Source organism: Opisthocomus hoazin, chromosome 9 (genome assembly GCF_030867145.1).
Source record: "Opisthocomus hoazin isolate bOpiHoa1 chromosome 9, bOpiHoa1.hap1, whole genome shotgun sequence".
In the NCBI taxonomy this organism is placed as follows: domain Eukaryota; kingdom Metazoa; phylum Chordata; class Aves; order Opisthocomiformes; family Opisthocomidae; genus Opisthocomus; species Opisthocomus hoazin.
In genome coordinates this window covers 30328131-30455160 of record NC_134422.1, presented here as the reverse complement: position 1 = coordinate 30455160, position 127030 = coordinate 30328131, and the positions used below count along the sequence as shown (strand labels likewise).

Here is a 127030-nt window from a genome sequence, read left to right as displayed (position 1 = left end):
TGTGTACTCAGAGAAATGTGTGTACAGATCTTCACTGTAAGCTGGTGTTGCAGTTAGTATTTCATATAAGAAAACCAGGCCAAATCCTATCTAATTTTTAACAGGATTTCTAGTTCTTAATCTCTTCTTGATAAATCTGATGTTAGGTGGTTATCTGCATGCCACGCAAGCCATGCAGTGTGTTTTGCTTGTTTCCCCACTTGTTATCAAATGGGTCATATTCCTGTTCTGTTTTCCTACTGTGTGGCAGATCTCGAACACAGCTCTAGATCTTAGCACTGAGAGGTTTGATTCTTATTGCTAGATCTCCTCATCCTGTTTCAGCAGTGTGTAGGGACCTTGTTTATTAAGGCCTTTCAAATCGCTGGTATATTTTGGCCTTGGTGCAAATGGGTCAGGTGTGCATTCTTTTATCTCCACAGGTTTCTGCTTCCACTGGAAGGTGTGAGGAACTGCAATTCTAACTGCTTGTTAGAAGAGATCTGTCTTTTTATTAAGGAAAGTTTTCTTCTCTCTCCTTGTCCACTAGCTGTCGTATGCGAGGAATTCTGTCACCAGGGGCATATTTGGAGTGTTTTCCCAAGAGTAAATTTAGGTGCTGTTAGTTGGAAGTTTGAAGCAGCTTCATCATTGATGCTGATTTAAGTTAATTCCTGAAAGAGGTATCGTTTCTTGTGGCAAGCATATTTAACACAAGCTTTGAAAAGACGTTTGGAGCAGGTATTTTACAAGTGCAAGCTAAGCAATGTTGATTAGAAAATTACTATACATCTTTGAAAATGTAATTTGGTGACATGTGACACTAAATGCAAATGACCTCTGTAAGGAATGTGACAATGAATCTCACATATTTTTATCCAGACTGAAACATTCCAAGAAAACAATAAAAAACCCCCAACTGATTAATATAGTACACAAACAGTTAACTGTTAACTGTTTGTGTCCTGTGGACAGTTCTTTCACTTTTACCACTCAGTGCAGGTTTTAGAGAGCTTTTGATTAAATTTAATGGCATCCCGGATATTTATATCCAGATGACTATTAGTTTTTGAATGAAGGGATTCATTGCCATTTGGGTGCTGCACTGATATCTCTGTGCTCAAGAACAAAGTCTTTGGTTCTTCCTGATTTCCTACTCTTTCTCCTTCCTCAAGTGTCACAGGCAGTAAAGAAACCCTTCTTGCCTTCAGGCACTCCAGGCAGAAGTGAGTGTCACCCTGGGTATGTCACGGTTAAAAGAGCAGTTCAGCAAAACATGCTGCCATAAAACTGCCATTAACATCTAGGAAAGCAAGCCGATCATGGGATCTCTTTCTCCTAGTGTGTTACAGCCAAATCTTCTGGGGAAGAAAAACACACAGTGTCTTCTTTCTTGAAGGAGAGTAGGACTGTAATGTGGTCTCCCCTACCTTTCTTGCTCTAAGGGTGTTTCTTTCCTGCAGCTCTTGGAATAAGGGGTGTTTGGCCGTGCTTGCCTCAGGGCTGCTTCCCTGTCTGGCCCACTGATGTGGCACAGAAGCGTGCCAGCCCTGCTGCTGTCATGCTCACCCCACAGCACCCGCACTCCCCTGGCAGCCAGGACCCGATGCTGGGAGCCTCACACTCACATCTGAAGCTGTTTAGGCAAAGTAGTCTGCAAGAAGAAGTTGGAGGGGGGACAGCAAATTATTTATGGCCCAGAAGTGGGTCACAGAAAGTTCTGGAGAGTGACAAGGATGTTCTGCCTCCTGTGAAAGGGATGGACTGGTGGGATCTTCAGCTCTCATTAGTTACCTGCTGATTCTCAGATAGCCCAGCAATCCATCTGCTTTATTATGCGTTCTGCTACTAGTTCTGACCTAGGGTTCCTTGGCCCTCATAACTACTTATATCTCACCAAACCAGAGATGTGAGGCCTTACACATATACTAAGGCTACTGCTGTTCTCGGAGGAAAATGGTTGTTTCCATGCGAAATCTGTTTAGAAGTGTCGATATGTTGTCATGCGTAACTTACTGGCAGGGAAATCTGCCTTCCTGAATGATTTTTCCAAGTGAAGTAGTACAAGCTCTGTTATATAGTATACTTAGACCAGACAAGACCCATACATTTCCAGTAAGGAACAGCGTGATAGAGGCGGATACAGCATTGATTTTATTTATTTATTTACCTATTTTCATTATTTATTTAATATCTCAGACTACTCTGCCTTTGAAACCCCCATTTTTCTTTCACAAATGTACCCTTTGAAACCTGTTCTCAAAGGAAATGCTATAAAGGTGATACTAGAGTCGAAGTTCTATGTAGTAAGTTTGTCTTTAAACTGGAGCTTCTGGAGAGACTGTAGTTTAACAAGGTCCTTTCCTGTTCTATTCTCAACTGGGCATGCCTAAAGAGCAGCATAGTTCATGAATAATTGTATTTTTTTTGAACGCCTGTGTGCAAGGTTGTCATAAACCTATCAGTTAACGAACTCTGACTAAAACCAGAGCTCCCTGGGCTGGGTGCTAAAGGTCACCTTTGAGTAAGGCAGTTCCTGTCCTAGAGATCTTACGTTTGAAGTGAAAAACACCCAGCCAAATCAGAGGAAGGAAAACTTAAGCAAAATATAATGGAACCTGAATTTTCTACCCATCCCTCCAGCCCTCTGATCCAACAGCATGCAGTCAGGGTCCTGCTATGTAAGGGAATTGTTTCTTCCTGTGAATGAGGCAGTTTCCAGTCTTGAGTTCAGGGCCTCCTCGTTAAACAATGGAGAACTGAAGATTTTTAGTTTCGTGAAGCTTTTCAGTGGATGCTGGAGGGCACTATAATAGTTCCAGTTTCTTGGAACTGCTTTCTCATGACACAGAAATCCTAGTCAAGCATGCATTGTCTGTAAACTATGTTATTGTTGACAATATCTGTAAGAGAAACTTCACAATGGAGCAAGTCTTGCAATAGTGAGCTCAGATGTGCCTGAAAGTACATGGGGCAGAAATGACTGACTCCAAAGCAAAGGGCCTTGCTTGTGCACTTTGCATCCATCTGGTTTCATTGTTGTGCCACCCTTACTTAGAGCGGGGCATTGACAAAGGAATAGATCTGGGGAGGAAATGGATGGTCAAAATATATCAAATGTCTACAGAAATTTATGAATGGAGGCTTATACTGTGGTCCTCATATTTTAAAAGCATCTTGAGCCTTCTCTTTGAAGCCAAGTGAGGCTGCTTAACATGACCACACGCACTGCTATAGCAAGTGCTGTACAGTCATTCTCTAATTATATAGTTCTTGTGTGTTTTGGAGCAAACTAGACTGCTGTAAATTGTGTTTTGGGAAGAGGTCCGTGTTAGGAAGATTAACATCTCTGTTTGCATAAGCTGAAGAGACGAGGGGACGTGCACTTTGTGTGACTGCACTAAGGCTGATACTCGGGCTTTGCCTAACATGAAGTGCTGTTGACAGCCGAAACTTTACATGTCTGTAGCACTGCTGCCACGCAGCTCAGCACACGGGCCAGGGGAAAGCAGGGCGGGCGTTGTACCAGCATGATCTGGGCTCTGCCTTCGGCTTGGCGGCAAAAGGTGCCATTCAGCACAGCTCCCGTCACCCTTGTGCAAGGGTACTGAGGACGTTGTCCATGATGAGTCAAAGCTGCAGGGTCACAGGAAAATCAGTTGCTGCTGTTGGCACCATTTTCTTCTGTAACCCCCCGGGGAGGGGACTTCCATGTGGGCCGGTCCGTAGCTGGGTAGCTAGCTGGAAGTGGAAGAAGAGGTTGTTTCTCTCTTGGGTAAGGAAATGCCTCTGCTGTTGGAAGTACTGCGAGTTACTTGGTTATGCTGCAGCTCCACAAGGCACCCAGGTGTATGGACTCAGAGTGTTTCGCTGTTCCGTGAATCCATAGCATCCTAAATAACATGTATTAGTCCCCTCCAAAGAGCAGATAGCTAGTAGGTATTTAAAACCTCAACCTTTACAGTCCGAAGACTCAATCTATGGAAAATTGTCCTGAATTTGTAAGGTCAGTGCTTATTCTGCTTCATGGCAAATTGTCAAATTTGTATCTTGGTCTAATGTGTGAGAGCAACAAGTGTAAGAATATTGATTCTTGTTTCCATATAACAACGAATATGCACAAAGTACTTTCAAAGGAGTCAAACGGGGAAACTTGGAGCTCAGTTGTTAGCCCAGTGCTTTCCACAGTTGATGCGGAAGCAAGTTCAGCACAGCTGCCATGAAGCTACCATTTTTTAAATTTCTCTTAAATGAAAGCTTATGCAAATAGCACTAGGTTTGAGGTATCTAGATGCTTTTCATTCTTGAGAAGAAACCAGTCATCATCTTAGCTGGAGATAGGAAACCAGTCAAAAGTACTGTTTGCTTGTGTCCTTATTTAGCTGGATGCTCTCCAGGTTAGACTGCAGAGAAGCAGCATGTGTTTATGTGTGAGGACACTGCCTTTCCACAGAAGAGGCAAAACTGATGTTCTGGAAGCACAGCTGGTTACCAGTCTGTAACATAATGAGTGCGTCATATGCTCGCGCCTTGGTCATCAGCTAAAAGCACAGCTTTAATAACCTGCCTTTCTCTCTGAACTTCTCTGTATATCTGCAGGCCTTCAAGCAACAGACAAAGCCATAGGTAGTGCAGATGAAAACCTATTGCGTCAGAGTCCCAAAAGCAAACTCAGAGCTTATAATATTTGGTCCGATGGCTGAGGAAATCTGTCAATGTGTGATATATGAACAGTTAAGAGAATTTTTCTTTTAAGTGGTGCAGTGTTGTGCTTATGAAGTCTGAGAACTGGACTTGGACCAGGAGATTTGTTCCGGTTTCTGCCTCTCCACAGTGAAGCGTCACGTTAACAGTGTGTACGGTGTCCCGTGACTTATGACAAAAACAAGCTCTTTTAAAAGAAGACTTCTAAGAGGAACACATAGACTGACACTCGATGAATGGGTTTCTACAAATGAGAGCACTTTGAATTATGCTACCTTCAGCAGTTTGTGGTTGCTCAGAAGTACCACACGTGAAGTGGATGTCTATGCTGCTCTGACGTGGAGCCCTTGTACTTACCTAGAGGCCATACGTTCTCTGCCATTACATGCTTCCACTGAACACACCCTACAAAAATGTGAAGATGTGCTGCTGTGCTTGCGGAGTTTGGAACAGCGAATCTCTGAACTGAATGACAGTCTGCGCAGCTTTAAGATAATGGTTTTGTGACCTTTTGCTTTCAATAGTATTGGTTTGAGCATCACTACTACTGAAATTCCTAGTTACTTATTTAATTTTTTTCTTCAAGCTTTCTGAGGGCACTTAAACAGGCTCTGTTGTATTTATGATGGATGATTCACATTAAATGAACTGTTCAGCTCTTGTGGGTAGGAATCTGTAGTAAGTGCATTTAGAACAAAAGAGGGTTTTTTGGGTTTGTACAACATGACTCGCTGTTGTGGCGTGTTGGTTTTGTTCTTACTATTAAGTGCCCCAGCGAGATCACTCTTCGGTATTTCATGCTGTAATTGTGAAAGTTTTCAAAAACAATTTTAAGAATTTTTCATTTTTCTTGGAAAATCAAAAGCAGCTATGCATCTAGCTATGTATTGCTTTTGCATTCATAGACTACAAAAGGCTTAACTCCTATTTTAGGAATGAATGTCTACTATAATTATAGCCAAAATGTTGCATGCTCATGTTGAGTTTACAGATAAATCCTTCTCTATTCAACTGACAGGAAATAAAAGTGGATGATAGTGGATCCGTTAATGACAGCGTTCCCTCACTCTGTAGTTCTAAATTAGAGACACATGCTTTCATACATAATCTTGGGAAATAAGTGTATTTTGTTTCCCTATCTGGAGCTGGAGAAAGCAAAAGAAGTATCAGTAGTTATTTGGTTGCATTTAGTTTTCCCAGGCTGGCTTCACTAGAGTTAGTCTGGCAAAAAAACTACACAGGGAAACCGAGTTCCATTCAGCAATCCATTAAAATGAGGACCATATTATTTGGTTATTATGAGGTCTTCAAAATATTTTTAAAATAATTACATCATTGTAGACTTTTTGTAATTATGCAATTCAGATTTTTGAACTGCAGAAGGCTTCCCTCAACTAACTCATGCATACAGGTGTCGTCCAGCTCCGTGAAGCCAGCAGATGGGACGGAGGCAGGCCCAGCAACCCTCCTTCAGAGCGCCTGCTCAACCCTGGGTGCCGAGGCGCTGGTCCCACGCATGCCAGAAAGCCTGCATGCAAGGTCCTTGCACGGCCAGAACCTCGCTGCAAGACGGGACACAGTTTTAGAGATCTTCGGTAAAAGAAAACTCCAGTCAATTTCCACTACTATAAAGGTGGTGATATCTTGAACACAGGAATTAAATAAAATGGAGAGAATAAATATGGAAAAAAGATTGAAAATTAAAAACTACTCCATTCCATGTTCATGACATTTTTAATACTCATCTTACTAAGAGGCAGAACAAGGACTATTGAATTTCCATTCATTAAGCAGCCAACAAGATATGAATAAGTATTAACTTCAAACAAAAACTGATTTATAATATCAAGTTGTGCACTTAAAAAAATAATTACAAATCATTTTTAAAAGGAAGAGTAACAGTGGAAGCAACAATGAATATAAAACATGACTGATTAGGCTTAAACTGTAACTTCAAGTATTCTATGGTGTTTCCTCAGACACTTGTCTCAAGTTCGTTTGCGCAATACCCATCTTTGCATAGTAAAGAAAAATTGGTTAAACGTCAGCCTTAAGTGATCTGTTTCTTTTAACGTGCACCTATACAGCTGTGAGTTTGCCTAGCAGAGTTCCCTTTTAGGGGGATTAGATCACACCAGTGAGATCATGCAGCGAACTGGAACAAGCTATACGGTTACTGTAGTTTCTTGTCTAGATGAATAGATAAAATAATGGAGTAAATGTATGGTGGATGAAATGGAGGCAGTGCTGAGCAGGTTGTCTTTTGATGATGCTTTGTGATGACCAAATTAACACTAAATGCAGATGTACTTTCCAAAGCACAGCAAAGGCGGGATGCTGAAAAATCAACCAAACCCAGTTTTTCAATCGTCCACCACCACAGAAAGTACTTCAGCCTGTACCTACGCTGAGCTGTGCTGTCACATGTGTTCTGTACACATGTGGTTTCTGCCACATGCACACAATGGCTGAAGAGCGGAGCACAAATTCAGTCAAGAAATCATTATTCCTAGGAAACTGCTGGTGTAAATAAGAGCTGCTCCAGCACTGAACGTATGTACATAGTAGTTGGGGACCACTGTGGTCTGATTTAAAACATCACATCACACACCAACAATGTTGTTTGGGAAATGCTCTCAAAGGTTTATTACACAGGTAGTTTATCCAGTTTAGTATATCCAGTGGTACTGTACTCCACTCGTATATCCAGTTGATTTTACTTAGTTAGTTTTTGGTAAGCACTAGCGTTTCTGTTGTGGGTTACACTTGCTTTGAAAGCAGAATATGTTCCCAAGCAAAGAACTTTTACAGTTGCAAGCATTTTTGGTTTGCCATAAAAGTATTGTCACTAACTTCATTCTGCTTGAAGCCAGGCATGAATTTTTCAGAATAAGATTTAGAATATATATCGGTGTTGACTACCTGTGTACAGCACCTTTAACTCATAACGTAGTAAGTGTCAATGTGATTATGTTAAAGCTGATTAAAAACATTTAATAATAACTGTCAACCAAAATGATATATTCTAGTTCTCTTGTGAGACTGTTGGATTGGACATTATCATAACAAGAAATATAATTGAAATGAGATTTTAAGTCACAGGAAATCTGCAGCATTTTCTTAATGTTCTGGCTCTTAAAGCTAACTCAGGAAGTAGCACAAAGATGAAGTAAGTAGTGTAACTGACCTTCCATGGTTACTAATACCCAACCTTTAAATTAAATCCAAAATTAGAAAAGTTTCTAATTCTGATTATCAGATGCAGCAATGAAATTTTCAGGTCACTTCACTTACACAAATTACCTAAGTTTTAAATCAAGATGCAAAGGGTGAGCCAGACTGTACAGCTCTATGCTTTAAGGGAGACATCCTCGTACCTTTCTCAAGCCAGATACACCCCGGCTAGCCTGGGTGCGAGGGGAACAGTACTGCTGCCCAGCACTTCTCTGCAAAAATCTACATTTGTACACAAAGTGTATCTAAAGGTAATTACAACACACAAGCCCCTGAAATCACATGGGATTTTGAAGACCCTGTGATGGTAACTAGCTATCCGTAGCCAAGGGTCAAAGTATTAATTTTGCATTATACTTTGATGAGTGAGATGCATCAGAGAGATGCAGGGAGTGAGTTAGAAATGTCCATCGCCTTTGCAAGCTGATTTGGGTGGGTGGGCAGAAGGCAAGAGAAGAATAACTTGTTCCAAGCTTTTAACATTTTGTGAGTATTTTAAGGGTTATTTAAATTTTTATTTCACAGGATCTAGACAAGAAAAAGAGTAGCTATAGTTTGGGGAGGGGGAGAAGCTTGGCACTTCTGTGATTAGTTTGAGGTGGTGTCACTTATCTTACACTATATTATGGAAAATCTGTATAACAGCCAAAAGAAAGTAATCCAGACTTACAGTGAATACATAGATATGCATTTATACATTTTAATTATTTTTGGTTTCAAGCATACAAACTTCAGATCACATCTGTTTGGTGTCAGACCTCCCTGCATCTGCATGCTATTATCTGCCTTTTTTGAGCAAGCCCAGAGCATCCGCTGTAGAACATGCTAAGAAAAAAAGGGGAGCAAAAAAACCCAAAACCAAACCCAACATCAAAAATAGATTTACATAAAGAATAGAACCTTTTCATATGGATATCCTTTTCTCTCATATATATATTTATATATAATCTGTGAAAATGATACTTCAAAATCTTATTTCCATATTTACACTTTTTCCTTCTTGGAAGAATTACATCCATCACTCGCTAGCTTCTGTACCCAACAGACTCCTGGCCCAGGGGACCAAAACAAGGTGGACAGCGAGCTCACAGAGCAGGGAACTCTGAAGTCCGGTGGCAGAACGCACTGCGTGGCCAGAAAAGCTATCGGAGCCTGGTATCGGCTTCCCAGTGGTTTGTACTTATCGGGCTGCAGATTCTGCTTGGGGTCAGCTTGGTTGGTTGTATGTGAGCCATGCAGGTTACCCTTTCAAAATTAGCTCCTCATGCCACTGGAGTTTGGTAAGAGAAAGGAAGTCATGCGAACTCAAGTGAAGTTAGAGTGCCAGCAGGCTGGGAAAAAGTTCTTCTGCTATTTCATTGTTTTGGAACAGTTCTCTTATTGCACTTGGGCTGTGTGTCTCCTCCTTTGTTTGAGGAAAGAAAAAAAAAACCCACCTGATTTTGAAACAGTTTGCTTGTAACACTTGTCAGTTAATTTTAACAAGAGAAAGGTGAATGGAGGAAATATTTCAAACTTGTCTCCAAGAAGGACGGTCTTCTACAACCGCAAACCCTAACATCCCAACATTGTGTTTATAGTTAGTGTTTCTCATGTCTTCCTTACTGGTTTAGTTCCTGTGCAGCTACAGCAAAGACATCATACCCAAAATCCAGTAGTGCAAGAAGCAGCTTTTTGAATCACATTTCTTCAGATAGGGCCTTGTTGACTTGGATCGAACCTTCGTTTTTTGACATTTCTTCCAAGTTGCATCAAAGGGAGATGAAAAAGAGACAAATGCAAGACATTAGTTAGATATAACAGGAACAAAGCCATTGCCAAGGTCATAGTAAAGTAAAAGGCTCACACTGTGACAGTTTAACAAGTAACCTTTCCAAGGGGTAACAATTTAAGGAATTTGGATGCATGCTTTCTGTGGCATAGTATCAAGTATTGGTTTAAAGACCATGCTGGCATACAGAACTCCATTATTTCTGCAGTACTTCAAGTGGTGCTCTAAATTTGTAGAAACTTTCAGCCCACAGTAACATGTGGTCCACCAGGCCAAGAAAGCATGCACGTACCTAAAAGCAGTGAGTCCGAAGTGCCAGTATGGGAAATATGCAAGCATGTAGAGACCCGAGCTCTTGGAGCACGTGCCCTTCTCTGGCTATACCAGAACATCAGAATTTATTCCAGTGTGAGAAAAAAGTGAGTATCTCTGTGAGCTTTTACCACACTATTGACCATAACTGCCGTGAATCTCAGTAAGGTGACAATAGCAAAGACATTGCATTCGAAGGAGACTGGACAGTTTTGTAAGTTGTGTGATCAGAATTTCAGGTTAACAGTGGATAGCAAGCTGGCTGGTGATATCCAGTCTCCTGCGATACTGATATCCGATGTCAAACAGCAAGACATTAGGAAGCGACAACAGAAGTTGGGTGCAACCTCCCCAGTATCTGGCTTTATGTGGGGCATCAAGCAAGGGGCTCATGCAATTAGTTTTAACATTGGGCATATGCACCACTACCGCCACCAAACTGACATGCAAAAGATACAGAACAGGAATTCATAAATTCCCTAAAGCTACATACCAACCCCCAGATTTGCTATTTTCCGCAGCTCTGCTAACTACTACCACTGCTACAATATTTATAAACCTACTATATACAAGGTTTGCCTGGTGGTTTAAGAAACTTTTTGAGAAGAATTCCAGAGACTGGTAATTCTTGGACATCCTTTGTTTTGTTTTGTTTTTTCCTTGGGTACCAGTGCCTACATTTTTGCAAGGGGAATGCTTAAGAATTGCTGGTTTCTGAAAGATCACTATATTCATCTTTCAGTCACTTCCGCTCTAGAAGTACTGTACCAATGCTCCTTTTGAATTAGGTTGACATTACTTCAGTATCTCAGTCCATCCTCCTCTCTACTACAGGTACATTTCAGATGAGCTAATTACTTTTTCAGGCCAGCTTGCAGAACTGCATGACAGGAAGTATGAGAATAATATAACTTGGTTACATGTGAGTTAAAACCTGCTTTGCATCTGCTTCTCCTGCCAGTTTCAACAGGGAAAGGACATGTCTGCTTCTCTTCCTCCTCCGCGTCCCCTCCCCCCCCCCACTGTTTAGCATACTTCAAATACTACTGATTAACAACTAATTAATCAGTCCACTTAAATCATCAATGTGTGTAAAAAAAAAAAAAATCTAGATGACAACTTCTTCTCCTACTCGAGGGCAAGTATCATAGTCCACCTGAAGAGGACAAGTCATTAAAACATACACTGAATGGTACACATTCTGTTACCTGAGCTTATTTTAATTAAAGAAATGGACTTTGTAAGTCTTAGAACAAGGTACAGAGGACAAGTGCTATGCTAGCTTCCCAGTACAATTCTTCTAACAAAACTCTTTTGACTTTTATTCTATCAGACCTTTTTCAACTGATCTCCACCAGCGTAGTCGTCGAGTAAGGACCATTCGGTTGTATGACAGCTCAGAGAGCACCCATGCTACGGGGCAACTGGCAAAGTCTGCTGCACCCTCGCATGCATTCTGTGATCTGTCCAAACCGTGTATTTACTCATTTCCTAGTTTTATCCAGCAGAAATACACGCTTCAAGGAATAAGATACTAACCAAACCACTGCCTTTCTTCACTTAGGACATTCTGCTAACTGTTGTATGAGAAAAATGTTCTTTTAGTTCTTCACATACTTCTAATGTAAGAGCTTGACATAGTCTCTGAAATACGGAACATTGGGTACTGTGTCACTGAGGGAACACAGTACACACACGCAAAGCATTAACAAGCGCCTGCCACACCTGTGCTGCGATCACAGCCCTTCCCTGAGGAAGGCAGCCAGGCGTCACCCTGCAGGAACTGGAATTCTATTCTGATTCCCTGACCTGCTTTCACAACTTCATCCCCAACTATCAACCACTTTAATACTAAAATGAAGAGAGCAGTCTTATTTAAATTGGCAAACAAAAAGAAAGGAAACTAGGTGAGTACCAAGTCCTGGATATTGGCACCTCTTTATAGCTATGTATCATAGCAGTACAAAGTTCCTTTCCGTACGCTTCAGTGAAATGACAAGGCAGGGGGCACAAGTCTCCTCTATGGAAGGACACATGGGAGAATGGTGCTGTTTCCTAGTTCTTTGTTATGTGGAAGATCTTAGAACATTAACTTCTTTTGCATTTAATGTTTGAATTCCTCTTTAAATAATGCGGTCAGCCTTTCAGTCTGTAATCCAGCCAGAAAGTGTCTCTGACAAAAACAAACTTATAGGTGATGCTGAATCAAAAAAAGCACACCATGCTACAGCAAATCACTGCCTCTGTAACATGGTAATCTTTACAAATGAAAATTATTTCAGAAAACTGTTTTCCAAAAAGGCTGCATGTACCTAAGAAATACGTTGCTGCAGTCCTCTGCGTTTTTTTAAAACTAATTAGGAATGTGGTTGCACAGTATATTACTTGCAAATCTGTGCCTTTGTCTGTGATCATATAAGTACAAAACTTTACTTAAGTATTTAAAGATTTATCTAAACCCAGTATTTTAAGCACTTCAAGTAGCTAATGTTTTCATAGACATTCCTGAAGCATGGTTCAAATGCTGAAGAAGAGATTAAATAAATGACCTTTTGCTACAAAACCGATTCAAATTAACAAAATGAGGAACTAATATTAGCAGCTTAAAATAAGATGTTGACCTGCCATTTATTCTAGTAGTTTGGAAAAGTAGTGAGAGAATATCTCATGTTTGATTGCAATGCTGATGCTGTATAGTGATGACTGTATTTAGGTCATGATACAGGCTTTAGGGAAATGCTGGTAACGAAAAGTCACCATTAGCATTCCACTGCCTCATCTTGCAGAAACTTTTGGGGTCTAAATGCACCTTCACAGTCCAGTTAAAAACCTGGCACCTGTAAGGACTGGGTAAATCTTTGGTCCACCCATTAATCTTCCATTAGAGAGACAGAAAGCACCGCAGCTCTTCAGCTAAGAAAAAATTGCTGGAAATAGAACTGTGCCTGCAATCAACTCTTCTGTCAGCCACTTTTGCATTCTGATATAATGAGAAGCAGCTTTTCACATGCATTTCCACATTACTTTAACTAGCATTGCCTCTTAGCAGTGTTGCTTTATTACCAAAAATTGCTTTAACACTGTTAAAGTCAGCAACAAAAGTGTTTCATTGCCTTATTTTGCTGCAGGAGCTTTGCAAAAATATATGCTAGAAAAAACAAAGTGAGCATAGGCCCCTGAGACTGTGATTGCAGCCAATGCTCAGAACTACTCTAATGGCAAAAATGTCCTTCCTACTACATTAAACATTGTATCTTGGAATCTTGCACAGACTTGCTATATCAAAATGAACTTCACCTTTCACAAATGCCGTACTTCTGTACATTACCCAGCAGAGTGCAGGCAGAAATATGCAGGACTTCCTTACTGCACCCTAAACACCAACAGCTTCAGAAGTACTATGCAAGGCTCAACAAGGCTCCCACCCACGGCCTTTAAAGCCCCCTGAAACAAGTAGTGAGGCTATATCCCCCCTGAAATTGTCAGCTAATTTTTTTCTTTCCTATTCCATCCGCACACTAGCTCAATTACACAAATTAACCTAGGATTCATTCTTGAAACTGGAAGTTGGTTTTGGTTTTTTTCACTTTGTTTCTCCAAACTTGCCCCAAGCCTCCTTTTACACTTTCCATCCAACCCCCACCCCACCACCTCGGTTCAGGAACAAAGTGTGCTTAGTTGCAGCTTACGTTTGATACGGACTTGACACCACAGTACCGTATGTTCATATGAATATCTGATAACCTGTGAAACAGAAATCACATCTCCCAGTTTGTAAAGCATTAGCTACCTTCTCTCATATTTGCAGAGACTAAACATATCACTTGCTTAAAAAGGAAAAGTTAAACTCCTCTTTATTATCCTCATCTGTCCCTCCAGATACATGTGAAGCAAAGTATCAGAGGGTCTCCATGTGCTAGCCCTCTTCTGTGTACAAGCTGGAAAGCCCTTTCAGCCCCCCTCTGACCCCCAGAGGAAGCATGCACTTCAAGCTGTGAGCTAGGCCAGGCCAGTGTATTTGAGGTTCTGCTACAGAGTAAACTTTTTGTATCTTGCTCTTTTGAGAGTAAGAGCTGCAACAGCCCTTTCCAGTACAGATCCTCTGTAGAGACAACATGCTTCCGCATTCGGGCAGATGAGTGACACCAGGATGCAAAGCTGAACACTTGCGAGAGTAGTTTGAGAGGTGTGGAACACAAAGAAGAAATAAACAGTTAAATGCTGTATTGCTTCAGACAGGAGGGCACCTTCCACAGCTCTGTGCTCCTGCAAGTCCTGGAGCATGGGCGTCCCCGGTCAGGGGGCAGCAGGTGTTGCAGCTCTGGTGTGACAGAGCAAAGGTTGCTCTAGCACAAGGCAGCCTAAAAAGAGGAAGAAACTGCCTAAAGTTTTTATATGTTAATGCCTTGTACTGTGTTCTGAAATACAAATGTATTATTTAGGGATGAGCACTCTGTGTCTGGAAAGAGTATGAATTACTAAGAGACCCCTATGTCTGTGATTGCAGAAAACTGGTCCAAAAGTATAATCTGACTAATTTTTTTTCCCCAACAAAATCTAGCTTGGTTAACTTCCATGGGAGCTTGCAATATCAATGTTTCTAATAATGTTGCTTTAAATGTGCCTGCATTGTTGTTCTCAACAAACAGAAATGTTAACGCAAGCCTTGCAGAAAATTTGGCTGTATTTATTTAAAAAGCTAACTGCAGTGAAGTGCAGGGAAAAAACCCACTCCAATTCTGCAACTAACTGAAATCTTTATGTATTGTTTATGTGCTTTATTTAGGGTAAAAGACAACTCTCCCCTATAATTGTGCATCTAGTAGGACATGGTAGAAAAAATGTAAATGTACTTGTACAAGTTAATTCTATAGAACATGTCTAAGTGTTACAGAGAGTTTGAAAAAAAACATTATTCACAGACTAGGCCTTTACACAGAACAAATCTTTCAATCCATCAAATGGAAAGAATCCCAGTTCCTTCTGGTGTTAACACCACACGTGACTCCATGTCAGTCACTGCATATTCTAAAGTATGCATCCTATTTGAATTTCTGCCTTTGAACACAGATTTGATGAAACAGTATATCAAAGGTGCATAAATGCTAAATTATTTTATTGTTTATAAATACGGAAAATACAAATCTCAGCCATGTGAGACGCAATGCAAAAGATATAGGACTGAATTCAAACTATGTTGTTTAGAGCTGCCCTGTAGTAACTTCTAAATACTGGAGGCTAATCTAGGGGTATTTATTGTACAAATAAGTGGATTTCATTTATTTAACTGAGAATAAGCTGTAAGAAAAAATAAGACAGCAGCTCAAGGCAAGTCTACCACCAGGAATTAAAAAGGCTTATGAAGATCATACACCCATGCTTAAAGACGGATGTTTTGATACCTTTCGTATTTAACCTTTCTTTACCACAGCAAACGAGGTGCACTGACTCCCACAGCAGGTGCAGGCAGCTCTGCAGCTCTCGCCAGTGTCAAGGGGAGCACAGGGAGTGTTTCCTCCCTCCAGAAAAATGAATGTGGCAAGTGCTGGGTCTTTGTGAAAACACCAACAGTGGCAGGCAGTGCCACAGGAAGTAATCATTGCCTCGGTCAGAAGAAAGTGCAAAGTGTCTTTTCAGCAGGGCTGAAAGATTTAGAAATATTTTGCTTCTGTATGCACGTGTAATTAAGGCCACCAGACACTATGAAAATATAGCAGTCTAAACCAGAAGTACACAAACATTTTCAGGCGACCTTTCAAAGTGAATTAACAGATAAATATGGCCTGATCACTATGTTCTACTTTGGCAGCCTTCTTCGTCAATTAGGGAATAATTTTTTTTCTTCTCACTCACATATGGAATATGAATATAGGCCATATAAAATATTCTTTGAATTATTATAAAAACCTGATTGAGGAGTCATGGCATATTGTTGTATCATAGCTTTATCTCCATGCATGTTATTGAAAATAACTAGCAACGTGAATACCATGAGAAATTACTTGTTCTTGTGCTTATCCTTCCATTATTTGTAAGGTTATGAACATTGATTCTAAATTTAGATCCTTTTTACGACATATGGACCATGCATGTAGGTAGACCTGAACCTACAAAAAAAGGCAAGAATTAAATACTTTTGTGCAAGACTCTCTCTTTGCTTTAACGGTCACAAGCAGAACAACTAGTATGTTACTCCTCGTAGTTATAAAACACACTGAACTCGAATTGGAATAGAAATGTTTTTATCTTTTGGGATACAGTTCAAGATTTCAAAACATTCTCTCTAAACCTGATTTTTTTTTTTAAATTGTGAATTGACAATGAATAAAAAAAAAATCAGGAACCACAAACAAAGTTAGCTTTGGTACTTCTGAGTCAACTGTGTCAACATGTTTGTTACTGAAAACTCAGGTATTGCCACACTTGCTATTTACACATGAAGTCTTTAATTATAAAAAAGTTTATCTGTTTGAAAGGACTACTGCATTCACAATAAACACCCCTCAAGACATGCATCTTTCAGGGTTTCTAACCACTGTAGTCAGCTTCTGAAAACAATGCCACTAACTGGAGATGAAAAAAGGACCTTGCTCCCTAAGCGTTAGGGTGAACTCACGACTTAAATTCATTTGTTTATTATTCTTCAACTTTGCACCCTGATGACATCTGCTAGTTTCAAATCCATTTCCTCCTCTTGTTCAGTGCATGCATAATTCTTTCTCTTTAAAGCAGTTTGTTATGGAGGGGGTGGGATGGGGGGTGTTTATGTCAGGAATCTTGTAGCAGGAACTCAAGATTTAGTGACGTAAGCAAGAAATAGAAATGCCATAGCCACTGAAAAGAAGACATGCGGCATTGCTTACTTAAAGCCCCATCCTGTCCCCCCAAGGACAATAGCTGCTACCAGGATGGCACCAGCGATGGAGCCTATTATAAGATTGGTGGCACTAGGACCTGTGATAAAGGATTATGGTAAGACAGACGTAAGAACCAACCACTTTATTCAGTGAAGCAGCTGAAGGGTAGTCAAACAATTCAAGGAACACAGACAGCACACAAGGTGATGTCTCCAGACAATTTCAGCAAGCCCAACTTACTTTTGTTTAACAGCAAGAATGAACAAAGCTGTTGGTCTCTGCATTGTGCTATGTTGACTTCTACCACAGATATAAATCTAGCGTTAGACAGTAAATTCCACTGTGACTTAGTCCATTAACTAGCGAATGAACTGTCAACGGAGGACACTAAGATATTTGTGAACAATTCCTTAAAGGAAATTAAGTATGAATGCTGTCCATTTTCTGACTACAGAAAATAAGTAATAAAAAAAAGCGCCTAACTTTATTCACAGAAATCCTGAAAGGTGGTAGATGTTTTAATATGAGCTGAGATGATCTAGCACCACTTGCTCATCAGAGTCCAGACTCCCTACTACAGTTACGTCAATGCTAAGTTTATAAACAATTGTTTGACAAAAGCAAAGGATTGCACAATAAGGAACAAAAGTTGAAATAAAAGCTGTATTCCCATTAAGCTTCCCAAACATCAAAGCATCTTTTCAACATCCTCAAGAAACTACTTAACAACAAAGTGGGGAAGGGTGGAGCAGGAAAAAAGAGAAACAAAAAGAAGCAGCAGAAAATATGTGCAATTTTCTGAAGAGGGCACGAGAACACCTAAATAAGATATTCATAATTGACCCTTAAGTGCTCTATTTACACAGAGTGGAGGAAAATGGACAACAGGCTTGAGTAACATTTTAATTTCTCTGTACAAAAACTTCTTATTGAGCAGTCTTTGATGTAAAGCTAATTGCATCTGAGCTCAAGGCAAAATGAAACCAACTCAACAGTTCTTTTGCAGTGTCTTGCACACTTTTAGTCTAAACATCTACATAGCCAGGAACAAAACAGTTCTTACCTCCTATCCCAGTCTCCCCAAAACAAGCAACCGAAATTCTCCTATTTTAAATGTTCTGAAACTCGGTTTGGAAAACTGTCAGACAGCTAACGTAAGGAAGAAAAAGGAGCAGCCAGAGATCAGCAAAGGAAAGAGCAAGGGCAGCTGCAACAACTGGAGGTTCTACTGTTAGCTCAGTATCACACCACCTTCTGCCCAGTCCCAGGCACTCCAGTAAGTACGTGCCCTAAGTTTTAAAATTCACTGCAGCGACCTAACTTCATTGACATCCATTACATGTTTCCCGTAGCAGTGCTTTTGGAGACCAGATTAGCTAAAAGAAAATTCAAGGTTTAAAAACTGCTTCCCGCAATTCCTATGCAAAGAATATTCAGGAATATTAATAAAAGACTTGGACTGAAAAGAAATATAGTGAGCTTCACAGATATGAGCAGTGCACAGATTTGACAACAATAATTAAAAGGTAATTTGTCACAATTTGGAAGAACATATCTTATTTGGACTTACCTTTGAAGTCACACCTGGCTCAAATCAACAGGAGTGAGCACAGTGGAGGGTAAATGAATGCCATTCCACAGGCATTACATTCCTAATTAAGGCTTGCTTTCAACAGCATCCTAATGAGCTACTGTATCTGACTCAGATCTACAGCTTACTCTGGATTTTATCAAATGATTGCACACAACAAAGGACTGAAAACACAGCAAGTAATTTATCTGTAATAAATTTTAGAAGCCTTGAAAAATTCTAAAGCTGATTTCTTTCTAGCCGTAGAATGCTACCTTCCCACAAAAGAGGTGCAATGGTTAACTGACAGCATTATGAACAAAAATTAGATAAGGAAGTACCAAATGGCCACTTTTTTACATCCCTCTTCTTACTACGTTCCTTGGTTGTTTAATGTTCAGGGAGGGGGGAAGTATCTATTTCATACTGCACATTCATTCAAGAAACAGCAGTTTGTTCTTTCAATAATCAATATTTGTTTTATTTACTATAAATATGGAAGAATTCAAATCAAAATTTAAACAGAAGAGGAAAATATACAAAACAATTAGGTTCAGTTAATAGAAAAGTTATTAAAATTGTGTTAAATAATTGTCAGATCTGACAATTTTATCGTGTCAGTGACTAAAGAAGTGATGTTCATTTTTAACACAAAAACAACCCCTGAAAAATCAAATTCCTGTGAGAATTAGGCTATCTGCTAGAGAGAGCCTAAGAGCGTAGTAAATGATAGATGGCTGTGGATAAAGGCATGTCCATTCCTCTGGAATAATTTTAAAACTGTTTCACAGTATGCCAGCAGCACCAGTTCCTCTGAATGCAGAGAAACAGCTTTTTTCCTAGTAAAGAAACTGCAAAGGCTACATTCACATTGCACTGATAATCAACAAGACTATAATCTCATTTCTGACTTCAATATAAAAACAAAACTAGTGAAATACTTATGATTATTAAACAGCAACCACTTGTTTACCAGAACGGAGTCCTCCAATTAATGAATTCCATTTTTGAAATACAGAGATTTAAGAGGATTACTGGTGAGCCATTTTAAGGCCATAACAGACGGTGCAGATAAAAGTATTTACATGTTATACCTTACTGTAAAGGTGTATGCTTATGCTTTATTAAGCATTATCAAGGAAATGGTATTATTAATAAACAGAATTTTGCTACCAGTATGAAGCCCACTTTGCATCAGCTCATTTTAGTTAGTGACATTTATGAAGAAAAGTATAAATCAGTATGTTTCAGCTAAATAAGCTTCTCTAGTCACTGGACATGTGTTGACAAACACATACAAACTGAAAGCAAGAGGAAGGTTTTAACAAGCACCATACTGTGGGGTCATTTTCCATCCAGGTGATCGCAAGATGCAACACTTCTGGTACACTTGTTCTTGCCACCACACTACTGCTACAACCTGCAGACACGGATTTATCAGGAGGAAGCTCCTGCAACGGACTGCACCGTAACCGCCTGGCACAGCATCCCATCTGCAAGGCATGATCTGCTCTGGCACAGCTACCCTATCATCACTAGTCATCTTCTAGGACTCTGACAGAAATTCTACTGAAGGTGTTACAACAGAACACACCTTTAGTTTCAGTGGACTTCAGACTATTCCCTAAATCTTCATCATCATCAGATAGATTCTACAAGAATTAATATACATTGCTTTGAAACTCTGCTAGCTGTAGAAGAGGCAAGCTTACTGCAGATTGTCCTGCAGGTGGTTCGATGCTTTCTTTTCTTGCCTGTCACTTTGCCAGCCAAATTCTCTGGTTTAAGTTATCAAGCTAAGTATCCATTTTAAGATGAAATATGGAAAAAAAAAAAATTACTCAGCCATTCTGTCCCCCATGGTTACTAAAATAAATTCATAAAGCATTAAGAACCTAAAGTTATTTCAGCACTTAGAAGAAGAGTTTGCAACTTGCAAGTGAAGTGGTGAGGAAGAAGGGCAGGAACTGGCACCAGGCTGTGATGAACACAACCTCCCCTGCAGCCATTGATGGTAACAGCCAGCAGGGCCTGAAGGGCATTAGGAACAGAGAGGGTATTTGTGCTCCCCACCTGCTTTCTTTAAACCAAGCAACAAAAAGTAGCAGCGGCTTGCCTTGAACGTAGGTTTGTAGCTGAAGGAACCAGAGGACAGAGAAAAGACTGATGGGATCCAGGAAAGAAGAACAGATAGAAACTAAAAGAATGACGACTCAGGCAGCGAGTGGTAAGAGGAGAGAAAAGATGAAGAAAAAATGGAAGTAGAGCAGAAGGATACAGGAGCAAGAACAAATGGTCAGAGCTGAGTGGATTGAGAGAACAGGAAAGGGAACATAAAAACAGAAGGGTACAAGGCAGATCTAATCAAAACGGCAAATGATGCTCAACCTGTAGGTAAATTCTTTGCTCCAGAATCTGGGTCCCAAACCTCTACAATCTTCACAGTCTTTAGTTTTTAGCTGTAAAAGCCACCAGTAAAACACCAATCTGATCTTTCTCAAGCAGCTGATCTGTTACCTTCTTCCTTCTATTTGTTCTTCTATTAGCTGCCCTCTGTGAGTGCAAAGGTCTCTACTCCTCTGAGAATCTAATACGGGTTTCTTGTAACAGTCCAGTTCAGCAAAAGCTAAAAAAGTTGTATCTAGGGCTGCAAACTCAGACACACAAAATGCTGCCCACCAGACAACTGCCTGTGCAGCCTTGATTAGAACTATATATGAACACTTCTTCACACAACCTGATTAGACATCACGACCTCTCTTGTTCTGATTCCTCCTTCACAGGGACAGCACTATCACCCAACAGAGGTAAAATATATAGTATTACATACACAGTGAAGTTGGAAATCTCAGAAAAGCAGAATAACAGCAGTTTATTCTGTAGTTTGCACAGTGAATGCAGAATGAAGACAGTTCTTATATGGGCATTTTTATACGTGTATATGTACATATATACAAACACTCATATATAAATCATAGTCACTGTTAAAACTGAGGTAGTGTGCTAACATTTAAGATTACAGTTTCCTAAAACTGTGAAAAGGCAATAAAAATAGCTCATACATATTCTTTATTTATGAATTCTATACTTTAGCATTCTACTGCCTTGAGGTAACAGAATCCTGGAAACAGAACATTCAGAAGTTTTACTGTAGAACTAGCTGTCTATACTACTATCATCTGCTTCCACCTTCCTAGCTAGATTGTGGGACCTATTACTAGACTGAAAGCCCCACAGACTGTAATAAACAATTCCTGCATTTTATTAAATAGCCCACACTAATCAGCCTATTTTGCAAAATAATTACAAACTTCCTTTTTTCCCCATTATTTTTATAATTTGGTGTAATGGAAACATTTAGACATTTAATTTTACTGTGACAATGTAAAAATTCACAAACTTATTGTTTTATGCCCCACATTTTCCCAGACAGGAAAAGGTTCAACACTGCATGAGCAAACCACATGACACAGACACAGTCAAATCACACGACAAATACGGTCACCACATGACAAAGCTAATGGGGTAATACACAGAGGGCTCGGGTGCATATGGTTACCTCACACACTAGGCACCAAACATAAAACTCAAACTAAGAAAAATGCTTACTCTATTCCCCACCCTGTGCCTCCAAAAATCACCCCCAAGGCCAGAATGGTCCCTGCCACTGCACCTATTAGCCTGTTAGTGGCCATGCTCACTGTGTGGAGGGAAAAGGGAAGATTTTTTAAGGAAATGATCACATATATGTCTGAAATTAAAACATTAAATAATTCCTCAAAGGAGTGTTTTATGCTATAGTCCGTCACCGGATAAACAATTCAAACCTCCTAACAAATCTTTATTTACCAAATACTGTAGCTTTAAAAATTCTGAAATGAGCTATATTTGGTTTTCTTTGAATGCTTGCAAATATTTCAATGATGTTTTCCTGTAAGACTATTGCTTTTAGCTTGTAGTTTTATTATTTACTTAGAAAGGGAACATCCTCAACCTACTGTTTATTTAAAAACAGTCAAAATAGAAGTAAATCACCAGTAAGAAAACTTCCTTTTGATCACCAGAAACTTACTGTATCCATAATATAACTAAGGAAATAAAAACTCTTTGTTTGGAAACAGTTCCATCGCAGGAAAAGAAAAAACCCAACTTTTTAATTCATTCCTTTACTAGTTAGTAGTATTTTCCTTTGTTATTGCATTTATCAATAGGACTCTATTTATCTATATGACCTAAAGACAGATAACACCTTCTAAAAGGAAAAACCTACCCTAGAAACATGCTTCAGGTAACACCCTGGAAATTTCAGTATGTTCAGATAGTCTCTCTTAAGACATTGAAGCCTTATTTTTCATTTTTTAATGGAACTCTTGAGAAAAACATCTATACATTTCCTATGTTAAAGATTAAAAGCTTGATAGATTCACTGAGTCATAACAGACCACAAGCAAACAGCTGAATTCCCTGTCTAACAGGAACTTTTCCGAGGCACAAAAACTTTATAGTCTTCATGCTGAATAAAGTCTGTTTTGAAATGGTTTCATAATTTTTTCCTATTTCATAAATATACACACACAAAGACAAACATACTTGAGACATAAGTTTTGTATTAAAAAAAACAAACACACACTATTCCACTAGTCAAACACAGGCCTAATTTTGCAAATGAAATTGCAGAGGAAGACTCTTGTGTGCATATGGAGTCCTACTGATTTCAAAACAACTAGCCAACACTCTGAAGTAATTCAAAGTTTCTGCAGTAGCCAAAAACTAACAGCAAGAACTCTCTGTCTTCCCAAAACTGCCATCATGCTGTGTAGGTCTGCTAGTACAGGATACAGTAGGTTGCTGAGTTTAGAGTAATTCAATACTCATGTACTGACAGAAACATAATTAAGGATCATTGATTTTTTAAATCCTGAATTACAGTATGGAGCCAAAAGCAGCTGATGGATGATGGAAGGGTCTGAAAGTGCAGCAGGAGTGATCATAACAACATTATCATAACAATATATCAATAAATAGCAATACTTCCTAGCTATACATGCTCTAATTGTAGTAAAAAAAATACTTGGATTTATGATGTAAAAAATCTTAAATCCGATAGATGAATTTTCACATCATCAGTGCTCTGTTTCTGAAAGGTAACAAAACTAGAATTTAGGGCTATGGAAAAAACAAGTATTTTCATCCCTGTCTTGGACTTGTAACCTGGCACATGACACAGGAAGTACCAGTGATAAGGGGAAAAAAACTTAATGGAAACTACTTAGTACGTTGGATCTTTACAATACAGAAAACTACTTCTGTATTCTTCTGACATCTTCTCACAAAGCAATTCTTCTATCAGCTAACCAAAAGAGATTATAGTTTCTGTCAGTGTTCAGACTCCTAAATTCATTTCTAGATGATTTAACACCTATAAATTACTGTAACAACACATGTAAAAATAATTCATTTTTTAAAATCATTACGCCACCTTGTACAAAAACATATTCTGCCTTTTTGCAGAGGACTCCATTGAAAAATGCAGTCTAAACTTTATGTCTGTACCTACTGGCAGAAATCCATGTTCATACTATTCATTTAAGACTTTTTCCCTGAGCATTTCAGCATTGACATATTAATTTGCATAAAGGTATTTCCATTTTGAATTACATAAGTTAATCTGAATTACAAAAATCCAACCAAGATAAGCATACCTTCTGTGTTGCCTTTCCTATAAACCTTTTAACAGAGGAGAGGATTATTTCTTACCTACAGGATCTGGAAATGAGCAATGTAAAATTCAGGTACTCTCAGTGTCACAACCATAAACACTGCTCTCCTCATCCACACACAAAGAGAAGTAACCAGCTCTATAGTGCTGTTCTCCACTATTTTTAAGACTCTGTAAGCAGCATTCCACAGTTAGGAAGGTTTTTATGGGACAACAGTTAGCTTTGTAAGGCAGGGTACAAACCATGCAGTTCTACACTGAACAGTGGTGGGGTTAGGAGTCCAGGAAGCACCTGCACAGGTTCCCTGATACAAACCTGGACTGTTCCAGAGAGCCTCCTTCACAGTTGTAACTTGTATAAGACTATCTCTTCAGCAGTTCTTGGTAAAGAACTTCTGCTAAGGGGCAAAAGAATAAGGCCCACAAGACAGAAGCAGAACCATTCTGGAGGGACATATCAAAATCCTGTCCTCCCTTGAAACCTTGGATATTTTAGAGTAATCAGTTAAGAGTCTGAGCACTAAGGACTACATTTTTAAACAATTCTATCTTCTTTCTATCAACCTTGGATAAGAGACAGAAGAACCTGGAACCAGGACATAGCGTAAAAATTTTGTTTGGGTTTCTCAGTTGTTTATTAGGAACTTTATCTGTAAATGTGTAACACTAGATAAATATAGTCTGATGTTGCACAATGCACTGATGACAGGAAAGACATAAAAAATTGGACAAGACAATCCAAAAAACATTCTTTGGCAGAAAAGTCAGAGAGAATTTCAAGTGCTTTTCATCCTCTTCGGAAAACGGTTTTGATTAATTATTTCCTCAATAGGTCCTCTTTGTATTTATACTTCATATGCAGTTGAAATACCTACTAAATACGTAAGAGTAAGCAATAATGATCATATTAATTTAAGTCCTTAAAATCTTAATTCATTTCTTTTTCTTCCCATTGAAATCTGATTTCAGGGAACCAAAGCTTTTTTTCCACTAGGGGCATTCCACTTTTCCCTTTTTTCTGCCACAGCTCTCTGAATTAGCTGAGAGCAACTAAGGGAACTGGAAATCTCTAGTAAAATATAAATATTCAATTATCATATAAATAACAAGAGCTATATTTAGATTCCAATCACAATGAAAATCATCTTAAAAAACAGAGAATAAGGGACAAAGGAAAAAAAAAAGTACATACCATTACCATTGAAATCTCCCCCAAATTTAGGTTAGAAAAATAAAATTTGCATCAATTCTCAAAGCAGAAAGACCTACTTCATCTACACGAAGCAGAATTTTACTGTCTGAGTCTAAACAAGACTGTACAATATTATTCTCCTTCTATAGGCTAATTCTACTACCACGTATCAAAAGAAAAATATCATAAATACTTGAAAGAACATCAAAACTGAAATCAAACAAACCCTTGGGTCCTTCATCCTTCTTGCTACCAGTCTCCCTAATAGGATCATCAATACTGCAGTCTGTCCCAGCCCAGGAGAAATTACAAATACAAGTGGCTTCATTACTACAAACCTGGAAAAGAAAATAAATGACAGCAGTTGGTTTTTAACTACATTTTATTAAGTTTCTTTAATGTATACTTAGATATTTAATTCACGGTTTAAAACTTTTCCATTTATATATTGCAACTATAGCACTGAGCGTTTAGAATGAATATAATACATCAATAACCTGAAAGTTTGCTTTAATCCTTTAAATAAACTCAGATGCTAGGAAAAGCAAAAGTGTTCCCAGTGGTTCAACCATCACTTTCACTACACACCTGCACAGGATGTAAATATAACAGAAATTTTCATCAAAAAAACTCCCTATCTAGACTAGTTAAATCTTCACTAACCAACTATCTAGACTGTGAGCCTGGACGTCCAGAAGGAATACAAGCATTCACATTTAAAAGGTTCAAGACACAGTTATGCTTTACAACCTCTCATTCACAGCTTGCTCACATGTAGAAAAAATAGCAAGATTTTCATTGGTTTGGAAGGGACCTCTATGAATCATCTAGCCCAACCCCTCTGCCAAAGCAGGGTGACATAGAGCAGGCTGCACAGGACCTCGTCCAGACGGGTCTTGAATATCTCCAGAAGAGACTCCACAACCTCCCTGGGCAGCCTGTTCCAGTGCTCCGTCACCCTCAGAGTGAAGAAGTCCTTCCACATGTTCAGACAGAACTTCCTGTGCTTCGGTTTGTGCCTACTGCCCCTTGTCCTGTCGCTGGGCACCATTGAAAAGAGTTTGGCCCCATCCTCCTGACACCCACCCTTCAGATATTTATAAGCATTTATAAGGTCCCCATAACAGGTCCCATATAACAGCTATAAACTTTCCCTATGAAAAAGAACATGGAATGTGATGCTAGAAGAGGTTACTAGGGAAAAAGCATGATATGAGAGACACACACAAAAGAAAGCATAAAGTTTTGAATATGGGACTAGAAGTTGCGTCAGTCATTAGGCATCAGCTAATGTCATTTGGACACTGAAACTTATAGTCAAAAAACCCAGAAAATAACCTACACAGTAATGATTACAAGTAAGTAGTACATGTGATTTTTTTTAATTTAACTTTTATGTCATTCTGCTTGTTAATGTATTCACTGAAGAATCTTATTTAGGGAGCTGAAGATAAATACATCTTACAGCAGGTATGATCAGTGAAATATTCTTTTAAAATTATGAATTGGGGGTAATCCAAAGCAAAACAAAAAAGGTAACATAGTTCCCTCACCATTCATGCCACTCCAAAAGTACCAAGATTTGTAGATCTCCTAGATCCTTTATTTTTCAATTAAAAATTTTTCTTCTTGATTTTGAACCTAACCCTCTTCTTTGAAGTACTCAAATTCATCTCCAATTATACATAACAAGAAAAAAAACCCCACCAAAACCCACAAACTTCTTGTATAAAGTCTAGCCCCTTGGGCAAGTATCTGTCCACTGAGCACCACCGTGGAAAGGTTTTAGCAGTTTTACAGTTGAGCCATGGAATGGTGCATCTGTTCATCAAAATATAACTAACATCTTAGGCAAATGGACTTACAGATAGAATAAAAGAATATAATGTGTGTGAATGTAAAATGATACATTTTGCTTCTGCTCAAGAAGAATACATCACCTCTACTGAGGTCCAACAAATTAGAATTTTAATTGTTTAAGTCATGAGGTATAAATCCACGAACACGGGGCCAACTTTATAAAAAGGCATTATTACACAGGAAAAGGTTTAACTGAAGATGGCAAGTAGTTTGAGATATGGGTAGTACATTACTGAATTCTTCACAGTAACTAATGTCAAAGCTCTTTCTTACTAGTAATGAAAACAACTCTTAGGATATAATTGCAGAACTAATTTGACAACTTTGCTTTCCAAAATTGTATCTATGCTTCACAGAATGGCAGTCTTCGCCTGAATCTAACATTTATGTTTTCAGATCAACAGGTCTTAGGAACACTCTCAGGTAGAGAACACCACAGGGTACATTAAGATCCAATATAGTAGAGAAAGCTGGAGAAGCTTAGCTGCTACCTCCATGTACAGACTCACCCCATGACCAGAACAGACTTTTCCATTAGAACCAATGGTACAACTGCTTATGTTCAAGGACTGAATTGGCAGGCACTTTTTGTCCAGACACATCATGTAAGGTCCACATGGAGCTCCATCCTCCACATAACCTAAATCTGTGTCATCATCTAAAAGAACATGAGCACCACTAGGAGAAATGAATTTTAAGATACTATTAGTATTATGACTGGAGCCTTTCAAAAATATTAAATACGTCAGCGTCAATACTAAAAGCTTCATACCTTTCTCTCATTCAAGCATACAGACAGATTGAAAAAAAATGTATTTTTTCTGTCTGTCTACAGCATTGACAAGGTGTTCCAGTTGTCAGACTGAAAAGAAGTCTAGACAATGACTCAAATACTCAAAAAGGGCACCTTAGGCTTTAGTCATTTTCCAGCAATCTTTGATGGGCCATGCTTCGCCCCCCACCAAATGTTGTGAAATACTATTTCTAGAAAGATTTTTAAAACTAACTTCCCATGTGATGACATTTAAATAAAACCACTAATGGAATAATAGAAGAGTTAAGAATCGTTGTTCATTCAGGATCTAACTCTGTAAGAAAGTGTTCTTAGCATGACAGCAATGTTGCCAATGTCTTCAAAATACAAATTCAGTATTGAGCATAGTAGACTAAAACCCATTTACCTACCCTTTAACTGAATGTAGCTTAACATCTTATCCTGGCACAATTCTCCAGCTTCCTCCCTCTCAGCCTTCACTTACCTACCGCTATTGCTCTGAGGATATAATACTCAAAGCCATCATCTTACCCTGCCGCCACCGCCTGCCTCCCCCTCCTCCCCCAAAATATAATGCTGATAATTAAACTCTGACTGTGACGTTCTGCTACTGGAGAGATCGGATGGAGCAATCAGGAGGATAACCCACACTTTCCTCTTTACTATTCCTCTTTAATATTCCTCTTTAAATGTGGAATACTAGGCTTTTTATTTTTTTAATCAAAAGAAATACTACTCAGAATAATGATTTTGCTGTAAGATGTTAATTACCTAAAAATCGTAATTTTACATTTATGTTTCTCCTAAATTAAATTAGATTTGACGGAGCAAAATCATGTTAGAACACTGCATTATCTTTTACCTGCAGTCTACTATTCGTCCCTGATGATAAAAGGAATTTGGGATAATTTCTCCTTGAACTTGACCAACTCGTGGAACTTTAGTAAGATTAGTACAGAGCAAAAAGCCACAGAAAACATCACTGTAAAATGAAAACATAAATCAAAAAGTTACTGGAATAATATGAAATAAACTTACAAAAAAGAAAGACTGGCTAAGATGCTGCTGATCACATTATGTAATATATTACCATAAGCCACATGATACACTTTCAGAGTACAAGTCTAGGAATAAAATATTATTTGATGCAAATGACAAGAGGCAGAAACAAGTAATTGTTCATTCTACTGCAACAGTGAATATTAACATGAACAAAAAATTTATCTGTGCTCTAAATACAATACAGTACAATTAAGAGGATCCAAATTGTACACAGCTTTGTCATATCAGGCTAATTTACATTTCTCTCTCTATAGCAGCTTGGACACTGTACGTTAATGTGAAAATTAAATCAAAAATTCAAACTTATTTCCCTTACAGGACAACAGAACCATAATAACAATCATTAGCATGCAGTGTGTGTGCCTGAATTTTGGTAAAGAATCTGCTTTATATGACATTATTTTATATGTGCAATCTTCAGTAGAAGCATATAATCTTAAAACGTTTATCTCCTACTCTAATTGTCCTAAGTCACAGAAGCAGCTGGATGAATGCTGGAAAATCTATTTATTAAAATTACAAAAAATAAAATGGCCCTTCAGCTAGACCATTTTTCTGCATCTCTCTACTGACCAAAAAAAGCTTTTATAAAATTCAGGTTTTAAATATACATATCAGAACCACACTATTCTCATCTAAATACAAAAAAAATCCATTAAACACCCTTCCTTATGATCCTATCTCAAAAGTGAGTCATGTAATCCAAAAGCAAAAATATTGCCACTTGACAAGCACCAAATAGTCAAAGAAGGAAAACACCATTCCGAGACTGAAGTTTTTACATGCATACTTAAAAATTACAAAACAGTAAGTAAATCAGGAGAAATTAAAGTCTATCCACTAATGATCATTAACCTGAAAGGTAAATTTAATCAAATAACCATCTAGTAATGATGACATGCAAATGAATCAGCCATTTGCTCTAGAATACCCAAATGCCTAATGGTCCTCTCTGGTCAAAACAATGGTTGGAACAAACTTGAAATTGCGTAATCTGGTATCAGTCCCAGAGCAAGTGAAAGTAGTGTGTGTATTTGCAGTCTAATTTATCCTACCAAGTCTGAGGTGTTTGTACATTATGAACTTGTGACTTTTTGCTGCCTTGTCCCCCAGCTCCTCTGAAAGAATTAAAGTCACAGTACATTTTTCTGAAAATCTGGAAAACTTTACAAGTGTGTTGCTGAGTCATCCATGGGATTTGTCAGAATAAGCTATGGAATTTATCCAAGATGCAAACCTTATGAGGGAAAGAAGATTCAAAATAATGCAGAACAAACTGCTGAAACATTCATGAAAAAGTAGACAATATCAAATCAGTATTAATCTATTTAAAATACAAACAATTTCTACCAAAGTGAACTTACTGTTTGCTACATTGAATCCATCGGTCTCCATCCTTTCCACAGTTTCCTTTTTTTGTGCCTTCTGTGTTAAGCTTTTCATAACAAAACTTGTCAGATCCTGAAGACTCTGTTGATGAAGAAAGGAAAAAGGAATGTACTTTCCACTGGCAACATGAGAGCTTTGAAAACCTGCATAATTTATTGCAGCATTTTTCTGTATTTTTTGAATACAAGCCATAAATCTAACCACATGTGTACATACACAGCTGGTATTTTCTAGTGACTACATAGTGGGAACCTAGCAGACTGAACTGCAATACCTACAGATAGCTTTTCTACAATCTTTCTCAGTGTTCAAAATTTGCTCTGAACTTTTAAAAAAAGCAATCTCCACAGTGTCTGCGTTGTCTTCTGTATTTGAATTTATCTGTGGTCTAATTTTGTTCACTTCATAACAGTTGCACATAGATTTAATCTAGTTGTTTTCACTGCAATTATTCCTGATCTGTATTTCAGGAGATCAAAGATTTTTATATGTGACATATACGATAAGCATATGTTCTGACAACAGCTCAATATTATTTTAGTTTTAGGAGTTGACAGCAAAAACAAGGTTGAACAGTCAGAGTGTAATTTCTACTGCTTTTTATGAGTAGAAATCTGAACTAAAAAGTTCAAAACCACAAGTATTTACTAACAAGCCCATTTGTTATTTCTAAAAATCAATTAAAAAAAAGCACAACAATTATACAGAGGAAGATAAAATATTAAAGGTAAATAAGACAGAATAGTTTCAGTAAAATCAGTTGTACAAAAGACAAACCAAATGTTTTAAAATGTAAATGTGTAAGGTACAAAAATTACTTAACAAAAACATCTATTGCCTTTAATATTATCAGTAAATGTAAGGTGGCAACATAAAGCTCAGAACAGCAGCAGAAGACAAAGAAAATGTTGTCTCCACCCAACTTCACACTCATATAGCATCTTTTGTAACTTCACACTCATATAGCATCTTTTGTAACTTCACACTCATATAGCATCTTTTGTATTGTACAAGACAAACAATAAATGGTAAAACTACATCTGTCCTCTCCCATTTCTCCAGAATGGAATGATTCTTCTGCCTCATATAGGCAGTGGCAGTTATGATTCGACAAAATGCACAAGAAAACATTAAGTGCTAGAGTGTAGGACATCCTGATAGTTCTGCTCTGTTGAACTGTCTCAAAGTCATCAACACAAAGCATTTATCCTCTCCCAGCTGCAAGCAAAATCCATTGCAACTGCAATTCTATTTTAGTCAACACCTCTGGGCTTAAATTCGTACTACGTGTATTTAAATCCACACCAATATACTCATTTTCCTGACTATAGGATGGTATAGCAAAGGGAGGCAAGGTGGACCAGCTTTAGCATCAACCAGTGCTGGGATAATGGAATTGACAACTGTCATTAAAAAACCGAAAAACATCTGGTTTTGACTATACCAAAAAAATCCTCAAACCTATTTCCCCCACCCCCTTCCCCTGGCAACAGTAACTCAAAGTTGCTAAAATTTTATATGTTTTCTCACCTAATTCCACCAGAGTCCAGCATTTGCTGCTTTACCTATGTCTGCAACCACATCATGCCAGAACAATCTCACTGTCATCACTTCCAACTAGGCATACAACTTGAAATTTCACTTGCCAATCAAGCCCAGTTTCTCACTGCAGCCTACTCTACTGAGCAGAAAACTTTAACTTACTGTGGCAAGAACAAAAAATAAAAACACTAAAAATACAAAACCAAGGCAGCAATGAACCAGAAATAAAATACATTTAAGGTAGTTAAAGTCAACCTACTCGATCCCCAGATATATTTGCACTGATTATCTCTTGTCTTGCATTCACCATTATAGCAACGACCCTAAACAAAACACAACAGGTTAGCAATAAGAACTGAATGTTATTCCGTTTTCTTCTCCTCCCCCAACAAATGTCTCATTTTGATTCTTCACACACATATTGGGATGTATAATAGTTTTCATGAATTTGGGTAGATGGAGTACACATTTAGGCCCAGATTCTCAAAGTCAGTTGGTGTCTAACACGTACTGACATTTCAGTGGCTGCTTTACACTTCTCATTTACATAGCTGTAAAGAACTTATTAGCATGGAGTGTAATAGAAGATCTACATGTAAAATGTAAAGATACCAAGCAGATTTTACTCAAACTAGGAATTTTTACTATTCATTAAATGCATAAAGCACAAGCAACATTGATGTCCAAAAGACAAAATTTATGAAGAAATACAGAAAACAGGATAAAAAAAAAAACAACACTTGTATTTGGTTGATTTCTATATGCTAATGTGCAGGGATTTTAAAACTTTGCATACCTGATTAGAATCACAGGCATATCCATCTTGTTTATGAAGATTTGGTGGACACTGGAAAAATAATAAGAAATGTTTTTTTTATATTGTGTGCTGTAATAATACATAAAACAATCACATATGGAATTTTCCTGGTTTTAAAAGACAATTGCACAACATATAAATCAGGCAGAAAACATAATTAGTACTGGAATCTGTATAGCTACAAACACAATGAAAAAATGAACATCTTGAGCCATGAAACACAATGTTGGATCCTAACTTGCTGCATATTCCAAACAGAAATCAAGGAGGTGAGGCAAAATAAAAAGCAAACCAAATGTGTTCAGTAACAGGACATTTGGTAGCTAACACTGAGGCCATGTCTGCAACACTGCCACTGCATTCACTGCAGTTTCACTAAGTAAGCAAGCACCTAGTTGTAGACTACCAGTCTATTGCTTACAGAACTGTGGGGTTTTTATGATATTAATTGTCATGTTCTCTTGGCATTGGAAACTTTTTTGGTATGAACAAGTCATTTGGTCCGAAGCCTCAGATTATTAAAGCCAGCAGCAGACCATTCCCAAAGCTTTTCCTCATCAAAACAGGACCTGTGAAGATTTGGAAAGGGTCCACTGCTGCAATGCACCATATTAGCCGATACTTTGAGGGCAGCCTTTCTAGCTTAAAAAAGCCCTTCTCCCTCCCATAAAGAATGTGCCATCTATAGAATACAAGATTTAAATAAAATCTCGCAATAACTATTTATCTGTAAGTGTGGATGTCTCAGAAGATAATATAAAAAGAGGTTACTCTTAACTTACTGGCATCTATAATTAGATGTCAATGCCCAGAGAGAGACATGTGATCTCTCCTGAATCTTATCTCTTCAAAGCTAAGAATTTGATGCAGTAGATGATTGCAGCAGTTATGAAGTTCTTATGTACCTTGAAGCTAAATACTCAGTATTGAAAAGAAGCATATATCACCTAAAGCATCAAAGCTGCTGTGAAAATATAAAACGTACAGAATGTTGACTATTTAAAAGAACTTCAAAGAACTTTTTAGTTGCTGTTTATTCCTATATTTTCGAGTATTAGTCAAATATTTTCAAGAGAAATGCATATGATCCACATCTTTTAAAATTATCATGCGTGTGTACACTCTTAAAAAACATAACACTTCATAAAAGTCCTATGAGAAGTGGCTGAGGGAACTGGGGTGGTTTAGCCTGAAGAAAAGGATGCTGAGGGGAGACCTTATTGCACTCTGAAAGGAGGTTGTATCAAGGTGGGTGTCAATCTCTTCTCCCAAGTAACAAGTCATAGGACAAGAGAAAATGGCCGCAAGTTGCGTCAGGGGAGGTTTACATTGGATATTAGGAAAAATTTCTTCACCAAAATGGTTATTATGCACTGGAACAGGCTGCCCAGGGAAGTGGTTGAGCTACCATCCCTGGAGGTATTTAAAAAGACATGTAGATGTGGCACTTAAGGGACATGGTTTAGTGGTGGACTTGGCAGTGTTAGGTTAACTGTTGGACTCAATGATCTTAAGGGTCTTTTCCAACCTAAATTATTCTATGACTCTGTACTCAATTAGTTGTAATTTTCTACATTCATACTTTAAACTATTTTATTTCATAAAATCTTACTGTTATTACCTTTGAATTCATTCACATTTGCAGTATATTCTTAGTACTTACGCTATAGGCCAGGCAAAGAGTAAAGGAGGATGTCTGACAAATACTATTCAGATACACAAAACCCCATGAGTTTTAAAAAAACAAATAAACCTAGAGAAGTCATATTTTGAGTCCGCTTAGACTAATTTTTTTTTGAGCTTATGATAGTTTATTCTTCTGTTCAAAAAATTCTGTTAGGATTACAAAATAACTCCCCGCAGTTATTTATGGGCATATGACAGTGCAGTTTGTCAATCCAGATTTTCCTCTTAAACTGATAAGAGTGCAAACAAACTTCAATAGCGTAAGCAGAGAAAGCTTCTGCATACATACCTGGCCAGAATCTCCGGTGCAGAACTCTGCAATATCACATTCATTCACTGCATATCGGCAGTCATAGCCTCGTGGGAAAAACTAGAAAATGAAGACTACAGTTCGGGACTAAGATTATGTAAAAGCAAAATTAAAGGCTCATGTTTGGAATTACTCCTCATTTTAACACTCTGTATACTCACACTTATTTGTCTTTTTTTGCTTGGCTAACAACAGAACAGCACAATCCTAATAGTTATTTCAAAGCGTTGAAGAAGATTTCAGCTTCTTAATCTTTTAAAGGCTAAAACTGAAGTACGTAATACTTCGAAAATTCAGGGGTTTTTCATTTCTGATATATAAACACAAATAAAAGGCATTTTTACATTAATACATGTCCAAAGCAATCTGTTTCCTTTATATTTGGGAATTATTCTGTGGAACAATAATCTTAGTCTATATAAACTGTTCCTTTTCATTCTACATAAAACACACTTTGAACTGTAACTTGCTGCACGTGGCTTCCATGGACAACTGGAAAGAACAATAGATATACTGCAGCAACACTCACAAGACATGATGTATTACAGCAGGGTCCATCACTACAATGAGCTCCATTAGAAAGAGAGCACTTCTTACAACAGTCTGCATAGCATTCCTGAAGAAAATATTAAGCAACATTTTTAGTTTTCCACTTTAAGAAAGCTTTTTCTTCACAGTCTTTCCAATAAGGTATTATTTGCCAGCAGACAAAAGATTCAGTTCAGTACTGATGACTTGAAATTATCAGCTGAAAGAATCCTTTGCAATGCTCAAATACTAAAGTAAACGGAAAACAGTGACACATATGCTATCGCAACAGGGGGATTCACACCTTCTGAAGCCTCTTTACAGGTGTGGAATAGCCTGTGCCAAATGCATGCTGCTTAGTCAAATTGCACTAAGAAGCCAAACAACAGTTCACTTATTCTGTCCGAACACAGGCATTTATCTCCGAAGTACAGATAAGGAGTCTAACACTCCAGGCACGCTATCCAGGAAAGGTAAAGGGGTGCAACTCAGAAATTGTTGGGAAGCAGCTACATCTTCTCATCAGTATGACAGGAAGACTGCTCTGAGGATACTCTCTGTCTTTGCATTCATTCTCACTTGAAAAAAAATGTATTAACACAGTCCTTTAATTTAATTGTTCCCTAACAACAGGCAAAACAAATTCATTTCCATAACCCTTTCCCCTCCCTTACCAATCACATAATTTATCTTAATATATTTTGTAAGAAAGACTTGTGGAGTCATATATAACTGTACTTGCCATTCGGAAACCGCAATCACATTCTTCTCCTGCTTCTACATATCCATTTCCACACTCAGTGGTTTCAAAGAGCTGAAAGCAAAAAAGCCCCCCCCCCCCCCAGCCCAAAGTAAGAATAAAACTACTCTCACATGACTTTTCTGTCACATATAGCCCGTTTATGCAACGTTACAGGAACAGTCTCACAGAGAGTACGTATGCCTTGCTACTGTGATGGGGAAGGCAGTATATTTTTCAGGTGCTTCAGAGTTTTTTAGACATGAAAGATGTACAGCTAAATCACTTGACTGCTAGCCCTCACTAAGAGAATAATTATTCAGAAAATTATGATAAACAGAGAGACAATAAAATCATACTCAATGGGATAAACATTTGAACTTCATTCTAATTCTATGGACTCACATTACTGTGACAATGCCTTCAAGAAACCAGTCAGCAATATGATCTCTGGGATCCACTCAGGTACCCATACTTGCTCATGCAATTAGCTATTGTCTACTCCAGTGTAACATGCTTGTGCATGAAAATCATAAACCTTAAGAAACACAACCAAAAGGAGGTTCTATGTGTCTGATTAATCAGTTTGAATAACAACCAACCACATATAGATAGCGCCAAACAGGACCTACTAGGACCAGATATATACAATACAGACAAATTCTACAGTTCAGGAGGATATAGATTCTATACTGGTTTCACATACCACAATTTTGATAAAAGGTGATTTAATAATTCTGCTTTAAAATCTTATAAGAATACCAGGAATCTCCAACTGGGATATGAGCAGCAGAAACACATTCATCATGAGAACATGGTTGAAATGAGAAGTTAAAAGTTAACAAGTTACAGTGAGAACAGTTAAATCTACAGCCAGATGAGGGTGAAAGATGCTAGTAAACGTGTTCTTTCTGCATGGGCTTAACAGCAGTACAACTGTTGAGGATCATCAATATATGAAACATAACATATAATACGATACAAATTATTTATGAACTTGGATAGAATTCTTCAGTACTTTTGGGGGGAGGAATCATAATGCGTAACGAAAAAGAAAGAAAACATCTAACTTTTGTTGCATGAACCATGTAAGCAATCAATAGCATGTACAATTTCAGGTTCCAGAAGCAAAACCACCCTGAAACAATACACGTATGTACTCTTCTCACTAGCAATGTCGACATGATTCAGAAAACTGAAATGTCTTTTTTCCTCTGTAAGCTACTGTTACTACTATGTTTCAGTGGAAACGGCAAGATCTCTTATTCTGAACCTGAAATTCAGTTCTCCATCAAACAGACCTGGTCATCTGACCTGTAGCTCAAAAAACCAAAAAGATGTCAACCAGAGAAATGCAAGAAAATAACAGAACCCACACAAATTTCCTAGAGCATTAATCAGGAACCATCAAATATTCAGATACATGTCAGAGCATAACTATAAAATTATAATTAAAACTGACATCATGGCAGCTGCTTAACACAACTATGTTTTATTTACCTAAAGATTAAACACACCATTTTCTACCTTACCTCCCAACCTCCAAATAATAGGATCCAAAACATTGTATGATTTCCCCCCTCCCTCCCCACACAAAGTACTTCAACTTCAAAGTTGTGAAACACTGACACAGATGACAAAGGTAATTCAACCATTCTACTTGGAGCATTTTCATGGAAGTAAACCAGATTTTTATTCTGTATACAATCAATTTGACAATTCGTTCGCATTACCTTGCTAGACAACCATCATTGAAAAAGGAAGCCGTGTTTTTCTTTCTCCCTACTTACTCTTTTCTGTAAGAATTCTTACTTTCTTTTTATATAAGCAAAGATTGCTACCCTGGGAAAAGGTTAAAACACACTCTAATAAGCAAAATCTTTTTCGTTAATTGTACAAGGTGGTGGTCTGCCAAAGGACACAGCACAGTAAACGGAACAGCCCAACAGTCTCACGTGGTATTAAATTCTACAAGGACAGCAAGTTTGACACCACGATTAAATAAAATATTAATACCTTGGATTGATCTTACTTTGCAAAAGAGCCACATGGAATATTTTTATACTACTCAGCTTTAGAAGGATGTCATGCTAATATTGCCTTAGAAAAAATTGACCTTGAAAAGTTTTTAGGTGAGTAAAGCAGTGGATGGTACAAGGAAACAGTTATAAATCACACAGTTTGTTAGACGTATATCTGAAATGAAACCACAAGCTACTATTGTCTACATGAAGTAAGCTATTGATTTCTAATTCCTAGTGTGGTAATTGGCATTCTTTTTAACAATCTCACGCAAAACGTCTAAGAACTGAGTGTATGTGGAGCATGCACTACAATCTCAATTCTGGACTTTTTTTCCACTACTTCCAGCTTAATAAGTAGCGAATTTATGCTGAATGGGGATGTAACTAGATGTTGAAAATCAATTGCAATATTTGTCATTATTTGAACATGAAGAATTGATGGAAAACAAGTTGCATTCCTCTTATGATTATTTTTAAATGTTATAGAAATGAACAGCCAACTAATTATAAGCAACCTCAAGAAAATACTCACATAGACATTTGAATAAATTTGAGAACAGATGGGTGTCAGTGAAATTATTACATTTTCATTACAATATTTACCAGAGGTGCTGACTACCAACATATTTATTACCTTTGTTGGCCTGTTGAAAAGACAGGCACCTCCCCCACGAAGTAAAAATTCTTTGTATTCTGCAATGCTGCATTTGGAGAATTTCCTGGAATGGTATACCCTAAAATGGCAAAGAATTATCTGAGTAAATGCCTTGAAACACTAACAGTTACTGGAAGGGGGTGGAAGGGTCACAACATTTTTTTAATACTGTAAATCCCAGTTTCTTACAACCACTGTGTGCAACAGTATGTCAGCTCAGTCTTCTTCTCAAAAAATAAAATCAGAACAGAATAAAAAGTTTTAAAACATTTTGTATTTTTATATTTCCATTATATGGGTCTACAGTATATGAAACTGTAGCCTTCTAATCTTCTCAACAACGAGAAACCACTTTATCATAATAGCCACTATGCACCCTCTCCATGGCATGCATAATCCAGTGTTCTCTTGGCTTTGTTTTCCCTGAAGCTTCAGTTTAAAAGATGGATTACATTCCAGATCCCTGATTTCATGCCAGAGTTTCAAAACTGTTCAATTCATCTGATCCTGTTAATAAGGTTAATTTTTAAATTGTAATTGTAGCCATAAGCACAGCTGTATAGAGTCAGACTAAAAATCCACTTTCCCAAATCCCATCTATGGTTTTGGCCCTAAGAATATGCCCAGGGAAAAGCAGAGAACAGAGCACTGTACTACTACTTGCAGAACATTTTTCCCCGCTTCCAACAATTTTCAGCTCAGTTACTTTCTTGGTAATCCTTGTTTTGTCTTATTTAATAATCTTCATTGTATTCTTTCCCATGAATTTGCACAAAATCTTTTAGCAGGTACAAGATGCTATAGCAAGAAGTTTCACAGCTTAACTACAGCGTGGTAGAAGAACAATTTCATACTGTTTATGTCACCTATTTGCTAGTCTCATTTTATGTCTCCCTACTTCTTACACTAGAAGAAACAGTAATCAGTTGCTACGTTGTTCATGATGTTACAGACTTCGCTTGTATTTCCTCATCTCCATCTTTTTCCCCAGCCTGATGAAAACATACTTTATCAGTCATTTCTCACACAGAAACTGGTATTTTTATTAGCCGTGTTTTGAGATCTGTCAATGAGAACTAGTCACTATTAAATACCGAGGTAACCATGCCCATAAGGGAATTTCTTTCCTTTCCTTATGTATATATATATATATATATATAAAAGTCTTCTGGCACTGATGGACTTAAGTGAAAAGGCTTTTACACCGCAGCTAATTATTCACTCATTTCATTAGTCAGTCCTTTTTCAGCTTCTGGGTGACTATTCTCTGCTCCTAGCATTTTTTTTACTGTTACGTTATCTACAGATGAAGTTTGTTCCACAATCTCTTCTCCTGATATTTCCATCCAAGACTGATACTTTCATGATTTCACCATAGGAAGGAAGCATTATCTATTCTGATCAATGCCTTACTTTGGATTCCAGAAGCAAGCTTACTGAATATGTCCTGTAGCATTCATACGGTGGCTGACAATTACAGGAAAGTGCAAGTCTACAGGGAAGCCACACAGTGACTCTACTGAAGAACCAATTTCTGAACACCATATGAAGAAACTAAGCTCCTTCTGTCTAAATTTATAACTAATTTTCTCCATGAGTTTTGCAATCAAGCTCCCACAGTGAGCAAGAATTCTGGTAGGAAGTGATTTATAAGACTCAAACCCCTATGTTTCAGAAGCTATCATTTTCTAATCAATTGCTTACAATATAGAGAAAAGAATCTTTGGCAGTGTGTGAGGGTAGAGGGCAATGAAACCTGGTTTCCTCCCATATAGACGTGCTTCCCCCTCAGACTTCACTGACCATTTAGCTAAGGTTTGAGAGCACTTGCTTGCTGAAAGGTTCAGGTTTCTACTTTTATTCACTTGAACAGCCGCAGAGAGATGTCTTCACTCAAAATCAGAAATATGAAGGAACTGAGGGGAAAATAATTAAAATTTAGGAGGAAAATAGAAATATCACTTATCAAAACTGTATTATAACAGTTTTTCAGCTGCACGTAAAAAGTATAACTGGATTTAATGAAAAATATACACTCTTTATTTTTCAACCTTTGTAAGTATAGCAAAGCACTAGTGAATACAGTGCATTGCACTTCAAAATATAATTTCCTAAAATGTGAATAGCAAAGGGAATGAATTTTTGAAAATTTAAATCATTGACCTGTAATGTCTGGGTTATTCCAACTGTTTCTATTTTTTCATTTATTTGTACTAAAACACATGGGCAAAACCCAATACATATATATTTATGTTATAATGTATACTATGAACTCATTCCAGAGCCCTCTATTACTGTATTTATGACATACCCTGTTTCCTCCATGATGCAACCACCCCAGGATTCAGTGCAGTCACACTCTTCTCAGAGAAGACCAAAATACAACAGAAAAGGAAAGCAGTTATAAATACGCTTACAATAAATATAAAGTACTCACTATAGAAATGGACCTTAACTAATTTACAAAGATTAGATGGTTGCTTGGCTGTACAGATTCTAGACCTAAAAAGGAGACCAGCCCACTTGAAGAGATACTAATATACTTAATATAAATGTGGTACTTTCAAATCACCGTATGTGCACGTTCGTAGACTCAAGACAAAGTTTCAGGAAGTATGGAAAGCTAAAAATAGCTGTCAGCATTCTTCCCTATATGGTCTCAGAACAAGCAGCACAAGCGTATGTGCAGTACGCATGATACTGATAATTAAAAATGTTCACTTTTCCTCTTCCCCAAAATGTGTACAGAACATCCTGATGGAGAATTGTTACTGGACAGGCCATGGTTTTTCCCTTTAGCATAGAATTATTAAAAGTAATATGTGAATCAGCCAATCAAACATTCATTAGAAAAAGTAGTTGAGTGAAAATGGATTTACAGTTTACTTACAGCTATAGCATGTAAGTTAACAGTGACCAGATTCATAAAATAAAAACGAAAGGTCAACATCTTACGGTTGGTAGAACAGAAGTTATAAACTACCTATAAAATTTATCTACCAAAGAAATAATATTTTCAAGAAGAAAGTTTCTGTATTCTAGTTACTACAGTAAATCCATACTGTTTCTCCACAGAAAATATTCACAGATTATTTATATGGTTATTTCTTCTCTGTCTTTCATTAATCTCTCTCTATAAAGGGTATCCACATAAGGAAACTAACCTACCATTTTAAAAAAACCTATCTTACAGTTATAAGAGATTCCAATTTCTAAAAGTCTGTTTTACCTTTAATCAAAAAATTATGACATAGGAAATATTTTAGCAATTTCCAAGTTTACACAATTCAAATGTGATGCTTTACAAAACATTATCTAAACTTTTCCACATTGTTTCCTAATTCACAGATTTCTGAAGTGATTCCAAAATAAAGTCAGCATTATCACTCACATTTTTAAAGAAGAAACGAAACAAGAAAGTAGCCAAATTGCTTACAAGATGCTAGTGGAAAAACCTAGCAATTTTCTTTAGCCCCAAAAAGGGCTTTTACAGCAGCTTTTGCACCTACACTCTACATGTGTTAAGGCCATATCAGTCTCATCTTCTGGCTGTTAAGCAGCAAGATAACAAGTTGAGCAAATGTCACCCTAGACTAGGTTACAGCTTCTTACCATCTCTTGAGTTATAAATCAGGTATTTTTGTATTTTAAGAAGTCAGTGATAGTTCTATAGGAATTACAGATTTCGTTATGATAGACAAGGAGTTCTGAGTTAAATTAATGGTGTTTTTACCATTATACCTTTGAATGTTGATTATGCATGTAACCTCCTGACACAGGACATCACTGAGGTCATTGCAAAATGAGTGCTAAACTGGTGGCTCTTATTTTGGTTAAAGTCAGATTTTGTGCATGTATTTCCAAAAGCAGCAATTCCTGTCCTACAGTTACAGCAAGTTTGGTATTTGTTTCAAATATTACAAAGGAAGAGTTTATATATTTAGCTAAGGAGGACAAAAGAAGACTCCGTGTCCATGTACATACTCGGTTTCCTGGCAGCTGGCTCCCACTGTATTCCAAGGTTCTGAGCAAGACTTTGTGCTAGCTCCTGTGCCATGGCCAAAGGGAGGCCATACTGCATTTCAAGAGGAGAGCAATTAAAATTAAAAAAAAAAAAAAAAAAAAGTTATTGAACACTTACACCGCCTCATTCTGGCTTACCACATACTGACTACTTCAGTAATTCTGTACAGCCAAACACAATTCTGTGTGCATATAAGGAAAGTAAACACCATGTAGTACGTAACTGAAAAAATTTTCCTCTCTTAACCTGAGGGAATCCCTGTCCACTAGTTTACCTGCAGAAAGGAGTCCATCATATATATGTAATATAGTTCTGTATAGTATGATTAACCCATGTTAAAACAAGAGATTTTCATTGTCTATTTAATACTGTACTGAGGAAAATAACAATAATAATAAAAAAAAAATCAATACACAGGGACCAAATTTTTCTAGTTTTAACATTAAAAAAAATCAGTAAGAATTACATGCCATCAGCAACTCAAAAGATCAAGTCTCCTACAGTGAGAAGACCCAAAAGGATGTTCAGTGTTATACTTCAAATACTTCTGTCTGAGATTTTTGGGTCTAAATTTCTGTCAAATACGCTAAAAGCCAACTGAAAATCTTATTAAGAGAATAATGCAGACAGGAAGAATGCTTTTAAAAAGAAAAGTACAGTGAGTATAGTTTAATGATGGATACGTGAAGGCTGGCTGCAAGAATTTTGACTTATTATGTAAGTTATCTTCAAAGCTCTGAATAGTGAAACATATAAATTCTGATGTTATAATATACAGTTTCTATTTTATTTCACTTTATTCATGAAAAAAATTACCTCATTCACTCCTACTCCTCTGGTCACAGAGCAAACCCCTCCAAAGTAACTTAAGCTGCTCCTTTTGTAATGAAATGTCACATTCCTTACAAACAAATAAAAATAAAGAAAATATAAACACATTGACATTAGGCACCAAGAACTCATTGAAAGATCACACTTTCACACATGATATGACACACTGCATGCACATTAATCCTCATCTAGCATCTAAAGCAACTGCAAGTTTAGAAACAGAACACCAACATTGAAAGAGTTGATTAGATACAACCTTCAACAAAAATACTATTTTTATCTTCTAGAGTCAGAATCAGTTCCAAATCACAAACAAACCAAGCAGAGAAAGCTAAAGTACCAGATTTCTAAGAAAATACAATGATAACATTACCTTTAAAAAGATAACAATATATTACAATTTATAATCTGTCAGGAAGAAATACTGTACTAAAATGTATCAGTGTTGAGAATTTTTAAAATTATGCTCTTAATCCAAACCAATTCAAGTTCTAGTTTCAATTCCAAATGAAAAAACTGAGAAGTATAGCTAAAGGGAAAATAATTTAATATCACTTTTTAACTCTGCCTCCTTTCATTTATTGTTAGTCACTGTGAGGGTTTTTCCAAACATTGATATACCACATTACAATTTTATTTAAATACTTTTTTTTTTTTTAAGAGCAGCTAAGCCCCAAATAATTTAATTAAACTAATGTAATCTGGAAGACAAATTATTCTATAAAAGGTCTATACACGATTATGAATTATACCTATTTTAACTTCATAGGAGTAATAATAAATCTATGTAGCTTTGGGCATGCATAGCAAATGACTCTAATCTTTGAAAATTAAATCCTTTTACAATAGTAGTATAAATGTCCCTTTAGATCTTTTAAATGACGTGATATTTCTGACAGTTATATATTTGTTTCTTCAGAACATTCTGACAGTCATCAGAACATTCAAACTGCAGCTTAACTATACTAAATGCTTAAAGCTAGATACTTTACAATAGACAGAACCACAGTAAGAGCTGAGGTTGGCAGGCACTTCTGGAAACGTTCAACCCCCTTGATCCAAGGAGGCTCAGCTGGAGCAGGCTGCTCAGGGCCATGTTCCATTGGCTTTTGAATATCCCCAAGCATGGACACTCCACAGCATCTCTGGACCACCTGTTCCAGCATCTGACCACCTTCACAGTGAAAGGTACTTTTCCCTATGTTTACATGGAATTTCCTGTATTTCAGTTTGTATTTGGTACCTTTCACTGTGCACCTCTGAAGAACCTGTTTGCCCGCCAGCAAACTCATCAGAAAGAGACACAATACATTCATGAAAGTAATTAAGAGTGTACATCATCAGCTTTTTCTGTGTGTTATAAAAATGCAATGAACATCGTGTTGCAATGCCTGTAGTAAGACAGTACAGTTATGACATTGCAATTTCATTATCAATATGTATCAACATGGTCACAGTATATACTACACCTTTTAAAAATAGATTAACCTGTTAAAAAACAAATTAAGCTTCCTAAGGAAGGCACGTGTTGACTGATGCAGTAACTACCAAGGAAAAAGGAAGTGAGACAAGTAGACAAAAGCAGCAGAAAGAAAAGTATGTAAAACTCTAATAGTCTAAACCATTGTATAATGGTACATACGAGAGCAGGTGCACAGCATCAGCATGCTGTTTGATGTAGTGCTGTCGGTATCTGGAGAAATCATGAAGCATCTGCAGAGGGTCAGGGTGAATATTAATACGATCTCTGTCTGTCCAAGTTTCCACAGCAACAAGAACCACCCTGGTATTCAGCTGTTCCTTGTATATCTGAGGGCAGAGACAGGACAGGCACAGGAGTAGAACACTGGGTCAGACATGCACAGTTAGCCAGTAAGAGTAAAGCGGAAGGACAAGAGGGATAAAGCAGGAGGGAAACATTGGGAAACAGTTAGACAGTAATGCCTTGGATTTCCTAAAAGTTAATATTCTGATCAACTTAAATTTTATGTTTTAGAGGACAAAAAACCCTTGCTGCTCTTTTTTTGAACTACTCTCTTTTCTTTAAAACTCTCTTGTCAAATAATTTCACCACTGTGTTTTGCAGAAAATCTATACAAAAATCAGCAGAGAAGAAATGTAAAGGTACACTGGATGATCTCAAAGAAAAGAAAGATCTCAAAGAACAGCCAAAGCCAATTCTTAAGATTAAATAATTTCTCAGTTCTCCAATATATCCAAAAATTAATTCACATAATGCTTGATTTTCATTTATAGTATGACTATTTAATGCTATTCAAATAACATGACAATTAATTAACAACATTAATTTTTCTATTAATTTTAATGTCACTGTAGCAATAGAGAAGGAAACAACAATCTGTCCCTAATAATTACAAAACAGCTTTAAAATATCCATTTTAACTTTCTGCATGATACTCGATTCTGAAATAAAACTGCTGCTCTCTTTAGGCTCAGGTCATAAAATGCTGAATTTTATTAACTAAGGTTATTCAGAACTTGCAGGTCTACAAAAGATGCATTCCTTATCCACAACAGACAGTTTGCCCACAAAAAGTCTTACATGGGACATGAAGAACACTTACGGATCATACTTAGTTATGATCTAAAAGCACTGGATGATTAATCCATTGGCTGCCTAACACATAAAATACACAAAACGAAGGTTATTTGGTCACTTCCATGAGGCACCATATTAAATATATACTTATACTATCTTTTTGTCAAATTATACCTACAATACACAACCTGAACTGCAAATATTCTCCTGCAGTTATGATAGGTATTTATATTGAATAAACTAGCACTGACTAGCATGCCAATCTTTTCTATCAAGGCAGCATTATCCTTATAGAAAAGTCAATGTATAACATTCAGCTTAGGAAAAAAGGCAATAAATGAAAGAGCAAGAGAGCAACCAGCTAAGCTCAATTTTGTCCAACTTTGAAGGAAAAAGAATATTAATATGCTTCAATTTGAGGGAGACAGGCTGAGGACATACACAGAAAATGGCTAACGACCTGAGAGAAATCAGTAAAATTAAAAATACACATGGGTGGATCAATAAAGACTTCACTTCTGTTTGCTGAGAGGAAAACCGTATTTACTGAAGCAAACGGGAAGGAAAGAACAGAAGAGTGGCAGAGAACCTGGAAGCCCCTGAAAGCCAATATCCTTTTCCCAATAATATATCAGTAAGAAATACAGCCCTCTCCCTATGAACACAAGGGAATAACAAGGCAGAAATTCCTGCTCCTTTTCATGCTTTGTTTAAAGAAAAGGCCATTAAGATGTCATTTTGCAAGATCTCTGTGAAGGGACTGAATTCTACGCTGGAGAGAAGCTGAATGTTTCTGTATACACACATACAGCAAATAAAAATGAAAAAAACAGAAGGAATAGTCAGAGACAGGAAAGAAAGATTAAATAACTTCTGTTGAAATGCAAGAGAAATAGAAAGAAATACCAAAGAAAAGAAATATCAAAGAAAAAAATGAAGATGCCATCCTGTCTTTGGGAATGTACAATATAAATTGCAGAAATATTATTTAAGTTATTTATATTTTTATCTGCTCTGGTAACTTTTCTTCATACTACTGGCATTTTCAGACCATTACACAAAAACATTCCAAAACAATTCCAATATTTCATATATTCTAAATACATCCACCTACCTTTTTAATGTACATACAGTACCCATACTACTTTATATGTAAGATACTGAGAACCAATACTGTACTTCCTCTGAACTAAATGAACTGTTAACAATGTTTTGCACTGAATCATATCACGCAATTCTACTGGTATCAATAACATCACATGGAAAAGGGACTTCAGAGTCAGAATATTGCTAGCCTTTGTATTCATCATTGCTAGAGAATCTATCTTGGTTTCACTACAAACAGCTCCGAAACGCGTGTGGTCAATCAAATGTGGGAAATCAAATTTCACCACAAATCTTACTTTTCATTTATATGCTCTATGTGAAATTGTTCTAAATTTAGACACAGATACAAGTATGGTATTTGTGTGTCAGTGCCACCCGTTTATAATGTATTACAATGGGATTTTGTTTGGTTTTAAGCTATAAACACAAATTTATAAAGGAGAATTTTTATTTACTCTTGTCCCAGCAGATATGTGTATCCTTTGTGAACCACACTCGCAGCTTCAACCACTTGTGGTTAGATTTGTTTCACAAATCTAAGCTCAATTAAATCTCATTCTTAAGCAGTGACAGACGCTGAAAACTCCTTCAAGTCTGAAATCCCCCCTGCCAAGGGCAAACTCTGGCAGTTGCAAGTTTTGAGAAAAACACCAAGGACACTTTGGTATTTCTTCTACATTGACCCCAGGCTATTCTTCTGCAGAGGAACTGGAAAGGAGTTTTTAAATGTAATTTTTATAGCCGCGCATTTTTATCCTGGTATCTAGTAATGTTAACTTTTTTAAATACAGCGCTCAAACTAACAAAGTCAGTCATACGGTTTTCAGAAGAAACATTGATACTTACAGCATCTACAAGGTTTACCACAGACTTTGCAAAATTGTTTGTGTATGCATTTGAAGAACGGTGCTTTTTGAACTAAAAGGAGAAGAAAAAGTAGAACACAGTGAGAAATTAAATATTTATTACTAATTCTTTACTTTTACAACAAGAAAGGGAAACTGGTATTTTAAGAGAGAGTAAGGGGAAAATTCAGAAAGCTTTTCAGATCACAGCCTACATCTCATATTCAAGAACCCTGGAAGATAAAGGAAGCTATGTATGCTAGACAGCTTTTCACATCTGTAAAAGGAGCATTTAGCCACAAGAAATATCCTATTCAGAATCACGAGTTCAAATGTTTGAGACAAAATTACAGATAAACAAGAACATAAACACGAGCTCAAAATTGAGAGGATGCTGTACCCATTAAAATTGTGCTTAATCTGATGGGTTAAATATAAGACTATACTAGCCACACTCCATGTGGTGTGTGATGAAGCATTTGCCACTTGTCCTGAGTACAGCTCTTTGCGAAGGCATCCTTTCTCTTCTATAGCACTAGACTTTTATGATAAGTAGCATTAGTTATAGCAAAAGGCAAAAAGGAAGAGATAGTGCATGGTAAAAGAAAATATGTGTTTGAACATACATCAGAGTTAAGCTGAATATCTTCAGTTTTAACTTCAATTTTTTTCCATTTCTATAGACTTGGATGAGCTGTATTACAAGTTCTGCTTCCTAATTTCTGTGCATGTCATTATAATTGTTTCATGCCTTTCCTCATCCTGGCCCACAAGTCTCCTCTGTTTCAAGTCAAATTTTCCAAAGATACTGCTATGTTATCTGAACATGAATCCATGAATCCACGACTTTCAAATAATTGTAAAATTATAAACCAAAATTGCATTACACAATATGATTTGCAGGCAGGAAAAATGAGTCTTCAAAACTGCAACAACAAAGAGGATAAAAAGTCTTCACTAAAAAACTCTTACTAATTTCAGCTACTGGCTAAAAGCAACAAATCTCATCACCTCATGAGCAAACATTCATAGAATCACAGAATGGTTTGGGTTGGAAGAGACCTTATAGATCATCTAGTTCCAGTCCCCCTGCCAGGGGCAGGGACACCTTCCACTAGACCAGGTTGCTCAAAGCCCCATCCAACCTGCCAGGGAGGGGGCAGCCACAGCTTCTCTGGGCAACCTGTGCCAGGGCCTCACCACTCTCACAGTAAAGAATTTCCTCCTTATCTCTAATCTAAATCTACCCTCTTTCAGTTTAAAGCCATTACCCCTTGTCCTGTCACTACAGCCATTGTAAAAAGTCCCTCTCTGGCTTTCTTGTAGGCCACTTCAGGTACTGGAAGGCTGCGATAAGGTCTCCCTGGAGCCTTCTCTTCTCCTTTATGAAGTTATCAAACATTATCAAGTTCCCTCAGAATGTCAGCTATTCGCACTTTGAAACACAGTACCCCAAAATAAGAAGGTCTGACTCTTCTCTGAGCAACTGAGTAGCTACTTTCATTAAATAAGTTAGATGATCAACTACCTTCCCAAATGAGAATTACAAAACAGACAAGTCCCCTGTTTTCTAGAATTATGCTTCGTGCAAAGGTGAGAGTAAAACTGGAACACATATGTGCTTCTAAAATTAAACAATCTGTTTGTCAAATTGAAAGGCAGAAGAGTGACACATACTATATTATTAGACAACAAATTTTCCTTCCCTTTAAATTTCAGTGTTTTTTGCACAAGCAATCTAGTTTTATATGGACGAAATGCCACAGAGGTAACAAACATCAAACTTAATGACGACACTCATTCATTTGAATGCAGGAAGATAAATTCTATACACATGCAGTTATTGACTGTTAAGTTCCACAATGCTTCAACACATCCACAGCAGGTCTGAATACCCAAAGATCCTACAACATAGGTTTGCGGAGACCCCCTCACCATAACTATTCTCAGAACAAAGTACTTTCACCTACAGTGCTAGTAGGTGCTTAGGACGTACACTGAGAAAAGTATCTATGCAATGGGATTTTGTTTGCTCCCTAGGGAACCATGATGTATTAGAACAAAACAATGGGAAAGGAAAGAAGGGTGGCTTTGGTTTTTTGTTTTCAGCCAACCCCAAATTTTCCCAGAAGTGGAAAGGCAAAATAATCTGCTTTGAAAAATGTTCTTGATTTTCATGAAAGTATTTAAATGCCAAAATCAATAGCAATCTATGATATAACATGTTTAAACACAGCTCCTAAAGCAGAAATTAAGCTAAATCAGTAAAAAGTGCCACAACCTAAAGACACAGCTAAACTCATCGAAAGAGCGTTAGAGGAAAGGAGAGCTCTGTGAAAACACACCGCGTTAGCCACTGCCCAAGGCCGCGGCCAGAGGTCCGAGACGCTGCACCCGCCCGGCACCTGGCTGCGGGGGAAGGCTGCCCTCTACTGGCACACAGGGAACGCGCAAAGCACATGCCGCGAGCCCCTGGGCCGGCAGGCTGCACCTCCTGCTGGCGAGCACTGCCCGAAGCACATCCATCCTCTTCCTTGAAAACAGTTATTACCTGCTTCCGAGTCACTGACAACTCTGACGCAAAAAACCTTGCATGCCGCTGATCTAAAGCTCTAACACATACAGCCTGAGAGGAGACAACAGTCTGTAACTAGCGTAGTGAACAGGATGGATGGTTGTCCTTTGAGCCTGGCTGTAGTAAGACAGGCCATGGGAAACAGACATAGAAATACTATCTCTCCGCAAGGAACACCAAGCACTGTTCGAGGTCTGTAGCTTCAGTTACTGTGCCCTACCCCCAAACAATTAACATGCTAGCATTCTTAGAATAGTTTCCTATCAGGTGATATTACTAGTGAAAACAGTTGAAGAAATATCTGTCCTACTCTCCCCACCCATTCAAATTCCCCCACATTGCTGAACTGACACAGATTAAATACAGGTTGTTTTTCCCCAGACTATTTCTACGATTTATTAAACAGATGAGGAAAAGTTATAATCTGCTTATTCAGCACTGGAACAAGTACAAACTATTGCATCCCGTTCTGGATACACGCTATTCCTGGCTCTTCACCCTTCAGTGTTGACAAAGAGCGCACAACAACATAAAGCACTGAAAACATGCAGCAGAGCGAGAGACATAAGGAGCTCTTACAGGAATTTAAAAGTTTGTTTAACTTCCACATAAAATAAGCAAAAACTGTTTTATCAACAGAACGTGATTTAAAAAAAAAAGGTCTCGCTTACACAGAAGCAAAGTCATAGCAAGAATTGACAACCCTTATTTGCCTCTTAGTCAACGAACAGCTGAGAAAGCTAAGCAAGACACAGGCTCAGAACAGGGCACAATCAAGTTGTTTTTAGAGTAACTCACTGTTGGTTGCAATATATTCTTTTTTATTAGAAAACTTTAAAGCCTACATGGAGTATTTTTCCATAACAGATATGATCTAGTTAAAATGTAACTATTGGACTCAAATTTGTGATGCTTTTCAAAAAAGGCTCATAAAATAGCTGTTTAGTTTTATAAAACTTAATACTCCCCAGGCCCTTCTCTTCTCATTTTTCATAAGTGTAACATACGGACACTTTGATAGCCATACTTGACATAATTACTGAAAACAGTAATATTTAAATAACAAATGTCACGTGGTCTGATTTTTCCCAATCATCCCTCAAGACAAAAAGGAAAGAAAGTAGGCTCTTTTTGCACCCCCCCCTTTATTTTTTAATCAAGTGACAAACACTTGCTGAATCAAACAAACAAACAACTTGTCTTGCACTTCATTATGAATCCTGTTTATAAGTGTGGAATAGCCAGGAAGAACAATCAGATAGTTTTGTCTACATGCTTTGCTGCATTAAAATTTAAGTTAGTAAAACTAAACTCAAAGTAACAAGTTCTGACCTGTTTCTTTACTACTTTAAGGATAGGATGTAATTTCAGAATGTTTAGTGCATTTTTTCTGGACTTACATAGTTTGTTGCTTTACTTTGTTGGTTATGGGCATATTAAACTATCCACATGATACCAAAGTATTTCACACATATTCTGAATTCTGTAATTGCTGTAGAAAAATCTTAGGTAACGTTAAGCATCATTAGGTATTATGGCCTATACTGTGTCTTACAGTATAAATGTTAACAGCTGCTGATAAACTAAATATTCGACCCAGAAGTAGCTGATGCAGCACAGTGCTGTACATCAACCTACATATTATAACGAAAAGTAAGATTACCACTGAACTGATATACTTACCATTTTATGGTCATTGACTATCATGAGCTCCAGATATTTCATTTCTTCAAAGATACCACGAGATACCTGATGGATTAAAGAAATTCTTTGAGAAATAACAAAGATGTAGTGATTTTCAAAAATAACTGCAGCTGATTTAACAGGCTTACCCATAAATATTACGCAGGTTGCGTAAGACTTTAAAAGCTGTGTCAGACATTCTACTAGGGTAAATAATCACAAATTCAGTAACACTTAGTAAGTTATGACAGATACTGGCTGAGAATCTGAGTCACATCACCAAGAATATGTAGAGTCTATCCTTTTTGGTTCAGCGCAGAAACCATCACTGCTTCCCTCCTCTCATCTTCACAAAGAAGAAAAATCTCAAACGTTAAAAACTCTTGGCCTCCTGGACTATTCATCACAGATTTAATGAAAAGGGAAGTTACTAAAAATAGATGCGCCCTCAAGAAATACGCTGTGGATTGTGCAACTCAGTGAAGAAATACAGATTAATCATCTTTAACTCAATTTTTCCCCTACCCGACACACATGCATAGGTGGATCATGAGGACTGTCTACTTCTGTTCTCTCAATAACCAAGTTACGGGCGTCCTCATTTGGTTTTTTAATTTAATCATGCTACTTAACAAGCCAAATGAAAATAAAGTCAGATATCTACAAAGTAGGCAAGACTTCATTCAAAAACTATTCTTTATACTCAAGCAGACTCAAAATTCTAAATCCATTTTCACTACTAAACTACCATTCAATTGATGGATAGTATTACTGTCACTTTAGAAAGTTTATCCACTTTTCTCCAAATACTCTATTTTTAAAGAAAATTTTCTTGGTTTACCATTTGATAATTGTATTATGTGATAACATTAAGCTACCAAAAATATTTATTTTCTAAAGCCTGTGTTCTCTCAACATTAAAAAAATCTGGAAATTAGTGGTTTTGATTTTGCTTTTATAAATGTTCTTAACTCAGGGTCACACTTCTACTCACTGCTCTCTTTCTTCTCTTTCTCCTCAGCCACTGTAGTTCAGACAGAAAGGGCCATTCAGAGCTAGATTCAGTCTCTGTATAAATTACAATTTAAGAATTTAATGGCATCATTTTAAAGTACTTACGTGCACTGTCCAAACCAAAAGTAGATTAAGATCATCCAAATTAGAAGAACATTTCATATTGAAAAGTTCATTTTTTAAAATACACAAAATGTAAAATATCTCATGTCAAAACTCAAAGTCATTTAGAAATCTAAAGTTAGAAATAGAGCATGCAAGGGTAGACAGATTGTAACCTGGGCTTAGAATATATGTTTCTTTCATCTCATGTCCTCAATAGCATTAATACCACTGATTAAATTAAAAGATTTGCAGAAGAAAGCTAAATACAACGTCTTCATGGCTGGAAATCTTTCAGCTGCTTTTTGACAACCCTAAATTCCATTGCAATAATTGTGAAAAAACCCAGATTAGTATCTATTTTTCAATTTTTTTTCCAAATAATCAGCAATTTTATATAGATTGCTAGGCTATTAAAATTTTTCAAGTTATATATACAATTATTTCCAATGTTGAAAAACTCCCAACATAAGCAAAAACATACCAAGGTCCTGCAACTGCTTGGAGGCTTGTGTTCCGTAAGTTCTTTGGATGATATGTGGTCTACTTTTACTTTCCTGAGAAGAAAAATATGTGACATTTTCTTCTAATTAATAATGTCAAATGAAAAGTGAGACACTTCTTTCAGTATTTACCATTTTCATTATCTCCATGAATTTACTGTCTCTGTGCTGTGAGTTTTCAGCCTTGCAACGTTTACAAGTATGTGCTGCATCAAAATGCATTACATGGCTTAACACATGGCATGTAATACTGATCCTGAGGAGACAGAAATCTTTTTGGACGTAACATTTTCCCATATCTCTGTAGTTTCAGTCACAGCCCCATAACTGACCATCCAAACGATACTGATTCCTCTGAATGTTGATCCAGTTTCTTTGAAAGTGTCAGGAGTCAAAGGTTTTGCAGATCTTTCTTTGGACTCTAAGTTCAGCTTTACAGTCACCAAAATGCATCAGTTCTGCAGCATTACATTATTTGTCATATACTGGTAAGTACTAAAGCGAGACAAGCTTGAGAGCTATGATACAGCATCTGGAATATATCCTACAGATCAAGCAGGACACAAACCTTAAGAATACTCTGTCTCAATGTTGCAGAATCATTTCACTGAAAATCACTAAATATTTGAACAATTCAAGAGGTATAAATCTACCTAGTTTTACTACTGTCTGTGAAATCGAGTCAGTTCTATTAACTGCTAAAGTTTTAGGAACAACTGTATTATAACACACTTAAGAACTACAAAAATAATTATAGTTAGAAAGACATTTGCGTAGCTGCAGTCCTAAATGTGGATCCAGCACAGTCATATATTTGAATATGCTGGATCAGAATCATTTAAGCTATACAGCGACCACTGATTTGCCACATATAAAGTGTAAGATATTCATATATAATTATCTACTTCATTAAGCTCTTTGTGGCAACATGGCAGGTCAAAGAGCAATCCAACTATTTAGAGAGGGATGAATAAATGACTTCCAGAGATCCCTTCTATGAAGTTATAAATCCTTTAGTTCAAGTAGTAGAGCAAATGATAAACACTTCTTGACAATCCATAACCATTTGCCATGGAAACAGTCTTTTTAGTCTACTCCCAACATCTAAATGATGAACAATAACTAGGAAAAGAAAGAATAAAGAAAAGCAGAGACAAATCTTAGGTAATTCATACTTACACGTATCTTTAAATAAATTCCAGTCAAACATTTAAAAACACTTTTTCATATGAATGCATGAGAGAGGTCACTCATTTATTGATTTATCTCATACTTTTATTTGCTATTCCTTGAGCCCTTTCCCAAAGCAAATAAGCCAGCTAAACTTACTGCACTGTGGGTCAGATCCGTTGGTTCAATCAAGTACAAATAAGTACTATCTTCAAACATGCCACTAGAACATGGAGAAAAAGAAGTGATATTTAGGACTACGCGGCAATTAATTTGACTGCAGGATATTATTTTTGATGAGACAAAACTAAACTTAGGGCTGAAAAACTGATCAATATTAAAATAAATTCCATGTATGTTCATTACTACTGCATGTGGCTAAAGCTAAGAATTTTTTTTAAGAGATCAGGCACATTTTAATGAACTAACACTGAATGTAATGGCAATATAATGATAAAGCGTCAAAAAGCGTAAAGATTTGACCTTGGAAAGAGAAAGTCCTACAAGACACGTTAGCATGCAGAATATAATCAACAGCCGAGTTGCACTTTACATAAATAACCCTAGTCAGGACTAATTTCTTACATTTCCTCCTTGTACAATCTAACAAAAAGATCAATTTTTCTACTGGCAGACAGAATCATACATGAGTACTGAGAACGCAAACTGCTAGACTACAACCCTTGTTTATCCTTTACAATAATAAGTCATCTGGTGAAATAAATATTTGCACTTACCATATGCAAAGGTTTCATGAGACAGCATCAAAAGACTTTAATCCCAATGCAACTAAAAAAAAAATGCTAGTAGTTTGGCATAGCTGGTACTGGCATTTCAAAACATCAAAAATCTTTGGGCCTGGAGAGTTTCAGTCCCTCACATATTAAGAGATAATATTCAAGAGTAATAATTCATTAATAGCCTTGTTTGAAAAATGAGAATGTGCACTTACTGAAGTCCATTACAAGTTGAAAGAGCAACATTGGAACCCTTGACACCTCTGATATTTCCATGGTAGTAACAATGCTCTCCACCCTAATAATGTTTAAAAAACAAACAATCACACACACACACAAAATTACCCTGATTTAATGTCTATTGCTTAAAAGCAAGGCTAAAAAAGATCCAACAACTTGCATTACGTAAAATTTCAGAGGAAGCAGTGATTGCTAAAGTAAATACCAATGACTAGCTCTAATTGCTTGTAAGAGAAAAACTGTGTGCAGTAAAGACTAATTTATGTAAGTCTTCAAGCCATACCATGGGTTATTCTTTTGTTGAAGTCACAGCATTCTTGATCTTTTTTTAAGCACACTTCTTTGCTGTAAATTGATTCTGTAAACATGTTATGTAATGCAGGTTACATGAGCATTGAACTATTTCTTAATGTCTTCCAGATCTGTTAAAATTACAAGTGATACAGTATTCATCAATCACTTTGCATGTATTTGGCTTAGATCTGGATTCTACCAATTTTATCTCACTAAAAATTTATCAATTAAAATGTTACATCATTAGACTATAGGTACCAATATCACTAATGATGAATGAGCCAGAAAGTTAATCTAGTTTAGCAACACTAAAGTGTACAGTTGGATTTTTACTATACATATCAAAAGGGTACTAAAAGCCAGCTCTTGCTACTAACTGCATAAAATTCCAACTAGATGCAAACCCCAAATTATTCAAAAAACCAGTAGGATTTTTGTGTTTCTCTAAACAAGCCAGCAATCATGTTTTAGACAAGGTCCTGCCTTTTATTTAAAAAAGAATATTTACATTACCTAGAAGTGTGTTTAAATGTTAGACAGTTAAAAAAAATAAGGCAAGATACATCTAAAACTGCAATCCAAAACCTCATTCTCAAAGGCTGTAATTATGAAGTAAGGGAGACCTTGCAGAACGCTGCAATGCAAGATCTGAACAGTCAACCGATGCAGGGATTAGGCTGAATAGAATTAGTGCAAAATGTGTTACCAAATAGATGTGCAATGAAACTCTATGTATAGTCTTCCACTTCTCCACAAGAAGGTAAGGGAAGTTGCAATATGTGTACACATGGAGTGGAACGGGACAAAGCAGGAGACCAAAATACCATAGAGAAGAACCGATACATACTCAAAGTTCTGATCCAGAAAAGCCTTGCTCAAACACAAGCTAAAACTCCAGTGAATGCTACACACTTTCCTCTGAATTTGAAGTGCAGGTTCCCTGGACGTGCCTGGTTTTCATCACAGAAGGAGCTAAATTGAGCTCTCCTCTCCTGAAGAAACTAGTTCCTGTCTAAGCTCTCCTTAAAGAATGCAGAGAAGCAACCAAATCATCCAAAGGGATTTCAAGCATGCTCAGAACACACCTAAGACAGAGTGACAAAACGGATCCTCACACAATAGAGTTGCAGTGGCTTTCTTTTCAAAATATTGACCATTACATGCAAATGCCCCTCTCTGGCTAACAACCACAGCACTCATCCCAGGTTTCCCAACTGCTGAACAATTTCCCAGGTCACCTTGAGGAGAGTCAACTCACATCTCCCCACCATCTAAAAGTGTGCACTATCTCCAAAGCTACTGGCTACTTCGTGTCTGAGCACCCTACAGGAATCAAGCTAAAGCAGTCTCCTTTTGTAGAAAACACAAAGATTTTTAACTCAGAAAGAAGGAGCATGATTCTGTACCCCAGAGGCTAGGAAGCTTCTAGCAGAAGGTTTTAACAGCAGACTACAATAAATAAATAAATGATTGAGAAGAGAAATTCAGAAGTAATTGTTTTGTCAAAGCATCACCTACTCACATACAAGAATTACTAGTGTCAAAATAATTTCACCAAGACCTTTTTTATTTTATTTTTTTTTTTTACACTTTGTGGCTTTTCACAATTTGTCATTTTTCTCTACAAGTTCTAGTTTTCTTCCATGTACTAAATTTGTGTGATTTAATTTCTCCATGCAATGGAAGTAGAGTTCTACTGCACTATCAAGAATTTTGTCGTCTTTGATTGTAAATAGCTAAATACATACAAAAATCTAAAATCTTTAGCATATTTTTAGGATTACATACTATATATACACTACATTATATACTATAGGTAGCCACATGGCAAATTATTAAATCCTTTCTTTCTATTCTGACACAGACATTAATTCTATCTTTACTGCTGGACATCAGAAATACTAATCCCTAAAATTCCATACATCACTGAGGAATAAATTGATTATAGACTGTTAGAGGCTTACGGAACTACCTATCGTGACAAAGAGTAAAATAAACTGGCTTCATGGGAATAGTTCAACTGAGTAAACAAGAAGACTCTATTTTCTATCAACAGAAACAAAGCATCAAGAGCACCATTAACTGACTGTTCAAGCTATGAGCGTTTAGAAAGAAACCAAGAAACATTACTTTGACTTTCTAAAGCATTACTTTGACTTTTCTAACAAAAAAGGACTAGTGAATTTAGAAGCTGTTAAATACCAGAAATTCTGCTGCTATATGTCAGTGAAGCTAAAATGAGGAACACTTAATGATCCTAATTTATCTCATTTCAGCAGCTGATCTTTAATGTCTGTCAACAATAACTCCAACTAAACTACAGATAGAAAATAGTCTCAAAAAGCTTTATTAAAATCTTTAAGTGTGGTTGTCTCTCACATGTTCTTTGAAAAACGTACCATTCATCATAAAAATATTCTTAATTCTAGTGTCATATGCCTGCTGAATCACAAACAAGCATATTGGACCCATTCCTTCTGCAATTATTATAACTCAAGGAAGTACCAAAAATGTAAATGGTCTTTAAGTATGCACAGCATTATTTCCATTATGCATCTTATTTAATGAGTTATTCAGATTCTGAATGAAATTTGTAACAGATTATTGTGCCTAACTAAAAGTACTACACAAAAAGCAATGACTACATATTTACCTTTCCATCAGTGAGAATGTATAAGCCTTGCTTTTTAACAGCTAAATTGTATCTATCTTTCTCACAGAATTAGCACTTCAAGATTTTTTTTTTAAAAGACACTCATCCAAGTAAAGAAATTGCTGTTTGTTCTTCAGTGTTTTCACTCTTTCTAGAAAATACAAACACTTTTCATCAAGATCTCGCTTCTTTACATCCACATCAGGAAACAAAATAATCTTTTATTTATTCAGGTCTAAAAAGGATTTTAAGTCACTGCAAAAGACCAGGATACAGTCCTTATTTGATCTACTACACAAATGCCATGTATATTTCCTGAACTTATAATAAAGCCTTTTACAGATTAATGTGACCTCAGGAGCTCTATTATTGTTTCTATACAAATCAATTCAGAAAACATCCACTAGGAAGTCTGGATCAAGTTACTGCAGCATGCAAAGGTAGTCCATTTGCTGAGTCTAAAGTTCTAATATAATCTGCCAGTCAGATTCATGATTCAGCAACCGCAGTGCTTAATGCTAGTGCTGCAGCTGACAATTGCATGAGCTTGTCTAAATGCCAGAGGGAACTGTTTTCTTGCATCATTTAGCATTTTTGCCTATTCTGCAGAGTACTGAGTCTTAACAAAATGAAACAACTTCTTTAGTATGTTACATGAAACTATTTTTCTTCTTCAGTAGAAGAAAACAAACCAGTATATTCCAATAATTATATTGCAATTTAATTGCTTAACTTTGCCCTAATCTTTGATATCTTGTATTATCTGACATTCTCTACAGACAGGGCAAAATAACAAACTAGACATCTAACAACTGGACAAACAACAGTCCCAACTTGCTGAAGGTACAAATGCAACTTGAATGTTTGCTTTCCTCCACTCTGAAGAGAGATATATTTCACACATAATGATATGGAAAAAGTAATTCCCTGAAAACGTAGTTTATAACCTTTCCAGGAACCTACCAGTTCTCATTTTGTTACTACAACAAACAAAAAGAATGACCTGGTTCCCTTAGTCAGGGCTGAACTATCTTGCATAACTTTAATCTCTTTGTCCTTGGATCAATAGCCTAGGGCACTGAATTCAATTTGGGAGCTATTTTGACAAATATAGTTACTTGGATGTCAAGCAACATGCTGGTTTACTAATAGTACTTGAAACCTCAACCTCTGGAATTAAGTCGTCCATTTTCTGTCTCACAACTGTATAATTCTTGCAAAGAAAAGTCACTGCAAGTTTTTTTTTGTTTGTTTGAATGTCTCATTTTACCATTATCCCTTCACCTTGCACTTTGTGCTAAGGACATGTAAATAACAAATGAGGCTATACTGATGGTGACTTCAACCCCTCCACCCCCTACATTTTACAAGATGTAGTTGTTGGCAGTATCTGGATCATCTTCACTACCACCACTTATCCCTCACTCTGACACACAGACTTCCCTTTTTTTACAATTCTTTGTGTATTACTGAGGTATCCTTAAGAGATGAGATCACAGTTACCTTGCATGTGTGGAAAAAGGCTTCTGGTGGTTTTAAGTGTTGCCAAACTTTTTTTCTTTTTTTAGCATTTTATTGACATTGTTCCCTCAGAAAGACCATTCTGAGACATTTAAGAGCACAATACCTTAGAAAACTTTGGTTTTCCATCTTCATAGTGAATCTCCACATAACTGGAAGATAACAAGTCACTGCCAAAGAAAGGAAAATCAAGATGAGAAAAATCTGAATATCCTTTCTACTGCTATGTGTGGGTTTGGTGTTTTTTGGTTAGAATTTTAAAAGCATTTTTTCCTTCCTTGTAAATCAGTTTAAAAATGTCACGCCACTTGTGTCCAGTAAATGGTTTTCTGGTACACTGGATGTCATGGTGTGTTACAGAAGGGGGAATTTCAATCTGCAATCTAATCCCCTTTATTTTAGCTTTGCAATAAGATTATTAGCCTTTTAAATATGCAAAAAAAAAAAAAATCCCATGCCTTTAGAACTTTCTTTGCTACCAGTAACTGATACTGACAAAATGTATGTTTAGTTCATGATTGCTTTCAAATAAGTTTTATATTTTATCTAAAAATTAAACAGACTGTATGTAAGGCTGAACAAATACATACACAACTGTTCTGAAGACAAGTGTATACTTTCCCTGTACCTCAGTTTCACAACTGCAAATCATCATTTTTTCCCAAGAACAGTAATGTTCTTAAAAAAAAAAAAATACACACACACAACACCACTACCCCCCCCATGCTACCCCTTTTTTTCCTTTCACTTTTTCTTCTATTATTTTTTTTCCTAAGTCTGGCATGAAAAATTTCTGAAGCATAAAAAATCCCCACACTGTATAACTCACAGTTCAAATTTCTTTTTTTTTTTTTTCCAAATAAAATTAGCTAGCCTGTACATATCCTGGAATAACTTCAATGCCCCATTCACTTGTCACCCTGTTATAATCAGGGTTGAAGCATAGTGGCCAAGGGAGACAAAACAATTAAATATGTTAACTGCCCCCATCATATAAGCAAGCTAAGCATTTTACTTAATGTGATCCAGAAATCTTTTTTTTTAAATAAAAATAATCATCATTATGGAAGCCTGGTCTGACAAAATCGCTCTGATGGGCATTCACGATTAACAACAATTTATAATAATGGATATCTCAAACTCAGATTAGACTATTAGCAATCCTGATAACACTTTAATTTTGGGATTACTGGCTCATAAAATCAATCTTTCATGCCACATTTATCAGGCACTACACTTCTCCGAGAAGATCCTGCAGAAGTCAGTTACCAGTGGCTGTCTTGAAAGCCCTTTTTCATGGAACTGAGAGACCACACCATGTGCACTCTGTGCCTGCAAAACCAACACTAACAGCCATGAATAATTACTGAAGTCTCATAATTTGTCTTAACTTTCATTTTGATAGCAATATTTAATAGTTTTTTTCTAAAGTGCAGACTTAAAAATAAACTCAGTTGCATTAAAAAATTAACTTTCTGTATTTGTATCATAGTAAGCTACAAATTTTCTGCAAGTGAATACAATTGCTTTATAAATAGTGTAAGCGCTTGACTACAGTGCAAATATTCACTTCTTCAACATGGCAAGGTTTGAAGCTTCTAAAGAGGATTAAGCACACAAAGCAATTAAACTTTAGAGTGTCGATAACGTCCTGTTCTTCTTTGCATTTTCCATACTTCTTATGAAGCATAAGAACTGGTGTCCTCAATACTTAATGGGACGGTACGGACAAGGCTAGAGGTAACTGACAAAAGTAGGAAAATGAAAAATGCTAATTAGATACATGTTTAAAAAAATCACTGAGGATGGTTAAACACTGGAACTATGGTCAGCTTGAAAGAGCCTTGACCAGATTCAGACTTTAACAGATACTTCTGCTTGAATTCACAGAGACCGTTTGGTTTCCTCAAACCGATTCCAGGATCGGCAGTTATCTACTCATTTCCAAATCAAGCTCATGCTCTCACACCCCCTTTTGCCCTCTGCTAGTAACCTTAAACAACTGATCTCAGAACTGCTTTCAGTGCTACCTAGTGCTTTTGGCATCTCGTAAGACTTGCAGGAGGTGATTTCCCACTGTGTCTACTGACTCACAACTGCAGTTACATTTAGTTAAAATTAAAGCATTTCTCTTAGATTTATCCCATTTCATGTGATACAACAGCTGCTCAAAATTTCTTTAGTACATCGTTTGCAGAATCTTTCCAGAGTTCAGTGTTATTCTCTTGGACTTTGGTTGAACTTCTGTTGTAACCTTTATTTTTTTTTTCTTCATCTGCCAACCTTTTCCATTCTTTAGCTTCTCATTACTTCCAACTGCAAAAGGATTCCTGATTCAGGTAATAAATACAGTGTCCCACATGACAGGATATCTAACATGACATGCTTACGATAGAATACTCCCATATATATGTATATATATATATGTGTGTTACATGTGTAAAGCAAGGATGCAGCAGACAGCAGCTTTTCCAGTAGACTACACCTCTCTCATCACTGACTTTCCAGTGCTACTGTCCTGTGGGATCTGCTGGATACAGGGCACATCAATGAAACTCTCCATATTGAACAAATTCCCTCCATAGAAAATTGAGGCTTACTATTCACAATATACTTCCTAAATGCCATGTTGTAAATAAAACGCACCTTTAATCTGTGAACCACCCTTTTGCCAGATGTAATACAGTACCTACCACCTAGAAGTTGGAGTAGAAAATCCATTATAAGGCTACTGTCTTTCACAAACTCTATGCTGTAGCAGGGTATTTAACACTAGTTTCTGATCACTGTTATGTTCTTAAGCTTGTCACATGTAACCATCAACATACTGCATGGGCATTTTTCTCTTAACATTTCCCACAGGGCAGCAAGAATTTTGACCTTTCCACTGAAAAAAATCAGTCATTGTCTTAAACTGTATGCCTCTACCATGGTGAGTACCTGATTTGCCAAGCACTTATTTCTATTTCAGGTATCTGTCTACACTAGCAAATATCCTAAAGAACATCTTGCTACCAATCATCCAGAAATCCCTCAATGCATACTGCTCATCTGAGACAACCATGATCTTATTTCAGGGGAAGAGAGGGAATGGGAGAGGGAGAGTAGGTTCGCAGGTATTTTCCAACATGGCTCTGCTAGTACACACAACCAGTTGCTTCTCTAATAAAGCTAATCTCAGTCCTGTTCTCTATATTCACAGCAAAATCAGTACAAACACATCCGTAACTATGCTTGTAAATGGTTAGTAATGAAACATGATATTGCAGAGTAGTCTAGGACTGGAAAATTCAGCAAAAACGTTCCACTATTGCCACAAAAAACCCCACAAAATTTTGGTAAGGGAAATTGTTCTATATTTTGCTAAAGCTCCAGGAATAACAACAGCTGTAAAAAATAAGCTTAAAACAGCTACTGCAAATTTTCCCTACCAAAGGTTTTACCTGCTATTAATACTGACAAATCTGACAAAAGAAAGGAGAATTTATTTAAGGAAAAGAAAAAAAATGAACACTTAACCAAAATAACATTTTTTCCAACATGAAAGACAGATACACAGAAGAGCACTATAATTTCACCAGTAGGTGTGATGAGATCCTTTATGCCAGTGGCATCAAAAAGAAAGGCCTAGAATACAGATTAAGAGCTCATATAGAAGTGCAGAAGCCTGAGGAATGAGATACAGGACTCATGAATAAAGTAGGAATCTCCACATCACAAAATCCACTTACATTTTCATTGAGCAGAAATGCATCCGGTATAGCAAATTTGTTTTTCAATATTATGAGCACCAGAAACAGTGCAAGCTTTAATTGAAACAATTATGTAAGCCATGATCACATCAGACAAAAGCATATTTAGGCTGGTGACACATTAGTATGATGCTTTACAATGAACACATCAAATTGCAACATGCTGAATGAACACATGAAAAAAAATTTTTGTCTGCTGTGAACTTTTCTACAGTTCCTCCCATCCTGCCCTGCTTGTCTCAGGTAATTATTTTTATTAAGCGGTCCTGCATCACCAGCTCTTCCATCAGAGTTACACTGAGAGATGCAAAATAAGCATCAAAGGGATATGCCATTGCCAGTAGTTGTTGCCTTTGAAGACACAGGCCAGCTGTTCAAGCAAGCAGCAGACACTTTCTGACAAACTCGCATCCACTTCCCTAGCACATATTTCACTGCTGCTGTTTTCATTAGCAGGAGAGCTGCAGCATGAAATGTGGCTTATTTCAGCTGGCATCTAACCATCCTGATGAAAAGAATTGATTTGGGTAGGTAAAGGCTATGAAATGACTAAAAAATCTCATACACAAGTAATCGAGTTAGCTTCCAGGAACCTAGTATGCAGCCTGCAGAAGATCAAACTACAGCTGAAATCTTTCTTGCATACTTCTCAAATTATCTTTAAACTAATCTACTACTAAGGAATAATTTATTAATTTTTTTAAGTATCCTGAAATGATTCAATTTAGTTGAATTACTTAACAGAACATCCATCAGATGTTTTTGCGCATGATGTAGTTTAGTAGCACATAAAGATGTGAAAAACAAATTGAGACCTTGCTACGGCATCTTGTAAGACCATCAAGACACTGTTAGCTAATAAAATGGCCATCTATAGCCTTGTTGCTATCATCAGATTCAATTATATCCACAAGCTTTGTTGAATCAACTGTTCTTACAGGAATTTATTATTATGTTTCTAGTAAGTATTTACACTAGTCTTTACTCAGCTGTTGTCTTTGAAGGTGCTCCAACAGAAGTGTCTCCAAGGAATAAATACACTGCAAATATTCAATATTATTTTTAAAAACACAACTAAGTTCCACAACTTTTTCTTCTATTATCTTGAAGGAACTTAAAAATAAAAAGATGATACTGTGGATCAAGCATCTGTGTTTAAAAGCAATTAAAAGAAACAACTGATGATGCAGGTGTATAGCTCAACTTCTTCATAACTGGAATCAAGAGTCCTCACTCACTTTGCTATTAATACCATAACGACTCTGTAACAGTAAATAGTACAGTTATTTAAAAATCACTTCTTGCACAGTCTGGCTCTTATTGTTTTTGTTTGGCTTGTCTTTCAAGTGGAGAAAAGGATGACCCGACAACAAACTTATTAAACTGAAATTACCTAGGTGATACTTTAGGTATTCTGAAGAGGTCCTCAAATAGGGAAAGATCTCCAAAAATACTGACAGGAAAGCACATACTGAAGTTGTATAAAATGGTGCAGAAAATAGCCCAGGTTCTTTTGTGGATCAGTCTGCCTCCCTCAGTGCAAGAAGCCCTGAGTCAGTTCAAAGAGTTCAGACAACAGACTCTTCATGATCCCTTCTCTGGTTATGTCCTGAAGCCCTCCATTTCAGAAGGGAGCATGCTATATTTTAATGGCCACTTCATCAAGTGTTTTGAAAGTAGGAGCTTGAAGAGTTCTTCAGAATGTTAAGAACAGTATCTTGCCTAGTTTCCGCCATATTTTCCTTTACCATAGCACTGATGATTGAACTGTTCATTTAATACTGCATTTTAATTGATCCCTTTCTTCCACCACTGTTACCGGAAAGCGACAAAGTAATTCACTCTCTAAAACTTAAGTTTGAAGCTTTAGAAAGCAGGCATTCTTTATTGCAGGGCTGGACGCACAGGGGATAACTCCACCCAAATGTGCGTGCTGAAAGGACATAACCGCTAAATATTTCTACTACGTTTATATATTCATGTTTCTTCCCAGACTTCATTAAAATATGTTAATATCCTTTGCACATGTCCATTAGCAGCTATGGGTGGTCATCGGGGGTCTTCGCATGAAGGCTCATACTCTTCATCACAGTGTCTGCTAGCTGACCTTTGCTTCTGTGCAAACTCAGTTCTGAGATCACGTATACTGTGTCCATCAAGGTTTTGTTCCAGTCTTGCAGTCATCTTGCACCTTCCTTATTTCTATAATTCTTCACGTCTGCCCATCCAAGGCTGAGCTGTCTACAGCGGGATTATTCAAAAACTTCTGATCTTAAAACCATCCTAGTTATTCACAAAATTTACTTCTGTTTGGTCACATCTGTTATGCAGCAATTCTAACAAAGTAATAGCTTCTCATCTATATTCACAGGTATCACCATGAGCTTGGAAAATAGGTGGTTTTGCATTATAAATGAGAGTTTTATTAGCCTGTAGTGTAAGGTTCAGGGCTGTCACCTGTCTTCACCAGAATGGTCTCATTCAATTGCAATTGTATTTGCCAAAGCTTCCTTCATTTAAAGCAAGCTTTTTTATACACAGAAGAAACTTGTGTTTCTCTTCCTCTTAAGGAATTCACTTAATACTCCATGTTCTATTACTTTGTGTCTACTGATAACAGTCCAATTTAAACCATCTGTTACTATGAAGCGAAAAATCCAACCAGATATGGGCATGGGTTTTTTTTATTAATTTCTTTTACTTCCAATACCAAAACTAGTGAAATAAGTTTATTTATACTTATATAGAGCTGACACTACCACCTTTAGATTAGACTAACAACTATACCAGAATCAGAGATAAACTTTTAGTTTGCTGGAGTACCAAAATGTATTTTGGTTCACTTAGTCCATGCTTCCACATTGCACAACTTTAGCTCTGTCATTGAATCAAGCTAAATTCAGTGATACAGGCTCTTAGGAGCCAGTTTAATTAAATTAATCATTAATCACATGTCAAGCATATGCAGGCTTCATACTAGCTTCAAATCCAAAGATTTCAGCCTGACTGTAATAGAATCTGAGATCCCAGTAATTCACTTCAGCATAAAGATCTCACTACTGACAACACTGGACCATCTCAGAAACAGAGTGACAAATCTACTAGATTAGAAAGACAACAGTTCTTCACCACTGCCATGTTACAGCGGTTACCTGTGAGCAACTAGTACAAAAACATAACTTAAGAAAGGATGCATCAAGTCAGACAACTGCTTAGTATGTTGTTTGACAGCAAATACAACACATGTAGCAATTTTTCAAGGAGTTTTCTCAGCATCCAGTGATGCGTGACACCAGGATTTCATAAACCAGAGTTGGTGTAATTGTTTTCAATGGCCCTCAGTAGATTTCTTTTCTGTAAGCTCTTCCAATCCTTTAACTCCTGTACATAGTTTAATATGCACAATATCCTGTGACAAGATTTGCATTTTAATTTTTTTTTTTTTTGAGAAGCATCTTCTTCCAAACCTCCTCCTGTATTTGATATCTATAGCTGTTACATGGGACGAAGCAATAAACACCCTCATCCTGCCACAAAGAATTTTACAGCATTGTCATATTGCCCCAGATGTGTGTTTGCCTTGCCCTGAGCTTGTTGACCCTAACAATCCACCAAACCTGTGGCTGCAGTGGCATTTCAGCTGATAGGCATTCAAAACCCTGTTCAGAAGGGTAAGAGATCCACTCTTAATTAAATCCAGGATCAGGAATGCACAGAATGAAGTCTTTTCACTCCACAAGCAAGTGGTCTGACAAGAGGGCTAACATTCACAACACCAATGCCTGCATTTTAAAAGACAAACAGCATGTCCTCTCAAGTTTTTGTGTTTGTGGTTTTTGGGAGTTTTTGTTTGTTTTGCAAATTCTTTGAGATACCTCTTCCCAGAGGTTCCCAAATCCCATGCAGGAACATACTCCCAAGAGCTCTTACATCAGCACAAAAAAAAAAAAAAAGTGGAATTTCAAACAAATTAGCCTATGCTGAGTTTCTTACAGTCCTGTTGAAATAAGTTCTGCTGTCAATGGTTTTATTGACAGTCATTTTACAGAGCACAACTCCATTCATGCATAGCACAGTGAGCATAGGGACATTAATTACCACAGGGGAATCCAAAAGTTGAGCATTTGCAACTCAAGGACTGCAACATTAATTTCTATGGCTACAGTTATAAATTCTCCCCTTTAAAACACATATAGACACAGACACGCTTTTTATTTTATCTATATTTCCCAAAGAGAAGCAGATGAGATGAAGAATAAAGAGATCAAAAAATAAGAAAAAATATTAAAAGGACTGATCTGGGAAGTTCCAGGAGGAATGAACGAAGCAGATGATAAGGAGCTGGAAATGCTGATGAAGAGTGCAAGCCCTTGGTCAACAGCAGGATTGGTGCTGCCTCCTACTGCCCTCATGGAAGACTGAATGACTGAAACACTAGACAGAACACATTAGTGAACATACAAACTCACATGTATATATAATTATAAAATACACATTTTTATCATGACCTTAGTGATGGGATGGAAAAGAATATCTGAAGAGAATTTGCATTAAAGACTTAAAATTACAGAAACAAAATACTAAGAGAAGACAGAATAACTAAAATATTGCTTATAAATAATGCCTCTAATTTATAGCTGAACACAGTAATTGTGGAGGAAGCTTCTTCACACCGTCAGGTTTTTATAATTTTTAAAGGAAAGCTTTTTTCACACATTAATATGTCTTGAAAAATATGGAGAGATTTTAGCATCAGTCTGTAAATCTTTCTGCACATGAAATGCCCACTTAGTCAAATGATAACTTGATGCCTCCAGTTCTTGGAGTGGCAAATGAGGCAGTAAATCTCTATTACCTACAGCTGAGACACTCTAGACTGCAATTACTCACAGAAGTACACACACATTGTTGCAAAATCCTAACACTGAGTTCGTTGCATCTCAACTGTAACAAATTTTTAAAAGCAGACTAGAGTTAAGCTTGCCACAGTAATACTACCACATTTAATTTACGTAATTTATGTATCTTACAGGATCCATTTAGTATCTTAAATGTTTAAGCTTTTATTTAAGACAATGCTACAAATATTTGAAGTTTCCTTCTGAAAAAACGTGACTAGTTTCCCTGTTTCCATTAAAAAATAATTCTGAGAAAAAACAAGAATCAAATTGATTCTCATATAATCCAGTTACTGCACTACTGTTCTTAAATTATGCTAACAATGTAATCTCCTCTGGGACTATTCTCAAGTTAAATTCAGCCCTACAGAAACATACAACACAGACTACACAATAATAATAAGCTTTAAACTGATGGAGCTGCAAGATGTTGGCTGTAATGGTGCACTTCACATAACAGATTGACTGCTCACAAGAGTCATCACATTTTAATGTCTCTAATATTTAAGTGATGTTACAGTCAAAAGTGGTGGGGGAGAGGTTTCAGTTCATGCCAAAGCTGCCAGATTTTTTTCATATGATCTATTTATTGAAAAGAAAAATCCATTTTCCTGTAAATCTAGGTGGATATCTACAGGAAAAAGAAACAAAAGCTGAAAAATACAGACTCATTTTGGTGGGGGGTTTTTCCCTTCTTCCCCCAAAATCCTAAATTTTGAGGCAAGTTTTCAGTAGGGAGAGAAGTTTTTGCCTTTGATTTTCACCTTCTGTTTCTGCCCAGATTTGGTACCTAATTCCCCATTCTTTGTACGTGCCTCAGCCACTACAGTCGCATTGGGGGAAGGCTCTAGCACGGCTCCAGCCCCCAGTGCTGGAGGACACTCCTTTATTCAAAGGCTGGTGCCAGACAATCAGCTGAAAACTCCAAGACAATATAGCCAACTTCCCTCATCATTAAAAAAACAGCAAGTAGACAATTTTAATTCACTGCTTTTGGTAGTATTGCTCTCTAATGTGTTTTAGTACTACACCAGAACGTAAAGACTGCTAGCTTTAAACAGGACATAAGAGATACCTGCAAAAACGCTTGTCCTTCAACAGAAGAATTGCAAATTAAAATCCTTTTATATGTTGGTGGAAGAGAGATCATTGAAAAGTAATTTATAAGCACCTCACAGACATTTGTTTATGTAAATAATACATAAATGAAATAACAAGAAATTGTTTAGATACACTAGGATCATTGATTACTCAAAAAATTGATTGACACTATGGTTTGAGGACAAAAATATGAATTTACTGAAATTAATGAACACCTTTAAAGGCTTTCTATGTAAATTGGATTTTAAGCCAATGCTACATACTACTTGTTTCATATGGAATTTATCAAGTTTGGGCAGACAATCATAGCTGAATTACAAAAAGTCTAACTTTTCAAATGGGATTAATCATTACTCCAGTAGGAACCTATAAACTTCCATTTTTGCACCAAGAGAACTAACCAAACACATTATTTAATCCATTACAGATTAGAAAATTTATTACTTTTTGCACCAAATTATTTCCATAATCCACATTTCTGCAATTATTATGCATTGCCATAAATTACATCACACTGACAGCCTGAAGTTGGTCAAACATTTAAGTGTAACAGGAGTAAACTTCAGAGTAGCCCACCTTGTTAAAGAGTTCAAAACTAATCTTTTTTCCTGAGACTTCTTGTCAGAAAAAAATTGCCATTGAGCTTTATGATAACAAATTATATTTCATCTGTTTTAACTGATATAACATACATAGAAAGTAGGTGACATTAACTGACCTCAGAGTAACTGATACAAATATATATTCTACATATTCAAGGGTATTCTGGATTTTGAGTACATATTCTCCACTGGATTATTTTGGCCAACAGCACTTAACAGCTCAAGTCTGTGGCCCTGTTGCTCTTCCACCTTTCTCTCTGACTAGACATTAGTAATACCAGCATGTCAACTAAAACTCATTGTATTCAACACAGTAGCAAAAGGCAGCATTTTGCTGAACACAAATGTAACTGAGATACAAGAATGGGTCTTTCTCAAATCATTGTCTACGGGTATTTGCCATTTATAATGTTACAAGTTTTATGACTTACGGTTCTAGAGTCTTAGGTCAAAAAGTACGACAGGTTTTTGAAGTCAGTTTTTTCTGGAGCAAAACCAGATAAAAAGTCAAAAGTTTATGAGTCAAAAAACACTTAGGAAGCTAGGAGAAGACCTAGTGTATAAGCAGGCAGACAGAAGGGATACCAGTCAGGCCTGAACACCCTGCACCTTACAGACAGCCAGTAAGAAAACTTTTGGTACCTGCAGAGCAGAACTTGTTTGCATAAGGTGCACAGAAAGTGATCTCCCTCTCTCTTTTTGAAGTGAAAGACATCGCATTTCTGGATTGCCGATAAAGCAACCACAGTTGGAAAAAAAATGTACATTTACTTTCTTCCTGAACCATTTGTTCTTATAAATAAGCAAGGACAAACAACAGGGATGGACAATGGGTAACACTGCAAGGATATGGTGAATGTAAGGCTATCTGGTTTGTGATGATATTTGGTTAACAGCCATTCAACATAAGAGACTAGGACAGAAAAAGCAACCAACACACACACACACAAACCCTAATGAACAGGAGATAAGAGTTCTGGACTTTGTTATTACCTCTGTTAGGTCACTGACTGACAGGCCATAGAAGCCGCCACTCAGGCACAGCCTTCAAAAGGTTCAACCAGAACTTTAGAACACACAAAAAGCGGTAAACAATGTCATCATGGGTCTCCTGGGAAAGAACAAACATTACAAGATTTCTGCAGGGGCTTGTGGAAATGTGCAAACATTTTTATGGGATGTTTACGGGAAGTGCCATGTGTAGGGAAGGTGAATCAGGGTGGAACAAGTGTGGGAAAAGGAGAGGAAGTGGCATAAAATGGAGTCTTCAGTGCAAGCTGCAAGTCAGTAAGTTTGCTTGGCCCAGCCCTGCACCTGATCACTGCAGTCTGTCCTATGTTTTTACTGAGTCCTACTTGTAATATTTTCTACGTGACTTTGCTCTCTATTCTGCACAGGTATGACATGCAAGCAAACTTCAGAGTCAGTCAACAACTATGAGGAGACCTGTATCTGGAAAGACATAGGGTCTAAGTCAGTGACCAAGTAAGAGACCTCAGGCCTAAAGACGAATGTTTGATGAACTTCAAGCCTGTGTCTGAGTCTATGAATGGGGGCATGATTGTGAATCAGAAGAGGGCTGGTGCATGTGTTTCACTAGCAAGCTTCCAGTTCCCACGAGCTGGAGAACAACTTCATCAGGCTGTTTGTATTCTTGTTCACCTACGTGCTGTCTGTGTTCATACACAGTGCCAGAAAAGGCAATGTTTTTTTCTCTGTGATGGCCTCTGTGACCAGCTATATCCTACATATAGTGCCATCTCAGGAATGTGCACTCAGTCTTGCCACGGGCTGGACATGCAAACAGGAGCAGTCACAAGAAAATCAAGAGGAGATACTCCCTGTACCTCAAAGGCCACCAGATATAGGTTCCCTTCACAAATACTTCATTATTATCCCACTGGAATTACTCTGCATGGGTGCAGCTACAACTCTCATAAAACACTATAGTCTTGCACTACACTTTAGTTCTTACAGACACTAGAGAAGATGCAGTTATCTTTACGTGTTCCTTGTCCTTCAATTCTGTGTGCCATTCCCTGCCTTCATACCAACTCATCCTTTGCCAGCCACTCAAGACTTTGTGTCACATTTTAACAGACGGAGATGCAAGAGCAACCTAACTTCAGAATCATGCATGGATGAAGGAAAATGTTTCCAGTTCACCTTCACAGAAAAGCATCTGATAACTAGTAGCCAAGCAGAAAAAATACAACAGTTCAGCAAATTTTTAAAAGCCACAGCGTGCTGCTTTGGAAAGTTACTACATTTAATAAGGTTGCATTTTTGTCCCTAACAAAATTTTCACTACATGACAGTCAAGACCAAAATAAAACCTCATATGGACCTCAAGACCAGAGGAACACATTGGGTTTTTTGAAAACCAGTATGCAATTGTTTCTGCAAATTTGTTTCACCTTTAAGTGTGCTGAAAGGCTCAAGAGCAGCAAAGGGGCAAATGCACTTTTAAGCAACACTGTAGACAATTCTACCTGTCCAGTATTTAGTACTGCTTTTACACTTCCTTATTCTTAAACTTTCTCAGTGTAAACTTTCAGTGGCAAAAATACTTCATTACATTTTTAAAGAAAACCCGTAGTTTGTAAGTACCTTGAGCTGGGAATATAAGTACATGCGATACAACCAACTAAACCACCACTGACCTGTATTACAAGTCAGATCTTCTACACCTGACAATTATCTAAAATTGTCTGTCTTACCAGTAAAAGGCCCTATCTGCACCTTTCAGTACAGCCAAACGATTAGGATTTCCAACTCGTTAGGAACTTCACCATTACAGTGACAATAGCATGTTTTCCAGATCATTAAAAGATGAACCAGTCATACAATTATTTACAATCTTCCTACACACCAGCTTGAGCAACTAAAACAAAATCTGCGTGATAGTTCATCAATAAGGTAAAAAAACGCAAAAGAAAATCCACGTTTCAAGCACTACTGGTACTGAAATCTCTCTATTGCCATTTATGTTATCATGAATGATAAAATTTTAAAGGTATGTATGCTATGGGCAAAGGTAACAGTTACCTAGCTTAAAAAAGGCTAAATATGATTTTGTATTAGTAAACTTGGATAACAGCATTTCTTCCGCAGTTCTTGGGATTTCACATGCCCTGACCTCATACCATAAGTTAAAGACAATTAGAGCAGGAAAGAAAGAAACCTCAAGTTGTGCACTTACTTATTCAATGTGACGTCAAGGATGAATTTGGAGCCAAAGGCCTCAATCTGGAAACTTGCCTGGGCCAGATGTACAGCCTGTAAACATGAACACACAGGAGTACTATACAGTTTTGCAGAACATTTAAAGTTGTCAAAAGAATCACTGACCCTTATATGCAACAAATATGTGACAAACAGCTGTGAAAAACAAAGTTATGGAAAACATGCTTATTTTCATGAATCTCACAGGCATATGAAAAGCTTTGTCCTTGTACCAAATTTGGATTTAAAACGATTTGCCTTTTTAGAGGTTAAATGAACAGAGAGAAGCAAATGGTACCTGAATATCATGCTTTCAAATACACACTCATTCTTCACAAAAACAAGAAAAAAAAAAAGAAAAAAGAAGATTCATATAAAAGTCTATATTTTGCCATAACCAGATGGCTATGAAACAAAAGCATAAGTAATGTCGCATGCTGTTCTTTTAATTATGCTACTGCATTCATTCACTTAGAAGGCCTGAAATAATTAAAGCATTTGTGATACACGCCTTCAAGTAAGAAAATCATGGCAAGGCTTGTATTACATGTTAGGAAAGACTCCTTCAAAGTAATCCCCACACAATTGGTACTTGGCATTTTAACCAAACCAGTGTACAGAAGACTGATGCTGCTCAACATACAACAACAACAAAAAAAAACAAAACCCAATACTAGCTTGTCTCACCTAGGGAGTTAACTTTAACTTTCAGGATATTCAATTTCTGTCAGAGATATAAATTGTATTCTTTATTCTTTTCAATAGTGTTGTAACTGAAGCCAAAGACATTTAAAATGTGCTCATTTGTTTCTAGAAAAACACGGAGAAGATAAGAGATGATCCACGAATTTTTTTTTGTGAAGACAATGTTCCAGCAGAGTGGAAGAGATTAGATCTGAATTTCATAGAACCTCTTCCTTGAAAATGTTCTAATCAAATCATGCTTATTTGTAACTAATTTGATACAGCATTAATAATTACATAAAGATGGAATATTATGACTAAGTCTTTTAATCAAAAGACAAAAAAACCACTATTTTGTCTTAAACACCACAATGAATCTTCAGGTATGTCTCAAACTATATAAAGTTCTAGCTAGTTTACAGTATAACTTTAATAATATGAAGGCTAGCTTTTAGAGCCCACAAGGCCTACAATATTGTTCCCCTTTGGAAATTTTTCCACAAAAGATAAAGAATTCATGTTCCTCTTCCATTCTTGCACTATGCAGAGCAACACTAGCTTTCATCTTTTTTCTCAGCAAATGTATCCATCATCTTTTATAAAACCCTTCAATATAATCTAAAAAACCCCATTTTTACGTTGCTATAGTGACTAAAATCAACTGTGATGTTTCCTGTGTTAGTTTGTCATTCTGCGCCCCAGAATTATCATTTCCCTTTCAACAAGGTCACAGACTTTTGTTGTCAAGCTTCTTTGAAATATTTCATAAGTACACACTTTTCTGGAATATCTTTCATATCATTAAACAATCTCTCATCTAAAGCCTGTTTTTTGTTTATTAAAAAAATACAAGAATTTAAAAAATTGTATTTATAGGTGATATCTAAAATAATATGGAAGCAAACCAGTATCAAGCTCTCTGTTACGTTTTTTGGCAAATTAATATTAACAGTTGTCTCACCAGCTCATCAATTTGCTGAGATAACACTTGCCTGGCAAACTGAGTTTATAGCTGCTCTGAATCACCAGACAGAAACAGTTTAAGTATAAAGACAAACAGGTGACTTGACGGAGATTCTCCATGAAGAGAGAATCTGGAAGGATGAAAGCTAGCATATATATTAAAAAAAAAAAAAATCATAGAATCTTAGTTTAAATGCATGCCTACTAGGAGAGGCTTTTTAGCCCCTGCTCCCCTTTACTGCACAGTGAAACCAAGGAAAAGTGTCACAAGCAGAAACCTCATTATGTTTTCAACATGCACATGTATTAATTTAATTTTTAAAAAAGCATGACAATTTGTTGCAGGAAAAGTGTTGCAATTAGTTTTATCCCATAAAGATTCCACTTAGAGTTGCAGGAGGTACTGCTTTGAGTCTCCTTCACATGTAACCTTTACCTAAATTGTGTATCTACATATATATGCCACAAACAAGACTTCAATATTAACTATCTGGAAAGTTTAAAAGAGCATGTACTATTCCATTAAGATCATTCTGAAACACAAGAAACGAGAACTACAGATTTTCTTAAAGTACTTAATTTTTATTATGTGTATATATATATATAAAATTTTGGAAGCTTTTAAAAATATCTCCTGCTCAAAGATAAACATAGTAATTTTGAGTATCTGCATTTTTACACAAAAGCCATGAAGATTGAGTCTTTCCTTTAAGATAAGATTATCATTTACAAATCTATGACGTAACATTTCTGACACACATAACATGGCAAAAAGTGACTGCCCAATCAGGATTTACCCAGCTTTTTTTATCATTAATTGTTTGCAAGTAATTTTAGAAACAATACTAACTACCAGTGATCCAAAACACTAAATCTAGACAAGTTCAGCAAAAAAGTAACATCAGAAATGACTATATACTTTTTCCAAGGTTAGTTTAGCAATAGAAAAAACACTGTCTTTTCAGTTTGATACAAGTGCAGCATTTCTTTCACTTCTCCTAACAGATTACACACTACTTAAAATGCGTATTCTTTCAAACACTTTTTAGAACAAGAGAAGCATTAAGGCTAAATAATCACCTGCAAGAGAGAGATACCCAAGTATTTTGTTTCCTACTTCAATTTTTTTTTTATGACACTACTGTTTTTCTGACTGCCAATTCCAAACCAACTAAATAAGTCAAACTCTTGAATATCTTTCCTTTCGATAAGATTCAAGCTACTTAACTGATTAAGAAAATGCTTAGGCATGGAGGATGACATACCACTTCAAATAATAAAACATGCTTCAAAAGCCATCACGGTGTACTGAAACATGCCAAAATCCTGAAACTTCAGCACAGAACCTCACAGATGCTAAAAACGTACGTGAATAAAAAAAACCCCATGGATAACCTCGAGAACAGAAACTCCCCTCAATGGCTATTAAATCCAAAAGACAAGTTCTGGTTCCCAGAAGATTCTTAGCCACAAATTGCTGGAGCCTGGGAGATCAGTCTAGGAAGTAGCACCCCATGACTGTTACACTCCTATATCCCTCCCGAGGCATCTGTTACTGATTGCTCTCAGGGACAGCCACATGGACATCTAGTCTGATCTGCTATAGCTTTTCTTTAGTCCAATCAACCCTAGCAATTATACACATATATGATCCTTTAAGCTTCTAAGCCATCAACCATTTATTCTTTATCTTTCTGTAATATGAAATTATTTAGGGCAATTTGTATTCTCAGTCTACAGTATCATTAGAAAAAGTTCATCTTGTAGGATTACATATAATATCTTTCCTATTTCTGAAAACAATTACTTCTGTATATAAAAATATCACTTGCTATCTATTACTGTGCCTCACTTCACAGATGTAGCCAGTACACACAAGCAATTGCTGCAAAGCAGCTGACACTAGTTTGCTCCCCTGCAGTAGGGCGAACCCAGCTCAAACCATTGGTTACAAAAAGAACACTGAATTTTAAATCCCTGCAGTTCAGCAAAAACAGTTTTGAATTCAGGTGAATGTAATACACCACTGCTGCAGCACAATACAGATTTTGTCAAGCCAGTTTAGTAACAGATAACGATCAGACCAGTGAAAGCCATAAGCCAGAAATCAGGTGAAAGTAACGAGACTAAAATACTTCATCCTGAACCTGACACTCTTCCTATAACAAGTTAGCACAAAGAGCTACCAGTGAGTTGTCACCAGGTGTTTTAGCAGTTACAACCATCATGTACCACCATGATGGGAGGAAGTCTTTCAGAAAAGTATCTGTGGAATTCTGTTTTACAGTTTATAATTTCACAGTATTCTCTTATCAGCCACTGTGTAAAACAATGCCTAAAGTATAATCTGAGATACGGTGTTCTTCTGATTGGCACAGAAATAGAAATTCAGACAAGAATATAATGTAGATTAGCATATATTTTTAAGAAAATATATGGGCTAGATATCTGACCATGTCTTTTCACAGGAGAAATATTAAATATCACCTTCTTACACCACTTGCATACATACATATGTTCATATCTGCATGAGTATTCTTTACTTACATAAACAACAGACCAAGTTCCTTTGTACATCTTTATTTATCATTTAAAAACCTCTGCAGAAGTTCCCACTTTGACAGCTATAAGCCACTCTGTCCTGGGTTTGGCCAGGACAGAGTTAATTTTCACCGGACTCCAGGAAGGGGCGCAGCCGGGGGGTGGGGGCTGACCCCACCTGGCCAAACAGAGCCCGGTATTCCATACCATGTGCCGTCACGCTGGGTTCCGGTGGGGGGGTGCGGCGCGGCGGGAACTCTCTCGCGACTCGGGAGCATGCGGCGCAGGTGCGGTCCGAGAGAGCGGGTCTGTTTTTGTCGTGTTTTCTCCTTATCTGTACCGTTGTTGTTCTTGTTTCCCTCTGTTTGCTGTTCTGTTAAACTGCCCTTATCCCGACCCACCGGTTTCTGCCTCTTTCTTTTCATTCTCCTCCGCACAGCGGCGGGGGGAGGGGCGGCCGCGTGGCGCTTTTGTTGCCGGTGGCAGCCGAAACCAAAACACACTCCAACAGCAGAGCTGCAAAATTACATAAAGTTTTTCTGCAGCAAGGACTTACTGACCATATATAGAGGAGCAGGTTGAAGGAGGGTCTGAGTCTTCAAAATTTTTCTTGCCTCCAAATCCAAATTTTAGGGAGAAAAAAGTCTTTTTTCACTGTTCTGGAAGCTCAGATTACTAGCGCAGTCACTGTAATAAGAGATTCTTCATACCAGTGACATACTTAGAGTGCTGTAGCTGCTTGTGCAGAGCAGTAGCTCTCAGGTTTTTTTCGAAGCTAAACATCCCTATACATAAAGAAATCCAGTTTGTTTCAATTCAGTCACTAGCTTACTGCAAGTTTCAAGATAAAAACGGACTAGAAGGCTGTGTCACAACTTGAACACTTTCATTGTTTTCATTACTGCGCTTGGGCATCATTTGTCCATAATTCACTTCTTATAGACTTTCAGGAATTTTACAACCATCAGTAAAGTACTACATTCGCTTTACTTTCTTCACAGTAAAACTATGCCAAATGTGATAATGTGTCATCCCTTCCAAAACTCTAAGTTCTGTCAAAAGTCTTTAAACAAAAGTAACAGCATTATTTAACTGATTGATAGTACCTATAGGTCTTTTGATATATTCATACAGATATGATCTCCAAATGACAAACTCATTGCTTTTAAAAATCTATTTTTGCATATAGTTCTGCTGACTAAAACAATGGCCAAAAGCTGCCTCTCTCATTTCAGTAGCTGAGCAAGGGGTTTCATCACTCCCATTTTGGAATTAGAAACTGAAGTCAGATTTAGATGGATTTTACATCATTAAAACATTTTTTGATCTAGACCTTCATTCTGATAATAGTACAAGTTTTGTCACAAACCATTGTGACTTACTTTATATTAGTTCCCTATTCTTCTTTTAGCTTGCTTGCCTCTATCCTCAGACTTCATATAGAAGCCATCCTTCTTCAGTGTTTAGGAAACATCTATTATATAGCACATATGCCAAGATAACCTTCCACTATTCACTGGAAATAAAGCATTTCATACTGAAACAGCATACATAAATGCCACAGCAGCATGTAAAAACTCATGCTTAAAACATGCAGGATTTCAGAAAAGTTCAGTTTTGGTCCTTAGTAATTAACAATAGAGAGGTTACTTTGATGCACTTGAACCTCGAGCCTTGAAGACTGTTCTTTAAAAGAATAGTTGTCGGCATGTGAAAAAAGGCTTGGGCCTACCTTAGAAAGCAATCCTACTGTTGCTCTTTTAATCCCAGGGGCCAGAACCCACCATTCTCTCCCAACATGACAATACTTAAGATACCCGCCTGTAGTTACACTGACCTCTAAAATCATATCCCTCTCAGGGTTTTGTTCACAAGACTCTGCAAAGTAGTGCATCCATATCTTGGACCATTGTCCTGCAGTACCTAGCTTCTCATAAGTGCTAGAAATCCTATAAACTTCTTTTTTTTATTTCATAACAAGCCCTAACATGTGCAAGTGTTGCACTACTTAACATTTAGGAACTGAAACCTTCTATAGGTTATTGCTTGAAGCTCATGAGAGGACCCAGGACTATATTTGGGAAAAAAAACCAGAAGAAAAAAGTATTTAGAAAGTTTTAGAGATATCATGACCCACATTCCAGCTAGGAAATCAAAATGCAGATCTACCCGAGAAGAAGTTGGCATAAGCAACATAGCCTTCTACTCCCAGAAACCAAAGAAGATAGGAGAACCAATTTCAGCCCTCCTGTTAGTGACTACTGAAGCCACGAAGTCCAGATAAGCCATTTGCATTAATATAAACTCAGTATAAACTAGGAAAACAAAGTACACAAAATCATCCATTTGCCAGTACTGTAAATTAAAACTGCACCACAGAAAATTCTAGGAAAAAAAAAAGCAAAGCCAGCTGAAGTACGACAAAGACTCTCCAACAGTCTTAAACTCATACACATAAGCCACAGGTTCATTCATTATTTTGATCACTTTTCATTACACGGGAATTAGAAGTGAAGACCTGGCCTAAGACAGGCAAGGGAAAGGAAGACAATAATTAATACTTATGATTTTTATCTGGATTTTAGTAAGAATTCATGTGATGCTACCTCTTGAGAGATTATTAATCATGATCTTTCATCTTCTACAACAGGCCTGCTTTTTCTTTAATACACCTCCTTCGCAATGGATTTGACAGTTGTTTTCCTTTCATCTTAAGGATGCTTTCCCTCTCAACTCTTGAACACTACATACCAAAGCTGCGTAAAGGACTGCGACAGCACTGTATCTCAGCCTTTAAATCAGGGCAACATAGCACAAAACACAACATTCAACCTGGCAGGAATATTTTCTTTATTCAAATGACAAACAGCTCAGCTGAACAGAAGCACCTGGAGTTTTCACCCCAAGAAAAATAGCACAAAATTATATTAATTTGGGGGGGTAGGGAGGGTGGAACTATCTTCACAGTCAAAACTACAATCACATACTTTTTTTCCAGTCATTAGAGTCTGCAAAACAGTTTTCTGAACACCTCCTTCCTCCCCAAAATTATACTAACAGCTTAGAATTACGCATGAAGACATTGCTTCTTCACAACTTCTGAGAATTCATGATTCGGTGATCTAAAAACAGTTAGAAATTGTCCAGCAGATAGAGTCTTCCTTCATTTGCACCTGGTTCAAGCTATTTTCCACTCAAAATTTGGTGAGGTTGCCATGAGCTGTGTTTCTCTGTCAATCCTATTATCTCAAGATCACGTCCTGTGTTGCAAGATTTTTTTATCTGCTGGCCATAATAAGGACTTGCTCCTAGCTGTTTGTGACAAATGTGTCCCACACAGTCTTCCCACTAGGTCCGAACAACCCTGTTATGACTGCGAAGTGTCTGCGAGAATGAATCAAAGCAGTCATCTGGTTCAATAAAGAGACTACCAGTTCATTCAAAACACTACCTCCATCTGCAGAAGTTTAGAAAGACAGAGCCGCACAACACAGATGACTCAAACCTCTTCAGCAAGTTTAAGGATTCTTGTGAGCTTCTTCAGTGTTTTTATAAACAGATGCTCATTTTTGAGCATTTCACACTAAAAATAACTTCAGAAGAACTCAAAAGGCAGCTAGCTTTAATATGACTACGAGGAAACAGGTATATAGATTTTAGAGTCTTCAAGCATCAAGTATTTAAAAGATGAAAGAGAAAACAGATTATACACTAAAACTCTGTCCACCTTGGAGACAGATGACTTCACTTAGTTCAAACTATGGTGAACATTCCTTTTCTTCAACAGTGAGAAAAAGCTTCTTAGAAAAATAAGGAGGAATGAGAGAATTTCTACCAACAGTTTAGATCACATACACTCTCATTACGATGGCGTTTCACCAAATTCAAAAGGGGATAAAGAGGATCAGTGCTAAGAAAGCAATTTATTATTTAAATTTTCAGTTCTCTAGTACACCGTTTTCTCCTCCAGCCCTTCATCGCTACATACATTTGATGAAGAAGATTGCAGATCCTTACTTCTAGGAAGAGACTTTAAAAAATAAAATATTTCATATCATTTTACATTATTATATTTCTCTAGCTTTACCTCTTTCTTCCCATATGTACACAATTTCCTCTACTCTTCCCCTCTCCTTATAGTGATTCAGCATTTCTGAGGTATTCAGGCCTAATCCCATGAACTATCCACATGGCTTTTATTCTTCTGGTCACTATAATTAAGTTCCACAGAAAGGTATCTACTAAGTAATATCCATAGTTAGGGAGTACATCCACATCATATGCCTATAAATGGTATATTAACGCTGACAAGAAAATACAGGTTAAAGGATGTATTGTTCCATGAACAGTAAAAAAAAGGAAAAAAAAATGGTATTTTTCTTCCTCATATACATACACAGTGGACAGCTAAGGTCATCATATTTGTCTTTACTTTTTTCACACACTAAAAATGAATCCTAAACATACATTTCTTTCTTTACCTAACTATAAAGATATTTTGGTTATTTCTTTGTATTGCCAATGTGGGAGAAGCAAAATCTTGCAAGTAGGATTTATTACAATATAGTATTTATTGTAATTCTGGGAAAGGATAAAAGCAAATACTAAAAAATTCCCCCGCCCCAATTAAAACCCTTGTGTATCTTTCACAATCCAACTGCATTCTGTTTTCTTTATAGGTTGTTTTCCTTTTACATCCTAGGCAGACTTCCCCCTTGCCACAATTACTGCTCTACAGAGATGATTATAGTGAATTTTAAACAAAACAAAATAACCAAAATATTTGTTATCATATTATTGGTAAAACAGATGGAAGGGCAAATAAATGACTTCATGCAAGGAAAGACACCAGATGCAAGTTGGGGGGGGAGACCTTCTATGGTGCTCTAGAAGCACGACATGCAAAAACCAATCCAGACAAGGAATGTAATCAACCCTTTCCTTCAATTAAATGGATCAAAGCAATAGAAGTTTTACGCCAGAAAAATGAAGTCAACATAATGTCACTCTCTATGAAGCACCAAGCTTAAAGAACCCTTCTGTGGGAGAAACTGCAGTGTTAGCACTCCCTACACTTAAAAGGGACACAGTGAGTAGAAAGGAGATCCACTTTACACAATGCTCAGCAGCAAGCATACCCAAGGAAATCAATACCAATTCCATCAGCACTGATTTCTGCAGAGCTTTACCCCAACAGGGTAGGGCATAGGAAGGATAGGCAACAGCCGCAATGTTCTTGTAGGAATGCTGGGTAAGTAAAGAGATTGGTGGACATTCTCATCTGTGGATTCCCAAGATAAAACTCATGTGGAAACACGGAAGAAGTACTATTCCCAAAGGCAGGTCTGTGAGCACTTGTAAATCCCTTGCTTCCCACACCCCTATACAAACAGGGGAACAGAAATCCCTAGTGTTTATTTTAAAAAGTAGTCTCACTTTAAAGAGGGATTAGTTCTGAATGTAGTATCCTCTTAAGTAGCTCTATTTTCCAAAAATCAAACAGTTTTTCTGTGCCATCCATAACATACTGGTGTATTTACATGCATCCAAGGGCACATACTGGTATCCAAGTTCAATAAGCTACGAAGCAATCTTTCTTCCCATTAAAACATCAAGACTACGCAACCATCACATCTTTTTTTCAAGGATTATACAGTATATATAATATTAATTCCACACGTGCAATGGCACATAATCAACATCAACAAAAGCACATATAATGCAGAATAAATTCACTTTCTAAAATTTCAAAGGAAATGCTATTCCATAGGTAGGAACTCCACTATAGCCAAGTCCTTCAGTAATATCACACACACCACACCCTGATCCACTTCGCTGTCTCTCTTTTCTACCATGGCAATCTCCTCCTATACAAACCACCTTTACCTTCACTTTACCTTTTTAACCTGTAGGAAGAAATTAATATTTCTAATAAAAAATTATAAAAATAGGATGGAATCATTTTAAGTGGTGCCTACTAAGTGATATAGTTTAGAATACTCTTACTTTTTTACCAAGTTATTTTAAAAAACCAAAGTTTGTTCCATCCCAGTAATTTTTTTCTGAAATTGCATATCTGCATCTATACAAAATGAAATATCTTGTCATTAAAAATGAAAAATGCAGGTATCATTTGACAAAAAATGGTAATATTTTACAGTGGTCTTCACTGGTCATACACTGGCAGGAAACCAATACCTCATTTATTAGGTAGTGCATGATCCACTCAAAGCCAAGTAACTCATGCTGCAAGTTCAGGATTCTAAAGAAACTCCCTGCAGACATTTCTGCAGTCCAGAGCTATTTTGGAAAAAGCATTTTGTTGATCATTGTATACAATAAGTCAAGACAGCGGAACCTATGCTGATCAGACAAGTCAACTTTGCGTAATTCCCATTTGTTTTATCTACAGTTCAGCTCCTGAACCATCTTGAAATTCAAAATGATTATTTTTAAATTAACACAAGGGAAATTACATTCTTGTTTAATTACACGTCCTCCTTTAATTCCTAAAAATAGTGGTAAGGACCACCATTAAGTCTCAACGATCTACAGAACAAAACATTCAAACACAGCTCCACATCGCATATTACCATTCTGAAAATTCTGCAGACGAGCCTCTTTTTACCCTACCTTGTCGTGTTTCTGCTGGTGCCTTGCCCTAGTATCCAGGATATGGTAAGGGGTTTCAGAGTCTCTGTTGATGTAATAGATTAGTCTTGAAGGCAGTGTGATTTCCTTCTGGACTGCATTGCTGTAGCTGTTATTTTTACCATTACTGCTTTTATTCTGTTGAAATGTATTCTCTTCATCTGCCAGTACTCCCTCTATACCACCTGCCGTTTCATTCCAATGCAGGTCTGAGAAAGAAAGATATGCCAGCCATAAATTAGATGGCAGAACATGTTTATTTCCATAAAAAAGCCACCTACTTAGCTTACAGTATTCTAATATTTTATTAATCACTCAAGCAAACAAAAAAGATAGCTTACTCATTGAGCTAGATCTGATTCATTTTTCACACATAAAATGGTTTCAGAAATAACATTAATTATTTAAGTGCATATACATTTTCATATGCAGCCATGGATTATACATAATTTAATGCCTCTCAGCATCCAAGAGGGCAAAAAAACCCAACCAACTTAATGGATATTTAGTTACCCCCTACGCCCTCTTCAACAGCTACATTCTCTTCTCTCAGACACACACAAAAAACAAGTATACCTCTAGAAAAGGCTAAGAGTACTCCCCATGTTCCTAAGACAAACCAAATTCAGAGTCCACGCGCACTGAATGCTAATCAATTTCCTTTACATAATAGGAAGTTTTCTACAGCTCTAACTTTGACAAGAGCCCTTTTCTTCAGCGGCAGCTTTTCAGATGAAATCTTGTATCCTTCCTTACTAAAATGTCGAGACACAGCCAACCAACGAGCAACTTAACGCTAACAGTACTAAGACAATGCACACGACTATTCCACATGCCATCTACATGTCAACAAAACCAAATAAACAAAAGTCACACACAAAAATCCATCCCCAAAACCAGCCAGTCAGCTTCCCAGTGGGATCCCCGTGCACACGCACCCTAAGGCAGACAAAACCCGGCTAAGCCTTCTTTTGCCGCATAGCTCGCCGGTGCGTTCCATGCACGCCATCCTCTGCCTAAAGCGCCGCAGCACTGACTTCAGAGGATCAGAGGGGAAAAACCTCACGTTTCTCTCTTTTTTGTCAGCAAGCAAGGCAAGGCAGTATCTCCTGAGCCCCGTTTTTCTACGCGCCGGAACAGACACGTACACACAGCTGGAAGGGGCGGAGGAAGAAACGGTTCGGGGCAACGGGTGTTACGGGTTTTATCATCCAGGGCGGAGGCAGGGGGCCTGGGGAGCGCGAAGACCGAGGAGCAGCGGCCGCCTGACGCACGCACACCCCCCCAGCCCCGGCATACCCACCGGCGGCCGCTGCAGCCGCGCGGGCCCGGGGGCAGGAGGAGCCATGGAGGAGCAGGAGCAGCGAGACGAGGCGGCCGAGGAGCGGCAGGAGCGCGGGGCGGCAGGCGGCGGGGAGGCGGCGGCCGCAGCGGGGCCGCCGCATGGAAACGCTGCCGGGCGGCTTCATGGCTCATAGCGCCCCGGGGCGGCGCGGGGGGCGGCCGGCCGGCGAGCAGCGCGGCGCCCTCACCCCCGGCGGGCCGTTCCCGGGGGGCCTGGGCGGGCAGCGGGCGGCGGCGGGCGGCTCCCCGCGGCGACACCCGCCCGTCTGCCTCCTCGCTCCGCCGCTACGGCGGGCCGTCACCTCAGCGCCAGGGCGGGCAGCGGCGCGCGCGCACCTTCCCCTTCGCCCCCTCCCCAACCGCCAACCCCGCGGCAGGCGCACGCGCGCCGACCTCGTCCCACGGCGGGCGCGTGAGACGGGGCGGGGCCGCGCGGCCGCTGTCCGTTGTGCTGCCGCCGGTGGCGGAGGGAGGGAGGACGGGCACGGGCACGGGCACGGCGCCCCCGAGCCCCCGCGGCCCTCAGGCGCGCACCCCCGCGTCACGGGTCACGGCGGGTGCTGAGCGGCGCGGGGGTCGGCGCCCTCCGGCCCCGGAGCGCGGGGGCGGGCCGCGGCCTACCGGCAGCAGCTACAGCGGGGCGGCGGACAGGTTTTAACCGGGACCTGGGGCGGGCGGGGGTATGCGCTCCCGGCTGGGGCGGCGCACCGGAACCCGCTCGGGCAGTGTGCGTCGTGGCAAGGAGCCGAGCGGGGAACCGCTCCGAGGGTTCCGAGAGCTTCACGCGAGCGAAAACTGGCAGCGCAGAGCAAAGGCCTGGAGGAGACGCTGGGGGAGACGGGAAGGCCTGGAGGGGACGCTGGGAGCCCGGAGGGGAGCGCAGGCCTGGAGGGGACGCTGGGGGACGGGAGGGGAGCGCAGGCCTGGAGGGGACGCTGGGGGACGGGAGTGCCACGAATCGGTTTGCTCCCAGGTAAGCTCTGCGCGTGCATGGATGAGGCAAACGGGCCATTTCACATCTTGCAGCCCTCCTTCGCTCCGTGCACCCTGCAAGCGTGGTGTGTAGCTTCAGGCTCCTCTCCGCTCCCACCCGACACCTCCAGTCAAGGGGTTTGATACTCGCGTCTCTGCTGTTGTTCTTTACTCCCTGTGACCCGTTCATCTTTACTGACTGCAGCCAGCCTGCGATGATGTGGTTGTGGAAGTGAGAACCAAGTGTTGCCAAGGGAGCGTACAAATACTGACAAAGAAAATGGATGCGTGCACAATAAACAGAGAGGAGCACTGCGGTAAGGTGCACGATCAGACTGTGACCCGGTGTAAATCCACTCTGCCATGCTGTGTTCAGCAGCAGTCTGGGTCACAAACAGAAGTATTTGTGTACGGCGAGTAGTATCTCTTGTACTTCAGTCCAGCATGCCTGGAGTGAACCGCCAATATGAAGAATATTTGCAAAGATAAAAATAAGAGATGCAAGAAGATTAACCTGCTGCTTTGTATTCATGCCACGGCTTTAGGAGTCAGAAAAACCTGGAAGCTGAGTTCAAAGACAAGTTTAGATATTGAGTTCTTAGTGCACATTTTGCCCACCAGACTTCTAATATCCAAAAATAGATATGTTTTATTTTGGTGCGGGTCTCACTGCTGAGGAAATAAAGATGGTTCTCCTTTTCTCTGGATATTGCTTTTTATGTGCCAGCTTATTCCTTCTAATCTGTGTCTGGGTACCACATGGATTTCCAGAAAGACAGCAATTTTCTTTGCTTCACATATTTTTCTTTATATTTCAGCCTGAATTCATTATCATTGTTAATTTAGAAAGTATAAGGAGTTTTACAAATCATTACCATGTAGACTATTTCACAGCAGTAGTGTTACTACTTTTTTAAAAAAATTAATTCTGAATTTTCATGCTGGTCAAATAGGTGCTACTTGTAGAAGCTCAAAATCTAAGCGTGGAATGGCAGACAAACACACAGAAAACACAGACCCAGGGGATGACCAGGTGTGAAAAATAACAGAAAACGTGCCTTAGGATTTCTCTGTTGTCTGGGTCTAGGCAGAAAGCTGTACCAGTTTTCTAGATATGAAATGGCCTTCCTTGATTCCCAGACATTTTCCCCATGCAGCCCCCTAGCCCAGCTGTTCCTCATCATTAGATATCACTAGAACATTTCAGCCAACAGCAGTTCCTGTTTCTCCCCATAAATATATAAACAGATCAAAGGACCAGTTATGTCAGTGCATCTAGATCTAAAATAATTAAATACAATTAAAAAAATATTTTAGGAGCAAAGAACAAAAGAGTAGAATGAATATACAATTAAAAAAATAAAATCCAGAAACTAACTTTCACCACACAACAAAAAAACTTAAGTCTAGCAACAATGAATGCTAGAAACACCTGCTCTCTGAAACTACCAGTTCTTATTTTTGCTGTACAGATTTTGAGGGGAGAAAATAATGATTACCTTTTTCTACAAGGGTTGTCTAGGGCAAAGATTTTCTAAAGTTGTTTTAACTCGTGCAAGTCTGTGACAGAAATAAATCACCTGAATAGCCATCTGAAGCAGACGTGCCTAGTCTCCCAGTCCCTGACGGAGAGGTAACTCAAGCTGTGTTTCATAAACCTGCTACAAACCTTCAGATGGCCCTGTGCAGTTCACAGACCATAATCAGCTCAAGATGAAATACCCCACTAGGAATAACAGCTGCTGGGTTTTTTTAAACCTACTCTCATCTTTGAAAGACACTATGAAATAATGCCAGATAGACTGCACTGCTGATGTATGAAAACAAAACAGCAGAAGCATGGATTATCATAGCAACATCTGTATCCAATGAAAGAAATTGAAATGTCTAAGTCAGAAGCACGCATGAAACCCCCGGTAGCCGGGGCTTCAAGACTGGCTAGGGATAAATGCATACTACACAAGGTATAGGCATACTTTCAATCTGGGTGACAAATAAATTTTACATCACATCTCCAGATGATTGCCCAGAGCTTGTAAATTCATTTCTCCTTTATCAAGATGGGGGCCAGTGAGCACATGGGATGAAATTTTTTAATGCTACAATTCAAATCAAAAAGGCTTCAGATGCAGAACTGCTGATAGTAGGTCTTGGCTGTTCATACTGACGGCCAGTCGGGAAGGGTTAGTTATCTTAGTGGTAAAGATATAACCTTCCAACACAATCAAATGCCTTTTCTGATATCACCCGAAAAAAGAAGACGGTCAGCGTATCAACTGACTTGGCCAAGTCTCTATGTAGAACACGTTAAAGAATTTGCTCCTTACCAAGGCATAAATAGTATTGACCTTGCTGAGTGAGCACAGTAAGACTGTGGCTTACTAGGAAATAAAATTTCTGGATTTCAACTGTAGTCTCTTGTCTAACACTTATTTTAAGAATCCAGTTAGGTCCTGTAACACAAGAGCAGGTGGCATATTCCTGGATATTCCTCACAGAGACAAACTGTTTATCATTTTAATAGAAAGAGAAATATTTCTGTTGCAGGTGGGATATGAAGGAGACAATTTCAGGAAACACAAGCATGGATGACTAGTTTATCAAAAAGCTTTTGCAAGGATGCCGCAATAACACTGACTATCACGTTTACAATGGTGATGATCATTACAGAAGAGGAAACTCCAATATTGAATATTCAGTTTAACAGGAGGTTAAGCATAGGAAGACTAGCATAGTTCCTCTGGTAATAACAGGTGATACCAGCTGGGCAGCTCAAGACTGGCCTGGGGTGCTGAAGAGTATAACTGCCGTAGGGAACAGACAGCACAAACAGCAGAGTAGAAGCAGCTAGTGCTGAACTCTGCTATCGGGTGAGTGCAGTAGTCAAGTATGATTATGATTTATTCATATCACTAGCAGGCTCAGCCGTTGGCTGAGGCCCTGCTGTGCTCCGTGCTGTAGAGACACAGGACAAAATGACAGATCCGTTAGAGAAATTGCCTTTTGATTTGGAGTAGCAAAGAAGTCAGCCAGTACTGTAAATAACAGAAGAAATACAACAGCTCTAGGAAGGGTACCAAGCACACTGCAGGTCTAAAAAGCAGTAATTACACAGGAGACATACAACAACAATAGAACCTCATTAGCTGGCACATAACTAATCCACACAACCTGTCATTTGCATGCAAAAGAAGGTGGTAGCCTTTCTCTGTTTCTCAACAGGGGGTTAACAGCTCAGACAAAGCTGTACTGAAACTTCATACCACTCATGTTTCCTTACTCCATCCCATATGCAGTGTAAGTATGGATAATTTATACTTAGAAGAAACCGGGCAATTGCAATGAACAATACATTGCATTAGTATAACTTTTTTTTTAATCACACATGTCTGAATACTCACTGATTCTCCGTGTTCAGCTATTCACAAAGAGCTTCTCAGTCATGCGTGTGAAAGAATATTTCTATATGAAGGGCTGTTAAAAATTTTTTTTTGTAGTGTCACAATCTCTTGCTACACATCCCACCACCTAACAGCCCACCAGCAACCCAGCATTTGGTCAGAAAAATAAGTACTTTTCATTTATTCTGTTCCTTTCAGCTTCTTTAAATACCTTTTAGCAACTGCGAGGAAAAAAAAAAGCATAAACTTCACAGTAATGTGAAAAACACATAAGAGTGATGCAAGAAACAGAGTGGTAGCTCTAGATTCTTCTGAAGCAAGCATCACTTCCCAAACTGTAGATCTAACAGAACAGGCTTTCCACTGCTCTTCACTTCTCCATCTTCTTTAATTCAACTTCATACTCTTCAGAGGAAGAGATTTCTCCTGCTACTTAGTCCATAGTTCAAGAGAAACTTTAACCTAGCTTTCCCCTCCGTGTGCAGTAGAGGAACAATGTACAATACTGGGCACAACATGATTTTAAACACAGTAATAATATAAAACAGAATACTGTAAAAATGCCCCTTTTCCATCAGAACTGTCACTCATTTACCAAGCTCTGCACGCACATCATTGTCAGCTACTCCTCTCACCAGTAGTACTATTAACTCTTTTGCAAGTACCATCTATTCCAGCACTACAAGATAGAATATACACAGTAATTAGGACATACTTGCCAGCCCCTTCCCCTCAACATTGTGAAATGTTAATGGTAAAGTCAAGAGAAGAAAGTAGGATGTTTCGGTTTCGGCTGCCGCCGGCAACAAAAGCGCCATGCGGCTGCCCCTCCCCCCGCCGGCATGCGGAGGAGAATGGAAAGAAACAGGCAGAAACTGGTGGGTCGGGATAAGGGCAGTTTAACAGAACAGCAAACAGAGGGAAACAGGAACAACAACGGTACAAATAAGGAGAAAACACAACAACGAACCGCACGACCCAGACAGCCACTCTCCCACAGAGCACCGGCGCCGCGTCCCCCCCAAGCCACGAGAGAGTTCCCGCCACCCCGCCCCCCCCACCGGAACCCAGCGTGACGGCACATGGTATGGAATACCAGGCTCTGTTTGGCCAGGTGGGGTCAGCCCCCACCCCCCGGCTGTGCCTCTTCCTGGAGTCCGGTGAAAATTAACCCTGTCCTGGCCAAACCCAGGACATTATCCACCCCTTATTCCATACCATCTACGTCATGCCCAGGTCCCCCATGGTCCAGTTGATCACCACCACTTCTCCTGTCTCCAGATATCATTCCCTTAGTCTATGGATCATCACTCTAAAGTGTCCGTTGAGTTCATTTAATCCATGACTTCCGCTCCATCTGTCGTAATGGTCTTCCGTGGCAGGGGAGGTGATGTGTGGTGATGGGCGGTCACTTGCTGCATCCGGAGCTCACGGCTGATGTATCTGGTGCGGCCCGTGCCCACAGTCTGCAGGAGATGTCGATATTGATGAAGTTGCAGGGTGCCAGTTGTTGAAAACCAGGTCCAGTCCCGTCATTGCTGTGCTCTGCTAGGTTTTCATTGAAAAAGTCCATCCTTCTTTAATCTGGAGAATTCTTACTATGCTACTACTGGTACAAAATATAACAATTATAACAGTGATAACAGACAGTGACAGGGTTATTTAACAATTAACTTTATACAATTTATTTATGGACTATTCTCGCCCAAAATTAAATCCCCATGAGGTACACATCGGACTTCCCCATCCTTCCGCATTACCCACCAGGTACACCCAGGTCCTTGAGCAAAAGCAATCCCGCGGACGGGCTTGCCTTTGCCCAAGGCAGGACTAACCCAAACTGTCTTCCCTAACATGTTCCGCATGTGCACTACAGGGACTTTATCCCCTTCTACGGGGCACTGAAGTTTTGACTGGGCAGGACCAGCCCGGTTGGTGGACCCTCTGGTGTTAACCAACCAGGTGGCCTTCGCTAAATGGGTATCCCAGTTTTTGAAAGTCCCACCCCCCATTGCCCTCAAAGTGGTTTTTAGTAGCCCATTGTAACATTCGATCTTTCCAGAGGCTGGTGCATGGTAGGGGATGTGATACACCCACTCAATACCGTGTTCTTTGGCCCAGGTGTCTATGAGGCTGTTGCAAAAGTGAGTCCCGTTGTTCAACTCAATTCTTTCGGGAGTGCCATGTCGCCACAGGACTTGTTTTTCCAGGCCCAGAATGGTATTCCGGGCAGTGGCATGGGGCACAGGATAGGTTTCCAGCCATCCGGTGGTGGCCTCCACCATTGTGAGCACGTAGCGCTTGCCTTGGCGGGTTTGTGGCAGTGTGATGTAGTCAATCTGCCAAGCCTCCCCGTATTTATATTTTAGCCATCGTCCTCCATACCACTGAGGCTTTACCCGCTTGGCTTGCTTGATTGCAGCGCATGTTTCACATTCATGGATAACCTGTGCGATGGTGTCCATGGTCAAGTCCACCCCTCGGTCACGAGCCCATCAGTGTGTCGCGTCTCTTCCTTGGTGGCCCGAGGTGTCATGTGCCCACCAAGCTATAAAGAGTTCACCCTTATGTTGCCAGTCCAGATCCACCTGAGCCACTTCAATCTTAGGAGCCTGATCCACCTGGTGGTTGTTTTGATGTTCTTCAGTGGCCCGACTCTGAGGGACATGGGCATCCACGTGACGGACTTTTACAGCCAACTGCTCCAGACGGGCAGCAATATCTTGCCACAATGGGGCAGCCCAGATAGGTTTGCCTCTGCGCTGCCAGTTGTTCTTCTTCCATTGCTGCAGCCACCCCCACAAGGCATTGGCCACCATCCAAGAGTCAGTGTAAAGACAGAGCACTGGCCACTTCTCTCGACTGGCAATGTCTAAAGCCAGCTGGATGGCTTTCACCTGTGCAAACTGGCTGGACTCACCTTCTCCCTCGGCAGTTTCCGAAACTTGTTGTGTAGGGCTCCATACAGCAGCCTTCCACCTCCGCTGCTTCCCCACAATGCGACAGGACCCATCCGTGAACAGGGCATATTGTTTCTTATCTTCTGGCAGCTCGTTATACAGTGGGGCCTCTTCAGCACGTGTCACCTCCTCCTCTGGCGATGCTCCAAAATCTTTGCCTTCTGGCCAGTCCATGATTACCTCCAGAATTCCTGGGCGGCTGGGGCTTCCCATTCGGGTGCGCTGGGTGATCAGAGCGACCCACTTACTCCATGTAGCATCGGTGGCATGATGCGTAGAGGGGACCCTCTCTTTGAACATCCAGCCCAGGACCGGCAATCGTGGTGCTAGGAGGAGCTGTGCTTCAGTGCCGACCACTTCTGAAGCAGCTCGAACGCCTTCATATGCTGCCAGAATCTCTTTTTCAGTGGGAGTATAGCGGGCCTCAGATCCTTTGTATCCCCGGCTCCAGAACCCCAGGGGTCGACCTCGAGTCTCCCCTGGTGCTTCCTGCCAGAGACTCCAGGTTGGGCCATTCTCCCCGGCTGCGGTGTAGAGCACGTTTTTAACATCTTGCCCTGACCGGACTGGACCAAGGGCTACGGCATGAACTATCTCCTGTTTAATTTGTTCAAATGCCTGTCGTTGCTCAGGGCCCCATTCAAAATCATTCTTCTTCCGGGTCACGTGGTACAGAGGACTTACAATCTGGCTGTAATTTGGGATGTGCATCCTGCAAAAACCCACAACACCCAGGAAGGCCTGTGCTTCCTTTTTGCTGGTTGGTGGAGACATAGCTGCTATTTTGTTGATGACATCCATTGGGATTTGATGGCGCCCATCCTGCCATTTTATTCCCAAAAACTGGATCTCTTGCGCAGGTCCCTTGACTTTACTTCGCTTAATGGCAAAACCGGCTTTCAGAAGCATCTGAACTATTTTCTCCCCTTTCCTCCGCTGTGTCGCCCCATATAATGATGTCGTCGATGTACTGCAGATGTTCTGGAGCTTCACCTTTTTCCAGTGCAGTCTGGATTAGTCCATGGCAAATGGTGGGACTGTGTTTCCACCCCTGGGGCAGTCGATTCCAGGTGTACTGGATGCCCCTCCAGGTGAAAGCAAACTGTGGCCTGCACTCTGCTGCCAAAGGGATGGAGAAGAATGCATTAGCGATGTCAATTGTCGCATACCACTTGGCTGCATTTGACTCCAGCTGATATTGAAGTTCTAGCATATCTGGCACGGCAGCACTCAGCGGTGGTGTGACTTCATTCAGGCCACGGTAGTCTATTGTCAGTCTCCACTCTCCAGTAGATTTTCTCACTGGCCATATGGGACTATTAAAGGGTGAGCGAGTTTTGCTGATCACTCCTTGACTCTCCAGCTGGCGGATCAGCTGATGAATGGGGAGAAGGGAGTCTCGGTTAGTACGATACTGTCACCGGTGCACCGTTGTGGTCGCGATTGGCACCTGTTGTTCTTCAACCCTCAGCAACCCCACAACGGAAGGATCCTCCGAGAGACCAGGCAAAATGGACAGCTGTTTAATTTCTTCCGTCTCCACAGCAGCTATGCCAAAAGCCCACCGATACCCCTTTGGGTCCTTGAAATAGCCTCTCCTAAGATAGTCTATCCCAAGGATGCACGGAGCCTCGGGGCCAGTTACAATGGGGTGCTTCTGCCACTCCTGCCCAGTGAGGCTCACTTCAGCCTCCAGTACACTCAGCTCTTGGGACCCCCCTGTCACTCCCGAAATGCAAATGGACTCTGACCCTTTGAACTCTGATGGCATTAAAGTACACTGTGCACCAGTGTCCACTAGAGCTTTATACTCTTGTGGATCTGATGTGCCAGGCCACCGAATCCACACCGTCCAATAGACACGGTTGTCCCTTTCCTCCACCTGGCTGGAGGCAGGGCCCCTCTAATCCTGGTCAGAGAATTTGCTGCTCACCTGCTGTAAAAATGACTTGGAGGTTCCCTCCAGAGGATCGGAATCAAGGTCAAACTGTCTACATGGTCTGGAGAGCTGGCTTCTGGAAACTGGAGTGGCATTTTTCCTAACAGAATCCCCTTTGGTGATTGTTTTACCTTGCAACTCACGTACTCGTGCCTCTAGACTTGAGGTGGGTTTTCCATCCCACTTCCTCATGTCCTCTCCGTGGTCACGCAGGTAGAACCACAGGGTGCCCTGTGGTGTGTAGCCTCTGCATTCCCTCTCCTGAGCATGGAAATGCTTGCCCCTAATAGCTGAGACACTGGCCTGTACAGGTGGGGAGTAGGACCTACTCTCTTTCATTTGTCGGACCTCCCGGGCCAGTTTCTCCACAGCTGAGACAAGGGAGGAAGAGAGACTTTCCTCATATTGCCGGAGTCTGACAGCCACCTCATCCACTGTTGGTGCCTCCTTACCTTTCCAGTCTACTATTGCCAGTCAGTTAGCATATGAGGAGGGTGCGCTCCGCACAAACTTCCTCCACATGGATTGTGAGCACTGGAGTTCATCTGGGTCTGTGGGTAGCTGCTCATCGTCTGTGTCACAGTAAACCAGCTCCCGCACAGCTAATTCCCTCAAGTACTGAATACCCCTTTCCATATTGGTCCACTTGCCAGGATAACACACAAAATCGTCACTGAAGGGGTACCTCTCCCTCACGCCTGACAGAAGTCTCCTCCAGAGGCTGAGGATTTGTTCCTTTTTCCCAATGGCCTTGTCAATGCCCCCGTCCCTGGCCAGGGATCCCAGCTGCTTGGCTTCCTTGCCCTCTAATTCCAAGCTGCTGGCCCCGTTATCCCAGCACCGCAGCAGCCAGGTGACAATGTGCTCGCCAGGGTGGCGGCTGAAATCTTTCCGCATGTCTCGCAGCTTGCCCAGGGACAGGGACCAGGTGATGATCTCGGTCTCTATCTCCCGCGATGACCCTGGCTCATCATCAACCCTCCCGGAGCGATCTGCTCTCTTTGAGTCTTTCTTTAGTTTTACAGGGGCAACTGCTACTGGCACAGGTTGGTCATTGGGCTCAGCCGCGATGCCTGCAGCTGGAACTGGGGCTGGAGCAGCTGCTGTGCCTGCCAGGGAAACCAAGGCAGACCCTGCAGCTGTGGCAGCAGCAGTGGCAGTCGGGGGGACTGTGACTGCCTGCTGGGCTGGAGGGGCTGCAGGGCCAGCTGGGGGGGCAGCGCCAGTCACAGCGCCTGCCGCTTCGCTTCCCCCCCTTTCCCCTTTAGAGCACTGAACACTGTTGAACATGGCTCGGTAGGCGTGGGCCAGACCCCAGCATGTTGCGGTGATTTGTGTTTCTCTGGAGTTCCCAGGGTGGCAGCACACTTTTTGCAGATATTTTACTAGTTTGTCCGGATCCTGTACTTCCTCAGGGGTGAGTTTAAAAAACATCGGGGGTGTCCACTGCCCTAGGTACTTGCCCATGCTGTCCCACACACCCAGCCACTCACAGCTATGCGGCCCCGGGGTAGGTCTCTTAACGACTTGCTTAACCCTAAACAAAACCTGCAACCCATTCAGGAGGCAGAACAAAAGGAGAGTGCTGCCCTGAGCATCCCACGGGTACTCGAAATTATCAAAAGCCATTAGGACTGGCCTGAGGGAGAGAGGTGGGGCGAAAGAGTGGGGGAAGGTATCCCCTTCGGTTTTCCCCACAGGCTGGGTTTGATTATTCACAAATTCTAAGACATAGGATCCGAGGTACGGAAAAGACCGCAGTGCCGCATGCAAATACAAGCCCAATTTCATGCACATTGATGTTACCATGTCATAAGTCGATATCGTACAGTAGAGCAAAATTATCATCCTGATCTTTTTCCCAGCGATGATGAACAGCATGGCATTGAATACATACTGCAAATAAGGATTCAAAAACCACAGCCATCTGATCAAAGACAGAAACATTTTTACCAGCGACTATTTAACACAGAAAAATTCATATAACAAAATTTAACAAAACGTAAGAAAGCAGTTTTAACACTTGCTGCTCAGCCCTGCCATTATCCGTGCCCCACGTTGGGCGCCAATTTAATGTTTTGGTTTCGGCTGCCGCCGGCAACAAAAGCACCACGCGGCCGCCCCTCCCCCCGCTGGCGTGCGGAGGAGAATGAAAAGAAACAGGCAGAAACTGGTGGGTCGGGATAAGGGCAGTTTAACAGAACAGCAAACAGAGGGAAACAGGAACAACAACGGTACAAATAAGGAGAAAACACAACAACGAACCGCACGACCCAGACAGCCGCTCTCCCACACAGCACCGGCGCCGCGTCCCCCCCAAGCCACGAGAGAGTTCCCACCGTCCCGCCCCCCCCACCGGAACCCAGCGTGACGGCACATGGTATGGAATACCAGGCTCTGTTTGGCCAGGTGGGGTCAGCCCCCACCCCCCCAGCTGTGCCCCTTCCTGGAGTCCGGTGAAAATTAACCCTGTCCTGGCCAAACCCAGGACATAGGATAATAAAAATAATGTATCTTACTGACATTCAGCAAGGAAGGGAAGGGAACACAGCTGTGCTGCTAATAGCAAACAAGTCAGAGGTTTTATTAATTGCAGTTCAATTTGTATCCAGGTGAAACTTAGCACCAGTAATCTACTTTTGATTGCAGGAAAAAAATATTTTTAATAAACCACACCAGACTGTAATTTCAGAATTAACTTACTGTGTACTCGTGTGTAATTAAATACGCATTCATATCCAAAGGATTTTACAAGTCGTTTAGTAGGATTCCTCAGCAATGTTTAAAAAACTACGTGTAAGTCATTGTATACAAGATACAGCAGTGAGGTATTTCTGCTGTCAATGGAAATATTATGATACTATAGGCCCCAATTATTCACCATATTGTCCAATTTATTAATAAGAGACAGAGAAGCAGCAGAAACATGCTGGTCAGAGATGCTATCTAGAACACATTTGTCAGCTGTTCTGATACGGATATACTTAGCGAGTAAAACATATGCCACTAGCAGAAAAAACAAATGCTGCTTTTCTAATAAACAAGCAGTTCTAACTGTGGCTGTGACATCAGCTTGCTCCTCGATAGTTCGTTTCACTCTTGTGAGTTAAAGTGTAAAAACAGTGTCAAGAAGGTAAGACTGCGTGGCAGGGGAAATCTTACTTCAATATGTGCTTTGATTTATATTTCCTTCAAACTAAATACATGGTCACATCCCAAGGACTTGCCACAGCTGATGAAATACTTCCAAGTGGTAGGTTCTAAAAAAGTCAGACTGCAGCTATTCTAGTGTGACTTTGCAAAGTGGAGGGAAGATATCACCACTCCTTCATTGACCCACTTGCACATGCACAGGGGAGAAAAGGGCTACAAGGGATCTCTTGAGTCATCAAGTCCAGCCCCTTGCTACCACTGGCTATTCCATCGCACCTTTCCTTTCATACATTGCTTTTAAAAGTAATAGGGGGTTTTGCCCTTCTACTGCCACTGGAAGGCTGTTCCAGAAGCTCATTGTTAGAATCACTACGTCAATCCTCCTGCTTGCCAGCCTAAATTTGTTCATGCCTAACAGAAACCCATTTGTTCTTGCGCCAGTGCTAGCATTAGTAGCTCATTCCCCCTGCTGGTAGAAATGACCAGACTCTCGATGCTTACAGCGACTAAGCCCAAGTGATGGGTGAAAATTTCGTGAGACTGTAGCTGAAAACATTAAGGATGTTGTCTTCAGCACAGAGAGATGCCCAGAATACCAAGGACTGCGTTAGCTTGAGAAGCAGAAGGAATGTGGCCATGCCAGTACAATGCACATTTGAGCTACTAAACCTCACTGGGAAAAGGAACTTACTAGCTACAGCTACTACTACTTGGAAGCTGGTTCACTGGGCATGAACATGCAGCATTTCAAGGTGTCATAGTTGCTTTTCTTATGTTCACCTAAAAATAAAAATATTCTTCCTCTAATAATTTGCAGGTGCTGAGGCTGCTGCTCAGGTAAGAGACTTCTACAGTCTTGCCTTCTACACAGTCCTGCACTCAGCAGAGAGACCTGTGCTGCTGCAACTGCCATCACTGCTGTCATCCTATGCTATAAAAGGTAGGTAGAAATGCTGAGAAGCAGCAGTGTTACTCAGCTGGGGAAAATCCTGATGTTTCCGTAAAATGTAGCTCTACAAAATAGGAAAAAAAGATAGAAACTGCTATACCCAGTTACGTGTCCTGCTTTTTCTCCATAGACAAACTTGGACCAGTTTCCCTGCTCCTTCCCTGATTAGGCATAAGGATGAATCAGACATGAAACACACTATCCTGAAAGATTCCTGTTTGAGGATGTGTCTAGGATTTGGCACTGATTCTTCTAGAGAACCTAAAACATTTAACCATAATTTCTCTGAAGAGATGGTCTGAGTTTTTACGAAAAATCAGTGAGAAGTATTATCAAAGTGTTGCACTAAAGTCCTAGAGTGTCCCCAACACATTTGAGTTACTAAAACACATTTTTTGTCACATAAATAATTTTCAGTGTTGGATGTGGACCACAGATAGGTGTGTTATCATCCTCCCCCCCTCCCCCCCCCCACCCCGACCTTTTAAACTAATTTCCTTACAAGTTTGATACACAAAGTCCTGTTTCAGCTTCTCCCCACCAATCAGTCTGGACCTATGGATTCCCAAATTTTAAAGAGGTTGGTCACAGAGTTGGTGATTCTCATGACCCATCCACCAAAGACAGCCTCTGGTAATGTCAACATAGTTGCTCTGTAACATTGCATCAAAATTATGCACAGATCCCAGTGAATGTTTCACATAATTTCTGCTGTTAGTTCCTTGAGCAGATTTTTGCTTCCTAAGGAAGCTCCAGTAAATTTTCAATCTCCCAAAGCACAGAAAAAATCACAGCCCAATATTTACTGCTTTACTAGACTTGAACTGCCAGTGCCATAATGCAACAAATACTTCAGGGCATACTTCTTCTGCTTTGTCAGCTTGGTACAGAGGCAAATAAGCCCCAAATAGTCTCTCCTGATGTAGTGTGCACCTCTCAGTCTTCTTGCTAATTTTCTGGACAAAAGTCTCAGCCACAAATCTCTAGAGCATAAAAAACCCCGAAGTCCTCACAACCATGGAAGTCCTCTCTCACACCCACAGGAGCCACATGCAGCCTGACCATGCGGATTGTCATGTCGAGAGCCCACACTTGGGGGATGTGAAATTATGCCCTTTACCCCGCTGCCTCCATTCTTCCTCTCGCCCACATGAACTCACACTTAGTCACCCTTCAAAGATCTTATTATTTCTCTACATGCATATGTTCCCTGTGATTTTCTGGAGTTGCTTATCCCACTAGTTAACTACAAGTTCAAACACACATTATTATTTGTTGTTACTATGGAAATGTTGCAATTTTTTTAAGACTTCCTTGAAAATTAAAGTAGAATTATTTTATCCTGCATGGAGTATCTTTGTAGCATATATGACTGAAATAGCACTAATTTTCATATACTATGCCCCACCAAAAACATGTTTATTATTTAAAACCCATACTTCAGAAAAACTTTTTCTATTATTACTTACGAAACTGCTTCTTACAGGAAATCAATGAATTTGCTTTCCTCTCTTAAATTCTATCCATATCTTATGTCTAAGAAATGTTCCAACTTTAACCACCTTTCAGTTTCTCATCCTCTTCATCTTGCTTTTTACATGTGAGCACCAGAAGCCCCATAAATAAAGGAGGTCACTTCCTTTTTCAAGACTGTTGCCTTGAGAAACCAAAGGCTTCAATGCATAATGATGCCAGAACAATTCCTTGCTGCAGACGACCTAAAGAAGCATGGCAAAGCTGCCTGTACACATACGTGTGCCAGCTACTGCTGGAAGTGAGACATCACCAAAAGCAGTTCATACCTCCAATTAACATTTAGTTGCACTAACTACACTATCACAGTTAAAGAATTTCACATAAATATTAAGAAAACTGGAGGAATGCATCAATTTGCAGCAGAAAATATTTACTTATGGTAAGCAACTCCAGAAAATTAGCTGCTCCTACCTGTAGCCGAAAGGGACCAGTTTGCTGATAATCAAAGCATTTCAAGAATCAGTTGCCTGAGCAAGAACGAAAATCAAAAGAAATCTCATTTCTGATTCAATTGGGTTTCAAACCAAACCATCTTCCCATAACAAATGCATACACAAAACTTCTATCAAGGGGCTGCAAAATAAACAACTTAGAGAAACTTGAATTATTCTTCATTTTTGTTACTGAACTCATGTGTTGATACTGCATGTGGAGCTTGACATGCAAAAGAATTTCTTAAATAAACAAATACACTTCAACTGGTAGAGCTTGGTGGATTGAAGCATTAAACAGCAGGGGAACATGCCCAAAGGTAGAAAGCAGATTAACTGCACAGTCCAAAGGACAATCTGATCTTTGCAGGCCAAAGGCAGTTCAGGGCACTTCCCACTGGACAGTGTTTTCCTGCCTTTATATTTTTATATTATTTTAGCTGCGGCCCAAAATTTATGTTGCTTTCCAACACAGTTGCATAATTGATGAAACTTCCATTTACCAAAGAAATCCTGCTAAGCATAAAATGTGTCTTTTTCCTCATTCTGCCTATAGATAAATTGACTTTTCTTGTAGAGAGAAAACTGCTTCTAAACAGCCACAACCATCCATTGATTCGGCGACTATTTAAGCAATACAAGTCTTTCACAACATTATACCACCTACAATCTTTATGGGAGAAATAACAATAGCTGAATAGATATGGACAAGGAACATCACTAATAAAAATTTAAAAATCATGCTTAGAATGAAAGTGATGCAATCAGAGTTCTATAATCTCTTTTGTACTAATTTGCATTCTTATAGCCACAGCAAACCCATGCAATTCTATTTCTGCTTCAGGAAGGCTGGCCCCTCAACAGTACACTTCAAAATGTCAGCCTGTTTTACGATAGCTAAAGAATCACCCTATTTTCTTGACCCCGGTTGTTTTAAACTTGACTTTCTCACTCTACATTGCAGTGCAGCACCCAGACCAGTGTAAAATAGCACTGGTTACCACCCAGGAGCTACCATGCTTGAAACATCTCCCTGGTTTCCAAGTGTGGATACCGACTAAGACTTTCAGACTTTTCACAAGACCTTGGATTCTCTGTGGTCCTGTCTTCAGCAGTACAGCAACCCTAAATCTGCCTTCATTGCGTTTTTAATGTTTCCTTTTCGAGAGGCAAATTGCTGGGCAGAGCTCACATGGTACCTCCTCTTTGCTGCTAGGCTACAGGGAAAGATGCTTTCTATTTAGTAATTCCTAGTGCCAGAGCAGCCCTTACAGATGTGGCCATGTGGTAACAACCCTCAGTCTAGGCTTCGATACGTACACAAACAGGTTTAAAGTGGCATTTAAATGCCAGTTTCTGAAACCCTTTTTGGTCCCAGACATATGTGTAAAGGCAATTAGTTGCACAGCCAAAACTAGAATCTGTACTGGAAGCACTAATGTGCTTATCCAGTCAGGCTATAAAATGTTATTTGGCTTACACAAGCTGTCATGTAGCTGAACTGCAGAGCTCAAATTTAAAATATTAATGATCATCCTGGCAATCTTTCCCTCCCCCCCCTCCAAGAGGGCAATGAAGAAACAGTCTTACATTCTCAGATGTAACTATTTGCTTTACAGAGGGAACATCTTTTGTTGGGCTGCCAAGCCTGAGTCATCCCTACAGACTCATTTCTAGAAGAAGCATGCACATAGGACTGACAGCTGATCACAAGCTGTCTCCTAACTTCCATAAGGGTCTTATAGGTTTTAAAGCAACCTAGTAAAATTAAGACACAGTAACCTTTTGTTTATAGTGGCAAACATTAACAAAGTTCTCTGCTGCTGCAGTTAGAAGAGGGAAGACTTTTTTATTCATAAAACTAGGTCACTGAGGAAATAACATGCTCACACAGCAGGGGAACACTCTCTGAGCATGCAGATAGCATATTTCCCAGCTTGCTACTGTGGCTTGGACTGCTCTGTTTGCCTCTCAGCTGCTCCCACTGTGGTTCTGGTGTGGGACCTTGCAGGGCTCCCAGCAGCAGCGACACAGGCCAGTAGCAATGGACCACAAAGGCTTCTCCACCAGTATCACCGTGAGCAGAAATGGGACCTTCTAGTGGCAAGAGTCAGCACAGAAGCTTTAGAAGCTGGTTATGTTAGAGTATTAAGATGGCAAATAGCAGGTGGTAACAACTTTAACTGCTAAAAAGCACAGATACTGGGTAAATAACAATCTTCCCTTTGGGATTCTTTTTGGCTGATGCCACCATATCAGCCAGAACGGGTCGGTATTGCCCACATAACCTGTGGGCAGGGAGATCCTTCCAGCTGGCTCACTGCTGCAGAGGAGATTGAAAGAGCACACGACTGCTGTCTCTCCAGAGGCTGGGTCACCACGGGGCATCCACCTTCTCGGGACAGGCTTGGGCAGGGATGGGGTGCTTGTTTCATGAGGGTCATCTTGGCAGAGTAAGTCCCTTGGTAAAAGGCTCTGAGAGTGCACAGGGAAAACAGCTAAGCATCATGCCCAAGACCTGCAGTGTTTGGGCCTGATGGTCTTTGCTGGAAACATGAAGACAAGGAGGCCCCCAGGTGACTGGCTACCTCCAAGAACCCAGGAGGCTTCTCATCTCACACTCACAGGTAGGTACTGAGCTCCTTCTCCATCCACACTGCCATCTCCAGGCTCTTCTTTGGAAGAAATCTCACTGCCGGGTGAAGACACAGGTCAGCATCTCTCCAAACTCCCCACCTGCTGCCAGCCAGATGAGGCACTAGCAGCCCCCCAGCAGAACTGCTGCTGCAGCCAGGTCACCTTTCACACTCACTGCCCTGCTGAGTGGCAGGGCAGGGGCAGAGCCCCTTGGTGGCCCTAGCAATTGGGTAAGGGCAGCCAGGTCTCTGCGGGTGTGAGGGCAAGCACCATATCATTTTGTCTTTCCCATCCCTCGACTTCCCATCGTGTCGCTGTTGGAACTGAGGCATCTGCAAACGAGGACTTTGGGTCAGCACCAGGGTAACTCCCCTCTTTGAACAGCTCTGGAAGCACAGGAGGAGCTCTCCAGGTTGCTTTGATGGTAATGTGTCTCAGGTTTCATCGAGTGATTTTCCCATGTCAGGCAAGTGGCATTTTTCCTGGGATCTTTCTGGCTCCTCTGCTGCAATGCTACATTATCATTTCAATGGAACTGCAAATAACAAGAAGTGCCACACACTCACCTGGTGACCCTCACACCATGTCTTTCACAGGTCTCAGATGGCTGTGTCAGAAGGAGACGCAGAGAGATCCTTTGCTGCCTCCCCTGAAAATTGACTCTGTTTTGCTGGCAGCAGCTGTAATCTCTTCCCACTTACCCTGCCAAACCCGATCTCCACCCTGCATAAATCTCTGGTGGGATCTGTATTAGGCTGACAGCAAGCCCTGTTACTTTTCCAATTGACAGTTGGAGATACAGATTTCTTACAGTTTCTTCATTTTTACAGTAAAGATGTCCTCAAGGAATTTACATGGAGATCTTTCCACTACCTTCCCCAGCAGACATTTCTGCCCTATGAAAGGCAGCTGAACATCGAGAAGGCTCTTTGCTCGAGGCACATAGTAATTAGCATATCTTGTGCAAGGAGGGAGAGGATTAGACTCTCCCAAGCCATCTGCTGAATATACCTTGACAATGTCAGAAGAGCATTTTGCTATATAAACTGCAGAAGGCATATATCCATATATGATTTTGAAATTTAGTAATTTTCCATTGAAAATAAAATCTGGTTTTATGTAGTGCAAAAAGGAGAAGTGGAAATGCACCACAGCATAACAAGGCACAGGGAGCGATGTTATCGAATCTTAAATTTTACCTTTGGGCACACTGACAGTAGAAGGAAAAAAACGCCATGTAACGCAAATTCTCAGAGATGTCACAAATCATCTTCATGGCATCCATACTTGCTCAGCAAATACTTACGTGATTAACCAGCTCAACAGGAAAATCAGAACAGGCATGTGAGATTTAAAACAGATACTTTGAAATTTATTTGGCAAAAGTAATGCTGTAGGGCCTAGGAGGAAGAGACACCCATGTTCTCTCAACTTTCATTTGTTACCCCATCCTTCACCAAAGTATTTTCAGTTACAGTAACCGTTAAGTTGTATTCTGCAGAAAGGTAAATTTAATTTTCTGGTGGATTTTGATATATTCTTGCATTATATTTCATTGCAGTCTGGATCAAAACAGACTTGTTTTCAGTTGTGTCCCCCTACAGAGGAGGATGGAGCTCCATCTCTGGAAGAGCCTATGTCTCTCCTCTCCAGAAGCTGAGCTGCCCAGAAGCTGGCAGACATCCTTACAGAGACTTCTCCATGCCTGACCCCATTCCACTTGCTCAGGATTTGGAACTGCTGAGTAGTAGGTACATTAGTATCCTCCAGGCAAGTCACGGAGACCTTAGGAGTAAGGATTTCCAAATACTTTATCCACAGCAACCCACCAGCTATACCCCTACAGGCGGACTTTCCTCCTGTCAGGCCTTGAAGCAAAATAGGACCTCGGTGCTTCTCTGCCTGCAGACGCTAATGCAAACAACAGAAGAAGTAGGAGACGAGAGAGAAGATGAGATATAGCCTACTGCCAACCCACGTCTTATGCCAAGGCAGAAAACACTTATCAGCAAATTAAGCCTTAAATACCAGCTTTCCCCTTGCTTCAATATTCATAGCCTACTAACTCAATCTTGAAATATAATGAAAACTTACCAAGAGCTGCTGAACAGCCTCAGCATCCACCAATTTCAGAACATAAAATACGTTGTAAAGACCAAACCTGGATGGAGCTTTATGCCTAAAAATAATTTTTTCTATCTCTAATTTTTGTAATTCCTTTAAAATCCATACAACAGCTCTGTTATGCTTCATGAGCCTTGTCACAAGTACAAGACTTCACGCTGGCACATTTTAAAAATAACCAGTGAGTAAGATCCTGTTCTCATTTCTATAAAAACTCCCCTGCTGATGATAAAAACTGGTTAATAATTTAACAAAGTAATCCCAGTGTTCTAAAAGTAGCACAGAGCTATTTATATTTAAAGAAAGTGCTTAGTTATAGGAGATTAATCTGCAAGAGAGGACTATTATTTAATAAACACTGCCAAAATAATTTGCACCTACCTGTGGGTAACTTTAGGCGATTCACTCCTCGTATTCCCTGCTCTCATGCTTAGAGAACAGCTCCACTGAGAAAAGGCTGGCTACTTACAGACTGAAATATTACTCCACAGGAGGTTAATAGAGTTTGGCCCACATAATCAAGATCTAAACTCCACGGCTTCACTCAGGACCAAACAAAGTCAGCAGAAAAGTCAGCCCCCTGTATTACCATTTATTGATCTGAAAATTCGAAAGAATTAGAGGGTTTGTGTTTCTTTTGTGGATTCTGGAATGTTGCTTATCCCCACATTATCAAGGATCTCCATTTATGTTGAATGCCATTTTTATTGATACTCACTTCAGGTTACCTAGGGCCCAATCCTCATACTTATCTGGCAAAGACTTGGACCAGCATCTAGGCCATTCAAACCTTGAGAAGTTTGTCAGTGCATCTTGATTTGAAACTTGATTTGAAGAAGGCCAAAACTAGTGAACATGTTTAAAATGTTTCTCTTCAGCATCCTACCTCACTTTTCCAACCTTTAAAACAAGCATAATACCAGTATTAAAAAATATTTTCAAGAATAGCAACTAATTGGAAATTATGGGAAATTAAAAAATAAATATGTGTTTTCTTTATTTGGTTAGTGCATCCCCACATAGTTCACATTTCATCTTGCAGGTTAAGGTATAAAAATGTTTTAAAATGTTTTATGACCGATGTCTATATTCCAAAACTTAAAGAATTTGACAGTTATGTGGTTTGTTTAATATATCCTTTTTATTCTTCAGACAAGTTAGATTTTATAACCAAATCTATGAATAGGGAATACTGAGCTTCTGCATAGCTGAAAGTGAAGCCTGAAAAAATACAGTTCCAAGGCATTTTCTAATTCGTTTTATAAATAGATGGCTTTGACATACCACTCACAAAAACAAAGCTATAGTTAGCTTGCCTGAGGCAGCTGTGCAGCTGGGAGAGGACCATACACTGGCAGGCTAGCTGTGCAGTCACCTGGGTTGTGATACGTGCTATCAAAACACCAGTGAAGAACACAGGAAGAATTAGCATTTTAGCTTGAGGTGGAGTGATAGGAAGTGGTCTTTAATTTTATGTTATCCAACACGTAAGCCATTGAAGAAAAGTAAGCTAAACAGATTCCTAACTGGGAGCAGCAAGTAAGAAACTCTAATGCAACTAATTTTCTTGGGCATTTCAGTACAAGGCAGGTGGAATCATGAAAATCACTATTTCCTGTAGCTGCAAAGCTTTTAACTATTGAGAACTGTATAGCAAAATAATGCATATATTTAAGTGAAATGAACAGGCATAAATATTCTCGGTGTATGAGTCATGGAATGAATACCCCACAGAATGGCACATCCTGTTTGGGGCTGATCCACGCTCATTTCTATCACTGGAGGTTTTCGCATTGACACCAGTTGATTCCAGCCCAACCATACGGATGAATATGCTGCTGTACCTGCAGCACTCTGGCACTGAAACAGCACAAAACCTTAAAGATTTCAGCTGAAGCTCAGAAGTAGGTCCCTTTGAACTGACAGAAGCTTGCTGTTTTTCAATGAAACACTTTCTAGCTGACCGATAAGCCCAGTGGCATGCACAAATACGAATGGATAAAACCTTGATATCACACAGTGAATGCTATAAAGGCCTTTTATGCTATATGCAACATTGTTTTTTTTATCAAGAACAGTGTTTCCTGCCCCTTTACTTAATACTTTTTCCAAAGTCAGTTTTCAGCATAGTAGACACATGCATTTTTCAATCACAAGAGAAAAAAATCTCTGTGTGTTAAGGATGAAAAAGAACAGGTATCCTCCCACAAACTGCTTACAAAATGATCTCTAGACTTTTGAGATGCTGCATGACCTTCACTTACATCAAGTGCATTAAGTTTAAGCCTTCGTTTAAATAAAAAATAACATCACCACAACCTTTCCCCACAGAAGCATCCACACTTGGCATACAAATGCCATCAGAATTCATCATTTAGAAACAAAAATTTCCTCCCTTGAAAGCACAAACCTGATACTGTGGTGTAAGTGATAGTCCTCTTCACTTCTAAGTGTCAGAAACACGAAAATGAGAATTAAAAACAAGAGTCAACTTATGTCTGAGTTTCACCACTCAGTCCTTTCAAATTCACTTACAGCCTGAGCATTTGGACTGTCAAAACATTGATAAAAGCGCAATGTAGCTCTTTAAAACAGTGCTGAAGAAAAAGGAAGGAGGAAAAAAAACTAAACCCACCACAACTTAAATATTTTACATCACATTTCCAGAGGAGTCTGAATGACTTGCAAGCTCATGTCTTTCCTTCCTTTTCAGATGTAATTCAAGAAATTAGTAAGGTTCATACAAACTGACAGCAATGGAGCACAGATTCATTCAGAGAAACAATATAAAAGGAACAAGCAAAAACAACAATAAAAAACTCACAGCCCAAACAAGCCCAAAAGAAAAAGGCCACAGCAAGTTACCCAGAATACTACGTTTGCAAAATATTTATTAAATCAAATTAATACTAAGCCAGTTAAAACAAAATATTGGACACAACGCAAACCAATCAAAAAATCTCAAGTAACAACAAATGGAGCTAAAAACAAAGATGAAAAAATACAGGAAAAGAACATATGCAAGTACTGTATAGATATGCAACAAATTTACAATTGTAGCAAACAACTATAAAGTTTTAGATTTACAGTCAGCAAATCCATATAATTTGAAATATTCCAAAAAGAACAAAGGAAAAAATCTTCCACTGGAAAAAAAACCCACCTAACTCCTGTAGGATAAAGAGAAGGGAGGGTGAAGCCTTAGGAAGTTGTTTTAGAGGACCCATTTCACCACAGAAGCCAGGTAAACCACAGGAAAAACAAAGCCTATGCAGGTCCTCATTGGCATGGCTGTTTGTCGCAGCCACTTTGTCCTTTATGCACTGGGCTCCCTGCTTGCAGAAAATCTCCCCTGGCACAGCTGGGCAGGGGTTCCAGTGCCAGCTGTTGCCCCCAGTCTCTGGAGACCGTGCCAGCAGGGACACAGCACAAGCAGCAGTCCAGCTGGCAGTGGACAAATGGACTCTTCTCAGCAGCACACCGTGGAAGGACAAGAGGTACCGAGCACAAACTGAAACACAGGAAATTCCATTTAAACACAGAGAGAAAAACCTTTTTAAACTGTGAGGGTGGTCAGATGCTCAAACAGGTTGCCCAGAGCACCCTGTGGAGTGCACATGCTTGGAGATACTCAAAATCCCATGAGATGTAGCCCTGAGCAGCCTGCTCCAGCTGAGCCCGCTCCAAGCATGCGGTTGGACTAAATGGTCTCCTGAGGTGTCTGCCAGCCGCAGCCCTTACTGCGGTTCTGTGAGCTTAGAGGAGAGCGGGAACACAAGGCTTGCCAAAATACAAGCATCAGGTTTTTGTTGTTTCCTCACATATGCACTAGAACGTGAGTCTTACAGGAGAAACTGGTTGAAAAAGGACTTTCAACCCATTTTTTTTCCTGTGAATTCAAAAATTTTGTTTTCCAACATAAACTAGAGTTAAATTAAATAAGGTAAAATAGAGGAGCTGACCCACTGGCCGCACTATGAAGCTTGAACAGGATGCGGTAGGCAATAAAACAAGACCCAATGGCTAGAGACAGACAGGTGTGGATGCTTGGCTCCCTCTCACAGCTTCCATGAACAGGCAGAGATGTCTATGAAGGCATAGACAATAACTGCGTAATTACATAAAACTATATTAATGATACAGCCAAATGACACTTATCATACCCTACTCTGAGAAAATAAAGATGGAGAACTCTGCATTGCAGATGAATTCTTATTTTAAAATGGTGGAGTGTGAGGGAGAGAAAAAGAAATTTGCTAAGCACAGAAAAAGTGAACCGTCTCTGTAAAGTAGGAAATAAAAATATGTAAAATACAATTTCATTACCGTGTTCACTTTTAAGCTCTGAAAAGAAAAAATAGTGCTTACCAGTGCATTTCACAAACAACATTGAACACTAGCATCTAAATTAAGAATGCAGAAGACAATTCTTGATAATATTGAACACTTATAAGAGTTCTATATATCCACAAAAAGTGCTGTATGAACATTAACTAGTTGTGGTAGGTGAAAATATGCTGACTTTGACTCCAGCATTATCCTGACCCCAGATTCGAACCAGAACTACAGTGTGTTGGCAATAACTCAGGAAATTACAATTTGCTAGAACAGACCAGACAATTAAAGTGTTAGACACACTGGAAATCCATAAAATATCTGTTACCAAAAAGTCAGTATGTTTATTTTTCATTAAAATGAAAAGCACAAGTGTTTCCATCATCACTTGGGCAACTGATTGATTAGTCATCATTAGGTCAGAATTGTATCAGAGCTCCTTTCAGTGTACATAGAAATGTGCTGGTAGCCACATACTGCCTTACAACTTTTCTCTTTAGCCTTGGAAAAGAAGCATATGCACAATTTTTGTTAAAATATTTTTCCCTTCCTAGCAGTAGCTGAAAGGATCAAAATGAGCAGCAGTAAAGAGTATCCATGTACTAAGCAAATAAAAGTTACATACCAGAAGAGAGAATGATGGAATCTGAGCTGAACCACCACAGGAAGTAGATGGATTTTGACAACTGTTTGCAAAAGGTTCAGACAAAACAGAGATAAATACTAGAAAAAGAACAAAAACTGAATATTTGTCTAGTTCAAATCTATACTACATCTTTAAGTCTTACTCCTCACTTCTACCTCCCTCTTCATCTTAAAATTTTAGTGTAATAAAGAGTAAGTCATGCAAATGCATTGCATCCACAAGGGATGCAACACGTACGCCGAGAACTATGCCCACCCCTTTCACTGTTAATTCTTACAGCACAATCTCCAGGTCAGCAGTGCCTAAGCTCTCTGCATGAGCTAGTAAGGGTATATTTTGATTCTGCAGCTTGCTTGTACAATATCAATAATGACTAAGTAAGCTATAACCAACATTATCAGTTGCACCAGTGCCAATATTAACATAATATGACAGAGCAAATATGAAAACCTGAGAGCTTTAGTACACTAAACTACATTTTTATTTGAGGATGTGAGAGATTGAAAAACCTGTTTACAAATGCTAATATTTGGGAAGAAATGTTCTTCTGTTTTCCCTAAGGAAGGAACACTGACAAAGAAAAAGCCTGGGTTTACAATCACATATGCTGTAATAACAATCTGTGCTCATACATTTCATAAAAACAACACTTCTGCATTTCAAGACAATCATGATGACTTCCAGGACCACAGAAACACAACTATTTTGCACATCAAACCACTAATAACCCCAATGAATCCAAAGCCAACTAAACCCACGTTATTAGTTTCATCATAACTCTCAAATATTTCAACTTGAACTGGACCTCTGTTGTAACTGACACTCTGTAAGCACATCATTAATTGCTTTATTTTCCATGAAAGATGCAATCACCAGACTTAAAATTTGGTTACAGTATCATGTTTGTAACTAAATATTTAAATGGCTGAACAATGCTATGTCTTTAATGAATTATTATGTAACAGCACAGTAGTAACTTCCTTCAGTCAACTACATAACACATAGCTATCTTCAAGTATGGGCTGAAACCCTCAAAGGACATCCTGAAATTTTATGACATATTGAGGCCTCAGGAAATAATATGCCTATGCCTCTTAGCCATTTATTGATCCGAACTGACACATCCGTGTGCATCATTCCTGCAAATCATCATGCTAGTTTAAACAGGCACTGTTACAAACAGCAAATGACTACTAAGCTTAAAGAACAAGGTATTCTACACAGGCTATTCTATTGTTCAAGGTATTATAGTATTCTCTTCACCAGAAAATATCTTAAAAGTAATTTTGCACAAAGCTTTGAAGACAGTTCTGCATGCATTATAAGATCATAATCAGGATTGATTTGGTCTGTGATTACAGAGAAGGCAATCCATTTTGCGTAAAATAGAAAGCTACTTAACATTTACTTGCAGCCACTGCCCTCATTTAAGTGCACATTCTGAAAAAAAACTGTTCATGAGCAAGTTCTGCAGGTATCTAGCTTGCCATGTGGTTGGTGCTTCTTGTTTTCCTGCTGCCAAAATATAATTAGACACATCCGATGCTTTTTCAATGCCATCCTAGGATGTTATTGCTTCAGTTGCGATAGGCTGGGATGCATCTTGGCTTCACTGAAGTCAAGAGAAGACTTCACCGGGTCAAAATATCACACAGTTGTGAACAGCTGTTTAAATTGACTGGCCTCCTTCAACGTAGTAGCTTATTCCATACGATTCTGTGGTGTTCTTTCCACAACAAATTACAGTGAATAGTTTCAAGTTAAATTCCACTTCAAGAACAAAGAAACTACAAAACCACAAACTCAGTCTTTATTTTATTAAAACATGATTTCTTCTGCTGAAGGAATGAATAAATTCATAACTGCAAAACACAAGCAAACAAGAAACAAAACCTTTGCTTCTGGGCATGCTCAGACCTACGCTACTACAAAGTCTTCTGAAAAAGATTATCAAGAATGCTCTGAGTCATTGCTAATAAATCACTCAAGGCAAAAATTCTGGGATTTTAATTGCATTAGCAAGTGAGATACATTTTACTTTTCTTATCTGTCCCCAAAACATCGACAGTTGAAACACTGTTCTATTTCCAGAATAAGTATGAATTCAGATTACTCCATTCTCAGGCAGAGTTACCCTAGGTGAAAGAAGAAGGAAGACAGCTAAAGAAATGAAGAATCATTATGCCACTCCTGTTTCACACCATTCAGACAACTAAGTGGACTCCCAAGCACAGAAGCACACATAGCAGATTGTCCTCTGCACTTGAGATCAGGACACCATCCACTTCTGTTACGTGTCACTGACTGAGTTCCAAACAGAATATCCCGTCCTGTAATTTAGCTCTTCACAACATAAAAAAAATCCAAATGCATGACTGAGGAAAAACATGGAAACAATAAATGTGAAATTAAATGAGCTGAAGATACAAAGAAAGAAAATCCAGCAACAGCACCTCTCTTGGTTTCGGCTGCCGCCGGCAACAAAAGCGCCATGCGGCCGCCCCTCCCCCCGCCGGCGTGCGGAGGAGAATGAAAAGAAAGAGGCAGAAACTGGTGGGTCGGGATAAGGGCAGTTTAACAGAACAGCAAACAGAGGGAAAACAGGAACAACAACGATACAAATAAGGAGAAAACACAACCACGAACCGTACAACAGCCGCTCTCCCAAAACAGGACCGGCGCTGCGCCCCCCCAAGCCGCGAGTGCCTTCCCGCCACGCCGCCCCCCCCACCGGAACCCAGCGTGACGTCACATGGTATGGAATACCCGGCTCTGTTTGGCCAGGTGGGGTCAGCCCCCACCCCCCGGCTGTGCCCCTTCCTGGAGTCCGGTGAAAATTAACCCTGTTCTGGCCAAACCCAGGACATTATCCACCCCTTATTCCATACCATCTACGTCATGCCCAGGTCCCCCATTGTCCGGTTGATCACCACCACTTCTCCTGCCTCCAGATATCATTCCCTTAGTCTATGGATCATCACTCTAAAGTGTCCATTGAGTTCATTTAATCTATGACTTCAGGCTCCATCTGTCGTTACGGTCTTCCGTGGCAGGGGAGGTGATGTGTGGTGATGGGTGGTCACTTGCTGCATCTGGAGCTCACGGCTGATGTATCTGGTGCAGCCCGTGCCCACAGTCTGCAGGAGATGTTGATCTTGATGAAGTTGCTGGATGCCAGTTGTTGAAAACCAGGTCCAGTTCCATCATCGCTGTGCTCTGCTAGGTTTTCATCGAAAAAGTCCATCCTTCTTTAATCTGAACGATTCTTACTATGCTACTACTGGTACAAAATATAACAATCATAACAGTGATAACAGACAGTGACAGGGTTATTTAACAATTAACTTTATACAATTTATTTATGGACTATTCTCGCCCAAAATTAAATCCCCATGAGGTACACATCGGACTTCCCCATCCTTCAGCATTACCCACCAGGTACACCCAGGTCCTTGAGCAAAAGCAATCCCGCGGACGGGCTTGCCTTTGCCCAAGGCAGGACTGACCCAAACTGTCTTCCCTAACATGTTCCGCATGTGCACTACGGGGACTTTATCCCCTTCTACAGGGCGCTGAGGTTTTGACTGGGCAGGACCAGTCCGGTTGGTGGACCCTCTGGTGTTAACCAACCAGGTGGCCTTTGCTAAATGGGTATCCCAATTTTTGAAAGTTCCACCCCCCCATTGCCCTCAAAGTGGTTTTTAGCAGCCCATTGTAACGTTCGATCTTTCCCGAGGCTGGCGCATGGTAGGGGATATGATACCCCCACTCAATACCGTGTTCTTTGGCCCAGGTGTCTATGAGGCTGTTACAAAAGTGAGTCCCGTTGTTCAACTCAATTCTTTCGGGAGTGCCATGTCGCCACAGGACTTGTTTTTCCAGGCCCAGGATGGTATTCCGGGCAGTGGCATGGGGCACAGGGTAGGTTTCCAGCCATCCGGTGGTGGCCTCCACCATTGTGAGCACGTAGCGCTTGCCTTGGCGGGTTTGTGGCAGTGTGATGTAGTCAATCTGCCAAGCCTCCCCGTATTTATATTTTAGCCATCGTCCTCCATACCACTGAGGCTTTACCCGCTTGGCTTGCTTGATTGCAGCGCATGTTTCACATTCATGGATAACCTGTGCGATAGTGTCCATGGTCAAGTCCACCCCTCGGTCACGAGCCCATCAGTGTGTCGCGTCTCTTCCTTGGTGGCCCGAGGTGTCATGGGCCCACCGAGCTATAAAGAGTTCACCCTTATGTTGCCAGTCCAGATCCACCTGAGCCACTTCAATCTTAGCAGCCTGATCTACCTGGTGGTTGTTTTGATGTTCTTCAGTGGCCCGACTCTTAGGGACGTGGGCGTCCACGTGACGGACTTTTACAACCAACTGCTCCAGCCAGGCAGCAATATCTTGCCACAATGGGGCAGCCCAGATAGGTTTGCCTCTGCGCTGCCAGTTGTTCTTCTTCCATTGCTGCAGCCACCCCCACAAGGCATTGGCCACCATCCAAGAGTCGGTGTAAAGATAGAGCACTGGCCACTTCTCTCGACTGGCAATGTCTAAAGCCAGCTGGATGGCTTTCACCTCTGCAAACCGGCTGGACTCACCTTCTCCCTCGGCAGTTTCTGCGACTTGTCGTGTAGGGTTCCATACAGCAGCCTTCCACCTCCGCTGCTTCCCCACAATGCGACAGGACCCATCCGTGAACAGGGCATACTGTTTCTTATCTTCTGGCAGCTGGTTATACAGTGGGGCCTCTTCAGCATGTGTCACCTCCTCCTCTGGTGATGCTCCAAAATCTTTGCCTTCTGGCCAGTCCATGATTACCTCCAGAATTCCTGGGCGACTGGGGTTTCCCATTCGGGTGCGCTGGGTGATCAGAGCGACCCACTTACTCCACGTAGCATCGGTGGCATGATGCGTAGAGGGGACCCTCTCTTTGAACATCCAGCCCAGGACCGGCAATCGTGGTGCTAGGAGGAGCTATGCTTCAGTGCCGACCACTTCTGAAGCAGCTCGAACGCCTTCGTATGCTGCCAGAACCTCTTTTTCAGTGGGAGTATAGCGGGCCTCGGATCCTTTGTATCCCCGGCTCCAGAACCCCAGGGGTCGACCTCGAGTCTCCCCTGGTGCTTTCTGCCAGAGACTCCAGGTTGGGCCATTCTCCCCGGCTGCGGTGTAGAGCACGTTTTTAACATCTTGCCCTGACCGGACTGGACCAAGGGCTACGGCATGAACTATCTCCTGTTTAATTTGTTCAAATGCCTGTCGTTGCTCAGGGCCCCATTCAAAATCATTCTTCTTCTGGGTCACGTGGTACAGAGGACTTACAATCTGGCTGTAATTTGGGATGTGCATCCTCCAAAAACCCACAACACCCAGGAAGGCCTGTGCTTCCTTTTTGCTGGTGGGTGGAGACATAGCTGCTATTTTGTTGATGACATCCATTGGGATTTGACGGCGCCCATCCTGCCATTTGATTCCCAAAAACTGGATCTCTTGCGCAGGTCCCTTGACTTTGCTTCGCTTAATGGCAAAACCGGCTTTCAGAAGGATATGAACTATTTTCTCCCCTTTCTCAAAAACTTCCTCCACCGTGTCACCCCATACAATGATGTCGTCGATGTACTGCAGATGTTCTGGAGCTTCACCTTTTTCCAGTGCAGTCTGGATTAGTCCATGGCAAATGGTGGGACTGTGTTTCCACCCCTGGGGCAGTCGATTCCAGGTGTACTGGATGCCCCTCCAGGAGAAAGTAAACTGTGGCCTGCACTCTGCTGCCAAAGGGATGGAGAAGAATGCATTAGTGATATCAATTGTAGCGTACCACTTGGCTGCCTTTGACTCCAGCTGATATTGAAGTTCTAGCATGTCTGGCACGGCAGCACTCAGTGGTGGTGTGACTTCATTCAGGCCACGGTAGTCTATTGTCAGTCTCCACTCTCCAGTAGATTTTCTCACTGGCCATATGGGACTATTAAAGGGTGAGCGAGTTTTGCTGATCACTCCTTGACTCTCCAGCTGACGGATCAGCTGATGAATGGGGAGAAGGGAGTCTCGGTTGGTACGATACTGTCGCCGGTGCACCGTTGTGGTCGCGATTGGCACCTGTTGTTCTTCAACCCTCAGCAACCCCACAACGGAAGGATCCTCCGAGAGACCAGGCAAAATGGACAGCTGTTTAATTTCTTCCGTCTCCACAGCAGCTATGCCAAAAGCCCACCGATACCCCTTTGGGTCCTTGAAATAGCCTCTCCTAAGATAGTCTATCCCAAGGATGCACGGAGCCTCGGGGCCAGTTACAATGGGGTGCTTCTGCCACTCCTGCCCAGTGAGGCTCACTTCAGCCTCCAATACACTCAGCTCTTGGGACCCCCCTGTCACTCCAGAAATGCAAATGGACTCTGACCCTTTGAACTCTGATGGCATTAAAGTACACTGTGCACCAGTGTCCACTAGAGCTTTATACTCTTGTGGATCTGACGTGCCAGGCCACCGAATCCACACCGTCCAATAGACACGGTTGTCCCTTTCCTCCACCTGGCTGGAGGCAGGGCCCCTCTAATCCTCGTCAGAGAATTTGCTGCTCACCTGCTGTAAAAATGACTTGGAGGTCCCCTCCAGAGGATCAGAATCAAGGTCAAACTTTCTACCTGGTCTGGAGAGCTGGCTTCTGGAAACTGGAGCGGCACTTTTCCTAACAGAATCCCCTTTGGTGATTGTTTTACCTCGCAACTCACGTACTTGTGCCTCTAGACTTGAGGTGGGTTTTCCATCCCACTTCCTCATGTCCTCTCCGTGGTCACGCAGGTAAAACCACAGGGTGCCTCGGGGTGTATAGCCTCTGTATTCCCTCTCCTGAGCAGAGAAACGCTTGCCCCTAATAGCTGAGACACTGGCCTGTACAGGTGGGGAGTAGGACCTACTCTCTTTCATTTGCCGGACCTCCCGGGCCAGTTTCTCCACAGCTGAGACAAGGGAGGAAGAGAGACTTTCCTCATATTGCCGGAGTCTGACAGCCACCTCATCCACTGTTGGTGCCTCTTTACCCTTCCAGTTTACAACTGCCAGTGAGTTGGCATATGAGGAGGGTGCACTCCGCACAAACTTCCTCCACATAGATGCTGTGCACTGGACTTCATCTGGGTCTGTGGGTAACTGGTCATCATCTGGTTCATTATAAACCAGCTCCCGCACAGCTAATTCCCTCAGGTACTGAATACCCCTTTCCATATTGGTCCACTTGCCAGGATGACATACAAAATCGTCACTGAAGGGGTATCTCTCCCTCACTCCCGAGAGAAGTCTCCTCCAGAGGCTGAGGATTTGTTCCTTCTTCCCAATGGCCTTGTCAATGCCCCCGTCCCTGGCCAGGGATCCCAGCTGCTTGGCTTCCTTGCCCTCTAACTCCAAGCTGCTGGCCCCGTTATCCCAGCACCGCAGCAGCCAGGTGACAATGTGCTCGCCAGGGTGGCGGCTGAAATCTTTCCGCATGTCTCGCAGCTCGCCCAGGGACAGGGACCGGGTGATGATCTCTGTCTCTGTCTCCCGCGATGACCCTGGCTCATCGTCATCCCTCCCGGAGCGATCTGCTCTCTTTGCGTCTTTCTTTAGTTTTACGGGGGCGACTTCTACCGGCACAGGTTGGTTATTGGGCTCAGTCACTGTGCCTGTGGCTGGAGCTGGGGCTGGAGCAGCTGCTGTGCCCGCTGGGGAAACTGAGGCAGACCCTGCAGCTGTGGCAGCGGTGGTGCTGGTCGGGGGGGCTGTGACTGCCTGCTGGGCTGGAGGGGCTGCAGGGCCGGCTGGGGGGCAGCGCCACTTGCAGCGCCTGCCGCTTCGCTTCCCCCCCTTTCCCCTTTAAGGCACTGAACAGTGTTGAACATGGCTCGGTAGGCGTGGGCCAGACCCCAGCACATTGTGGTGATTTGTGTCTCTCTGGAGTTCCCAGGGTGGCAGCACACTTTTTTCAGATATTTTACCAGATTGTCCGGATTCTGTATTTGTTCAGGGGTGAGTTTAAAACACACCGCAGGTGCCCACTGCTCTAGACATCTGCCCATGCTGTCCCACACACCCAGCCACTCACAGCTATCCAGCCCCGGGGCAGGTCTCTGCACGATGTTCTTAACGACTTGTTTAACCCTAAACAAAACCTGCAACCCATTCAGGAAGCATAACAATAGAAACCCGCTGGCCTGAGCATCCCACGGGTACTCGAAATTCTCAAAAGCCATTAGGATCAGCCTGAGGGAGAGAGGGGGGGCGAAAGAGTGGGGGAAGGTATCCCCTCCGGTTTTCCCCACAGGCTGGGTTTGATTATTAACAAATTCTAAGACATAGGATCCGAGGTATGGAAATGACCGCAGTGCCGCATGCAAATACAAGACTAATTTCATGCACAGTGATGTTATCATATCATAAGTCGATATCGTAAGGTAGAGCAAAATTATCATCCTGATCTTTTTCCCAGCGATGATGAACAGCACGGCATTGAATACATACTGCAAATAAGGATTCAGAAACCACAGCCATCTGATCAAAGACAGAAACATTTTTACCGGCGACTATTTAACACAGAAAAAATGTGTATAACAAAATTTAACAAAATCTAAGAAAGCTGTTTTAACACCCGCTGCTCAGCCCTGCCGTTATCCCTGCCCACGCTTGGGCGCCAAATTAAATGTCTTGGTTTCGGCTGCCGCCGGCAACAAAAGCGCCACGCGGCCGCCCCTCCCCCCGCCGGCGTGCGGAGGAGAATGAAAAGAAAGAGGCAGAAACTGGTGGGTCGGGATAAGGGCAGTTTAACAGAACAGCAAACAGAGGGAAAACAGGAACAACAACGATACAAATAAGGAGAAAACACAACAACGAACCTGATAACTGTAAATGTAACAAATGTAACATGTAGGGAATGTTATCACTTCAGGTGGTCAGAAACAAGTCTTGGTTCTTTGTGAATATTGGGATGGTTGCAAGACAAGAGACTCCTGAATAATCCCTTTAGACACCTGGGCCTTGGGAGAACAGGTATGCAAACTACAGAGATAAGGAGGCTGCAGGATAATCTGAAGACCCCTGCCGAGAGACGCCAAACAAACATGTGCGACGGACATTACCATATATTAATGAATTCTCGGAAAAGCCATTACTATGATAAACATTTCTTGGAAATGTAATGAATATGTATGTTAACATAGCATAAATACCTAGTAACTGTGTCTCTTCGGTGTACACGTTTGGAGGAGAGATCCCCCGTGTGCCCGGCGCCGCAATAAAGAATACCTGCTTAATAGTCTGCCGACTATTGAGTCTTCAATTCTGGCTTTTCACGGCATCATTTCTGGCACCCCAGATGGGACCCGCTCTGCTCGGCTGCAGGACCCGCTGAGAACAGGACTCCCTAGGGTACCCCCGGGATTTCCCGGAGGGACTCCTCGCCTCACTCGGATCACTGCGGGAGCAGACAAGGACCATCTAAACGAGTATTCTTTTTTTTCCTTTCTTTCTCTGTTTTGGTATGTGAGACCGGTCATTTGGAGAGTTCTCGTAAGTCGTAGGAGACGTCCTATGCTGAGCGCTGTACACCAGGCTACTAGTGCCTGAGGGTGTACGTCTTGGTACGTTGGTGCAGGCACGGATTAAGCTTTGCACTTCTGTAATAACGTGCTTTTGGTAATTGTGCGTTGGTACAAGCATGGGTTAAGTTTGTACTTCTGTAATAACGTACTTTTGGGTATTGGTGCGTTGGTGCAGGCACGGGTTGTGCTCTGTACTTCTGTAATAACGTGCTTTTGGTAGTTGTGCGTTGGTACAAGCATGGGTTAAGCTTTGTACTTCTGTAATAACGTACATTCGGTATGGTACGCTTAGGAAACCCGCTTAAGTTGTACTTCTGGCGATACGGATTTGTTGGTATTGAACTCTGATATCGGATATCTCGGATACTGGCTTGTTAACATACCCATCAGGCATCGTAAAACCAAAAAAAAAAAAAAAAGCCAAAAAAACCCACCTTGCACGGTGAACCTCTTTTCTTGTGACCAGAATATTAATTGTGACATTTTTGGAACGTGGTCAGAGCGGGACAGAAGGGGACGACAGATTAAAATTGTTAAGATAAAGACTAACAGAGGTACAGAATCAACAAAGTAAAATGGGGGACAGCAAAGCAGTGGTATTTTAAAGAAAAGCCCCTTAGGATGTATTCTAGCACATTGGAAAGCTTGTGTGACTGTGTATGAAGCCTCTGTGTGAAAGACAAATATGTCAAAAAAAAAAAAAAAAGAAAAAAGAAAAAAACCACCACGTACGTTTGGTATGTTCCGTGATTTCCGGTTTTTGACTTGGGACTGTTGTATTTGAACTCTGAGTCTTCGGGGCCGTGGTTTATGATTTCTTAAGTATCAGTGCAGGGTCTTCCCACGGGGGGGATTTTGAGAGCCTCTCCCAGGATCTAGACGGCAACATTGGGAAAAGTAGGGGAGACCCCTCATTCAACAACGTCTTAATAATGTATGGGGTTTGGTTTGCTTAAAGAAAATCAGCATGATTTAGGAATTGAGTTGGGAATTTGGGGATTGGTTTTAAAATACAAGTTGGTATATATCGTGGGGTTACAAGTTCTCTAGTTATTCGGCATTGATCGATCATTTAGGGACTCTGGTTTTGGGGTATGTATTAAATATACTGTATATATTGTTTTGAAAGAGCTCTATGTATATAAACATGTTAACTGAAGTGGTTTGCCTGTATATATTGTTGTACTTAGGTGATACGGTTTGTAAACAGAAGGATTTTAAAAGATCGCTTCTAGGTTGTGTGTGTGTGTGTGTGTGTGTGTTGTGTTAACCGATTGGTGGAGAAGTTGAGAAGTTATTTTATTGTAACATGAGCTTCGGAGGGAGGTGATCCCCTCACAAGGAAACAATTAATTGAATTATGATATGTTGTTAGAATTGATGCGGTTTTGTGGACAATTAAAAAGTATAGGAGATGAAAAGTTTAACGCGGTATTGAAAAAAAACAAAAAAAACCCAAAAGGAAAACCCCTCTGGATTTTCCGAAGGGTTGTGTAAAGTGATTAGAACAGAAAGGTATCAAGTTACAAGCTGCTTTGCTAGCTGCTGCTCTAAATGAAGAAAAAAAAAAAAAAAGCAAAGTTCTTAGAAGTTAAGCAACAGAAAAACAAAATGAAAAAGAGGGGAAACAAGGTAACTTTTTACAGTATGGACTACTAGTGGAGTGTGAATCAGAATACAATACTCCTGTGTTACCAGTAAAAAAAAAAAAAAAAAAAAAAAAAAAAACCAGGTGGAACTTACTGGGTAGTACAGGATTTAAGAGAAGTGAATAATATTGTTAGGGGCATACACCCTGTGGTAGCAAGTATGGTTTACGGTATTGGATTTAAATGATGCATTCTTCTGTCTGCCTTTAGCCAAAGAAAGTCTGAATTTATTTGCATTTGAGTGGGAAAATCCTACCACGGGTAAAAAACCCCAGCTTGCCTGGACAGTGTTACCCCAAGGTTTTAAGCATAGCAAAGCGATCTTTGGAAATCAACTAACACGAGAACTTGAAGCATGGAACCCGCCCTCCAGAGATGGAACCCTTTTACAGTATGTAGATGACATTAATAGCAACTGAAACAAAACCTGACTGTATACAGTAGACTATCAGTTTGTTAAAGTTTTTGAGATTAAATGGGTATCAAGTCTCTCAACAGGAAGCTCAGATGGTGCGGCAACGGGTAACCTACGTTGGATGCAAGCTGTCTGGACAAAGAGAACTAGGAACAGAACAGAATAAAGCCATCTGCAGGACTCCCCTCCGTCAGACGGTAAAAGAGCTTAGGACCTTTCTGGGACTGACAGGTTGGTGCTGGTTATGAATTTATAATTATGGAATAATAGTGAGACCCTTATGTGAACTTTTGAAAAACAACCCCACCCGATTGATCTGGTCCAAAGAAGCTCAAAATGCATTTCAGACACTTAAGAAGGATCTAATGAAGGCCCCGGCTCTGGGCCTGCCTGATGTTACTAAACCCTTTTGGCTGTTTTCTTATGAGACACAAGGCATAGCTCTGGGGATCCTAGCTCAACAACTGGGACCCTAGAAAAGAGCTGTGGCCTATTTTGCTAAACAGCTGGATGGAGTAAGCAAAGGATGGCCAGGATGTCTGCAAGCTGTGGCGGCGGTGGTCTTGACTATTCAGGAAGCCCGAAAATTCACCTTGGGCAAAAGATCACAGTACCGATCTCACACAGAGTATCAGCTGTACTGCAACAAAAAGGGAACTACTGGCTTTCCCCATCCCAATTTCTACGATACCAGGGACTAATACTACGAACCCAGCTTCTTTTCTCAGCGGATTAATCTCTGAACCATTGGTACCTGATTGCTTAGAAACCATAGAGACTGTGTACTCCAACAGACCAGATCTGAAAGAGGAACCCCTGGAAGATGCAAAGGACTCCTGGTTCACGGATGGAAGCAGCATTGTCGGACAAGGTATTTGAAAGGCCAGGTATGCGGTGACAACAGCAGCCGAAGTAGTTTGTTCTCAATCACTACCTGCTAGAACATCAGCTCAAAAGGCTGAAACTATTGCCCTAACTAGGCCTCTGGAGTTAACAAAAGGAAAAAGATAAATATATGGACAGATTCCAAATATGCCTTTGGAGTTGTCCACGCTCATGGGACAATTTGGAAGGAGCAAGGACTACTAACTGCACAAGGGAAGCAGATTAAATACGCTGAGGAAATCCTTTGACTATTAGAAGCTGTTCAACTACCAGCAAAAGTTGCCATCATGCACTGCCGAGGGTACCTGAAGGGTAACACTGACCAGGAAAGAGGTAACAGGTTGGCTGACTCTGAAGCTAAACAGGCAGCAGAGAGAATGTAAGAGATTTTAGCCTTAATTCCAGATTATAGAAATAGAAACCTGAGTGACCAAGAAAATGTTGAGTATTCTAAAGCTGATGAAGAATTAATAGAGGGATTAGGGGGCCAAGTTCCATCCCAGGGGTGGGCCTACTTAAGTGATGGCAGAATTATAATCCCTGCTAAACAGATATGGGGGGTGGTTAAAGAAGAACACAATAGGACACACTGGGGAGTGGACTCCCTGTACAAATTTTTAAATCAGAAATTAATAGGGAAAAATTTGTATACTACAGTCCGACAAGTAACCCAACAGTGTGAAACGTGTTTAAAAATAACCCAAATACAGGTAACCGGGTACAATTAGGAGGTATTGGGAAGTGAAGTATACCGGGACAACATTGGCAAATTGATTTCTCTGAACTTCCAAGAAAAGGAGGGTACAAATACTTATTAGTACTTACGGATACCTTTTCAGGTTGGCCAGAAGCATTCCCTTGTAGAACAAATAAAGCAAGGGAAGTAACTAAGGTATTATTTAATGAAATAATACCTCGATTTGGGGTACCGACAGTTATCTCCTCAGATAGGGGGACGCATTTTTGTGCAGAAGTAGTGCAACAGGTCAGCAAACTGTTAGGAATCAATTGGCAGTTACATACGCCCTACAGACCACAAGCCAGTGGGCAAGTAGAAAAGATGCAAAAATATGCCAAAAAGCGAATCTATATTGGTACCAAGCATTGCCTATTGCACTACTTCGGATACGTGTAAAACCTAGGGCCAAAGAAAATTTGAGCCCTTTTGAGATACTATATGGGAGACCATATCAGGCTAAATATCAGGGGGAAGATTTGAACCAGTTGGGTATCTACAGAATTATGTTATATCCTTAGGAAAACAATTAGAAAGGATTAGTAAAAATTTGGGTACCAGGGCTAAAGGGTAGATCACTCGATCCATCCATTTCGCCCTGGAGATTGGGTTTATGTTAAGAATTTTTCAGGTGATCCACTGAGAGAGAAGTGGAATGGACCTTACCAGGTATTGCTGACTACCTTCACTGCAATCAAGATTAAAGAACAACCGGCCTGGATCCATCGAGTGAAGAAGGCTCCTAAACCAGGATGGATGGTCGAAAAGGCTGGTGGTTTGAAACTATGATTGCGGCGGTAACTTTGTTAAACCTAGGCTTTTTAGGATACCGCGATCATGACAACTCAAGCTACATGACTGGACCAAGATGTGACCTACAGATATTAGATAAAAACACCCAGATATAGGTCAGCAATAATAGCTGCCTATGGAAAGCAAGATCCAACACTTGTTCGTGCTGACCCCCTTCCATACACACAAAAATTGTACTTGCAGAGATGGGTGGAATGATTATTTGATCAACAAAACTACAGTAGAAGTAGGAACTTGGGATTTGAAAGGGACAGGCGCGATATATATAGATTTTTGTAACAGAACCCAATTAGAAACCTATAGCCCCTCGAACTGGGATTATTTTAGGAATGTACCAATTGGCTGGGTAAACCGCGGAACATTTTGCAGAGCTAATCTCACAGCCACTGATGGGGCCCTGTAAATTACACAACACATATTGGTGGCTATGTGGTGATGGCATTAGCAGAAAGCGACTCCCTGCGGGTTGGAAGGGAATGTGTACCATAGGTCATCTAGTCAGCCAGGACCAAATATATAATCAGTCCCAAATACCTAAAGGCATATTGAGAACATCATGGAGACAAGCCAAACGGGAAGACAACCCACTTGTAAGTAGGGGAACAAAATTTAACCTCTTGGCTCCCCAATTTAGAGTGATTGAAACAATTGTTCATGGGAATGATCACACTGGTGGTTTTGGGAATACTTGTTTGCATGTCTCTCAAATGTTTCCTTTGGTGTTGTCAGGGCTCAGTTGAGACATACAGTGACTGAAAAAGGAATAAGATTAGGCACCAAATAGAATTATTTGAAAATAATACCTACAAAATAGAATAGTGAGGATTCATAGCTTTCTAGCTACAAATCCTCAAAAGAAAAGGAGGGATTGATAACTGTAAATGTAACAAATGTAACATGTAGGGAATGTTATCACTTCAGGTGGTCAGAAACAAGTCTTGGTTCTTTGTGAATATTGGGATGGTTGCAAGACAAGAGACTCCTGAATAATCCCTTTAGACACCTGGGCCTTGGGAGAACAGGTATGCAAACTACAGAGATAAGGAGGCTGCAGGATAATCTGAAGACCCCTGCCGAGAGACGCCAAACAAACATGTGCGACGGACATTACCATATATTAATGAATTCTCGGAAAAGCCATTACTATGATAAACATTTCTTGGAAATGTAATGAATATGTATGTTAACATAGCATAAATACCTAGTAACTGTGTCTCTTCGGTGCACACGTTTGGAGGAGAGATCCCCCGTGTGCCCGGCGCCGCAATAAAGAATACCTGCTTAATAGTCTGCCGACTATTGAGTCTTCAATTCTGGCTTTTCACGGCATCAAACCGTACAACTCAGACAGCTGCTCTCCCGAAACAGGACCAGCGCTGCGCCCCCCCCAAGCCGCGAGTGCCTTCCCGCCGCGCCGCCCCCCCCACCGGAACCTCGTGTGACGTCACATGGTATGGAATACCAGGCTCTGTTTGGCCAGGTGGGGTCAGCCCCCACCCCCTGGCTGTGCCCTTTCCTGGATTCCGGTGAAAATTAAC

The 127030-nt window shown here is 39.9% G+C and overlaps 1 protein-coding gene across 7 annotated transcripts; it reads right to left on the bottom strand.

Moving 5' to 3' along the window:
* Positions 1–6398: 6398 nt before the first annotated feature.
* ADAM23 (ADAM metallopeptidase domain 23) lies at positions 6399–86503 on the bottom strand. Of its 7 annotated transcripts, XM_075429834.1 has the most exons (27): positions 86305–86503; positions 84984–85210; positions 74140–74216; positions 60691–60754; positions 56092–56174; positions 55299–55362; positions 53951–54023; positions 53345–53418; positions 52351–52416; positions 48094–48165; positions 45223–45389; positions 43566–43650; positions 42710–42800; positions 41037–41085; positions 38705–38804; positions 36050–36121; positions 35309–35395; positions 34759–34839; positions 32763–32813; positions 32226–32289; positions 30400–30505; positions 28836–28955; positions 27708–27876; positions 25565–25676; positions 16864–16954; positions 13690–13744; positions 6399–9655 (listed from the first exon to the last, which is right to left on the bottom strand). In XM_075429834.1, the coding sequence occupies exons 1-27, from the start codon at positions 86468–86470 to the stop codon at positions 9542–9544; spliced, it is 2580 nt and encodes an 859-aa protein (XP_075285949.1). In that variant the 5' UTR covers positions 86471–86503; the 3' UTR covers positions 6399–9541. The 7 variants fall into 7 exon arrangements, with proteins under 7 accessions (XP_075285949.1, XP_075285943.1, XP_075285945.1 ...); XM_075429828.1 differs by lacking the exon at positions 13690–13744 and having other exon boundaries at positions 86305–86502; XM_075429833.1 differs by lacking the exon at positions 16864–16954 and having other exon boundaries at positions 9567–9655; positions 86305–86502.
* Positions 86504–127030: the final 40527 nt, after the last annotated feature.

Bases quoted from the DNA above. Each gene is read 5' to 3' on its own strand.
- ADAM23 (XM_075429834.1), bottom strand. From the start codon at position 86,470: ATGAAGCCGCCCGGCAGCGTTTCCATGCGGCGGCCCCGCTGCGGCCGC. The intron at 85,211-86,304 runs GTGGGTATGCCG...TTTCTTTCTCAG, and splicing joins CGCGGCTGCAGCGGCCGCCG to ACCTGCATTGGAATGAAACG. The intron at 45,390-48,093 runs GTAAGTATCAAT...CTCTGCCCTCAG, and splicing joins TGGTAAACCTTGTAGATGCT to ATATACAAGGAACAGCTGAA.